The sequence below is a fragment of the Stegodyphus dumicola genome, chromosome 8, assembly GCF_044657685.1.
Source record: "Stegodyphus dumicola isolate Sdum_Otavi_A_Nest chromosome 8, ASM4465768v1".
NCBI classification, from domain to species: domain Eukaryota; kingdom Metazoa; phylum Arthropoda; class Arachnida; order Araneae; family Eresidae; genus Stegodyphus; species Stegodyphus dumicola.
Window position 1 is genome coordinate 56,842,687 of NC_140775.1, and position 144,179 is coordinate 56,986,865.

At 33.5% G+C, this 144,179-nt stretch overlaps 2 protein-coding genes and 1 long non-coding RNA gene across 9 annotated transcripts in view; 2 read left to right on the forward strand and 1 right to left on the reverse strand.

Moving 5' to 3' along the window:
- The first annotated feature begins 3,375 nt into the window (after positions 1 to 3,375).
- On the forward strand, positions 3,376 to 85,385 carry LOC118204403 (uncharacterized). 6 transcript variants are annotated; one of them, XM_085822936.1, is made up of 11 exons: positions 3,376 to 3,499; positions 6,654 to 6,700; positions 28,319 to 28,357; positions 52,154 to 52,192; positions 57,172 to 57,303; positions 63,600 to 63,704; positions 63,868 to 63,947; positions 64,077 to 64,134; positions 69,256 to 69,326; positions 80,212 to 80,313; positions 83,924 to 85,383. In XM_085822936.1, exons 5-11 carry the CDS (start codon positions 57,181 to 57,183, stop codon positions 84,093 to 84,095), a joined length of 711 nt encoding a protein of 236 aa, XP_085679062.1. In that variant the 5' UTR covers positions 3,376 to 3,499; positions 6,654 to 6,700; positions 28,319 to 28,357; positions 52,154 to 52,192; positions 57,172 to 57,180; the 3' UTR covers positions 84,096 to 85,383. The 6 variants fall into 6 exon arrangements, with proteins under 6 accessions (XP_085679062.1, XP_085679060.1, XP_085679064.1 ...); XM_085822934.1 differs by lacking the exon at positions 6,654 to 6,700 and having other exon boundaries at positions 83,924 to 85,385; XM_085822938.1 differs by lacking the exon at positions 52,154 to 52,192 and having other exon boundaries at positions 83,924 to 85,384.
- Positions 85,386 to 103,345: 17,960 nt separating this feature from the next.
- LOC146995855 (uncharacterized) lies at positions 103,346 to 120,316 on the reverse strand. Its single transcript, XR_015042581.1, has 2 exons — positions 120,161 to 120,316; positions 103,346 to 103,660 (listed from the first exon to the last, which is right to left on the reverse strand). It is a non-coding gene; the product is annotated as an uncharacterized LOC146995855 (long non-coding RNA).
- Positions 120,317 to 120,324: 8 nt separating this feature from the next.
- The window catches only part of LOC118197059 (DNA damage-binding protein 2-like), a 60,092-nt gene continuing 36,237 nt past the window's right edge, over positions 120,325 to 144,179 (forward strand). Inside the window, exons 1-4 of one of the 2 annotated variants that reach the window (XM_085821874.1) lie at positions 120,325 to 120,856; positions 132,140 to 132,328; positions 137,573 to 137,712; positions 137,830 to 137,929. In XM_085821874.1, the coding sequence (XP_085678000.1) occupies positions 120,554 to 120,856; positions 132,140 to 132,328; positions 137,573 to 137,712; positions 137,830 to 137,929 (732 nt within the window). In that variant the 5' untranslated portion in view covers positions 120,325 to 120,553. Of the gene's footprint in view, positions 120,857 to 128,058; positions 128,467 to 132,139; positions 132,329 to 137,572; positions 137,713 to 137,829; positions 137,930 to 144,179 lie in introns of those variants that run through there. The other variant, XM_035368535.2, reaches the window with a different exon arrangement.

Here is a 144,179-nt window from a genome sequence, read left to right on the forward strand (position 1 = left end):
CCCTAGCAGGAAAAAAACCCTTTTTCTAAGCTCCTTAATACTTCAAATAATCCCTATAATAGGGACAAAAAGGGAAACTTCTGTGTATTTTTGTACTTTTATTATTGTTCATTGCGTAACTGGCTGCAAATCAGTTCTTATTTAGAGGAAGAAACCTGTAAAAGCAGTATTGAAACTTTGTTGTATGTAAGCTTTGTTGAAAAACGAAGCCGGAAAGTATCAAGAAAAACGAAAAGTGTGTTCTCAACTTAAAGATAAGCAACTTTTAGACCAGAAAAAAACAGTATTTAAAACGGCCTTTCGGTTCTTACTATCGGGTAGCAGAAAAGCAACTTGTGGTTTGAAGAGGAGGAACTGTTGCAGTTTCTTATCAGTTACAATTTTTTTTTTTTTTTTTTTTTCCGGTTTGTTATTGCTAAGCTGGGTATCATGATTATATTTATACTTCTTCAAGATAGTAGCACTAGAATGATTATGCGAGTGTTATTTTTTAAGTTTGTTCCATTTTTTAAAATTAAGTTTCATTTCCATAAAAGCGAAATAAGTAAACATTTTTTTAAAACTCCTTTATTTTCTGAGTTTAATAGAATTTCATTTTTCAGCGTAACTGCTTTATCGGTTTAAATATTTATGGTAACGAATAACGAATTTTTGGATATCTTCCTCATAGAACTCTCCCGCCAGTGACATATAGGTGAGCAAAATGTAATTGCAATTGCAACTACAATTATAAACAATACATTTTAATTGTGATTAGGTTCTGTAATTGTAATTACGCTGTAAATGTAAATACAATGTAACCGTGAAATGTAATTACAATTGCAGTGTAACTGCAATTATTTAATCTAATTACAATTATAAAGTAATTGTAATTTTAATTGAAATTACATTTTAATTACGACTGCAGTGTAATTAATTTTAATAGCGTAATCAGGATAGACATTTTCCCTGACAATTACAACTGCACAGCCTTGGGAAATCGTGATCACAGTTAAAATTTACAGTAAAAGCCAGCACATCCATAATGATTTGTCACTTTGGATAACATGTTGATAAATAAGTGAAAGGGATGATCGCCTCTAAAAGAAATATTAATACTCGCCGTCCGGAACCTTCTTGCTTAACTTCTGCATATACTGAAATTGGTAAATTATGAATTGATCCTTTATTTAACACTACACATATTTTCAGTAGATGAATAAAAGGAATATATTTAAAGACGAATGTATTAATAAAAAAGTAATTTTGGCTGTTCTACATAGAAAAAACAACTGTATGTCCGCCGATAAAAGCGTACTAGAGTTAGTCGTATAATAAGGGAAACTAAACAAAGACTGCACACATTCGAAAGAGGATGCCTTCATGTAAGATTTGTTAAGTTGTAGTGTTCCTCCATTTTATCTATGAACTAAATGTGGAGGAACCTAGTGAACTGTTAAGCGGATAATCGCTTAAGTCCAGAAACAGAAACGTAAAACTCAAAAAGGTTAATTACCCTCTATTGCTAAAAATGCTCTATTGCTATAAACAAAGATATACAGTCGGTCTCTTTCTCAAGGCGTACAGTAAAGCCTCCACTTGGGCTTGAACTCAAAAGTGTAAGAAATAAGAACTTAACTAATGACTACTAAAGAGATTTAGCTGAAGCCTAACACAAATCTAAATAGTTGGCCCATAAATATCGAATTAGCTAGTGAAGCTATCAGGGGCCCGTAATACGGCCGAGTGTAGTAACAGCTTAGAGAGACGTGGCCAAAAGGCAAACGAGCGCTAGTCAGAAACTCTGATGTTCTTTTTTGAAGTCAGTGGAACTTCGCCTTAAATACTACTCCTTCTCATTTGCATTTAACGCGATACTAAAAGCACATTCTGTTAAGGAATTTGTAAGCTTAAAAACTAACGAGAGATAGGAAAGAAGCTTAAAATATAACTGTTATAAATGTAAGATAAACCTTACAAAGTACAACAGGTCTTTTATTATATAACCTAGAAAATAAATCACGAAAACTTAATTTTGCCTTACGGTTTCAGCAAAGGGATCGGCAGCAAGGCCATTAAATATAATACAATTTCAATAAATAATAATTATTATATTAATAAGTAATGTATGACTATTAATTATTATTTTATTAATAGGTAATGCATGACTATTTTATTAATATGTGCATGAACCTGCACAAAGTACTTTTCATAATTTCAATTAAAAATTTAATATTGTTAAGTGTTTATAGATGACTGTTGCAGTCTGAACGTTAGGTTATTTGGATTATGGCAAAGCCTATAGAAGCTGGTGGGAGTTGCTGGCAAGAAAAACGGTTATGTATTCCATTCGAAAACATCCTGCTTAATCATTTTGTCATCATCTCGAACATTCTATAATGGTATTAATTAGGAATTAGGCTTTTGTTAAATATAACCCTGTTTTAAAAAAGTATCTATTTTTCATATCTATTTTCTGCTTAGTGTCGAACTCCAACTTATAGTAATGGTTTTAGCTATAATTTTTTTTTTTTTTTTTTTTTTTTTTTTTTGTGCTTAATACAGTGCTTATTTCCAATAAATATATAATTAAACATAATTTTACTCATGCAAGTTTACAAGCGGCTTCTTATGCAGGAAATGTTTCGGATAAATATTTGTAAATTTGTAAAGCAAAAGTATGAGTTGACTGCTTAATTAAACTCGAAAAAAAATCTAAGGAGGGAGAGTCTGCCGTTTAGGACTTTCCTTAGGAAACTGGTTTGTATTCATATTCACAGGGAAAACTACGAAAAGATCGAAAATCCATTTTTAGCCAAAATTCGAATACGAATAAAAGTACTATTCAACAAACAGTCTTATCTACTCAGTTATTGTTGAGTCAAAAATTTAATTGTTTTTTAGTCGCGCATTCGAGACATGAAAAACGTAATTTGAATTTTGTCAATCGGTCGGGTAGAACGAGAGATATACACCCTCTTCTTTTTTCCCGCAGTGTACTCAGATATAAAACTGCCCCCCCTTTTCCCCGGCAGTATACTTAGTGATAAATTGTCTGACTGTCTTTAACATTCCAGGAGATAACATTTAAAGCAGTATGGAAGTGATTAATTTGCAGTGTAAATGTAGTGCTTACTTTGCTTTCACCTATAATAAAATAAACAAACACACAAAATAATTTTTTCATTTCACTAAAAATTTAAATTCAGATTTTTTAAAATTATTTTCCAGATTGAAAAATAGTCCATATTGAATTATTATTCTGCCTTATCCATATCGTCTGCCAAAATCGTCTGATTTGAAAGAAAATGGTCAATTGGTTGATTAGTCATTTATCGTTTGGTCTTAGAATAAAAAAAAAGAGCGTTATAACTGCAGTTGTAATCAGTTTCGAATGCGCCATTTAACAGTGCATTCGCATTATATCTTTGATCTTTTAGTTCTAACTTAATTTGTTCTCGTTCTGCAAAAAGAATAACTACTAAATTGCATGGCTGAGGTCAGATGTAATCTATTTTCGGTAAGAATTCTAATAATGTTTCTACTTTTTATAAAAGTAAAACTCAGTTTTATGAAAGTAAAACTTTTTTAAAATTTCGATGGCAAGTAGCATTTAGGTGTCATAGATCTATTATATTCTTAAAAAGTATTTTCATTAATATGACTTAATAATCTCACTTGCTATGCATTTTAATTTTTCTAACTTCTCAGGTAATCATAAATTTTTTTACATCTAGTTTTAGAATCAGTTAGTTTTTAATAGTTAATTTTCAAGTTTTACCGCTTGAACTCTCGAATTTTTTACTGCAGTAAATAGCTGCTATAGATTTTAGAAATTCCATTTATGTTACTTCCCAGCTGATATATATTGTCTAATTTATGTTATAAAATATAAAATATTTAATAATATTTAAAATTTCGCCTAATGATATTTAAAATTTATCCTTTTAAATATATTTATTTAACAAAACAAAATTCAGGTTTTTATGAAATATAAATTATTATGTTCAAATAACATTATAAATTTTGATAATTTAATACTTATATTTTAAATATATACATTCTTTAAAAGTTATTAAAATGCTTGACTACGACTTAAATTTGTTGTGTTTGATTATGACTAAAATGTTCGACCTACGATTTGTAACTGAGTTTATTAAATCGGTAGAATGCAGCGGCCAAGCGGTAAAGTCGCTGAACACTGGTAGTTCGGTCCGAAGTTCGAATCTCGCGAACGGGCTGGCTGCATGGGAGTTTTCGTAGTTTCTCCATGTGTAAACGTGTATACGAGCCAGTTTTCTTAGAAAGTCCTCCACGAAGGCATCCCTTTTCTTGGGCAGATAGCCCTAGTGTGCTTTGCTATAATTAATTAAAACCAAAACCAGAAAACTAAATCGGCAGAATGTTTTATAAATGACAAGAACATGACTGTGATCCACTGCATATTAAACAAATACTAATTTTCAGTTATAAACTCTTACAAAGTAAACTTTATAAACTAACATTTTTACAATATTTTGATGGGGAATAAAATGAACACTTGTGAAACATGCAATATAGCATATATGTAGAGAAAACAAATACCGTGTTTGCTCGCATATTTTTCTCCTTTTCCGACTTATTTTATCTCTTGAAAACTGGCAGAGGAAAATATTTCTGAAGAGAGGAATTTTTTTCTCCAGATTGTGAACAGTTACAGTGTAACAGAGTCCATTAATCTATACTAAGGCCACATGTGGTGGTCTCTTTATTATGGAGGCACCTACTAGGTGGGCCACCATTGCCTCCTATGAAGGGACGGACAGTTACAACCATGCCTTCTCCGGAATTCGAACCCAGGTCCTTCGGTATCGCAGCCAGGTTTCCCTAACCACTATACCGTCTGGGCGGTCTGAAGAGACGAAATTAAAATAATGAAAAATATAAACACATAAAAACACGCTAATATTATTATATTACGTAGTTCAAAAGAATTATCAGTTTCAAGAATAATCTCTTTACTTACACAAAATCTACTCCTATTTATACATACATTTTAGATTGTTAGCATAATTCAGAAGTTTATAAATCATATAGTAAAAAAATACTGGGGAAAGTCCGTGAGGGCGAAAAATATGGGAATAAATGCAGTTAGAAAGAAGTAGCTTTTTTGAGCTTTATTTCAGTGACACCTTTTTTTCAGTTACACAGCTTATTTAATTTTCGAACTGAAGGTAGGTTTCAAGTAGAGGCGTATGAACATAGAAATATATTATAAAAAATTATGCTGTACCTAATAAAAAGTAAATTGGATTTACTTATTTTATGCTCATCATTCAGAATCCATTTAGCGAATTTCTCCTTTATCTGAATATTACTACATTTTTTAAGAGTTCATTTAAAGAATGAGGGTCACAAATTAGTCGAATTTTAATTTTGTGAAGGCCTGAGCACGAAGAATGAGTTATTTTGGTTCTAATCTGAGTTATTTCAATACTGTCATTTCCATAAGAGATTTTATATTTAATTTAAAGTTTCCAGTTATTTTTCAAAGTCTTCAACCTTCAATCAGAAGAAAAATAAACATTTTATCTTTAAAATATGAGAACTTATATAAATTTTTGTTAAAAAACTTATTACTACATTTTTTGGGGAAATGAGCTAAAAAATGGAATATTGCTATTTAGCTTTAAAAAAAGAACACAAATGGTATTTTTGCATTTATTCTATAGATTAAACAACAATTTGTCTGCATATAATAATGCACTTTTACACACATTATCATTTAATAATAATAATAATAATTTTATAAAATTAACAGATACTTTTATCATTTCAAAACGATTCCTTGTTATTCTCTGATATTAAATTTTAATTAAATTTCGCAATTACCTATATCAGTGATTATATTTATTATGGTTACATGATAGTAAAAAGAAATAAACGAAATGAATTGCAGTGGTTATGGGTTAAAACGTTTCGCTTTTTAAGGGTTAGGATTTTAAGGGTTGCACCAACAAGACCATAGATCCATCATAATCCTTAGATTTTATTTTTGATGCTGACGATAGCATACGCAAGACGTCGAGTAAGAAATCTTGCAATTGAACCTGTTATAGGTGTTAGGAATCAATTTTATTTATCAGTGATTCTTTGAAATTTTGACATAATGATTATTCAGCATCTCATTTATGTAGGATCAAAAGTAAATGAAATATTTATTCATCTTCGATTGGCAACAATTCCTAACAAGAATTTTCTTTGCTCTGTAGAGATGAAAAATAACATCAGGCATTCTCCCTGCACTGATAACTTTGGAATTAAATTCACGTGCATTTAATACGCTAATTATATTAGATTTAAAATCACATTTTGCTGTATCAAGTATTATTTATTCCAAATGGAAATTTTGTAATTGTTTTAAATTTATATTATATTAAACACCATGCTTATATATCACAATGTTTTAATCCCTTTAAGTTCAGACTTGTAATTGCTGATGTCGATGAGTATTTCGTAAATGAGCATTTCGCTGCATAGGGAAAAAATAAGAAATTAATTAAAAACTAAATTACGTATTTAGCTATTCATATTTTTAATTTCATATTTCTTAATTTTTTTCTATGATATTAAATAATAAAACATAATATTTTTTTTTTTTGTGTGTGTGTGTGTTAATTTGGCAATTTTTGCAGCATGGAAGCTTTGTGTAAGAAGATTCTTAAAATTTTAGTGGCAGCGTGTACGTATTTATATTTATTAATAACGTTTAAGAATTTTAGCTCTTTTAGGTACTATTATTCTATAAAATTTCTGTAATGTGAGAATACTTTTGTCAATTTGATACTGAGAATAATTTTTGCAATTTTTGGTGAGAATATTTCCATTAAGTAATTTAATCAAAAGTGTTTCATTATTTTTATCTAAGAAATATTAAACTGAATTATGATAGTAATGCTTTAATTATCAGATTTTCAAACTGAATTTAATATTTTTTTCGTTTAGTTGTGATAGTCGCGCTTTAATTATTAAATGCTTTTTTAAATAAATATAAATTATTATAAGGTACTTTTTAAGTCTAGAGTATTTTGCATATAATTTCTAAGCTATAAATCTAATTTCTCTTATGAAATTTCAAAATGGCAGTGAATTATTTTGCTCTGTTTAAAATTTTAAAGAAAGAAGCTTCATCAGCTTAAATTTTAAAACTTTTTGCTGATCTTCTGGTATTAGGAGGCCAATTTTTATAACTCTGAGTGGCGTTAAAATAATAATACATTTATTGAGAAATAATAATGAATAACATTATCAAAATTTTAGCAAATGGTAGTTGTATTTACCTATTTGTAAGAATGATTTTCCCCGTAAAATTAATTCATTTCATCATGAGACTAAATTGATATTTTAATAATAAGCATTACTATATTTCAGTATAAACTAGAAATATCTAATACTTCCGTTAAATATATAATTTTATTAAAACTTAATTTTAATTTTTTTTAACTAAGCGAAAGACTATTTGAAATGATTGCAAACTGGTTTGCAGATTTTATCTGGAATGAATGATATAAATGTTGTTTAATTTTATAAGTATGATCGTTCATTATCTTAGTACTCTATTATGACATTATTGAACATTTTCAGTAGTTTGGTTATCGGGACTAGATTCAGAAACGTGTTGTTATGAATTTTGTGTAATGTAACATGAAAATTTGAAAAAGTGAAGTTTTACTGGAAAAATAAGATTACAGGGACAAGTCTATTTAACACTGAGATAAATGGCTCTCTCGTTTAATTGGCTAGATATCGTCAACCTGGCTATGGTTTTGGTGACTAATTTTGTCGCCAAATTAGGCGAGAAATCGCCCAAAGTCGCTAAACTTCACAAACATTCGCGACAATTTTGTCTAATTCCTGTTAACCTGTAATTGGTACATTAAGTAAATAACTGCAGTTGATTTCTATGTGTAATTGTAACCGTATCCGGTCGTGAAATGTAACGTTAATCGTATATGCCTTCCAGTAAGTTAGAGAAATGAAAAATACAAGCGATTTCTTGGCGGCTAGGGGAAAACTTTATAAACACAGAGAGAGCATAAATTCTCAATTTTGTTTACTTTAGAGCTGACTTCAGAGTATTGAGAAATCGCCGTGTGAACTTCACTCTTTACATACGCTTTGCATTACGTTCTGTTTAACGCTCTCAATATTTAAAGTAGTAATTACTAATTAAGCTCTGTCATACTAGTTCAAAAGACTTAAAATAGTTCCGTAAAAAGTAAACTTTTTAAAATTTCTTAATACTTAAAGAAAATAAATTTTTCTTTTTAATTTTTTAATCTGCAATATTCTACACATAAGTAAAAAATAACAAAACGAAATTAAATCTAAACAGGTGGCATAAAATTATAAATATCATTCAATATTAAGACACAATAACACGCCGAATAAATACTAATTCAGAAGTCAAACAACAAAAATCAGCGTTAATTTACAAAATTTTCACAGGACTAGTTTCGATGGTTTTACCGAACCATCATCTTCAGCTGCAACTAGTCCTGTGAAAATTTTGTAAATTAACGCTGATTTTTGTTGTTTGACTTCTGAATTAGTATCATTCAATATTTCAGAAAAAAATTCAGTTTTTGAATATAACCGACGCCACATAAATTCTATCAAATATGACTCTAAATGGTTGTGAGCAGTGCCTAGCTGACCTTTACTTCTCCATTTTGCCGTACAATCGCTCCATAGTTTGAGTATGATATCCATTTCCGAGATCTACAAAATTATAATACAAATGATTCCAGTAAAATGTTCATACCCAGCATTTTTTAATTCCTCTTTCTTATATTCTTTAAAGCAGTCTGAAAATATAATGCTGCTATACATGATGTTTTCCTGAATAGCAGTCATTAATGTTGTAGCACAACGATCGGGAACCGTGAGCAGAAAAAAATTCATTCCTTTCCCAGCATAAACCCCCGAATACCCATTCTCTCTTATGAACACGTCCAACTTTTTTTCTTTTTGTGAAAAGACTAAAGTAGCTATTGCAATTTGTTGTCGTATTATGGCTGATGTCTAACTGAAGTTAGTAAAATTCAATCGACGTCAATTCAATCCTTCTTTTTTTTCACAGCAAGAGCATATGTAACAACGCCATATAGGAGCTTTGTTTGAGTTAAAAGTTAACTTTTAACTCAAACAAAGATTTGAGGACAAAGTCTATTGCTATGAATTATTCCTTTGTCCTGAAAGAATCTTATAACAGCCTCTTCGTTATTAGCTAATTGCCAAATTGTGTAATCTATCGTACTAAAAAAATGGCGAAATATGGCCAAAAAATAAGGAGTGATTGTATTTCAAATGTTAAATTCTCGAGATACGATATTTAGCGTATTGTTGTAGCATTGTTTCCTTCTCATTTTTTCTTCATTAGAAGGCGTTATCTTTATTGTTGCGAAGCTTAGTTTCTCTAGATTGGCAACAAATCCACTATTCTGCTCTTTCAAATGTAAACAAGCATAGCCGCCATGGCAAAAATAATTAAGCTTAGTCGCATTTAAACAACTTTTAAACTGTTGATAATTGTATAAATATTGCGTGCAGATACTTTTGCGACCAAAATACGAGATGCACATCTACATGTTATAGTCATATATATAAAATTTCAATGTTCTGAGGCTGCGCGTTTTTGAATTATGCGAAATACGTACGTACGCACAGACCCCACGAAAAATTCTGTCCAGAATTCATTTTAAATCAGTTTTATAATTTTTTTTTTGGGGGGGGGGAAGAATCCTTTATTGTGCCCTTACGTACAATACATTTAACCTTACGTTTTTGTTGAAATATGATGTCTGAAATTTTTTTCGGTTCCAATACTTCCTTTTAACTTCGCACAAGGAAGTAAAAAGATATGTTAATAAATATATACCAAGTCCAATTAGCATTAAGCAGCTAAAATTGTGGGTACTCTTCTGTTATTGGGACTGAATTCAGAAATGTATGTATGCATACATATACGTATATGTGTGTGTGTGTGTGTTTATACACACGCACCCATACGCACCTACATACATATACATACATACACGCATACATTTTTAAATCCGGTCCCAATAAACAGAAGATTATCAGATTTTGAGACTTAATTTTTTAAAAGCTACTGGTGTAATTCTTACATAACTTGGCACTTTGGTATAATTTGAATCGTAGGATTGAAGTATGGAAAAAAATCGATATGCTATTTCAGAAAATGCTCGATTTTATGTCAAATTACCTATGTCAGAACAATGCTATATATAAATCTAATACATATCCTAAGTGAAAAATGCAAGTTAAATTTCGTGATTTAGGCCGGTAGAACGGGAGGTACGGAACCGTCCCATTTTTTTTTTTTTTTTTTTTAAATTTTAATATCAGAAATTTAATATTAGAAAAAGTATTTTATATATTATCTCCAAGGAACAGAAATTCAATTACAGCCATGAAAATAAGATAAAAAATATGCTATTCTGAATTGTACTTTAAATTGGCCAATAGCTCCTTAATTCCTCCTTTTGTTTTGGGCCTTTTACCCTCTTTATTCTAAAAGTGTTCCTTTCGAAACTGCATCATATCTGAAAACTAATTCGGCATCATTTAATCTTAAACTTCTGCATTATGTATAGTTCTTAGCCAATCAGATTATCGAAAAATCTTACTAAAATACTGTGGCTATTCAACTACGCACTGTCTTTTGTTTCGATTCTTCTTCCTGGCAGATCTTTGGTTAGCCGCTCTCTTTGCTTTGTCTAAAATGTGATATGATATATAAAATTGTGGGGTGCATATTGCGCCCTTGATGATGTGGGAAGAAGAATATGTTTTGACAGTCCAGCAATAAAAATTATGTTCAATTTGGCCACGTCTGTTTACAAGTCTCTCGTTTGTTATGCATCATTCAAACCACGCAACGAAACAACTGCCCAAATCTGTAACATCTATCCCCTAGTTATCCAGACAATTAACAATTATTATTATTACATATATAGTTACAATTATATTACATAGTTACAATTATTATTATTATATATATAGATTGCCACCCTGTTGCCCATCACGGTGAGCTCAGTATTTTTGTTCTTATATGCTGGTAAATTGTGCATTTTTTGCTTTAAAAATGGTTGAATGAAGTTGTTCTTATGTTCCGGTTCAGCTTTTTATGCCTTTAGTTAAGCTGCACACAATAGTTATAGAATTATCAACAATTTAAAAGTTTAAGTAGTGCTAGACCTAACGAGGCTGCCATTTATTTACATTTGAAATTCTTAGACAAATAGTGAATTAAGTTAGTTGGTGCACCAACTTCAGTGTCTCTTTGCCTAGTGGGGACAAAAGTTAACTTTCAGTTTTGTGCACCGAAATGTTGTCTTCCTATACGCTGGCCGAATTTCTTCTTTGTGTACAGGTTTTTCTGTATTCTGCAATTTTTAATGAAGGTGTTTTGAGTTTTTATGTATTTTTGCCTTACCGCGAAATGAGAACTGAATTGGTTGAATGAAAAAGGTATCTCTAATGAAATTCGAGGAAATAAGTTTAAATGAGGTAATGAGGCATTTCTTCCATGATGCTTTATGCAATTTTTATTTTTATTTTATTTTTAGTCCAAAAGGGCTTTGTCCCTGAAGGACTATAGTTTTCGTTTTGCGATTTTGCGTTGGTTTGCTATAAATGTCCGTTTCACTTTTCAAACTCTTGCCACCAAATATTAGAGTCCTGCATTATATTTGAAGAAATTAAATAATGAAAAATCTGCATAAATGTAGGTATATTTCTCGCATTGTGATGAAAACAACGGTACATATAGAGCCATCGAATTTTGAATGACTTAATCCTTCTACGAATATGGCCATATGGAAGCCCAAATTTGAAATCTGGAATTTGTTTTATTATCGATTTCATATTTTGCAAAACTTTAATGAATTTTTGATTAACAAACTCAAGGATTTCAGAGCGAGCAATGGCAACGTTGTACAGAAAAAAACATTTTTATCTCCAGCGCGCGAGTCTCTGTATAGGAAATTCTAAAGATATGCTCATTTTAAAACTATTTTGCGATATTGCTGTTGAACTGAATTTTATACTTTAAGTGCGAAGAACGTGATATTTAATAAATAAATGTAACACATAAAATATTTAAAAAACGCCGCTTTGGACGTAATTAAAAACCTGAAACCTTTCAGATTAAAAAAAAAAAAATTTTAAATTAATTATAACTTCAAAGAAGTTTACGTGGGCACAGTAAGATACAAGATTTTTTTTCACACTAACATCTTTGTCTAATCATGGCTGAATGTTTTGTGATACTTTTAGTAATTAAAACACAATAACACGCCGAATAAATACTAATTCACAAGTTAAACAACAAAAATCAGCGTTATATTTACAAAATTTTCACAGGAATAGTTTCGATGGTTTTTACCGAACCACCATCCTCAGCTGCAAAACCGCAAGTGAACAAGAAAGGAAATGATGATTAGATAAGAAAGCCTTGACAAGAATAAGAAAGTGGCGCCATCTGTTGGTGAAACCAGAACTAAAACATAATTTCTTTAAAAGCCGAAGGCAAATTTGGATTGGAATTAGGATTTTTTGCAATTTTCAAGTTATGTTTATATTTTGTTTATTTGGATATTGTGCTTTGCTTGTCTGATTTCATGCATTTTGCTTACAAACATTTTGTTTTCTATTCATTTCAGTGAGGGATTTTTCTGCTGTTTTGTGTGTGCTTTATTATTGTTTAGTTAATTTAGTTTGATTTTCTGCATTGTTTATCATGCCTTCATCTGTTAATCGTTTCACTAAATTACGCCTGAAACGGCAAAAATTCCTGACTCATCTTGACTTTTTACTTAAATGTAAATGCAAAAAATTGATCCCCAATTTTATTCAAATCAAATCTAATCATAAACCTTCGAGTCGCGTTTGAAGAATTCTGTTAAATTGCAAGCTTGCCTTACTTCGGTCCGTCATAAGGGATACACATCAAAAATTGTCCAAAACTGAACATGAACTCTATAAGCTTCATCTGGAACTCGCTAAATCATATCCAAAATTCCCTGCCCTTGAACAAAAGTCTTGGTCTAGAACAGAGAATGCAGTTAACCGTCATAAAAACACCTTTGCAGTTAAATTCGAAAAACTTCTTTTACAATCTTCCAGTTCAAGTAGTTCAAAAAATCTTCCCATTGTAAACATCAAGCCAATAGTTAATATTTCTAATGTTAGTCTTTCAGAAGAACAAGAGAGAATTCTAAAATATAATTTTAACTTCTCACAAACCTGTAAACCCTCGATTCCAAAGATTTTGGCTCCTATCGAAAAAGCTTTCAAGTTCAGTAAAGTTTCAGATTCACAGAAAGAAATGATTAGGCATCTTATCGCTTATAATGCGAAATTCAATAATAAACCTTTGAAACCAAATCTAACTGCGAGAGAAAGAGCTACAATGCGCGAAATTCATTCTAACCCGGATATTATCATTTCAAAGGCTGACAAAGGTGGCCAGATAGTCGTCATCGATAAGAACACTTACATCGATGGTGTCACTAAACTCTTAAACGAAGGACCATATAATCCAATCCCTAAAGATCCTTCACCTTCGGACTTGTCAAAAATAAAAACTGCGATCAAATCTTCGCAAATCATTTCAGGCAACTTGAAACATTCGCTTATCCCATCTGTTGCGAATTGTGCCAGATTATATGCTCTTCCCAAAATTCATAAAATTGGTATTCCTTTCCGCCCTATTGTATCAAATTTAGGTACTGCCTCGTATCCATTAGCTAAATATTTAGTTTCTAGATTTTCAACTCTATTAGACAATAACATTTACACCATAAAAATTCAATAGAGTTTGTAAAAAAGGTTAAAAACATTTCTCCTAGAAATTTACTCATGGTTTCTTTTGATGTAAAATCATTATTCACCCATGTTCCAGTGAAGGGCGTATTAAGATGTCTAGAAACCAGACTTTGCGAATTTCATTTCTCTTGCATAGAAATTGATGAGCTAATTTCTCTCACTCAACTCTGTTTGAAACAAACACATTTTGTTTTCCAAAATAAATATTACAAGCAAACTGAGGGATTAGCCGTGAGAAGCCCCCTCAGCCCCATCCTGGCTGATATCTACATGCATTATTATGAATCAAAATTGTTTGAAACTTTAAACTTCGCGGCATGGTTCCGCTACGTAGACGATACTTTTACTCTGTTTGAAGGTAATAAAGATGATTTAAATAAAGTTCTTTCAACAATGAATTCTATTGATCCTGCTATTCAGTTCACTTTTGAACTTGAGACTTGCAATTCTCTTCCGTTTCTCGACATTCTGGTCACACGTAACACATCCAACTTCAGTACTACGGTTTACCGTAAACCTTCATCGGTTTGCCTTCCACCACACTTTAAATCATGTCATCCGACTAAACAAAAGTTAGCTTCATTTTATTCCTATGTTTTCCGGGCTCCTCAAGTTTGCTCCTCCAAACTAGCCCTTGATGAAGAACTAAATTATTTAAAAGCAATAGCTACTGACAGGGGCTTTTCACCCAACATTATTAATCAAGCAGTTAAAAAATTCTCATCCTAACACACTAAAAGGCACACTCTTGTTTTAGGAGATTATAAAAATTCTGTTGTCATTCCCTTCTTTCCATCAATTAGCTATGAAGTTGCACATATTTTGCAGAAATTTAACTTTCGGGTTGTTTATTCTGCCATCAATAAAATTCCGAGTTCCATACTCAAGGACCCCCTTCCGGATATGAATTCCTGGGGTATTTATAGGATTCCTTGCCAGTGTGGTTTAATTTACATTGGCCAACCTAAGAGAGCCTTAAAATTTCGCGTCAAGGAACATGAGGCATATGTTAGAAAAAAGGAAACACAGAAGTCTTTTGTTGCTCAACATTGTTGGTCCGAAAACCACACTTTCAATTTTTCTGCTGCCAAAATTATTCAAAAAACATCTTCCATTGGAGAACTGGATTTTCTAGAGGCATTTCACATTCATAAAAATCTTTATGTTCTAGTTAACGATCCTAATTCCAATCCAAATTTGCCTTCGGCCTTTAAAGAAATTATGTTTTAGTTCTGGTTTCATCAACAGATGGCGCCACTTGCTTATTCTTGTCAAGGCTTTCTTATCTTATCTAATCATCATTTCCTTTCTTGTTCATTTGCGGTTTTGCAGCTGAGGATGGTGGTTCGGTAAAAACCATCGAAACTAGTCCTGTGAAAATTTTGTAAATATAACGCTGATTTTTGTTGTTTAACTTGTGAATTAATACTTTTAGTAACTTTAATTAATACTTTTCCGTTATGCACCTGTCACGCTTTTTGGCTCTTGTGAAAGAGAAGTCAAGCCGAGACCCAACAATGGTACTATCTGTGGACTTTGCGTGCGTGAGTGTATGTAAACAAGAAAAATTAAATATACACATGCATATTATACCGCCAAAATGCGTGGCAGGTGCATAGCGAAAAAGTATCCATTAATTTTCTTTTTCAGTTTTTCAAGCCTTTTATGACCGTATTTGTAAATAAAGATTAATTGTGTTAATTAATGTTTTATTATCATTAAATGTGTGCAAGCATGTTATATTGCGTGTAAATACACATAAATTCATCTATTTTAAATTTAACTCGAATAGTAAATTAATTTATTTAATTTATTAACTACTGTGCACTAATTAACAGTTCAAAACAAAACAATTTTTTGCTTTGAAATGCAGATGAGTTCAACATTTAAATAAGAATTCAGCTGACAAAAATTAAATTTCTTCCACTGTAATTAAGTAAACAGCCAGTAAATAATAACATTATGCAAACATTTAACGCTTTAAAATCTTTCCCCTTAGAATCTGCGTATCTAGGGTGGTGTAGCAATGAGAGCCAGGCACTTAATTGTTTCGTGATGGTTAAGAACAGTGAATGTGATAAATCGCTAAATATACTTCTTCTCCTCGCCAAATAAATAATTAACGCAAGAATGAATTCCTTTATCTTGTAAAAAACTTAGATTCTTCTGAAAAAGAAGCCCTGAATTCTTATGCGCAAGAGTTTAAATAGTAACTCAGTATTAAAGGAACAATCGCATATGCTTTGGCAAAATTTGGAGACATTTAAACTTAATTTGGCAAATGGCAGAACGTAAAAACGGAAAACCGCAGTATGGGAATATAATGTTGCGTGCGTACGGGTTCGTTACGAAATGAATGCACAAGTCCGATGAAAAATGAACAAAAATTTATTATTATCACAACTAAAATGCTTAAATCTTCTCAAATTATCTTGCAGTATTACAATATTTCACAGTAGTAATCTTTTAACTACTCAAATGTCCAATAGAACGTAATTCAAAACAGCTAATCCGCGAATTCGCTACAATCAACAAGAGCAGTTTTCTAAACAACAACAAACTAAGCAACTACTACAAACTGAGATGTTTTCCTCCTTTTATAAGATTTTTAAATCACGCGCTAGAATTTTCTGGTACTTTCTCGAAATCAAAAAGACATATTTATTTATTTAATGCACGTGCTCTTGTATTTTCAATTTTCCGGCTTAGCTTTCTTTTAATATTCGTCACGCGCTGCACTGCGCGAGAAATAAAACCTTTTAATTTATAATTGAACTAACATTAGCTTTTTAAATACCAAATTCGTAACACTGCCCCCTTCCCAAGGACTGCACGTCCCGGGCAGTACAATCCCTGGACAGGAAGCCAAACTTACAACTAAAGCATGAATACAATAATAAGCATTACATTACAATAATAAACAACATGAACAATAAATGCAATAAATAAAACAAATCAAATACAAAATACAAATCAAATACAAAATACAAATCAAATGCAAAATACAAATCAAATACTAAATACACATTTAGAAGCAAAAAGGACCATGGTCTTACACTATTTACAATTATTTACATTACGTACTATGGCCATAGTAATGAGCTAACCTGTCGTAATGAACGACTTTATGTTTAGAGTTCGAAGACTTACGGATCCGAACCACGACGTCATTCAGCCTGTTTAGGACTGTGTACGGACCATCCCAAGGTGACTGTAATTTCGGACAGAGTCCCTTCCGTCGAGTCGGATTCCACAACCACACCTTGTCTCCTTCGTGGAATTGATGTTCAGTAGTTCTTGTGTCGTATCGGGTCTTCATCTTCTCCGTCGCCAAGTTGACTCGCTCTCGTGCAAAGTTGTGCATCACTTCAAACCGGGCCTGGAGATCTTGAATATATGCCTCAGGCGATGAAGGAGCATCCGGAGGGCGACCAAACAAGAGATCACAAGGCAGACGAAGGTCACGACCGAAGAGCATCTGTGATGGAGAATAGCCGGTAGTCTCGTGGACAGCACTGCGGTAAGCCAGTAAAAAGAGTGGTAATTTCTTGTCCCAGTCCTGTTGGTTTCTGGAAACCACTAATGAGAGGTTATTAAGGATGGTTCGATTGAACCTCTCTACCATGCCGTCCGACTGGGGATGTAATGGCGTCGTTTGAGTTTTGTCAATGCCGAGTAGTTTGCATAGTTCTTTGATTACTGCCGAGGCAAAATTCCTTCCCTGATCGGAATATAACTGAAGAGGCACTCCGAACCTGGAAATCCAGTGCTGTATCATTACCTCAGCTACTGTGACAGCCTCTTGATCAGGAATAGGATAAGCTTCAGGCCACTTGGTGAAGTAATCAATGACAACGAGTATGTATTTGTTGCCATCAGCAGTTCGTGGCAGAGGTACCAAGATGTCAAAGGCGATACGTTCAAACGGCGCACCTACGTTGTAACGTTGCAATTTGCCTCGGCTGCGTTTCCTCGGTCCTTTCCGACCTGCACAGGCATCGCAAGATCGGCACCACTTTTGCACGTCATCCTTTGCATTATTCCAGTAAAAGCGCTCACGAACTCTCTGTAAGGTCTTCATAATTCCAAAGTGACCTCCTGTAGGGCTGTTATGTATTTCTTTAAGGACATCAGGAATCCGGGATCTTGGAAGTATCAGTTGCCATCGGAACGTCTTCCCATCATCCGATTCGAATTTCCGGTATAAGACGCCGTTTCGAATGTGAAGTGAATCCCAGAGTGCCCAATACTGTTTGGTTGTAGAATAGAAGAAATGTCCTGCCAGGTAGGTTTTCTGGTTGATGACTCCATTAAATCAATTATGGGTTTAATGTCGCGATCTTCCAGCTGGTCTTTCCTGACTTCATCATCACTCCACGGTTCTCGATCAGCCGATGTTGATGTTGTAATTTGTCTTGCGACCGGAGTCAGCAGCTCGTATTTCGCTTCCACCCTGGAACAATATCGGCAGCTTTCTTGGCAAGGTCTTCTAGACAGGGCGTCGGCGTTTCCGTGTGATGATCCCTTACGATGACGGATAGTGATGTCATATTCTTGGAGTATCTGTATCCACCTGGCTATTTGACCCTCAGGATTCTTGAAATTTAAAAGCCAGGTCAATGATGCATGATCGGTGCGGAGCAGTAATTTTCTGCCGTATAGATAGTGATGGAACTGTTCTACAGCTTTGACTATTGCGAGCAACTCTTTCCTGGTGACACAATAATTCCTCTCCGGTTTAGACAGGCACTTGCTCCAGTACGCCACTACACGTTCTTGGCCGTCTATTTCTTGGGACAAAACAGCACCGACACTTTCATAGCTCGCGTCGGTATCGAGAATAAATGGTCGGTCGAGCTGAGGATACGTCAGGATTGGTGCAGATGTTAAAGCCTCCTTTAAGTTGTTGAATGCATCTTCGCATTCTTTTGTCCACAAGAATCTTTGCTTGCTCTCTGTCAGCTTGTGAAGGGGTCTTGCGATGGAAGAAAAGTCCTTCACGAATCTTCTATAGTAGGTGCAAAGCCCTAGGAAGCTTCTCAGCTGATGGACATTTTCGGGACGTTTCCAGGATTTAACCGCTGATACCTTTTCAGGATCCGTGCGCACACCTTCTGCAGAGATGACATGTCCCAGTAAGTCACTTCCTTTCGGAACAATTTGCATTTAGCGGGACTCAGCTTCAGATTGGCTTCTTTCAGTTTCTGAAGCACCTTCCTAAGATTTTCTAAATGTTCTTCAAAACTCTTTCCGACGATGATGATGTCGTCCAGGTATATCAGGCAGGCTTCGTAGGAAAGGCCTTTCAAAACAGTCTCCATTAGACGTTCGAATGTTGCCGGCGCATTACACAGTCCAAACGGCATCACCTTGAATTGCCAAAGCCCTTGTCCGGTAGTAAATGCCGTCTTTTCTCGGTCTTCAGGCTGTATTTCTACCTGCCAATACCCACTCTTTAAATGAAGTGTTGAGAACCACTTGCTTCCAGAAAGAGTGTCTAGAATGTCGTCAATTCTAGGAAGAGGGTAACTGTCTTTCTTCGTAACCTCATTCAACCATCGATAGTCGACGCAAAATCTTGTTGAGCCGTCTTTCTTTCTGACTAGGACGATGGGAGATGCCCATGGACTTACTGAAGGCTCGATGACATGGCTTTCTTCCATATCTTTTAACAGTATTCGGACCTCTTCCTGTTTAGCAAACGGTAGACGTCTTGGATGTTGCTTGATCGGGGGATGATCGCCGGTATCGATTCTATGTTGTGTCAAACTAGTTCGACCCACGTCAGAAGACGAGCGGGAGAAAGCAACTTGAAGATCCTTAATGATACGATCGGCAGCATTCCTCTCTTTATCGTTTAATTGCGCATTCTGCAATAACTCCGAAGTAATGCTCTCTGAGGACACGGACTCTTGGATGTTACTCTTTCTTTCAACGCTGGTTACTGGAGTACATGCTGCAACCACTTCACCTTTCTTAATAATTCTCCCCTTCTCAGTTACATTGGCGACTCTCACCGGGATAACCGTTCTGGATAGGTCGACGAGTGTTGAGGCTACTAGTACTCCTTTTGGGCTATTACAGTTATTGGGATATTCTATGATGCCGTAGCGGAAATTTCTGTTTTCGGCAATGGATCCAGGAAGTAAAATTTCTGTTCTTGCCGGTATTGTGATATTGTCTTGTGCTATGATTTTATGAACAGATTTAACTTCTTCATCATTAACTCCAAATAACGCTGTGTCCTCAGATGTAGAATGCAATTCGTTATTTTTAAAGTCCAAGGAAAAATTGTATTTCCTTAGAAAGTCCAATCCGAGTATGCAAGAATCAGTGATCTCTGTTACATATGCCGTGTGATGGTAAGCGGCACTTCCAAACGTGATGTTAACATTTACTTTTCCATCGATGTCGATCTTCTCACCGGACACAGTCTGTAGGGTAACGCAGGGCGGCGTCTAGATAAGTTTGCTTCCCAGTTGTTCAGCCAAATCTTTTCGGATGATGGTAACGTTGGCTCCTGTATCTATCGTCATATTGCAGGGAACTCTATTAATATGTCCTATTATGAAAAGTCCATTACTGCCGCCTCTCACTGCAGAAATCTGAATCGCTTTAAACTGGGGCTTTTCATTATCTGGCAACCTCTGCCGCGCGAGATGGCCACTAATTAGTTTCCCTGCTGTTTGTTAGGAGCGGTTTTAACATCCGTACCCTGGGGTGTTTTGCAGTTTCGTCGTATGTGTCCTTCAGCACCGCAGTTCCAGGACTTTACGGTCGGTTTCTTGTCACCAATATTAAGTCTCAAGGCATTCATTTGTCTAGTTAAATCGTCTAGACGAGCAGTGACTTGATCCCCTGGCTCCTGGACTTGAGCAGCTCTGACTGGATGGCGGTCTCGGCGGGTGGCTTGCTGGGCTGCCTCGAATTTCATGGCGTACACTAAAGCGCTTTTCAGATCTTTAACATCCACCATTCGCAGTGCTTTCTGTATTTCAGGGTCCCGGATGCCATCAATGAAATATTGCAGGGACAGAATTTCCCTCGTTTCTCTCGGGCACTCCGTAAAGGCGAGGTGGGACAGCCTTTCAACATCCGTGGCAAGTTCCTGGAGTGATTCGGTGGGCTTCTGTTGACGGGATTTTAATTGAAGCCTGCTGTAGTCTTTTAAACATTTCTCGCCAAAGCGCAGCTCCAAGGCGCCGGACAGAGCTTTGAAATCTAACCTTTTGTTTTCGGGAAGAGTCTGAAGGATATCCGCTGCGTCGGCTCTTAAAGAAGCGGCGAGATGACAGCTTTAGCTTGGGAATCCCATCCATTCGCATCCGCCACGATAGAAAATTTTGTCTTATACACCTGCCAGGAGGTCTTCCCATCATATGTCGATAGCTTCAGAGAGGGACGAGCAGGCATGAGTAGAAATTTTAAACCATCCGAAGTGCTCCCTGCCGTCGCTACGAATTTCTTTAAAGTGTCAACTTCTTTGGCGACGACAGCAGAAATTCTGTCTTCGATTTGTTGTTCAATATGGACGGCAGAAACTCTTTCTTCAATTTGTTGTTGTAAGGCCGAAACTCTTCCTTCGACTCGTTGCTCCACAGCCGACACTCTATCTTCTATTTCATCTTTGACAGAAGAAACCTTTTCTTCAATTTTCCCCACTTTATTTTCGACAGCTCCTATTCTGTCTTCCATAGCCTCAAATTTACTTTCTATTACGCAGTTTATTTCTCTTTTCATTTCGTCTTGACCTGCTTCAATCTTTTCTTGTGCAGCTTTTATGTCTTCTTTAAAAGTTACTTGATCAGCTTCCAACTTTTCGTGAACGGCTTCCATTTCCTTTTTAATGGATCTCATCTCTCCTTTAACGGAATCTTGGCCCAATTTCATTTCTTCCTTAACGGATTCCTGGCCCAATTTCATTTCTTTCTTAATGGATTCCTGGCCCAATTTCATTTCCTCTTTAATTTCTTTTTTAAATGAGGCAAAGGCTGATATATAATTGCTCTTCCATCGCTCTTGTGGGCGTGGGTTCGAATCCCACTTCTGACACCAAAAATTGTTGCGTGCGTACGGGTTCGTTACGAAATGAATGCACAAGTCCGATGAAAAATGAACAAAAATTTATTATTATCACAACTAAAATGCTTAAATCTTCTCAAATTATCATGCAGTATTACAATATCTCACAGTAGTAATCTTTTAACTACTCAAATGTCCAATAGAACGTAATTCAAAACAGCTAATCCGCGAATTCGCTACAATCAACAAGAGCAGTTTTCTAAACAACAACAAACTAAGCAACTACTACAAACTGAAATCGAAATCGAAATCGAGTCAATGGCTAGGCGGCAATTAGTAGCCAACCGCTACTTTAACCGTCTCTGTTGGTAAATTGCCCTAAGGCGTTGGTACTTAAGTTTTTAATTAAGGCGATTTACGCCGCGCCAACTAGGCGAAACTTGTCAAATTTTGTGAAATGTAGGTGAGTAAGGGAGCCGCGTGACAGGCAGGAGCCTGTCACGCGGGTGGTCACCAGCTTACGCGTACAATGAGAAATATTGGAAATATTAATAATTATCAAGTTTTGAAACAGGTTATCTAGATTGGAATAATTAAACTAATATCACGATCTAAATGAAGACAAATGGCACAACTAAGTGCAACAGATTAGCTAAACAAAATATTCAAATTCATCCTTTCTGTAAAACACGGATTGGACAGTGGTAGTCACGTGGGAGTCACCCTCCCGTGAACTGTCCACAGCCCAATGCATCTTGAAATAGTAGATATCACAATTCAGTGAAGTCTTGGTCTGAGAAATTAAACACTAAAGTTCTTGTACAACACTGAGGCACATGAGTTACTGTAACTATACACTATGTACATATAGGGACGGCGGTATTTGAGCGAAGTGGCAAATGGTGAAAAACATTTTACACTAGCAATAAATAATCAGAGCTTTGAAGATCCAGGTACACGGATCATGTCCATAAGTCCACAATATTACAAAGTCTCTGATATAACAATAAGAAGATTACGAAAATGACAAATATAAGATCAGTGCTTTGAAGATCCAGGTACACGGATCATGTCCATAAGTCTATAAAGTTTCAAAGACACTGGTAAAATGACACAATGAAGATAAAATAAAGATAATAGTACTATGTACAATATATACACATTTCACCATTTGCTGTTATGGAAGATGCCTCTTGGGCGCTTTGCTGCAATTTCTATAGTAGGATCATAATTTATCAGATTACGGATATGTTCGTATTGAGAAAGTTCTATTTTAGCATAGAAATTGTGGCTCGTGGTGAGAATTTGATCATCTATGGGTCTTATTTTTAGTTCTTTATGTATCAGCAGGTTACGTACGAACCATGGGGAGTCAACAATTTGTCTGAGTATTTTGTTCTGAAAGACCTGTAGTTTGCGTCTATAAGTCTTGTACACAGTGGCCCAGATAGGCACTGCATAAAGTAGGGTGGGTCTTATTAAGCTGGTATAGATCTTCTTCTTGAGACTGATATTTAATTTAGCATTTCTTCTTATTAAAGGGTAAAGAGACATTTTAGCAGCGGTGGCTTTGCGCAAGGCATACTCCGTGTGTTCTTTGAATAACAGCTGTGAGTCGAAGACCACTCCTAGATACTTGGTACTTGAAACAATTGCTAGGGCTTGATCATTAATTTTTATATTTACATTTACAGGAGTGAACTTCCGATGACGTCTGAAAAGGAGAATTTGGCTCTTTGACGGATTTACTTTTAATTTCCATGAATCATAATAGTGTGCTATGATATTTACTGCGCTTTCAAGTTTATCTACAGCGAGCTGAGGTTTTAGCGACTTGGTTAAAATTGCTGTGTCGTCGGCATATTTCACTACTTTTGCATTCAAAGGAACCGGCATATCATTCGTGTAGATATTAAACAGAAGCGGTCCCAGAACGCTTCCTTGAGCCACTCCGCTTTTAATTCTTTTTCTTGAAGAGAGAGAGTCATTAATTTTTACCTGAAAGGTCCTGTTTTTAAGATAACTTTTCATGAGCTTAATAAAACTGATGGGCAGATGAACAAGGTGCAGCTTGTAGAGGAGACCCTCATGCCACACCTTGTCAAATGCTTTTTCTTACTACAAACTGAGATGTTTTCCTCCTTTTATAAGATTTTTAAATCACGCGCTAGAATTTTCTGGTACTTTCTCGAAATCAAAAAGACATATTTATTTATTTAATGCACGTGCTCTTGTATTTTCAATTTTCCGGCTTAGCTTTCTTTTAATATTCGTCACGCGCTGCACTGCGCGAGAAATAAAACCTTTTAATTTATAATTGAACTAACATTAGCTTTTTAAATACCAAATTCGTAACAATATAATAAATAGTACTTATTTAGGAATTAGTAACGTTTATTATTTTTGGTACTTACGTATTAATGCAACCACTTTAGTAGAAGTCACCAAATTTTCAGAATGTGCCTAGTCATCCTCATAAAAATCCTTCCGTAAAGCAACGTCGCAATTTTCGTATACTTCTTTTTGTTGTATTCCAAGTTATACAATTTTTATAGACAAGCCATGATATTTTTTTGTCTTAAACTCAGTTCAAAATATGTGCTTGGAAACTACCAGTAGTAGAAGAAGCCGAAGTAAAATTTCTGCAGTATACTGTATTTTAGAACAAAATCGCTAAAGATGTGTTTGGCAGATTTAGCGATACGTAGTTCGTGCAATTCTCCGTTGTTTTTCAAGCGAAAAGAGATGTGCGCACGGGGAAAGCAGCGCAAAAAATTACAGAAGATTTTCGCAAAAAATGTAGGTATTTTATTTTTTAATGCATGGTTTAACCCTTATTTAATAATTACAATTTGTATTTTTAATTACTAAGTGTACGTTGTGATAAATATCGTTAGTTCAGTTATCATTTTCAAAAGGAAGTTGCGAAGATCGGCTGTTTGTACCTAATACTAAGTAAATTTACCTTTTCTTTTTTGAAAACATCACCAAACTGCGTCAAGCTGATGACGTTGATATGTAAGTAACTTATTTTTAAACTCAAAAAGTATGCATTTACTTTTAGAGAAATAATCTTTATTTACATTTATGGAGACTGTAATTCGGCAAATGCTGGTATAAAAGAATTAAATATTTTTTTCTTCTCTTACATAGTGCCACTACAAAGGGCCTCCTAAAAATGAATCCAAGTATTGGCGAGCCGTTTCTCTTTGTCTTTGTTTCCGACATTTGGTCGCAGCTTTTCTATAAATAATTTTATTTGGTGATCATTTTTACAGTTCAATATGCTAAATTACGTGTACATGTAACAGAATCACGCCTTCTTTTTACTTCCTTGTACGAAGTAAAAAGGAAGTATTGTAATAGCGAAAAGTTTCAGGCAGCATATTTCAACGAAAATATCCATTTTGACCGCTATCGAATGCAATTTAACTATGTTTTTGAGTGACATCTGTACGTAAGGACAGAATAAAAGACTCTTTTCCTCCAAAAAAAATTATAAAACTGCTTTAAAATGAATTCTGAAGAGAATTTTTCGTGGTCTTTGTACTTACGTACATATGTATATCGCATAACTCAAAAACGAGTAGCCTCAGAACGTTGAAATTTTGTATATAGGACTGCTATAACATGTAGATGTGCACCTCATATTTTGGTTGTAATCGGCCTCACCAAACCTATATAAGCACTTTTTAGCGTGCGTACTAAAATTTATCTTCTAATTTCCTTAATTTTGCTGCACAATGCGCAAAATTTTTGATCACATAGGTCTTTTATCGTTTGTTCTTTATACTTTACTTTAAATAATATATATATATATCCACTCTGGTACCGGGCTCACAGATCTCCGTTTGGTGAATCTTAACATTATGGAAACTTGGCAATTTTTTGGAGAAAATTTGGCGGGCAACCCTGCTACAGCAACCTGCTAGTTTCGTTTTGGACGCCATTTTGTTTTCACGAAGTAAAGGCATGTTTTTTTTTTTTTTTTTTTTTTTAATCAACATTTTTCCAACAATCTGCTAGCCGAATTACGCTTATACTGGAACTTTTATGGAACAAAAATGCTTAATCATGACGAAGATTAGGTGCGAAATTGGGAGAAAGTGCAGAAACTCAAACTGCTTGCTGCGTTTTTAAGAATTGCACATACACGGTATCCATGTACACGTCGACCTATTTTCACTTAAAAAAACATCCCAGAATTGCACAAAAATGGCATTGCGCACACTCTTCACTTTACCTATGTACACATCGACCTATTTTCACTTAAAAAGGTCAAAGAAAATTGACAAAAATCGAATTCTTCTTACTCTTGTAAAAAGCGCCAAACAAATAAGTGGGCGATTCTGCACTTTAGCAGCGAAATTGTTTCTAAGTGCTTATTAACTAAAATCACGATCGGAATTTTCCGGAAAATGTCACATTACATGTCTCTTGATCTCTCATTTCTCTGAGACAAAATAATCTGTGATTCGAACTGTGTACTTCTCAGATTATTGCTAAAGTCCTAGCTAGTAACCTTTATCGCCTTACCAAAATGTCGCCAAACTACCTGTTACCATATTCTAAAGATTAGCCCTCCGTTTCTTTACTCTTATATGTTTGTAAATTGTGCATTTTTTGCTTTAAAAATTATTGAATTATGTTGTTCGTATCTTCCGGTTAAGGTTTTTATGCTTTTAGGAAATCTACAAGCAGATTTGTAGAATTATCAACAATTTAAAAGCTGTTCAAGTGCGGCTAAGCCTAATTTTTAAATAACATGGCGGACATATTTGTTTAGATTTGAAACAGCAGAATAGTGGATTTGTTGCCAATCTAAAGAGACTAAGCTTTGCAACAACAAAGGGAAGAAAAAAATTTAAGTACGTGGTTCAAAGAATCGAAAGAAAGTTTTTTAAAGGGATTCATGATTGTTGCTGGTTTTTCTTATAACGTCAAGTTAAAAATAAAGAAAGGGCAAAAACATGTCAAGACTAACTCCAAATACTATCAGGAACATATTTTATCGCCAATTTTTCTGAATGAAATACTATCGCTTTACCCACACTGCCATTAATCTGTGAGATCAGCACAAAGCTAGCAGGCACACATCAAAATCCACTGTAAATTTTCTAAAAGAAATGGAACAAAAAACTGGTATCAAACCTTCACTGATATCCCTACTAAATCTCCCCATGTGTCATGCCCTATGGAATTTTGTGCTTTCGGACTTTTAAAAACTGCATTATCCAAACGTTGTCCCAAACCCTAACAGGACTCTGGAAAGCTGTTCGGGAGGAATGGGATAGAATATCTCTTCTGCTACTTCAAAAGGCATTATTATCCTGGAAATTGCGGTGTCGAAAGATAGTTCAGAATAAGGGATGTCAAATAGAACATTTAAAACACAAGAATTTTATGTAATTTAGTTTTGTGAATACAATATACATCGTCTAAAAAATGTGTGAACAACCTCTGTATTTTGAGTGTTTATGTATTTTTGCCTTGTCGCGAAGTGAGAACTGAATTAATTGAATGATAATTATTGAATCGTCTGTGAAAAACTGCTTCGTTTTTGTTTTGTTTTCTGAATTTCTTTTATACATCGTTTTACATTTATTACAGTATTTGAATAGAACATGTGGCAACGATTAGAGAATTCTTCAAATGATATAAATTTTGTGCATTCTGAGTTATAATATGAACGAAATATAACGCTGTTAAGTGAACCTAGCTCCAGAGTGTCGCTATGGTACACAAATAGAGTGAATTTTAAAGAGTGCATTTATTCTATTGCATCTGATACGATGTCGAAGAAGTAGATTTAATTCCATCCAGTAAGTTTAAATGAAATGCAAGAAAATTGCGTATAATTTAATATTCCGTACAAGTAAGACATGTGAATACATCAGATTTTTCCTTTTTGAGTTGATAGCTAGTTCAATATGGTTAACATTCTAACGGAAAAATTGAGTGAAGGCAAACGAAAGAATGAACGATATCACCTGGTCACTGATGAGCGCGGAAATGAAATCTGTGAGGCATTATAAATATCATAAAGAATTACTGATTCTTTTTCAATTGATTATAAGTTAAAATGTTAAATAATTTAGAATAGAAAAAAATAATTACTGAATCGATTATATTATACGTACAACATCGCAATCAAAACAGTCTGAAAATCAAATCCGTTGCTGGTCAAAATCTGAGGATGATATTATTTACCATGCTTCGCTACTAATTTTTCGATTTTGGAAATTGACAAAGGTGGCCACTTTAATCTTGAAGTACCGTTTAAATTCACAAAGTTTTGTACAAATTCCTCTTGGCTTTGATTCGATAGAACAGAGTTTGTTTACATTTTTAAGTTTCGCAATTAATATTTTTAAATTGTTTTCAAGCATTAATTTTTGTTTTATTTACGTATTTTTTTTAATTTCAGCTCAGCGTGAGGGAAGGTGTAACCTGCTATGAATCACAGGTAAATAAATCACTTTTCTTCCTTAAGTGTTTATTTATATAAAATCAGGCAATAAATGATGATTTTATTTGCAATTAGTTAACATGTTTTTCGTAAGGGTAAGGCCCACCAGCGGTCGCTGAACACTGGTAGTTCGGTCCGAGGTTCGAATCCCGCGAACGGGCTGGCTGCATGGGTGTTTTCGTGGTTTTTCCCATGTGTAACGTGTATACGAGCCAGTTTCCCTTAGAAAGTCCTCCACAAAGGCATCCCTTCCCTTAGGCAGATAGCGCTAGTGTGCTTTGCCATAATTAAAATACACAATACACGCCTTTCTTTTTAAAAAGGCCCACCAGCGGCCGAGCGGTAAAGTCGCTGAACACTGGTAGTTCGGTCCGAGGTTCGAATCCCGCGAACGGGCTGGCTGCATGGGCGTTTTCGTGGTTTTCCCCATGTGTAACGTGTATACGATCCAGTTTCCCTTAGAAAGTCCTCCACGAAAGGCATCCCTCCCCTTAGGCAGATAGCCCTCGTGTGCTTTGCCATAATTAAATACACCAACACCAAATACACCGTAAGGGTAACGAAATAATAGATATTTTCCCTTTTAATATAGCATAACGGAATAAGGGTACTTTCGTATTATCCCGTCTACCAGCCAGGTAGCGCGATTTAGTGCCAATAATGGATGACGTTGTGTTTTAGAATTCCGCAGTAATGACTGGCGACCATTACCGATATTTCTGCCAATGGGGCACCCAAATGTAAACTTTTACCGTCAACAGCATAATCTGTAAATACCTCGAAATAAATTATATTATAGGATTTACAAGCACTACAGTTGTAGATTCTGTCTTGCAGTTTATATATATATATATATATATATACGTTAAACACAAGGCAATAGAAAGAAACCCTAAAGAGAAAGCTAACCCGGAAATATCTCCGATCTCATGCTGAACTAACAACTCGCAACAGCAACAACAACAGCTAAGAACTGATGGTGTCGCTCCGGCCTTATATAGTTTCCACCCGGCCGCCGAGATGTTTCTAGTAATTTCTGTTTCTCGAAACTACCGGAAAGCAATATGAGAGTCGAATTACGGTTGCGCCTAATATAGTGATCAATTACATTTATTCATTTGCAATACCTGTTACGGTGATACAGGGACTCGACCAAAATGTCGCCAAATGGTCAGCAAGTTGACGTCAGCAAAACCATTATCTTTAAAACCGCTGTCAACTTGACGATATCTTTCCAAATTACTGAGATACCCATTTACTCAATGTTAAATAGACTTGCCCCTGCATTTTTGCTTTTCGGGTATAGCTTCTCTCTTAAGATTTTTCGCGTTGCATTACACAGAAAATGCAAGAATTTCACGTATAATTGCATTAAAATTATCTACTTATTACAAAATTCGTAATAATATATGTTGCGCAAAAAAATTATTTAGACCAAATTGGTCTTCCGGTAATGTACTAACTACCTTGCTTGTTAATTATATATATATATATAATAATTAACAAATATGTATATACGTAAAAAACAAATTTAAAGTTAAAATAATTAAAAAATGTGCAAACATATAAAAGATTTAATTTTCGAACTAATCTACAATATCATTTAAAGCATAAGTAAATCAAGTGCAAAACCAAACCATGAAAATAAATTCACCAATTAAGCAAATTAAAAAAATCTAAATTTTTTTTAAAAAATGCATAAGTGAATGACTGTTGAGCAGGCAGGAGACAGACTTATCAAGGGGAAGTTGCCTCCACACCTAACTCTACAATAATTCATTTCGTGTTTCGTCATTCATGCAGGCAAGGGTAAAAGTCAAAACCAAAAGTAAATACATAGTGAAGATGAGAAATTAGCAATTAAAATAAAGGTATAAAAGGAAAATACCAATAATGAAGTATTTTGAGAATTAAGCAATGTAAAGTCTAGTATTAAATTAAATTAAAAAAATTTCTTAATTAAATTTTCAGAAAAATTAATTTAGAAACCCTTGCCTACAGAAGCCTCCCCGACACGAATATGCATATCAATCAAAAAGAAACTAAAAAGGAAGTAGACATAATTTATATAAACCAATAAGAAACTAAAAAGAACTAATTCATAATTTATAAAAAACAAATAAATACTTAAAAATATAATTACATATCTAGAAAATACTTAAATACTACATAAAAAATACTTAAAAGCAAGTAAATAGTAAGTTTTAATTCTAACTTACCTACCATATTAGCGTTGGGGTCTGTAAAAGTATTTCCTAAGTGATGTAAGTGTGTTCCGCAAATTATATAGATGGCGCTTATGTAAGTAAAGTTGAGTGCCAAGCTGCTATCTTTGTTTTATTAAAAATTTTGTAAAATTTAATATTAAAATATTTAAATAATATAAATCTAGAAAAAATCAAAGAATATCCTTAAAGTATGTAATTCAAGTTTTAATTTTAACTGACCAACTATTTATGGTAAGGAGTTTAGTAGCTGAGCCAATCAAGAGATGTAAGTTTGCTCTTCAAATATCATAAAAAGAGTACTCTACTTGAAGTAAAGTGGAGTTCAGTGGTTATTGTGAATTAATAAATGTAAACTGTTTGTAAAGTTTGTAAATGTGTGTTGCAAAATTGTGTAAATAATGCAAATAAAAGTGAAAAAATATTTTTTAGTGAAAATTGCAAATTAAAAGGAATAATTAAAAAGTAATTAAGTAAAACTGAAATGTTTAAAATTAAAAAAGTTTTAAAGTAAAATTTTAATTAAAAAAAGTCTTAAAATGTCTTAAAAAAATTCCCCAAATTTTTTAAGTAAAATTTAAATTTTGAAATGAATTCCCAAAGATTTTTTAAAAATTTTTTCCTAAAAATTTCCAAAAATTTAAAAAAATTTTTTATTTTAAATTGAATTCCTTAAAAAATGTTTATTAAAAGCTAAATTTAAAGAAAGAAAATATTGAAAGTTTTAATAAACTTGATTCCAATTGGTATATTAAAACTTTACTAAATACTGGCTAAAGTATGGAAATTTAGAAGAAGATTAAAATCTTCACTCAATTCGGGCTATAATTGAGACTTTTGAAAAGAGTTGGCACTTTATTAGTAAAAGGAAAGAACCCAGTATTTTACTCTTCTATATCCTCCATTACCAGCTAAGGTTTAAGGTAATGTTATCATAACATAAAGAGCCAAAACATTATAAAGTAAAGTTAATGCCTGCCTTTTTAATATATAAATTAATAAATTTTGGTGGTACTTGGTTATCAACTTGAACATTAATTAGCTTTATTATTTCTTCCTTTAAATCTTCTATTTCAGTACATATATTTTTTATTCTGATTATTTGGTTATGAAACGTGTTTTCTATTACTTTTCTAGATATTAGAGTTCCAATTAATTAGCTTAATAGTATGAAAATGGAAATTCCTTCTTTTATCATATAATTTAATTTTGCTGTGTTTAATAATTAGCAGGTCTAGGTATTCAACATTATCTTGATTCGTATTCGTTTTATTAAGTGTTAAACTATTTGGGTAAATTTTGAATTGCTCAAAAGCAGAATTATTATTGAAAGTTATAATATCATCCATGTATCTAAATGTATGTGCAAATAGCTTTAATTCATTCTTCTTTAAACTTAGTTGGAATTTATAATCATAAGTAAAAAAAAAAAAAAAAAAAATAGGTTACATATTTGTGTATAACTGTTTGCCCCCATAGGAATTCCTCTCATTTGCTGATAGATTTTATTATTGAATTTAATGTAGTTATTAAATAATGCACAATTCAGATAAGTATTCCATCTTTCAATACAAAGGATGTCAAGTATGTCAGGAAAAAGTTGTGGGAGTTGCATTAAACTAGTAAAAATTTCTTCTAATGGTAGAGAAGTATAAAGGTTTTCAAAGTCATAGCAGTTAATGTTCTTGATTTCTAAACTTTTAAATCTGCTGAGAACTGGAGCATTATTGTAAATAATCCATCTATAGTTGTAACGAGTTGTTGTTTAACGAGTTGTTGGATTAAATTACAGATTTTTTAAAGTTTAATTGCAAATATGTAATCCATATTCTTTTTATAATTATTTGTACCATTAGCAATAAATCTAAATTGGAATGGTGATTTATGAAATTTTGGGAGATCATATAGATTTGCTAATCTATTGTAGTTAGATGGTTGTGAAATTTGCAGATTCTTATGAAATGCTTTCAGCTTTTTTGCAATAACATTTTCTTGTATATTGGTGAGTTTGTAAGTAATGGCATTATTCAGTTCAGTATTAATTAATGAGACATAAAAAAATTTTCATATTATGCCTAAGTTATTATTGGCTTTGTCAATTTTGGTTATTACGAACTTTTGTTTCAAATCTTGCAATATAGGAATGAGAATATTCCATGGTAAATCGCTATTAAATTCAATCCTTCGACTTCTTTGCTTGAATTCTTCTAATACTTCATGTTTCCAAGCCATAAAGGTAGAATTTGGAATATTTAATTTGTAACTAGTTTTAACTATAAATTCGTGTAGATTTTTTACGAAACTTTTAAAACTGTGATGTTTGTTAATTTTTAGTACTGGTCTAAATTTGGTACCTTTTTCCATAAAATTTCTTAAAAGTTGGTTTTGAACTATTGCTAAATTGCCTGTAATAATATGTTTATGAAATTTATCTATGTAATCTTTGTATTGAAGCTCTTTGCAGTATCAATGGGCTGTAAAAGCTAATTCATGTTGGTTAATTAGGAATTTACTAAGAGGTATTTGATGCTTGAAAGCTGGTGAGATTTGTACTTTAGTAGTTGGAAAAAGTTGTTGACTTTTTCTGAAAATTTTGCTAAACTGAATATGATCATAGTTTGGATGAAGGAAATTGATTTTGCAGTAATATTTATTGTATTTGTTATTTGTAGAGAATTTATAATTGCAAAAGTCAATAATAAGGTCTTTGATAATATTGTGCCCTGTAAAATGCTGTTAAACAAATTTTAAAAGTAATTTTAAGAAATTGTGCTTACAAGTATGCAACCAAGTAATTATATATATATATATATATATATAAATAATATTGATATATTTAGCCCTGTGATTCCTACATAACGCTCATGATGCATGTACTTACGTAACGCCAAAAGTCAGTAATGATTTTAAACTTAGCAAGCCAAAACTTAATTAATATAAATAAAGTAGAACTGTAGTTTCAATAATATCTATATTATAATTTGTGTATTTCTGTGTAGCTGTCCTCGTAACAAGTAGTCCCGCCGCTCCATTCTCTTACTTGAAATATACTGTTATAAATATGTGAAAGCTACGATTAAATCTGTTGACGAATAGGTGCGCGTTTTATGGTAATTGAATTGTGTATGTTTTATTCAAGAATGTTTTAGCAATAATAAAAAGTTTTCAACCGACCGTGGTTGCAATTGTATATTTATGCAGCAGCTCCATCGTCATGTTCTACTTTATACAATCTAAAATATCATTATACACATACGCACACACCATATATACCGGGTGGCCATAATTAAACTGACAGTGCTCACAGTGTTCTGTAGCGCGATCTATTTGCGAGAATGACGCCACATTTTGTAGGAAGATTAAACAAGACAGAGGACGAAGGATTCCAAGGAAAAACAAATTAGTTCCAAAAATCGACGCTAAGGGAATATTTGGCGCTGTGTAATAGAAAATAGAGTGTTAACAAATGCAAATCAATACGGAAATTACCTTTTATTTTGCATTCAAATGAGGTTCAATGTGTCTGCCGTTGTTGTGGACCACATATTGCATTCTGTGCACAGTATGCACAACAGCAAAAAGTAACATGTCTGCAGGAATCTCCCGTACCGTCCGTGATATGTTATCCTTCAACGTAGCCAGGTCCTGGACCACTCCTTGATAGACCTTGGACTTAAGGTAACCCCATAGCCAGAAGTTGCATGGGGTAAGATCAGGCGACCGAGGTGGCCATGCAGTAGGAAAGTAGCGGCTAATGACTCTGTTGTGAATTTCTGTCGTAGCATCTGTTGTACCCGTACAGCAACGAGTGGAGGAGTTCCATCTTGCATGAAAATGATTTCCCCCAGGCATTGTCTTTGCTGAAGTGCCGGAATAACAAAGCTGTTCAACGTGTGGCGATATTTCTCTCCGGTAACACAACAGGTTTCCAGTCCCGTCGGGGTAATGTTCTCATAGAAGAATGGACCTAACGATAAATTCCGCTGTGAACCCACACCAAACAGTTACCTTTGGTGAATGTAAGGGAATTGCTGTGACTGCATGTGGTGATTTATCATCCCAAATTCGGCAGTTCTGGGTATTCACAGTTCCATTCAGGTAAAAGTGGGCCTGGTCTCCCCATAAGATTTTCCACGGCCAAGCATCATCCACCTCCATTGTGGCAAGAAAGGTGAGAGCAAACGTCAATCGCTTATCATGGTCGGGGTACAGTATCTCCTGTACACGGCTGATCTTGTACGGATAGAAGTTGATAATCTTTCGTAAGATTTTCCATACCGTACTGCAAGGCATATCCATATTCCGAGCTACTCCATGAGCGCTAGAGGTGGCAGCAATATTGTCTGGTCCTCTGTCGACAATCGCCGTGGCAACTGCTTCGATTGTATCCTGTGGTACAGGTTTTCGTCCTCTGCCTGACTGAACCTTCAGAGAACCTGTTTTCTCAAACGTCACAACCATTGCTTTTAGCCCATTAACTGACACAGGACCGTTACCTTTACGCATTTTTTTGTGCGTTCTAAAAGCACGAAGAGCGGCTGACGCGTTGCACTCGTTGAGGTGAAAGAATTTGACCAGTAACGCACGCTCGACTAAAGAAGGAGACATTGCACATAAACTTTCAATCCGATTGATTCGAAACGTAACACCTTGCCTTTTAAAACCCAAGCACTGTGCGAATGGATGTAACGTGAAATTTGAATAAAGAACTTCTGCTCAGCGTACGTGATATTGCAGATCACGAGACTTTATCGGTGTTTATGTAGATTTTACGCTTTTTTAAAAGTCTTGCCATATTGCACTTGAACTAAATCAGAAAATGTGCATAATAAAAGGTAATTTTATTCCGTATTAATTTGCATTTGTTAACACTCTATTTTCTATTACACAGCGCCAAATATTCCCCTGGCGGTGACTTTTGGAACTAAGTTGTTTTTTTGCAGAATCCTTCGTCCCACGTCTTGTTTAATCTTCCTACAAAATGTGGCGTCATTCTCGCAAATAGATCGCGCTACATAACACTGTGAGCACTGTCTGTTTAATTATGGCCACCCGTTATATATGGTGGTGGCCAACATTGTGGACACTTTTGGAAATTTTTATGTTTTTGAACTTTTACAGAAAACGTTACGTTTCACAAAATGCAAACTTGTATATTTCATTTTAAAGAGAATTTATTACTGAATTCAATACAAAACACAAAATTCAATTATTTGCAATACAAAAAAAGTTAAACGATAATAGTTATCGATATACATTAGATAGTGATGATTGCAGTGAGTTATCAGTACTTAGTACACTTTATTTTTGATTACAGCTTCACATCGACGTTTCATTGAGCTGACAAGAGTTTTAAGCTCTTCTTTCGTTATTACATGATGCCAGGAAACAATTATAACCTCAATTAGTTGCGTTTCATTTGATGGGCGCCTCATTCGGACAAGAGTTTTCAAACAATACCACAAATTTTCGATAGGATTGAGGCCAGGACTGTTTCCTGGCCATGACAACAATTTAATGCTCTTTGAACGAAACCACTCTTTCGATATTTTGGCCGTGTGGTAAGGAGCAGAAACCTGCTGAAAAATAAACGAAGCATTGTTGGGAAAGAGATCTCTGATGGAAGGTAGAAGTTTTGCTTCTAGAATAGTGTCAATGTATTTTCTGGCATTCAGTGTCCCATCGATGACATGAAGGCGACCAATACCATCTACTGACATGCATGACCAAATCATAACACTAACTGGGTTCTTCACAGGTGCTTGAATGCAGTCAGGATGTAGCTCTTCTCCTATTCTACGTCTTACATATTTTCGCCCATCACTATCGAATAACGATGTCTTAGTTTCATTACTCCATATAACTTGTGACCACTCATCATCTGTCCAATTAATGTGTTCCTTTGCTCCCTGTAGTCTTTTTTTTTTCGTTGCTGAAAATTAAGATAAGGTTTTTTTCGTGGAATTCTACCTCTCAGTCCAAAATCTGTTAATCTTCTCCTGATTGTTCTTGAACTTGACAGAAACACCAGCATCATTCAGATCACTTCTGATGGCCGCTGATGACATTTTTCTATCTTGGAGACATAGTCTTTTTATTCTTCGGTCATCAATATATGTGGTGCACCTTTTTCGGCCTTTTCCTTCTTTGTTTTTTATTGAATTTGTCTCCTGATATCGTAAACAAAACTTTCGGACTCCAGATGTAGTCACTGAACCACCCACCTGTCTTGCAATTTCAGCATAGGAAAGACCACTTTCTCGTAACACAATAATATTACATCTCTTTCTATGTGTCCAATCTACTCTTTTATTTGATGTCATTGCTTCTTGATTTAATAAAAAAAATTTTTACAAAAATTCCTACTTGTAATTGCAGTGTATAAGAAACAGGTCCTCCTTCTACAGAACAAAGGAAAATAATGAATTATTTCAAGTGTAAACATGATGTCAGCTTCTACTGGCAGTTACTAACATTTGATTGGTTCTCAGAACAAGAACAGTGATTGGCCAGAAAAGCTAGACATTACCACTTCATAACTGTGTTTTTTATTCATATTAAAGTACATATAACTTTTTTGTATTGCAAATAATTGAATTTTGTGTTTTGTATTGAATTCAGTAATAAATTCTCTTTAAAATGATATATACAAGTTTGCATTTTGCGAAACTTAACATTTTCTATAAGCATACAAAGTTCAAAAACATAAAAATTTCCAAAAGTGTCCACAATTTTTGCCACCACTGTATATATACGGTATATATTGGAGAGCAGTGTATATATATATATATATAATTTATTTACTAAAGAAATATTAAATGCATAAACACGAGTGTGTCGGAAACAATTACTCGAGTAATTTATCAATTTTACTGCAGAAATTGCTTTTCACTCAAAATTGAATTAGCGAAAATGCTTAATCGGAATGAATTCTTTGGTGCTCTGCATTGGTTCTTGATCCCTTCAATTCACGGAAATATTTGGCCTAGCTTGAATTGCCGGTTTGGCATCGCCTTATTACTCGAGTAAAGGACGAAACACCTTCGTATTTATTTCTTAATTATTGTTCATTGAACGGGAGTGGGTTTGTTCCCCTTGAAAAATCAACTAATTTCCGATCAATGGCGGTGATTACTTGCTTTTAATTTAATTTCTTTTTACAATTGAAATTTTGTTATTTATGATTTAATTCAAGTCCCCGTTAAAAATTTTTAACAATTTACATTCAAGTTACTTTAAAACAATTTTCGGAATAGAACTTACTAACTATGGATTCACTCTTTTAAGATAATTCTACTAAAATTAATCTTAGGAGATAATATAATCAGTATTTCTTTAGTAAATAAATTATTATTAATTTACTTTGCAGCAATTGGGCAAGTAGTAGAATAACTCGATTTCGCACTAAGTAAATTTAAGATCATACAACATTATGTATATATATATACACACATATAGACTGCCCTTCAAAAGTTAAGGAACAGCATGTTTTTTGTGTCTAATTTGAGAATGAAGCAATACAGAAACAAGAAATTATTTACAGGACATGTTCACTAAACAGTTCTTTAACGAATGTGACATAGAATGTTTCTAAAGTTCAACACAAACATGAATTACAACAAAAAATTGCACTCTTGGCAGAAAAATCTAACCTTGGAGAAACAGTATATCACAATTTGTTGAGGAAAAATGAGATCGTAACATTACAAAAATGGGTTCTAATAAGGAATGTGTCCACTCTTAGCTGCAATTACATTGGCAGTAGCGACGTTCCATGCTGTGAATTAAGTTGTCAGTCAGTGAAATGGGAAGTAACGAGCAGACACGGAGTAATCCTTGTTTAAGCTCATCTAACAACCTTGGAGGAGAACTTAAAGCAGCAACCTGTCTCCCAAGGTACTCCCAAAGATGCTCTATTGGATTCAGGTCTGATGATTGAGCTGGCCATTCCATCCGCTCCCTACCGTGACCCTCAAAATAATCTTCAGCAACCCAAGCTCGGTGCTGTCGCGCATTTTCGTCTATCAGAAGAAATCCAGGACAAATAGCAGCGGCATATGGGCGGACATATTGTTCAAGGATCTCGTCTTGATATCTCACACCGGTCAAAGTCCCTCCATGGTACACATACAGGTCAGTGTGACCACCGAGAGAGATCTAAGCCCAAACTATTATTCCACCACCGCTGTAACTATGTATTTCCACAATGTGGGATTGGTTGTATCTGGTGCGTTGTTCCCCTCAGATCAGCTAACGACCTGAATCACTCTCCAATGTGAACCTGGACTCGTCTGTGATCGTTGACTGTCCAAAAGGCGCGTTCTCTTGCCCAACATAAACGGGCACCTCTGTGTCCCCGGATGAAGGGGACACAAACAACTGATCGTCTTGCATACAGACCTATATTGTTCAGGCGTCTGCGCATTGTAGTAGCTCAGATTCTTGTTCCTGTTGCCACTAAATGATATGCCATGAGCTGAGACACAGTAATGTTACTCCACCATCAGGCCGAAAGAGCTAAATAACTGTCTCCCACAGGTGTTGTAACTCTAGGTCTGCCTGAAATATGTCTTCTAGACACAGAATCCTCGGATTCAATCTCATTCCATAATCGGAAGGGGAACCACACTATGACAGACATTGAGACGTCTAGGCAGCATCAGCTTATGACATCCCCGCTTCCATTCACCCGATCGTCCGCCACCTCAACGAATCGGACAAACGACTTCTTTCTGACATTGACAGATTCTCCTGGATATTATCCACGAAACTGTAATAACAAATGACGATTAGCACTCGTGTACAAAAATTACAATTTTTGCATTTTTTCTCAAACTCCTATATAAGTTTTTATTTCTATAAAATAGAAGTGGTAGCTATTGTTTTGCACATATTTTTTTAAACTTCGATATTGTCATGCATATGAACAGTGAATTTAAACGTTACTGACAACTTTGTAATGGTAAGGTTTGAAAAACATGCTTTCCCTTAACTTTTGGAGGGCAGTGTATATATATATATATATATATATATATATATAATTGTGTGCGTAAGACAAAAATATGTAAAGCGAACTTCTAATTTTATTTTGCTGTAGCCCCTTTATTCTTAATTTTAATTTGGCTACTACCCCGTTCTGTCGTAAAAATAGTAATTATTTACAACAAATGACCATAAAATGTGCCATTTCAAAATTAACCGCGTCGTTATTTCTTACGTAACCCTGCAATGAAGACACCTCTTATTAATCACAGATCAAGGTATCTATAGAAAACCGAAATCTTTTAACTCTGCCACTTTTCTTCTGAAAGCGTTATCACTTTTGCGCGGTTGTATGGCTGCTGCAGACACGTTTCGGCTAATTTCTTTCCATCATTAATTGCATATCTTAAGATGTAATGATGCGTGTAGCAGATTATGCATCTAAAGAATTGCGTTATCTAGTAATCAACTTATGTTAAATTTACGGGTCGTCTGTTTGAAAGTGCCATCATGCTATCTAGCAAAAATAAAAAACCCTTCCAATATCCATCATAGTTATCTCTGTCTAATCAATATGATGTATTTATATATCTATATATATAATATTGACTGATCTAAAATTCATTGAATTCGAAAGCAAGTTTTTCTAATACTTACGCAATAGCTGCAAAGTAAAATAATAATAATTTATTTAAAGAATCAATATTTATTTTTATTTATCACTAAATAAAAGGAATTTATTTATTACATTATTTATTTATTTATTAAAAGAATTTATTTATTACTAAAGAATCAATAATATAATCAATATTTCTTCAGTAAATAAATTATATATATATTAATGTATTGTATTGTAAATTTTACATTAGGTTTTTTTCGCGTTACTTTTACTGCTTTAATATAGCATTCTTATTTATACTTGGTGTAACTTCTTTACTCTGGAACTGCAGAATCAAATGTGCTTTAAAGCTTAACTTCTTTTTACTTTCCTCTTCTGTGGAAGTATATATAATGCATTTATGTATGGACAAAACTATAGCAAGGAATTAGAGGTAATAAATTAATTCAAATAAATTGTAAATACGTTTAAAGATCTTTTGGAAATAATTTCTTTGCAGTAATTAACAGTTAAAGATTCTTTATAGAAAAATAATCTTAATATTAAAAATTTCTGTAACTTATGCAGAGTAATTAAAATTGCGTATCTTGATCTACAGATTTATTTCAAAATAATTGTCTACGATAATTAACAATTAATTTATATGTAATGATATCATACGAAAGTGAATAATCCATCTGAAATTTAAGTTAAAATATCTGAAAGTTTCTTTATTTAGATATATTTTTATACGATCTTCTTGGATACGATGTTTTAAACTTCTTTTATTTTGCTACTATAATTTTAATAGTCATAATTATTTGCTTATATTTTCATAATCATTTAAGGGATTCTTTTAATTTAAAGAGAAACGCTTATATTGTTAAATAAATTTAAATGTCTATTAAAATGACAGTTTAAATTTTTAAAAAAGAAATCAAAAAGAAAAATTGTAATTGAAAAGAAAAATGAAATAAAGGTTTTCTTAAATGTATATTTAGTTTCTGGCACTGTACTATAATTAACTTACATTATAGATCTCAACCATTCAATATTATTGGAAACACTATATTATGAAAATTTGAACTACCGTTGTATTCAGTATAGGCATTATTTTTAGGTATGTTTAGGTAAACAAATTAATCGTAACTAAAAAAAAATCTAGAATACTGCGGTTAGTAATCAGTTATCATAAATTTAAAACTTTCACTTACGTATACAAGTTATGCTCCAAAAATCATGAAAAACATTTTTTACCGCGCCTCGAGAGGTCGCAGCGCATTCCGGACGAGTTGTAGGTGAGTGGGACCCTCAGCTTTGCAGTAACCTAGGTTAGCCTGCGCCGAGCTTCGGTAGCATCAGGATCACGAATTTAGTGCACCCCTGTTTTGAGACCACGCCCTGACGAATACTTTCGAACAAAGATGAGCAATCAAGTTCTGCACAAAACTCGTCAAAATTGTTGCTGACGCTCATTAACTACTTAAACAAGCCTACAGGGAGTCTGCTGTTTCATATGTGCAAGTTACAAGCTGGATGAAGAGCAGCCACATCGGCGAACTTCTTTTTGTTCCCCAGGATCAAGAAAGCACTCAATGGATGCGGTTTTGGCAGCTTTGAGACTACCCAAGCGGCTGTGACAGCAGCTTTAAGGAAATTTCCGTCGGGGCCTTCGAATGGTCGTACCGACCATGGGACAGCCGTTGAAAAAAAATGTGCAGATGCTCATGGACAGTACTTTGAAGAATACAGCCCTTTTCAAAAAGTCCTTTTTAAAAAAAAATGCATTTCATGACTTTTGGGACACACCTTGTAAGTACCGTGTATGTCCATTAAACCCATATAATTTTTAATACAGTTTAATTTAGCTTAAAATACTGCAAGTCGTTGTAACTGTCTTTAAATTTAAAATATAATTATTTAGCATTATTACCTATTCTTTAGAGTTTTATTTTTATTACATTTATTGGTATAATTCCGTTGTAGAGGTCGTACGAACCTCTGCGAAAATATGTGCGCTAAAGCGCCAAATCTAGCAAACACGCCCATTTTATCGTGCGGCAAATCTAACGACCGCGTTCATTTAAACTCGCGTAAATTTATTTACTAGATAATTTATATGTAAATAAACATTTAAATTATCTAGTAAATAAATTTACGCGCGTTTAAATGGACGCATTCGTTAGATTTAGATAACAGTTAAAATGTAGATTACTTTAACTGTTAAGTATTTAATATTCGAATTCTCTTTTGATAACGTTATGGATCTAACAATTTGGGAATTGTCTAATAAAGAAAAGTCTGCAATAGAATTTTTTCAAAGAAAAGGTACCATTCATGATAGAAAATTTTGCTCGAACAACTACGAGATGAAATTGTTTTCTCATCGGTAACTCAACAGCAAAATGACGCTGCAGGGAAGACTCATATAGTGAGAAAAAAAGGATTAAGAACTCAAAATTGGTTCGAAGGGTCGAAAATCTTCCTTATAGCAGTGAGGTTCGTCTATTTTTGGTGTCGGGAGATGACATCTATTGAATTTTGTGAACTCCAACGGAAGTTGAGCCATTATACAATTGCAAATTGGAACAGTTATATGCGTGAGGTGGTTGCCATAGCTTTAACTGCTCGTCTTAAGTTGAAAATCAGCGTATGTGACAAGGTAGGCGAAGACATTAATGTCATCACTAGAAGGCCATCATTATAAGAAGAACAATGTTGGACGTGTTTTCAGCGGATTATGCAGAGAATTAAATGAATGTTTTTTAGTCGCTGTTCCTAACTGATCGGCGAAAATTTTATTGGACATCATAAAGGAATATATGGCAGAAGGCAGCATTTCTTATACTGATTGCTGAAAAGCATTTAAGTCGGATGAATTGCGAGATGCCGAGTTTGAACATTTTACTGCCAATCACAACTATAATTCTATGGATCTCGAAAGTGGGGGACATACGAAAAAAAAAAATAGAGCGGCTGTAGAGCAGGGCTAACTGGGAATCTGCTCGACAGCACTTTGGTTCATATTTATCCAAATTTATGTGAAAAACGTTTACACATACACACACAATATATATTGTTGCGTTTTTCTCTTCCTAACACCAGTTGTTAGGTTATTCTCTTCCTTCACGTTCGTACGGGGTTCGTAGATTTGGAGTGAATAACGACGACACTTGATGAAGTATCGAAACACACTTTATTAGCCAGTATTGTTAGGACAGCTCCAAAACACTTTTTACAGTCGTCGAAGATCTACTATAAACACGCTGGAACAAACAGCGATACAGCCTTCAGACTGTCAGGCAATAACGGTGGAGACAGCTTCACTGCATAGCACCAGAGTACAGCTTCCGACTCTGTTTTGTCGTTCTCGGAACGCATATTTCACAAGTGCACATCTGTGTAGCCACCGAGGGACTGGCTTTTAGGATGGACCAATGAGTATCCAGTAATACTTCTGTCATGTCACATGACCTTTCACGTGCTTTAAGATTTCAGCAAGGTGGTTGAAAATATTCTGCCGCACAATTTTCTGTACAAAATAATTAAAGCATCGTCGATTGCTTCTGAAACTTTTCATTGCGAAGTTAAATCAATTATAGGAAATTATGAAGATTTCACTATTTGGTTGAAATAAATACAAACACATGTTGGATACTTGGCAAAAATATCGATGTGAAATATTACTCAATATGTGGTAAATAAGATAAAGAAAGAAATATGTGATAAACATCTGAGCCCAAATGCAATCTTTACACAAAACTATGCGTATGAGAAAAATATTTACACCAATTATATATGTAAATAGAAGTCAGCACTTTTTATTGCAGTCCATATCAAAAAGATGTTCTATAATAATAACCAATGCAGAATTTTATTCAAAGTGAACTTTACTAATTTGCATTCGTATACATTTAATATGTTAAATTTCCAATTTAATAACTGCTCACTCTTAAATGTACTGTCTACACAAGAAATACTCATCAAACAGAGTGAACTTATCGTATTCACAACAAGTATATTCAATTTATTCATATATAATTTTTAATGTTAACAATGGATATAATCAGATCATATGTATGTATTCTGAATCTTACACTTTAAAATCAAAAGAATGCAAGCACTGAAATAAGAAAACACTACATTCATTGTAACATTTGCAGTCATTCTCAGCTCAGTTAAAAAATATACACTTGAATTCTCTTAATCCGCAAAATATGCCGTTATCATCAATCCTAATATAATAATAAAATCGCGAAAAGTGAAATGTCAGCAATTAATCAAATTCAGAAAACGAAAGCACTACGAGATTTTCTACTATTACGCCATATATTTATAACTGCGAAACAAATGCAAATTAAAACGTAAACAGCATACGCTCACATGCACGAAGATTTAGCGTCACAAGAGCAATAGCAGCTCATTGGCCCATTTTCGAAACCCCTCCCTCAGTGGCTACGCTGATGTGCATTTGTAAAAATATGCTCTCGGAACTCCACATACTCTCAAGACTCTCTACGCGATGCACTCGACGATACACAAGAGTATAGCTCTCGACTCAGCGCAGTCTAAGATAAAACTCGACGATGCACTAAAAGACTCTCTCGATACACTCGACGACCAACTCGGCGCTAGACTTCGAGACACTCGCTCAATGACTGACTATCATCTCGCTAGACGAGGCACACACACTGAGACACCTAACTGACTGCCGACCAGCAGGGTTTCTATAGCTTTCGGCTTGTGTTCGAGCACATTCTGAGCTAAACCGGTAAGAATTCGTTCCAGATGGTTCTGTATCAGTCCATGGCAGATCCCCCCAATTCTGTCACCAAATGGGCGATTTATTGCCAAATGTGGCAACCCTGCCACATTATAATTTTATGGCAACCCTACAACTGCTTTGCGGGGAAGCCATCTTACCGCGCCTGTACATTTCGTAACAATATGTATCTATTTACAGGCAAGAACCTATTTGCTTTCAAACCTTTGAATATCATTACAGTCATATATGAACTGATACGATTCAAAACCTTATACCTCGCAAGGTTGCTTTATAAATGTTGGCAAAATTGTCATCCCTATAAGTGCATCCCCCTCTCAAACTTTTTATTTCTTCATAGTGTTAGTTTTATGTTATATTTCACATATGCCTTTCTAATGTTGCCACACATTGATGAAAATGACATTATTATTTATGGCACAATACAAAGTTCTTTCGTAAATTAGTGCAAGAAACTATGTTCCTACAGAAACTTCTGCATATCCATATAATAGCGAACTGCATATGCCATGGTGTACTGCTTACACAACTTATCTATGTTAACTATATAATCCATATTATTATAGCAACATTCAGTTCTTAAGATTGCAAGCTATTATGCTGATAAGTATTATTTTTCATTCTTGGTGTACTAATAATAGAAATCTACTTTTATTTACTGAAAATATTATTGTGTATTATCTATGCAACTACCTACGTAACTCCAAATTATATGCGTCACTGTTATATCTACGTAATTACATACTTCCACATTTACGTCTGAAATACTCTGTATTATATTACTGGTATATAAATTGTAGGTTTCTTTTGTTTTGTGTGAATGAAAGTGTTAACCATTTTTCAAAATACCTATATAACTGCCTATGTAACTACGCATCACCTTCCCCCCTTTTTTTATAGTTCATGCATCTGCGCAACATAGTAATAGAGCATAAAGATTTCTACAACAGCATTTCTTATTTGTAATAATACAAATTATGTAACTATGAGAACTCGTAATCTAAGTATCAAATATACGGTATATCATTGGTTTGTAACTGAATTCATAATGTTGTAACATATATAATGTCGAAAGTTGAGGTTGCAACCGTATTTATAGCTTGACCTTTGTACAAGTAAATTTCTAAGATTTTGTAATCTTAATTTTGCACTAGATCATTTTTACTTCTTCACAACTGTGTATTTTCCTATTGTATTAAGCTTATAATATCTGAATGTTTTTTACTTCCTTGTACGAAGTAAAAAGGAAGTATTGTAAACGCGAAAAGTTTCAGGCAGCATATTTCAACGAAAATATCCATTTTGACCGCTATCGAATGCAATTTAACTATGTTTTTGAGTGACATCTGTACGTAAGGACAGAATAAAAGACTCTTTTCCTCTAAAAAAAATTATAAAACTGCTTTAAAATGAATTCTGAAGAGAATTTTTCGTGGCGTCTGTACGAACGTATGTACGTACGTACGTACTTTCGTGCGTACGAACGTATCTCGCATAACTCAAAAACGAGTAGCCTCAGAACGTTGAAATTTTGTATATAGGACTGCTATAACATGTAGATGTGCATCTCGTATTTTGGTTGCAACTGGCCGCACCAAACGCATATAAATATATTTATATATATATCCACTCTGTTACCCGGCTCAGTAATCTCAGTTTCTTTACTCTTATATGTTTGTAAATTGTACATTTTTTGCTTTAAAAATGATTGAATTATATTGTTTTTATCTTCCGGTTAAGGATTTTATGCCTTTAGTAAATCTGTGTGCAATATTATTAGAATTATCAGCAATTTTAAAGTTGTTTAATTGACGCTAAGCCTGTTTTAAATGGCGGCCATTGATGTTTACATTTGAAACAGGAGACTAGTGGATTTGTTGGCAATCTAGAGAAACTTAGCTTCGCAACAACAAAGATAACGCATTCATTTATTATTACCAATTAAATCATGCTTAATTCTTTCTGGAATTTTTTTGAGGAAATAAGCGTTTGAGATTTACTTCGTAATTTTCAATATAGATATTTTGAGTTTTTATGTATTTTTGTCTTCTCGCGAAGTGAGAACTGAATTAATTAAATGAGGAATACTCAATCGTCTGTGAAAAACTGTTTCTTTTTTGTTTTGTTTGCTTAATTTCTTTTATACATAGTTCTAGCTTTTTTATAGTATTTGAATAGAACATGTGGCAACGATTAGATAATTCTTTAAATGATATACATTTTGTGCATTCTGAGTTATAATATGAATGAAATATAATATTGTTAAGTAAACCTAGCGCCAGAGTGTCGCTATGGTAAACAAAGTGAATTTTAAAGAATGCATTTATTCTATTGTGGTTTATGCGCTGTCGGCGAAGTAGGTTTAATTCAATCTAATAAGTTTAAATAAAATGCAAGAAAAAATGCGTATAATTTAATATTCCGTACAAGGAAGTCATGTGGTGTACACATCAGATTTTTTTTAGTTGCTTCACAAGCAAAGATGACAATGTAATTATTTTTGGATTGTGACTCTGTAACTTGATTATGTTAAATTAATGCCTGTCTGATCTGCTTTGGCCAACTGAGGCTCTGTGGCGGAGTGGTTGACTTCCACTGATCAGGCACTATTCCGCTTGGTAATCTTTTAGATAATCTTAGGTCGGAAGCCTGCTCAGTGGTACTATATGCTATATATACTATATAAATATTCTGTGCATTGTTAGAAGACATGAAAAATGTTATGCATTCCGTTTAATTTCAGTTGCGTTCAGCCGGGTTTCTTTTATGTAAAATAATAATAAAGTGTATTATATGAAATTAAACTTTCATCTAAATTGAAATAATAATCTTATAATATAGTCATTTATAACTATGCTTCCTTTCCTGTGGTAGGGTTACCATAATTATTTTTGGCATCATTGGCGTCAGCAATTAGTTTGGCGATTTTTTGTGATCTCTATAACGGAATTGTACACATTTATCATTTTGAGAAATATATGTACGTAAAAAGAACCAATGTAAATTCCTGCTTAAGAAACGCATGATTAGAATGTTAGTTGCTTTCAGATTTTTTCTTACAAGAAAAGTCTTTCAGCTCTGAATTCTCAATCATTCTGAAAAACATATGGTACTTACGCATTATCCCGTCAACCGGTGTCGAAAATGTCGGTAATAGTCACTAATCGTCAGTCGTTATTGTGGAATTCTAAAGGACTTGGTCGTCATTTAGTGGCGCTAAATCGCGCTGCTTGGCCGGTCAACTTGATAATGCGTACCAAACATATGTATGTAGTATCACTTAAAAATGCAAAATAATTTTAAAAAAGTTGCTAATATTCTATAAGTTGGCAGTTAAAAAATGGTAAAAAAAATAAAATTTGGCAATACAGTGTTGTTTGGGTACTATCCAAACTTTCAAAATGCAAATTTAAAAATTTGGAAAGTCTCCAAAACATAAAGCAATGAACAAAGAGATTTAAAAATAAATAAATAAAGCATATTTTGGCTATCAATTCATTAATTTGAAGGTTTAATCCTTAAAAAATTAGATAATTAAGAAATTCTGCAAATCATTTTATTGCGAAAATCTGCATTTTATTCTGGTCACTTTACAGTGACACAAATACTGCTATTTTACGTAATGATAAATACATTGATTTCAACAATGCAAGACCACCGTTGGTCGGGGGATAAAACTGCTGGACACAGCGAGTTCCATGTGAGCTCAAATCTCTGTGAGCCCACCAGTGCCGAGCGGTAAAGTCGCTTAGCATTGGTAGTTCGAGCTAGGTTCGTTTTCAGGCGAATGAGCTGCATGGTCGTTTTCGTGGTTTTCTCTATGTGTAACGTGAATACGACCCGGTTTCCCTTAGAAAGTTCTCTACGAAGTCATCCCTCTATTAGACAGATAGCCCTTCCTTGCTTTGCCGTAATTAGAAAACGCACTGCAAGCTACATTTTGATTTTGTTTTGTTTCTTATATTATACCAGAATGTCACCACTTTTAGTTACAACTCCGTGATATATTATTAAGGCTTTAGATGTCCCTTATTTCCCAGAGACGATTGTTAAAATTCATTTTTAAATGCGTCATCTGATTCATTTTCAGAGCCAAACTGTTGAGCTGGCGAAGCTAAACAGACTGGCTTTCTTCCATACTTCACCAATCCTAATTTCTCTTGGACTTTCATATTCTCTTAAAATCTCAGACTTTTGTGTTAATGTGCTCTTGGATAAATTCTCTTAATTTCAAATATCTGCTGTATGATATTAGAACAATATCCAGACCGCACTGAATGAATTTATAAAAAGACATAATTTAATGTTAAACGTTTGAGCCAATATCTTCCTTATAGACTTCAGTAATCAAGTTCACTGCAAGCTAAAATAAAATTATTTCCACCTTGGATGGGGGAATTTTCAGAGGGTGGAAGAGAAAACGAAAGGTATTTAAATATATATAAGGTAAAATGATAAAAAAGTAAAATGGCATTAATTTATTTAAACTAAAAACCGTGGGTTTTATGTATTAAAAACAAAATTTCCTTTGTAACGTAAGGTATTTATTATGGAAATTAAACATAAAATCATAAAACTAACAAAATTTGTCACTGAAGAGGAAACCTGAATCGTCATATAAAATGCAAAATAAAATATTTAATTCACTAATTCACACATTTCACTATTAAAATTTTGCTAAACAAATCGCTTTTTAAATGCTTGAAATGTAGGACGGAAAAAAAAAAATTACGAAAAAAAAAAAAAAAAAACTTTAAAAAAATGAAAAAGTATATTTCATATGTTTTTCGCAGCGAATCCTCAGAGTAAGTTTGCTTTAAGTGACTATTTCTTTTTTTCTTCTTTATTTTTATACATCTATAGGAATTGAGTAGTTATTTTTATAATTTTCTTTTCAGTACAGAATCAACTATATATTTTACCCAAATTCTGTTAAAGGTCAACTAAATGCAGACTAGAGTTTTATTGGAAAACTGATTAAGCATTTAAGATAAAACACTGAAATTATTAGAAAAATAGCAGTACACAAAAATCTGAAAATGCTTTTTCTCATTTTGAAGTACATGATATTGAAAAAAAGTTAATGCTAAATCAGTATTAATGGGAGATGGAAAATATACAAATCTACTATAGTTGGGTATGCAGCTCTGCTTTGGAAATTTTCCCAAATGTTTCTTCAGATAGTTCGTCACTAATGATCAAATTCATCAGAAAGTTCGACAGTGGTAATCAAAAACTCCATTATTAACATTTTGTTTGACTAACTGTAGAATATTTGCAGCTAATATTTTTACTCTTATGTATGTCTAGATGAGTAGATTCGTGTGTACGAACACGGATATTGGATATGGCATAACATAAAGCTAGGCCAACACTTCTGTAGTACCATTGGTGACTGAGGTATCGCTGGGCGTAGGTAATGTTAAAAGAAACGAGATCCATCATAGGGTCACGAGACATCAGCCCCAGGCTCCGCGTAACAACGCGCGCCCGATTCCCTGACTCTACCGCACTTTTTCAACTGTTCCAAAAGTTATTGTATAAAAATATTAGTAACGCTATATTAGTTTTAAAAAGTTTCAATAACACAAAAATTTAACAAAGTATAAGAAACAATTCTGATAAAAATGTTTTTTCAGCTTAACCTATATGATCTCTATGAAATATAAAACATATTCAAAGTAGGTACCCAAAAACCTAGTTTTACCCAGAAAACAAGTTTTTACCTAGAAGAAACAGTAATATTCAATTCATTCTGGAACACTTAATGGGAAAAGTAAAAATGGCACTCTTAGTGGAAACACAAGAACCAAGATAATTACACACAGAGAGAAGGAAAAAAACCAGCAATGTTTATCGCATTTTAGAACATTTTAATAACATTGAGTAGTTAACCAAAGATAAAAACAGCAATGAATATATAAGGTTTACAAATTATGCTTAATACACAAATAGCAGAGTTACTGCACGGGAAAAACGCAATAATATTTCATTAGTTTCTAATTGTTTAATAACCTCAAACATTAATCAAACATAAGAAGACAACAGAATATTCTTTTAAAGTTTATTCTATAAAAACAAACTGATATTCAAAATAGATATCTAAAAAACCATAGTTTTGACGTATAGGAACACCAGTAATATTTGATTCAGTTGGTTCTGAAATATTACTCAAATAAAGCGCGTTAATCAACAGAAAATTAAATTTGAAAAGAGTACTGTAAAATCTTAAATAGCAGTTAAAAAATAAGCAAAGAAAGTTTTAAATTACAAAAATAAACGATGACTTTGCTAGTTGCAAATAGTCTGATACTTGAAAAATAAATTTTAAATGACAAAAATAAATGAGGAATTTTCTTCAAAAAGAATATCTCAGTTCTCGAGTTTCGAATCTCAGATGCTCAAGATTCTTCACTCCAGCCGCACTCTTCAAAGTCATGAGTAGAAATGAACCTGTTTGAAGCTCTAATTCGATCCCTGGAGGTTAAGTCCATCTCCTCAATCTTTCTTCCACATCCGTTCTCTTCAATGGACTTTACCAGGCTGCAAACATCAAAAGGATCTGTTGTTGTTGTTATCACTTTTATTTGTTTGACAATGGTCAGCACAAACCCACGATCTTCACGTGGCAAAGAGTCAGATGCGCCTTTCGTTGGGAACAGCTTTGAGCATCACATTGGTGACAGCCCGATTTTAGCTCAGTTCCCCAGTTTTGAGAGAGATCACCCCTGGGGAGGGAACGGGCCCGAGAGTCTCCTCCTCATCTCCCCTTACCATCAAACTCTCGAAAGGATTTTCGCCTCGCCGCATATTTAGAGTGCCCCCCCTGCCACACAAATACTATACGTTTACATTCATGCCTTCTCCGGTATTCGAAGCCTGGCTCTTTGGTACGGCAGTCAGAGTCACTAACCACTATCCCGGTTGGGCGGCTTTAAAGGATCTGGTTGGGATTTGAGACAGTAAGTCTCTGTTCTGTAGTAATCTCAGGTGCCGTTGTGTGATGTCCGCTTCATGCAGCATTTAGTAAAACCCAAAGGTTGTTTTCTGCTTGAATCTGGTTATTCTTATTGTCCTACTTTAAGTTTTCGAATTGACCACAAATTAGGAACTGAATTCCTTCCTTTATGTACGTATTCATTTCGCCTTATGTTATGTTAAATTTACTTTCTTACTCTGCGTTTAAAATAATTTTGATATTTCAGCTTCAAGTAGAAGAAGAAGAAGTGTTAGTTGAGAGAAAGGTAAGCCATTAGTAGATATTAGTAAAATTAAAATAATTAAAATAGTAGAAAATAGTGAAATTAAAATAATTAAAATCATTGCTGTAAACTACAATTTGAGATTGAATAAACACATATTTCATATGATGTTGCGTGGCCCCAACTTGTCAGCAACAGTAGTAGTGCCTGCTATGAACTGTAAATTACACAAACTCGTAAGAAGGGTTTAAATCCCTTTTTATTTCACTTTAGAAACCACAGTTGCGTTCACTTGACGCTCACAAACTACGCCGACCCGGCGGTTTAACAAAATAGACAAGTACAACTAAAAATAAATGACAGGATGAATAAATAACGAAATCACTATCTACGAGGCTCTATAATCGTAACTAATTAACCGCGTTTTAAGATACAGCTGAGATTCAGCAAACTTACTGATTAAGAAGTTGAAAGATTCAACGAACTGCCGAAATAGGCACACAGGCCGAGACGCGCGGTTCTTAAAATTTCTACCTAGCAACCTTGACGCTCGCGATTCAAGAAGCACACTTACAATCTCGTTTCCCTTCTATTTAAACTCAATTTACTTGTGCTAAAATTTGAATACTCTGCGCGTTCTACTACAATTTACATCTCTTACTACAATTTACATAATAAGGGTATTTAGACGAAATAATAATGGTATTTAGATACTTTCCGCTCGACCTTCATCGAAACAAAACAGTCATCGGTGTAACTGAATACTAGTAATGGACATCACCGCTCACTTATAAGATTTTCTCTTGGTTATCTTTATTGATATCCGTAGTTACCTACTTATAGAGCGATTTGTTTCTTAAAACTTCCGCTAGGATGATTGCCGAACATATGGTGTATTTCCGTCAATTTGAAATGATTGACGGGAAAGTATGTTAGTTTTGAAGTGAATAAGCTGTGACAGAAATTTGGGCTAAGAATATCTAATCAGACTTTCGAGTTAAGTTGCTAGTAGAGGGGGAAAAATGGATGATGGCTTTCATTCTGTTTTTAATATTATTTTTAATGTACGATAACAAAATGCCGGTAACATTTAATTATGCACGTGATTTCATTTTACTTAATGTACTTTCGGAAGATATATTTCTTAGAACTTTTGATACAGATGTGGCATTTAAGTTTTATTAACAAAATGTTATTTCATTCCTTTCTGCTTCTTCTCACCACGAGTTTCGCTCATTCCAGAATTTGTGCAGATTTCAATTTGTGCAGTTTTACTATAAAGTTTTAGAGATTTACGAATAACAGTAAGAGAGTTTGGCCTGCGGTCCTCTTGTCTTGCCGATGTAAAAGAAAGTCCTTGGACGATGCTAATACTGATTGCTGTCAGTTTTGTAGACTGAGGTTAGATCTTGTTTTGATAAGTGTTTAAATTTCTGTCGCTGGTTTGGTAAAGCTTGTAGTCTTTGTCCAGGTTAGAGTAAAATTTTTGAATTAACAGTGATTGAAGATAAAAAAACAGCTTGTGTTGAAACTTATTGTTACTGTATTGAACTAGCTAAGCATTTATACTTTCGGTAATACAATAGGCTCCTGATTAATTGGGCTTTTATGATTAACCCCAAATCATGGTTAATTCAAGAGCAGTTAAAGAAAAAGATACACACACACCATGGACAGAGGAGTAATCTATATTACAATTAATAGAAAATTATTAATTAAAATTTACTTGCATTTTTAAGCAGTTTAATTTGGAGAATAAGTTCATTTAATTACGTAAATGAAATCCGCTTTCAAAATAAAGCCGCATTTCAAAACAGAAAGAACAATATTTTGCCCATATTAGTCTAGTATTTCGATAGGAGTAAACGAAAACAGAAGATTAATGGCTGTTGACTTAATTTATTTTTAATGATTTAGCAATTAATTTTTAACAGATGATTTAACAATGTTTATGCATTCCAGATTATGTATAGTTAAATTGCGGACAAAAACAATTCTTAAATACTGTGGCTACAAAACTGACAGCAAGATCAGTATTAGCATCGCCCATAGACTTTCTTTTCCATCGACAAGGCAGCGGACCGCAGGCCAAACTCTCACACTGTTATTCGTAAATCTCTAAAACTTTATAGTAAAACTGCTAGCCATTTAAACCTGCATAAATTCTGGAATGAGCGAAACTCGTGGTGAGAAGAGGCAGAAAAGAATGAAATAAAATTTTGTTAATAGAACTTAAATGCCACCATCTATATCAAAAGTCTACATGTTGTCCGTACTACTGCTGTCGAAACTACCTGCTGTCCGTACTGCTATCGGAACATCAGCAGTAAAATCTCTGAACACTAGTAGTTTAGTCCGAGATTGGAATCCGGCGAACGAACTGGGGTGCATGGGCCTTTTTCATGGGTTTTTCCACGTGTGACATGTATACAAGCCAGTTACCCGAATTAAGTCCATCCTCCCCGAATTAAGTTTTCCATGAAAGTATCTCTCCCCTTAGACAGATAGTCCTTGAGTGTTTCGCAATAATTAAATAAACGAGACCCTGCTGTTATTATATGTATTTTATTCTCCTTTTTGTATTTCTCGTAGAAAATTTATTTTATCTGATTGCTTTTTTAATAATAAATTTTCTCACTGTTTTACAACACAGAAACGTTTTTTTAGATGATGTACGATTAATTCGCCCTCCGTGAATTGGAAATGTATAGTATTCATTTGCTTAATATGTGAAAGATGAGATATTGAAGTTATTTCAAAACTTAATAACTTAATGTATGCGTACAGCACGTCAAGGTGCTTTAATGCACAAAGATTTGAACCTGTGTTTGCCCTCAGAAGCGAGTAAAATACCTATTAAGAGAATAGTCCAGTATTCGACAGTCTGATCAGCGTATTTACGACAATTTAAAATTATCTTCAAAACTTAAAAATACTAAAGATCTGAATATCTCTGAAGAAGAAGTTTTATGTTAATTTAAAGGAGAATACAAGAGGAGTTAATGCTAAAATTTCGTTTTTAATTTAAAAACATTAGAGTGTTAACAGCTGGAATATGAAGATCGCAACGGATTATCAGGGACCTTAGATTTCCTTTTTTAAGTGTTAGAAGCTTTTATATGGATTTGGCTTTCAGCAGAGATTTTCCGAAATCAGTTGAAATTTTGAGAATAGTTGAAACGTACTCAGTTTATGACATCAAACCCTTACGTGTTAAAAGCTTTTCATATGTGGATTCGATGTTAGGCAGAGATTTTTTTTTTTTTTTTGAAATAGACTGAAATTTTGAGAAGAATTAAAAAATACTCAATTTATGTAATCAAACCCTTAAACGCAATATTTTCATTTTTAATTTAGTGGTTTTCTGAGCTTCAAAACTAACTGCTGTCCAATGTATTGTAATACTACACTGCAAGAACAGCAAATTTCATATGTTTGACATTCTTTATAATTCGTTATTCGAACTATGGTCTGTAAATTATCCGTATAAATGTGATATCATATTGTTTTATTTTTTATCATATTCTGATTATTTCAACTTAAGTCATTACATTTCGACATTACTTAAATCCCATATGTACAGATTTATATGAAATGTATAAAACGATTACAAAATTTTCCTCATCATTCGATAATTTACTTTATCTTTTGCTATATTTAATGCTACTTTAATTAATTCTATTCTGTATTTAATAAAGCCTTTACATTTGCTTTCTTTCTGTACTTTTTAGAATATAGCAAACATTAATAATAACCCCTCCCTCAAAAATCAAAATCACTGCTTGAGGGCATGTGAATTATTTGGTTGAAAGTTCTTAAAATAATAGTGTATTCACAGTTTTGTTCTATACAAGGATGTCTCAAAATTTAGAACATTAATATGATACTTGTTCTCATTGTAGAAAAGTTAGTGCAGCATCAGATGGGTGGCGCTGTATGTTAGCGTGTCAGGTTGGCACCAGGGGCTTCCTCCTTGAAAGCTGTGACGTATACATATTCAATAGCACTCTCTTGGAGAATTACATCTGAGGAGTCTTCATTCTTAGGCTTCCAATAAGAGATTAGATGAGGTTTTGATTTTACTGGTAAAACTTGCACTTGGCATCTGACGTTCCAGATTAAACACAGAAGCATCGAAGAGAACATGCGCATGATTGCTGAGTTGTCGGACATACATTTCGTGTATGCGATGGTTGATGGTAATGGACGAGTCACTGTTCATACCCGTAAACTCCAGGTACTCCTAATATCAACTTAGAGATCGGGAGGTCTATCCCCGCCTATGAGTGGTATATCTTTTTCATCACCGTACGACATTTATCTGTATATATGTATAAATTTCTCTAATTTTGTAGGACTGTTATTCAATATTCCACTTTATTTATATTCTTACTTAATTATTTCTCTGAATTATCGACCTATATGTTAGACGTATTTTGAATGTAACTGCATGAAATGACTACTCCCCTCCTTAAAGTTATCACAAAATATTTTTTGTAGAGGATAAAATGCCTTACCTTCTTTCTATTTTAGCATATATAGCATAAGTGTACAAATAAGGGCTCCTCATTTTCTCACGCTCCACTGGAAATACTTTAGATTATTGGAAAGCTTTATCATGATAACGCAAATCCAGTTAAAATGACAAGTATCCGAATATTCGAGTGTCTTTGAAAATACTCGGCAATCTATGAGGCGTTGGTGCCAAGACATGCATCACTGTGGATAATCGAAGTATTAAACACTTCTTATGAATAGTATTTTGTGCAAATCAATTGTTCGTTAAACCGCTTTACACTGCTTTTTGCATTGTGTTCTACATCTACTTTTGTTTCTACTCCATTTCCTGGAGGATTACATGAATATGGTTCATACTGATGTTCTCTCCCCTTGAAGTTTGTGTGTAGATTTTTGAGTCATCTTGTATACATTATTTTGTATGATGCTTATGATTTTGTAAACAATACATAAAATATGGGTATCAGTAGTATCATAATTATGGAAATTTTTTATTACTATAGTTCGTGATAATGAGCAATGATATAGGGCATCGAAATTTTGAAGATGAAACTGGAGTGACCGCAACAGTTAAGCAAAATCCAAGTCGCCCTCGAAAGAAAAGAAATCCCAAATCAGTAGAATCAGTAATGCAGGTAAATATATTTCATCGTTTCCATGTTTTAAGTATGTTTGCGATATGCCTGCATATATCAAATTTTAACAAAAGTTTCCAGCCATCGCAAATATCTCGTCTGCGCAAACAGTTCGCAATGTCGTGTTTAATTACATTTTATCAACTAATTTTTGGCATTTGGAAGAAAGAGTCTTACTTTAGAGCACTGTGTTGTGAAATTTGTAAAGAAATATCGTTAAGTACAAAATTTCTGAAATGGAATTATCACGCTACCAAATTAGAACCATCATTTTTTTCCAGTTTTGTTGCAAAAAGTCAGCTACAGAACGTCACCAAATCATGTGTACAGCTTTAGGTTCTAATGTTGTATCATGTGACAATGTGACGATTTAGTACCGAAAGTTCAAAAACAGGGAACTTGACATTCAAGAAGCACAGCTCTCTGGCCGGCCTACTGATGTTGATGAGTCCCGCCTGCGAAAACTTGTAGAAGACGAGCTTACTAAGGAGTTAAGACGTTAAAGCCATGCCTATTAGACGCACTATGTATCGCATAAACTTGACGTACAAGTTGAATCTCTGGGTGCCGCATGATCTGACTCAAGAAGATGAGGACAGACGTGTTCGAACCTGCTCTAATCTACTCAAATATCAACGCAAGGACAAAATTCTGGACCGGATCGTCACTTGTGATGAAAAGTGGATATAGTTCAACAACACAGGCCGAAAAGGGGGTTGGTCTGTGCCCGGTGAGCCCGTCGGCAGCATCTCAAAAAGATCATGCTTAATATCTGTTGGGATTGCCATGGTATTATTCACAATGAATATCTGGAAAAATGTAAAACCCTCAACAGTAAGGTGTGCACCGAAATGCTAGTTCTTGTTGACGCTGCTAAAGACGTCGAACTGAGTTCCGCCGCAAAAAGGTAATATTCCATCAATATAATGCAAGACTACATGTGTCTGCATTTACCGGTTCACTCTGTACGGACTCGAATAGGATCTTTTCTCACACCCACTATACAGCCCCGAAATCGCTCCTTCGGACTTCTTTTTTCACACCTGCAGCTACATCTTGCTGATGCTATCTTCCATTCTGCACAGGACGTCTGAAATGAGATTGACCTGTTTTTGGACTCGCGGCCACCGAGTTTCTGGGCTTTGAGAAACTACCAAACTATTGGCAGAAATATCATAGATTTGAATGGTGATTACTACCCTCGCTAAATGTACTGTTTTCATGTTTTTCTGCATATTACTGCGAAAATATTTAAATCTTAATACATGCAGGCATAATGAAATGATAAAACGCCTTTTTTTATTTGACTTGATGCAAGTTACTGTCGTTCATTTCACTTTAGGCTAAAGTTAGTGCTATTTTTCGTAAGCTTAGATTACAATATTTGACATATGAATTGCTTTTCTCTAATGTGATAAGTTCTCTCAGTTTGAAAAACTTACCGAAAGAGAATGTAGACTACAAGTGTAGAACCCCAACGGCAAAAAATAATTTATCTAATCCAAATCATATCGTAACTACGCATTTCACTGAGAATACGGCCATTTCACCCAAATCATTAAAGACCATCACAGCAACAACAATACTTAAAAATACCACTCCTTTGTTGTAGACTGTTGCAGAAAATGGAAGATGTCAATAAACGCCACAAAACGTGTTCTGATAATTTCTAAATATAAATGGAAGCCATAAAATGGAAGCCGATTACCTCATTGCTCTCATATATATTAAATATTTAAGATTTAAACAAATTTAAATTCTAAACAAATACGTATAAAAGTAAAAAAGTAGAAAAGCAAATTTATATTCTAAAAAAAGGGAAAAAGCCAAAATAATTAAAAATATGCAAACATGTAAAAGATTTTAATTCTCGAACTAAACTTACCGAAAGAGAATGTAGACTACAAGTGTAGAACCCCAACGGCAAAAAATAATTTATCTAATCCAAATCATATCGTAACTACGCATTTCACTGAGAATACGGCCATTGCACCCAAATCATTAAAGACCATCACAGCAACAACAATACTTAAAAATACCACTCCTTTGTTGTAGACTGGAATAGAGGAATTCCTATGGGAGCAAACAGTTCTACACAAATTTGTAACCTATTTCTTTTTACATTTGAATATAAATTCCAACTCAGTTTAAATAAAAATGAATTAAAGCTATTTGCTCATACTTTTAGATACATAGATGATATTATAACTTTCAATAATAATTCTACTTTTGAGAAATTCAAAATTTACCCAAATAGTTTAACACTTAATAAAACGAATACGAATCAAGATACTATTGAATTCCTAGACCTGCAAATTATTAAACATAACAAAATTAAATTATTTGATAAAAGAAGGAATTTCCATTTTCCTACTATTAAACTAATTAATTGGAACTCTAATATCTCTAGAAAAGTAATAGAAAACAAGTTTCATAGCCAAATTATCAGAATAAAAAATATATGTACTGAAAATGACGATTTAAAGGAAGAAATCATAAAACTAATTAATGTATAAGTTGATAACCAAGTACCACCAAAATTTATTAATTTATATTAAAAAGGCAGGTCTTAACTTTACTTTATAATTTTTTGGCTCTTTTGGATATGATAACATTACCTTAAACCTTAACTGGAGGGTAATGAAGGATATAAAAGAGCAGAGAAATTATTGTAAATTTTTATTGTAAATATTTTGTAAATATGTATATTTAATCAATACTGGATTCTTTCCTTTTACTAATAAAGGGCCAACTCTTTTTAAAAGTCTCAATTATAGTCCGAATTGAGTAAAGATTTTAATCTTCTTCTTCCAATTTTCCATACTTTAGCCAGTATTTAGTTAAGTTTTGATATACCAATTAAATCAAGTTCATTAAACTTTTAATATTTTCTTTCATCAAATTTAAGTTTTATTTAACTTCCTAAAGGAATTTTTGAGAAATTTCTGGGAATTTTTAGAGGTTTTTTAAGGACTTCATTTCAAAAATATTTTGGGAAATTTTACTTTAAAACTTTAATATTAAAACATTACTTTAATTTTTTGCAATTTTCACACAAAATATCTTTCACTTAATTTTTTTTAACAATTTTCACAATTTTTCAACAGAACACACATTTCAAATTACATACAGTTTACATTTTTTTCACATACCACTTCACTTTAATTTCCTTCAAGCAAACATACATCTCTTGATTGGCTCAGTTACTTAACTCCCTAAATAATTAATATTACTACCTTTAGGATTTTTAATTTAATTTAATTTAATTAATATTAATATTTGCAAAACATTTTTACTATAACAAAGACACTCAACCTGACACTCAACTTTACCTACATAAGTACCATCTATATAATTTGAAGAACACACTTACTTCTCTTTCACAACACTTTTGCAGACCCCAACACTCATATAGTAGGTAAGTTAGAATTAAAACTTACTATTTACTTGTTTTAAGTATTTTTTTAAAAAAAATTTTTATGTAGTATCTAAGTATTTTCTAAATATGAAATTATATTTTTAAATATATATTTATTTTAAAAATTGTGAATTAGTTCTTTTTGTTACTTTTTGTTTCTTATTGGTTTATATGGATTATGTATAGTTCTTTTATAGTTTCTTTTTATTGATATGCATATTCATGTAGGGGAAGTTTCTGTAGACAAGGATTTCTAAAATACATTGGTTTCTAAATTTTTATTATTTTATAAAAAATTAATTTTTAAAAAATTTAATTTTTTAAGAAAAAGTTTAATTCTTGACTTTACTTGCTTGTTTCTCAAAAGACTTAATTAGTATTTCCTTTTTGAACTTTAATTCTTAAATGTTAATACTTAAATGTTAATTTCTAAGGGTACAACTTTATTGGAATTACTTTTGGTTTTGACTTTTACCCTTGAATGCATGAATGACGAAACACGAATTGAATGATTGGAGAGTTAGGTTTGGAGGCAACTTCCCCTTGATAAGTCTGTCTCCTGCCTACTCTACGATCATTCACATGCATTTTTTTAAAAAATTGTTTAATTTAATTTTAATTTATTAAATTAGTAGATTTATTTTCATGGATAGATTTTACACTTATGCTTCTGAATTTAAATGATATTGTAGATTAGTTCGAGAATTAAATCTTTTACATGTTTGCATATTTTTAATTATTTTGGCTTTTTTCCTTTTTTTAGAATTTAAATTTGCTTTTCTACTTTTTTACTTTTATACGTATTTGTTTAGAATTTAAATTTGTCTAAATTTAAATTTCATTCCTTGCACAATGGCGCAAAGAATATTTAATTAAATATGTATTTAAATTTAATTTTTTTAATTAAACTCAATTTATTCTTTTGAAACAATTAAATATTTAAGAGTTATTTTGAATAAAAAAAATTGGCATTGGAAAGGCATATGAACACAAAGGCCATAAATTACTTATGGGTGTTTAATTCATTAATAAGACGAAGGTCGAATTTGAATATCGATACCAAAGTTAATTTAAAAATAGTAATCAAAGTGATTTTGCCCTTTTTGTCTGTCCCAGTGTAGGCACCTTCTGCGAAAAATCTTAGAAATCAACAAAAGTTTCAGAATAAGGCTTTTAGGGTTGTCGCAAATGCTCTTTTGTTTTCCCAGGAATTCCGTAATTCATTAGCATTTTAAAATTATTTTCATCAATAATGGCACTTTGAATTTAATTTCAAGTTTATGCTTTTCACAACTCTGAGAATTATCATTCCAATATCATTAACTTCTCGGAAGGTAAGACCCGCTGGTCATAAATCAGTATCAGGCGGCCTAAGGAATAATTTTCATTAACGAAAATGGTAGGTATTTCTCACTTTGATAGCAGCACTTCTCCTTGTTTCTAATTTTAAAAAAAAAATTCTCAAAGGGCTGATTAAGAAACACGTAATGGCGAAATGCATCTGTACTTATCCAGTATGATTCATTTTGCTTTGGTACATTTATCATTAAATTAAAGGAAATCCATCTCTTTGGAATAATCTGTCATTCTTTTTATATATTTTGGACCGAACCAAAGAATAAATTGAAAATATTGTTAAAACTTTTATTGCTGAATCAGGACTGGACTGTATATATATAATTCTTTTCTGACAATGAGAAAATCTTGGATAATTGGAGTTATACTGTATATACATGTAAAAAAAATTAATTCACTTCTTTGCAATTTAATTTTATTCACAATTAAAGTTTGCACATGAACTATTATTAAATTCAAATAATTTAGTAACTCTCTAAAGCTGCATGCCTAGGATTTCTCTTGTAATCTTCAAGCTTTTTTCTTCCTTTTAAAATCATCATTTCCATTCTGAAATGTAAAGTATAATTATGAACTTCAAAAAGACTGAATTAGGGAATAAGCAATTATGAGCAGAAGTTTCTCTGAATCTTTCATATCTTTGCGTATTTATTTCGTCATTTTGAAATGTTTGATATTAGAAGCGAAAAAAAAGTTGTTGTTGGATAAGTTGTAAAGATTCTGTACTGTGTACTTCTAAGTTACAGTTGAATGTGATGAATCTTAAGAACTAGTAAGCGAATAATCGCTTGAGTTCGTGGAGTAGAAAACAACAAGTGAGAAGGGTAAAATAACCATTTATTATTCCAACTAAAGTTTAATAGAACTCCGTTTTGGAGTTGTACAATAAACCCGACACTCGGGCTTGAACTTAAGAAACTAAGAATTAAACTAAACTAATCTTAACTAAAGGAGATATAGCCGAGAAGTTTGATAGCTTCGCTATCGCTTAACGCTAATTGACTGCGAAGCTATCAAGGGCTTAAAGTACGGCCGAGCGTAATAATAGCTTAAGAGAGAGTAGCCTATAAAGGCAGACGCGTCCTGACCAGAATCTCTGGTTCTCTCTAAGACAATAGAACTTCGCGGTTAAATACCGCTCTTCCTCGATTTGCATTCAAACGTGATTCTAAAACTACGCTCTGGCCGGAAGTGATAAGTTGAAATTACGAAGCGATAGGAAAGGAAGTTTAACTCAAAATTTAACTGTTAATAAAATTAACATAATCCTTACATAGTATATGACATTTATCAAAATAAATACTTCCATCTATCTCTATCACAAAGAGAATAGTCTATTACAAATAAATAGCAAATGTGAAAATAATTAATGATAGGTTATATGTACAACAGTATTCAATTTAATAAAAAAAAGGAGACTTCTTTTTTTTTCTCGTTTTGATGAAATATTAAATTATATTTAAATAATTCAGGAGAGATGAAAACTGAATTATCTTCATTAACATTTTGTGTTAAATTTCAGTCACAGGAAAAGAGGAGGAGGTCTGAAAGACAAAGAAAACAAAAAAATTTGGACTTGAAAAAATCCTGTTGCAGTTCAAGGTCCACATCAGATGTCAATACCTCAGTAAGTGCTATTTATTATATAAAATTTTAAGTCACTTTGAATTGAATAAAAAATAAATAGAAAAAATGCTACATTTTCAAGTTTCGAAAAGATATTTGACTTCATTAATATTGTTTTTAGTATATGGATTAAGATTCAGTTACAAATCACAGTTTTCTTTTAGAGTACTTCAAAGCGTAAGAAAACAGCTAACGCCAGCAGGAAAAAAAGACCTAATAAGAAGGCTCAGCAGTCATCCAAAAGGTGGATATTTTAAATAATCAAAAACTTATACTTTGAGTATTTCATTTCACATCTTAATGGAAAGTATGGCAAAATAAATTTTAATTTAAAAACCTTTTTTTTTTTTTTTTTTTTTTTTTTTTTTGTCAGGCAAAAGGTATCAGCCTCTTTCTTCGATGATATCCAGCAAGGATATCCTAACAATAAAGTAAGAAATATGCATTTTGGCTTATTTCAATTCTTGAAATAGTGCTTATAAATTCTTGAAAAAATTGAATGAAACGGAAATGTGTTTAAATTATACAAACTTGCATATATAACATTATTTTAAGAGCTGAACACTGACATATTTTTCACCATTTTGCTAAAGGACGGAATACTAGTATTAGACAGAACGTTACAGACTCTTTTAAAGGTTAATTGATTTTGCTTGATTGAAAATTATGGACTACACACAAAATTTTAATTTTTCTAATTATTTTTTCGAGCGTGTTAAAGTAGGTTTTGCTAAATTTAATATATATTTCTTTGTACAATACTTGGAATAGATACTGGATGTCATAACTCAATCTATTTTGTTTATGTATGTCATAAATCTTTTATTTTGCTTATGAAATAAAGCTTTCCTTTTATTATTTACTATTATGTACCCCCAACTAACACATTAAAGAAAGCTGCTTTTCTAATAGTGTACACTTTACTAATAATGTACATTTACGAAAACACAAATAGTTATTCCACTAGTATTGTTTTTCCAGTTTTGAAGAAAACTTGTAGTATAGTAATACTATACCATCTATTTATGTTCTGCATAATTCAGACTTAATCTTTTGGTACATCTTAGTAGCTTAAGAAAGCATGTTTCAGCTTCCAAAGCACTGTTTTATAGAAATAATTCCATTTCTATGTTATTTTTGAAGAGGTATTAAAAACTGATATGTCAGTGAACAGTTTTAACTACTTCATTTGAAAAATGATTTCTACTAAAAATATACGAATGAAGAAAAAGCGAAATAGAACATTTTCTATCTATGTAACCAACGAAACCAATTACGAAAAGAATTTATTTTAATAAAATTACTAACTTTTATTGCTGTAAATTTCTGCTGTTTAAAAATGTTATTGCTTTTTGCGTGTTATTGTAATATTGCGTATTGTTTTATGTATTTAGTTATTTATCAGGCACGTAACCAGGGATATACTGGCTCACCCCAGGCATCCCCTTCGTCGTCTAATTAAGACCAAAAATAGAGCAATTAAAAAAAATCTGGTGCATAAAATTAAAATTTATTTATTTATTTATTTTTTAAAACCAGAAACAGTTTTTAAAAACTTTTTAAAAATCTCGTGTGATTAGCAAGAATTTTACGCGAAGCTCAAAGGCTTTGTTCTTACTTGTAAAGAATGTAAGACCTAAGAATAACAATGCATAAATCCGACATAGTTAGAAAAGTACACTACGAAAAAAAGAAAAAAGGACAGTTCTGTATCTCCTGTTCTACTGGACCTATTGACGAAATTCGACTTGCGCTATTCATGTCCCTAAAGTGCGACTTAGGATACGTATTAGATTTATATATTGTAAAGGGGTCGTTTTAGATAGGGTCATAGAAGAGTCCGATATAGTGTAACAAATATTTATTAACAGGTTTAAGTTACACACGGACATTACATTGAACTTCAAGAAAAATTACAGAGCAAACAGTCTGGAACAACCTATCAAGTGGGACCTTGGCTTTTACTGAAGTACTTCTCTGGCTACTCACCAGAGGGCAGCCTTGTTGTCACAGATAGTCCAACAGTTTATGTTAAAGGATTGGTTACAATATAGCATTGTTTTAGTGTAGGTATTTTGACACAAATTGGACTTTTTCTGAAATGACATGCCACTTTTTTTTTTCATATTTCGATTGTACGACTTAAATTATGCCAAACTGCCAAGTTTTGTAAAAATCGCACGAGTAGTTTTTAAAAAATTAGCTCTCAAAATTTTAGCTCTTCAATGCTGATTGAATTTGATATATATTTATGTCTTTTTCTTAATTTACTTGATTTCTTCTTCTAGAATTCGAAATTTAGGCTTAATCTAAATAAAATTCGCACATTTTTAGTCCAAAGGGATTTGAATCCCGAAGGACTATTAGTTTCGTTTTGGCATTTTGCGTCGGACTCATAAATGTCGGTTCACTTTTCAAACTGTTGCCACAAAATGTTAGAGTCCTGCATTATATTTGAAGAAATTAAATAATGAAAAATCTGCATAAATGTATGTATATTTCTCGTATTGTGATAAAACAACGGTACATAGAGTCATCGAATTTTGAATAACGTAATGCTCCAACGAATATGAGCACGTGGAAGACCAAATTTGAAATTTGACATTTGTTTTATGATCGATTTCCTATTTTTTAAAACTTTGACGAATTTTTGATTAACAAACTCAAGGATTTCAAAGCGAGCAATGGCAACGTTGTGCAGAAAAAACATTTTTATCTCCAGCGCGTGAGTCTCTGTATCGCCCCTTTGGACGTAATTTAAAATCTGAAACATTTCAGATTTTTTTATTATTATTATTTATTTTAAAAATTTGTATTTTTAAATGTTTTTTATAAATTTTTCGAAAAATTTTTTGTATTATAAACTATAAAAGTTTTAACATCATCTTAAAGTGGAAGTATTTCTAAGCATATCTGCAAAAAATTAGAGTTTTTATTCAAAATTTCCTAAGATATATGTAAATTTACATTTTGGCGCCTTTTGAATTATGGTGTATTTAATATAAGCGATAATAGCGAAAATGTGGTTTACGCACTTCATTAAAATTATTTGAAAGAATGAACGATGGACCATTTTTTCTCTCGTGCATCAAAGAAAAAAAAAATTAAAGTAAGTAGATTACTCTAAATTAAGAATTCCGCCAAGTGATTTATTCTTGGCGCAAACTGAAAAACATTCGCCAAGATAAATTTTTGAATTTCTCCATGAATTTCTCACCAAAGAGTCGTAGAATCGAAATATGGAAAAAAATTTATATGTTATTTCAGAAAAGGTCCGATTTTGTATTAAAATACTTAGAATAATGCTGCGTATAAATCTAATATATATCCTAAGTCGCGCCTTCGGGACATGAAAAACGCAATTTGAACTTCGTCAATCAACCCAGTAGAAGTGGAGATAAAGAACTGTCCCCCTTTCTTTTCCCGCAGTGTACCTTTACTTAGTTATGGCTTTTAAGATTAACTTAGCTAACGCCTTTGGGAAATCGGTGCCCTAGAGCAGGGATTTTTAAACTGTTTTCAGTCGCGACCCCTTTTTATGACTGAAATTTTTTTCGCGACCACAGGACTCCATAATATTTGCGAAAATTTTGTGAGATCTCATAACCATTGTCCAAATCCGTCACACGCGTGAGTGAAACCGTCAATTTTTTTCACTTGTACTCTAATATACTATTGCAGTTTTAGGTCATTAACTTTAATTTCTAATTTTAAGACATAGAACAATATGAAAATTTTAAATAAGTAAAAGATGAAATGACAGCGTCACTTGTAAAGCAAGTAAAATGAACGTTTATATTATAAAAAGATTGCGTCGAAACTTTTTCTTCCCCCTTTTTTTGTCTGTATTGTCTTCATCTGTTTTCAGATATATTGTGTAAAAATATTTGGTAATTGTAAAATTATTATAGTAAGTTAAAGAAATATCAAAACTGCTAAAATTTTTAAGAGACCCCCATTTTAAGAAACTCTGCTGTAGAGGATATCTCGTATGCTTGGAGCAGACCCTGAGCCATGTCAAAACTTAAATCAACAAGTGCTCAACAGACATAAGTAAGGCTAATCAAAATATTTACCGTTGACTTCAATCATCCTTATAAAAAATCTGCATCTGTCTGCAACAGAACTTCCAGCTTAAAAAACTCAACGAGAAGCCTTTAGAAATTAACGACGAACTTAACGCTTTCATCAAATTCCTTGTTTCAAGCTTCATTTAACAACATAAACAATCAGCACTAACGTTATTATTGCTGGCATTAAAACGCGAGGTACAAAATACTGATACTTAAAAAAAGTCTTCTTGACAGGGCTATCTGTTGATTGCTCTATCTTCTTTTACTGTAATAAATTTGCACATTTCTGGAAAGAAGTGAATCGAGAACGAGAGTGGAAAGGACAGCGTAGGTTTAATGAAATTGTTGATTCGGGCTTGAAATGAAACCTCGCAGTTATTTTAGTAACATTATCTAAGATGAGAATGTAGTAGATTGCATCAAACCATATTTACCTGGGTAGATATGCCTTTTTGAAGATCTGTTAATGCAAAGTAGCTAATAGTTAGGATTGTAAATGAAATCAGAAACAAGAAAACGTCTGCAATCATTCGCTTTCGCCAATGAAAATCAAATCTAATTTAAGCATTTGCGATCAACTGTTTTAGCTTCTTGTATACATAATTGCAATAACCTAATATGCTTAGTTAATTTGCTTGAATGAGCATTTTTTAAATCCCAAATGTTTCAAGCATTTGAGCTGTTTTTAAAAACATTTATTTCGATTCTTATTTCAATTTCTCGGTTAATAATTTTCTGAGAAATTATATTTTACTTTACAGGATTAAATTAAAGTGCAGGCATTGTTCAACTTAGCCTGAAACAATCTTTCTTTCACGCATTAATAAGTTATACATTTATTTCAGTCTATAATACAAGTTACGAATAATATGCCGTCCAACCAGGATAGTGGCTATGGACTCTGACTGCCGTACCAAAAGGTCCGGCTTCGAATCCCGGAGAAGGCAGGGATGTTTGTAAATGTTCAGTGTTTGTGCGACTTGGAGGCACTCAAACTATGCGACGAGCCGAAAGTCCTCTTGAATAGCTGGTGATATGGGGAAGAGGGGTGGGAGACCCTCGGAGTCTCTTCCTGGGGCGCTCTTTATTAAAATTGGGTGTAAGACTGAGCAAAGCCGTACTGTACTGTCAACTATATGGTGCCCAAGGGCGCTTGGCAATGATGGCAGGCACAATCTTGCCTCCTTGCCACGGTGAATTTCGTGGGCTTGTTTTGTTATCAAACAATCAGCAAACGTCAGAAAACGAACCTTTAAAAGAAAACGAACCTTTATTTTGTCATTGCTTTCATAAAAAAGTTTGAAACATATTTTACATCATAAGTTGATAAATAAATATGTTTTTAATCTTCTGTAATGTATCGATACCGAAATTTTTTATTCTGCTTCTTTGCCCATTAAGGCGATCATTTTGTTATCTATTTTTAAGATTGCAAGTTAATTTTTTTTTTAACTTTTAAATGATTTATTCCTCTCTCAGAAAAACCACTATGTAGAGAAAATTTTAGGATGCACTGAGAAAAATGGAAAACGTTATGTCATCGTCAAATGGTAAATATATTTTGCACTTATTGTAATTTATTTTTTTTTTCATCTCCTTAATCGTAATTCAAAATCTGTCATAATAATGAAATTCCAAAATTTTTCATTGTAATATGACGGGATAATTAAAAACTCATCACGAGTAAAGAATATAAAGTAGGTCGTTTCAATTTTATTCGGTAAACTTTCTAAAAGTATTCGCAATTATTACTGAATAAACTGGGTAAAACATAACTTGAATTTTAAATACGGGCTACCACTGGTACAGCTAAGTGAACTGAAATATCTTGGTGCCAAATATTTAATCCAGAAATAAGTTATTGAATCTTAAAATGTACTCTGAAGTCAAAAATATATGAATGCAAACGTGACTAATTAATCCTGCATTTTATAAGTATATTGTAGCATTAAAAACTGTATTATAAATATAAATACTCTTACCTGTTACCTATTAACTATTAACTTAACCTTTTAACTGTACTATACATATAAATACTCTTTATATATTTTCTATATATTTAAAAGCAATGGTGAAATAAACTATATAAAAATCTTTTTTAATTTACTTTAATTAGTCTTTTTTAAAACATAATTTAAAAAAAAAAATTTAAACTGCCAACTCAGCCGATTCTTCATCTTATCTACCTCTTCCAATCACCAAATCTTTCGGTGTGAAATTTTTCAGCCATTTTTAAGAAAAACGCCTCTTAGCAATAAATAAAATTCATTGAATTAATAAAATTTAAATTTCTTAAACTCCATTTTCCAGACCTAAAGATATTTAGCATGACTTTTCTTATCAAATTTTATTTGATTTGAATTATTTTAATCTACTGTACGTTACTTAATCTACTGTACATTCGTAGAACTATTTATAAAACTTCAATGTTTAGTCAGTTAATATTTGTATTTAATTGTGTTTTATATCAGTATACGGCATACTGCTAAACTTATCCACACAATAGTACGTAGATTAATTATTAATTATTTTTTTATCGTATTTAAATACTTTAAAGTACCAATAAATAAAAGCTTTCCTCCCCTACTCAGGGATTTCTCAATATAAAATTGTAAAGAAAATTACAAATTACTCGGACTATACAATTTAGGACATATAATTAAATACGGGGTGGTCATAAAATAACTTCCCCGATATATGAAACCCTAGCGACCTCTCCGCTCAACCAATCCAAATTGAAATTTCAGATATTTTTATTTGAAGGTACACGTTCTAGATTGTGATGATTTAAAACAATAGAGCTCTCACGGCTACGGGTAAGTGGAAAACTTTCAAATGGCAACACCCACTTTCTTCTTGCGCGCATTGATCAGCGCATTAAAAAATTATAAATGGCATTAGAGCGATACATATTTGATAAAAATTTTCAGCTTAAAACGTTTGCGAAGAAAAACATTGTAAAGAATCAATGACAACAGAAGAGAAGAGAGAAAAAATTTTTATTGGAATTACAAGTTTTTCAACGTGCCCACTTTCGCAGACGAAAACTCATTGCATGCGGAAGATTGTTGACAATCATGACGAATGTTACATCGCAAGAGGAATAGCTTCACGTTTTATGGCATCTTTCAGTATGACAAATCTCGAGAATTTGATGCATACACCTTAGATTTCAAATAACCCACAGCCAGGAATTCATCGGAATGAGGTTGAGGAATCGCGATGGCCACGAAACTGCGAAGTTACGGGAGATGACTCTATCTTGAAATGTTGCACGCAGTAGAAACTTGTAATTCCATTTTTTTTTTTTTTTTTTTTTTTTTTTTTTTTCTCTTTCTGCTTATATAATGCTCTTTTTTGCAAATGTGTTATGCTGTTATTTTCGTTATACGTATATCATTCCAATGCCATTTTTGGTTCTTAAATGCTCCGACCAGTTTGCGCAGCAAATAGTTGGGTGTTGCCACTTGAGAAATTCGAAATTTTTTCATTGTGACCGTAGCCATGGGAACTGTATGGTTTTAAATAATCGCAATCTCGAGTACCTACCTTCAAATACCAATATTTAAAATTTCTTTTCGATTGGTTGAGCGGACAGGTCGCTAAGATTCATTTATTTGGGAAATTTTTTTATGTTCATTTATTTTTTTATTATATTTAACATCAGAATCGCATTATAAATAAAACAATAACCTGAATCATGCATTATAAAATGAATTTAAGTCACTTTAAAGATCTTTTGACTTAGTGTCGCAGCAAAGGGCGAACCCCCCCCCCTGGGTGTTCCCTGTTTTCGGGTGAAAACTTCTCGGTTTTTCAGATTTTAGTTTTGGAAGCTATAGTTAAATGTTCTAATAAGTAAAAAAAAATTTTTTTAATAATATTCTTGATCAGACTAAAATTTTGGGTTGCTAACAATGGCAGATTTTAAATCAAATTATCAAAGAGAAATTTAAATGAACTGAGCGCTGTCATTGTCATATAGTATTTCGTTTCCGTATTTATTACCTTATTGTCCTTTCAAATTATGGTAATATCCTAATACCTTTTGTATATGAGCTCCTATTGATTTTATTTTTAGTCACCTATAACAAAAAAAAATTATGATAGATTAAAAAACAGTATTTTAATAAAACTTTCCAACTTAGAATTTTTTAAGTACTTTTATTATAATTTTCTTTCTAGTGTACAAAATGCGAGAAAATAATAAATAAATAAAATCACTGTTTCTGAATACAGAAAAGGTATACCAAATCTGACATTATTACATTCACTTCATCTACTTTTGTATGATTCAGAAATCTGGTATCATCATTACAAAAATAATGGAATTCCTAACAATGAAAGATTAAATCTTGATATAAAATCCATCCTTGTTAGCAATTGCAGGAAAGCTAAAAATTATTTAGTAGTTTTTGAAAAATCCCGAAATTCGACAAATTAAATAAAAATTTTGAAAGATTATTTTTCGATTTATCCAATATATAGAGATCAAAATTCTGCAAAATTAGTTTGGTTATTAAACAAGGATTTCTAAGAAAAACTCAATATTAAATATGAAAAATCCATATAAAATTTTTAAAAATCTATAGCATTGCGTTATGATCGCAAATATATTAAGTGTGAAAATTTTCAGGAAAATTGAGTGGGTAGGAGTCAAAAATTAATTTCGAGATTCGATCCAAGTAGACAGAGACCAAGTGAAATAAAATTGTGTACAAATTCACTTTTATATCTTTATTGAAACATATTGTTGCGTGCTTACGGGTTCGTTATGAAATGAATGCACAAGTCCGATGAAAAATGAACAAAAATTTATTATTATCACAACAAAAATGCTTAAATTTTCTCAAATTATCATGCAGTATTACAATATCTCACAGCAGTTATCTTTTAACTACTCAAATGTCCAATAGAACGTAATTCAAAACAGCTAAAGAACGCTAATCCGCGAATTCGCTACAATCAACAAGAGCAGTTTTCTAAACAACAACAAACTAAGCAACTACTACGAACTGAGATGTTTTCCTCCTTTTATAAGATTTTAAAAATCACGCGCTAGAATTTTCCAGTACTTTCTCGAAATCAAAAAGAGATATTTATTTATTTAATGCACGCGCTTTTGTATTTTCAATATTCCGGCTTAGCTTTCTTTTAATATTCGTCACGCGCTGCACTGCGCGAGAAATAAAACCATTTAATTTATAATTGAACTAACATTAGCTTTTTAAATACCAAATTCGTAACACTGCCCCCTTCCCAAGGACTGCACGTCCCGGGCAGTACAATCCCTGGACAGGAAGCCAAACTTACAACTGTGACGTAAATGCATTAATAAGCATTACATTACAATAATAAACAACATTAAAAATAAATGCAATAGATAACTTAAACAAATGCTATCAAATACAAATCAAATACTAAATGCAAATCAAATACTAAATACAAATCAAATACTAAATACAAATCAAATCAAATACACATTTAAAAACAAAAAGGACCATGGTCTTACACTATTTACAATTATTTATATTATGTACTATGGCCATAGTAATGAGCTAACCTGTCGTAATGAACGACTTTAGGTTTAGAGTTCGAAGACTTACGAATCCTAATCACGACGTCATTCAGCCTGTTTAGGACTGTGTACGGGCCATCCCAAGGTGACTGTAATTTCGGACAAAGTCCTTTCCGTCGAGTCGGATTCCACAACCCCACCTTGTCTCCTTCGTGGAATTGATGTTCAGTAGCTCTTGTGTCGTATCGGGTCTTCATCTTCTCCGTCGTCAAGTTGACTCGCTCTCGTGCAAAGTTGTGCATCACTTCAAACCGGGCCTGGAGATCTTGAATATATGCCTCAGGCGATGAAGGAGCATCCGGAGGGCGACCAAACAAGAGATCACAAGGCAGACGAAGGTCACGACCGAAGAGCATCTGTGATGGAGAATAGCCGGTAGTCTCGTGGACAGCACTGCGGTAAGCCAGTAAAAAGAGTGGTAATTTCTTGTCCCAGTCCTGTTGGTTTCTGGAAACCACTAATGAGAGGTTATTAAGGATGGTTCGATTGAACCTCTCTACCATGCCGTCCGACTGGGAATGTAATGGCGTCGTTTGAGTTTTGTCAATGCCGAGTAGTTTGCATAGTTCTTTGATTACTGCCGTAGCAAAATTCCTTCCCTGATCGGAATGTAACTGAAGAGGCACTCCGAACCTGAAAATCCAGTGCTGTATCATTACCTCAGCTACTGTGACAGCCTCTTGATCAGGAACAGGGTACGCTTCAGGCCACTTGGTGAAGTAATCAATGACAACGAGTATGTATTTGTTGCCATAGGCAGTTCGTGGCAGAGGTCCCAAGATGTCAAAGGCGATACGATCAAAAGGCGCCCCTACGTTGTAACGTTGCAGCTTGCCTCGGCTGCGTCTCTTCGGTCCTTTCCGACCTGCACAGGCATCGCAGGATCGGCACCACTTTTGCACGTCATCCTTTGCATTATTCCAGTAAAAGCGCTCACGAACTCTGTAAGGTCTTCATTATTCCAAAGTGACCTCCCGTAGAGCTGTTATGTAGTTCTTTAAGGACATCAGGAATGCGGGATCTTGGAAGTATCATCGGAACGTCTTCCCATCATCCGATTCGAATTTCCGGTATAAGACGCCGTTTCGAATGTGAAGTGAATCCCAGAGTGCCCAATACTGTTTGGTTGTAGAATAGAAGAAATGTCCTGCCAGGTAGGTTTTCTGGTTGATGACTCCATTAAATCAATTATGGGTTTAATGTCGCGGTCTTCCAGCTGGTCTTTCCTGACTTCATCATCACTCCACGGTTCTCGATCAGCCGATGTTGATGTTGTAATTTGTCTTGCGACCGGAGTCAGCAGCTCGTATTTCGCTTCCACCCTGGAACAATATCGGCAGCTTTCTTGGCAAGGTCTTCTAGACAGGGCGTCGGCGTTTCCGTGTGATGATCCCTTACGATGACGGATAGTGATGTCATATTCTTGGAGTATCTGTATCCACCTGGCTATTTGACCCTCAGGATTCTTGAAATTTAAAAGCCAGGTCAATGATGCATGATCGATGCGGAGCAGGAATTTTCTGCCGTATAGATAGTGATGGAACTGTTCTACAGCTTTGACTGTGGCGAGCAACTCTTTCGAGATGACACAATAATTCCTCTCCGGTTTAGACAGGCACTTGCTCCGTCGGCCAAGAACGTGTACGCCACTACACGTTCTTGGCCGTCTATTTCTTGGGACAAAACAGCACCGACACTTTCATTGCTCGCGTCGGTGTCGAGAATAAATGGTCGGTCGAGTTAAGGATACGTCAGGATTGGAGCAGATGTTAAAGCCTCCTTTAAGTTGTTAAATGCATACTCGCATTCTTTTGTCCACAAGAATCTTTGCTTGCTCTCTGTCAGCTTGTGAAGGGGTCTTGTGATGGAAGAAAAGTCCTTCACGAATCTCCTATAGTAGGTGCAAAGTCCTAGGAAGCTTCTCAGCTGTTGGACATTTTCGTGACGTTTCCAGGATTTAACCGCTGATACCTTTTCAGGATCCGTGCGCACACCTTCTGCAGAATGACATGTCCCAGGTAAGTCACTTCCTTTCGGAACAATTTGCATTTAGCGGGACTCAGCTTCAGATTGGCTTCTTTCAGTTTCTGAAGCACCTTCCTAAGATTTTCTAAATGTTCTTCAAAACTCTTTCCGACGATGATGATGTCGTCCAGGTATATCAGGCAGGCTTCGTAGGAAAGGCCTTTCAAAACAGTCTCCATAAGACGTTCGAATGTTGCCGGTGCATTACACAGTCCAAACGGCCATCACCTTGAATTGCCAAAGCCCTTGTCCCGTAATAAATGCCGTCTTTTCTCGGTCTTCAGGCTGTATTTCTACCTGCCAATACCCACTCTTTAAATGAAGTGTTGAGAACCACTTGCTTCCAGAGAGAGTGTCTAGAATGTCGTCAATTCTAGGAAGAGGGTAACTGTCTTTCTTAGTAACCTCATTCAACCGGCGATAGTCGACGCAAAATCTTGTTGAGCCGTCTTTCTTTCTGACTAGGACGATGGGAGATGCCCATGGACTTACTGAAGGCTCGATGACATCGCTTTCTTCCATATCTTTTAACAGTATTCGGACCTCTTCCTGTTTAGCAAACGGTAGACGTCTTGGATGTTGCTTGATCGGGGGATGATCGCCGGTATCGATTCTATGTTGTGTCAAACTAGTTCGACCCAAGTCAGAAGACGAGCGGGAGAAAGCAACTTGAAGATCCTTAATGATACGATCGGCAGCATTCCTCTCTTTATCGTTTAATTGCGCATTCTGCAATAACTCCGAAGTAATGCTCTCTGAGGACACGGACTCTTGGATGTTACTCTTTCTTTCAACGCTGGTTACTGGAGTACATGCTGCAACCACTTCACCTTTCTTAATAATTCTCCCCTTCTCAGTTACATTGGCGACTCTCACCGGGATAACCGTTCTGGATAGGTCGACGAGTGTTGAGGCTACTAGTACTCCTTTTGGGCTATTACAGTTATTGGGATATTCTATGATGCCGTAGCGGAAATTTCTGTTTTCGGCAATGGATCTAGGAAGTAAAATTTCTGTTCTTGCCGGTATTGTGATATTGTCTTGTGCTATGATTTTATGAACAGATTTAACTTCTTCATCATTAACTCCAAATAACGCTGTGTCCTCAGATGTAGAATGCAATTCGTTATTTTTAAAGTCCAAGGAAAAATTGTATTTCCTTAGAAAGTCCAATCCGAGTATGCAAGAATCAGTGATCTCTGTTACATATGCCGTGTGATGGTAAGCGGCACTTCCAAACGTGATGTTAACATTTACTTTTCCATCGATGTCGATCTTCTCACCGGACACAGTCTTTAGGGTAACGCAGGGAGGCGTCTAGATAAGTTTGCTTCCCAGTTGTTCAGCCAAATCTTTTCGGATGATGGTAACGTTGGCTCCTGTATCTATCGTCATATTGCAGGGAACTCTATTAATATGTCCTATTATGAAAAGTCCATTACTGCCGCCTCTCACTGCAGAAATCTGAATCGCTTTAAACTGGGGCTTTTCATTATCTGGCAACCTCTGCCCCGCGAGATGGCCACTAATTAGTTTCCCTGCTGTTTGTTAGGAGCGGTTTTAACATCCGTACCCTGGGGTGTTTTGCAGTTTCGTCGTATGTGTCCTTCAGCACCGCAGTTCCAGCACTTTACGGTCGGTTTCTTGTCACCAATATTCTGTCTCAAGGCGTTCAGTTGTCTAGTTAAATCGTCTAAACGAGCAGTGACTTGATCCCCTGGCTCCTGGACTTGAGCAGCTCTGACTGGATGGCGGTCTCGGCGGGTGGCTTGCTGGGCTGCCTCGAATTTCATGGCGTACACTAAAGCGCTTTTCAGATCTTTAACATCCGCCATTCGCAGTGCTTTCTGTATTTCCGGGTCCCGGATGCCATCGATGAAATATTGCAGGGACAGGATTTCCCTTGTTTCTGTCGGGCACTCCGAAAAGGCGTGATGTGACAGCCTTTCAACATCCGTGGCGACCTCCTGAAGTGTTTCGGTGAGCTTCTGTTGACGGGATTTTAAATGGAGCCTGCTGTAGTCTTTTAAACATTTCTCCCCGAAGCGCAGCTCCAAGGCGCCGGACAGAGATTCGAAATCTGACCTTTTGTTTTCGGGAAGACTCTGAAGGATATCCGCTGCGTCGGCTCTTAAAGAAGCACCGAGATGACAGGCCTTAGCTTGGGAATCCCATCCATTCGCTTCTGTCAGGATAGAAAATTGTGTCTTATACACCTGCCAGGAGGTCTTCCCATCATATGTCGACAGCTTCAGAGAGGGACGAGCAGGCATGGGTAGAAATTTTAAACCATCCGAAGTGCTCCCTGCCGTCGCTACGAATTTCTTTAAAGTGTCAACTTCTTTGGCGACGACAGCAGAAATTCTGTCTTCGATTTGTTGTTCAATATGTACTTGGCCGGCAAAAACTCTGTCTTCGATTTGTTGTTCAATATGTCCTTGGACGGCAGAAACTCTTTCTTCAATTTGTTGTTGGAAGGCCGAAACTCTTCCTTCGACTCGTCGCTCCACAGCCGACACTCTATCTTCCATTTCATCTTTGACAGAAGAAACCTTTTCTTCAATTTGCCCGACTTTATTTTCGACAGCTCCTATTCTGTCTTCCATAGCCTCAAATTTACTTTCTATTACGCAGGTTATTTCTCTTTTCATTTCGTCTTGACCTGCTTCAATCTTTTCTTGTACAGCTTTTATGTCTTCTTTAAAAGTTACTTGACCTGCTTCAATCTTTTCTTGTACAGCTTTTATGTCTTCTTTTAAAGTTACTTGACCAGCTTCCAACTTTTCGTGAACGGCTTCTATTTCCTTTTTAACGGATCTCATCTCTCCTTTAACGGAATCTTGGCCCAATTTCATTTCTTCCTTAAATTCTTCTTTAAATGAGGCAAAGGCTGATATTAACTGCCTTAATTGCTCTTCCATCGCTCTTGTTATTGGCATTCAAACCCCACTCCTGACACCAAAAATTGTTGCGTGCGTACGGGTTCGTTATGAAATGAATGCACAAGTCCGATGAAAGATGAACAAAAATTTATTATTATCACAACAAAAATGCTTAAATTTTCTCAAATTATCATGCAGTATTACAATATCTCACAGCAGTTATCTTTTAACTACTCAAATGTCCAATAGAACGTAATTCAAAACAGCTAAAGAACGCTAATCCGCGAATTCGCTACAATCAACAAGAGCAGTTTTCTAAACAACAACAAACTAAGCAACTACTACGAACTGAGATGTTTTCCTCCTTTTATAAGATTTTAAAAATCACGCGCTAGAATTTTCCAGTACTTTCTCGAAATCAAAAAGAGATATTTATTTATTTAATGCACGCGCTCTCGTATTTTCAATTTTCCGGCTTAGCTTTCTTTTAATATTCGTCACGCGCTGCACTGCGCGAGAAATAAAACCATTTAATTTATAATTGAACTAACATTAGCTTTTTAAATACCAAATTCGTAACAATATTAATAACACTTAACCCTTTCAAAATCCATTTTAACTTAATTTTTCTGGCGATTAAAAACTTACAGCTTAATTAAACTAACTAAAAAGCTAGAATTTTAACTATTTAACTATTTTTGCCATGCATTTAAGATCTTAATTTAGAGAATTTAAAAATATTTTATATAAGTATTTTAACTGATTATTGTATATTCATAATCGTTATAATTTTCTTTTAACAGTTTTTAAACGAAAGTTTAATCTTAAAATTACACCACCTATTATCTGATTTCGCTGTTATTTATTTCAATTGTTTGGAAGGATGTTTTTATTTAATAATAATTAACCTTAAATTAATTATGGGAAAATTTCTTTCTTTACAGAGAAATAAGAGATACATTTGCCTTTAATCTTTTTACTGTATCTAAAAATATAGAATGTATTTGCTCATCGACAATTCGTACCAAATATTAAAAAATAAAAAAAAAATCTGGAAATATAAAATCTGAAAGATTTCATTTACACCCACATACGCGTTTCGAGAGCGTTTGGGATAACTCCCCTTTGGGTTAAAAATATTAAAAAACAGCGTATCTTTAGAATTTCCGATAGACAGTCTCGCGCATTGGAGATGAAAATGTTCTGTTCCGTACAGTGTTGCCACTGCTGGCTTTGAAATCGTTGAGTTTTTTAATCCAAAAAATTCGTTAAAATTTTATAAAATATGAAACAGATAATAAAACAGATTCGAAATTCAAAATTCGGATTTCCAGGTGCACATATTCGGGTGGAGGACTACGTTATTCAAAATTTGGTGGTTCTAGGTACAGTCTTTTTTCACAATGCAAGAAGCATGCATACATTTATGCAGATTTCATGAAATTTAACAAATAAAGGTAACACACAAAACATTAAAAAATGCCCTTTTGGGAGTAATATAAAATATCTAAAAGCTTTCAGATTTTTTTTATTTGAATTTTTTTATTTCATGATTTAAAAAAGTCCTCATACTACCCATATTCGTGTATTTTTAGAACAGATTAATATTAGTCGATGTTATGCTCGCAGATATGAATTTATTATAATGAAAAAAAAATTTTTTCGTATGTGATTGTATCTCGTAGTATAGAAACGGAAGCACCCCTTTACGAAATTTCGCACATAACGTTTTCAAGATGTATGTGTGCATTTCGAAACGAATTTTTCAAGATCCAGTTTTTCTTAATTTGACCTTAAAGTGATTTTTGACAGATTTTTTTCTCGTATTTTGAGTCGACTTTTGGAGTTTCTAAACTTTTTTTAATGGAGTGAGATTTTATTCTTGTAATATATATATATATATATATATATATATTAATTTATTTATATATTTCTTTATATATATTTCAGGAAAAATGTGGACAACCCAACTGTTATAGATGAAAGCAGGATTAATGAATATATTAAGAACCTGGTGGTATTTCATCATCTGAAAGAAATAACAAGAATGAAGTACAGCTTTCTTATATATTTCTTAATATTAAGCTTCAGACTTTTAAGTTGCCTTAAATAATTATAGCTAAAATATTACTAAAACTATGCACTTGATTTTTGTTTACTATATATTTCTCCTGGATAACAAGCACGGGTTTAGAAAGGATTTAAGCACAATCGAACAACTCATAGAGTTCCTCGGAGTTCAATTCGTAAGAACCTTATGTTTAGACGACGGAAGCTGTCGACCGTGTCTTAACATAATGGTACTCTCAGCTTCGGCAGAGAAATTATTCTTATTCTAAAGCTGTATCTGGACAATCGCCGGCAAGAAGATTTCTTTTCTGTTCGCCGGCATCAGCTAACACTGCAGGAATTCATTTTGTTATCTGTTTAAGGGCAGAAAGGATAGCATAAGAGACGAAAAATATCAAGAAACTATTTTCAATGAAGAAACTGGATGTTACAAACACAAAATATCTGGGAAGTAATAACTTGGTCGTAAAAACGTCGTAACTTGACGTAGAAACGTCATATTAAACAACAAATGGTCGGTAAAGCAAACATTGTTATGCACGGGCTCATGCCTTTAATCGGCTATGGGTTAAATCTAGACTTAAAACTAAAAGAGCAGCTCTACATTACAACTAGGCCGATTCATCTGCGTGACTCTTGCTGATTTACAAAAACTTCAGATCATTCATTCAGTACTTTGAATGAGTTTGAGTGTTTATATATACACGAGAAACTCCATTCTTAGCAGAGATCTTAAAATCTGCAGAACTGTAGAGCACTTTCACCTTTGCTCTGAGAATTTCTTCCCAAATGCATTAGTCTCCTCTATAGTAAATTATTTGGTAATTGTAATAAAATATATAATAATGGATAAAGATTGCTTTACCAGACCATTTGTTTCCTTCTTTAAAGGTGACTAGGATATTATCACCTAAACTGTATATATATAATATTTTCTTTATTTCTTCCATTTATTTAAGAAATGTTCGTTTATTTACTGAATTCGCACATAATATTTTTACCATACCGTTTATTTACTGAACATTTTAAGCTGGAATTCTTCATTTTATATCTGTATAACTTTTTTACTTCCATTTCTGATTAAGTCCAGGTCAGGAGTAGGAAATCTGCAAGATGGCAGGGAAGAAGGAAGAGTGAAGCAATTTGATAACGATTTCCCTACCTGAGAGTTCCCTACCTTTCCTAGTAGAAAGCAGCTGCATCTAGGCAATGGCCTCAGATTTTGCTCATTCCCTTTTAGATGAATCTCACTTTGCAAATTCTTTATTGGCATTAATTTCCTGAGCAAGAAGAAACAGCTCAGATAGGCTACCGGTTTGCAAAACACATAATAAAGATCATACAAAGGCCTTTAACATCGGTCTTTTGGCAGAAGTCGTTGAGAAGCCTAGAATATTTTAAACATTCACCGATTTATACATTGACGTTGCGAGGCATGTATTGTCGCGGAAGGAATAAACGTTTTGAGATTGCAAAAGAATATATGTCTAATTAGCATACTGTATTAACTTACTTGCATTTCTTTATTATTCTCGTAACTGTAGCACAATCAGATAGCATTTGCGGCTACATTCTCCTATAGAAAAATTGGTAGGCTTTTACAATCTTGACTTACCTTTAAAGTTCTCTAAGACTTATTTAATCATCTTATCTACACTACATAACACATCCAGAAAGTACACTCCCTTTGGTAATCAAAAAGGAGTTAGAGAAGTTAGTTAAACATTTTTTTTTTTAATTTTGTATTTATATGTCTTGGCCTGTCACTCTACATAAGCACCGATGGCACTAAGGCACTTATCACACCGGGAGACAATACTCTTACCTAACAATTCTGCTTATAGTATTCTGAGAAAAGCATATCCTGTTTGTAAAAAACTGCTTTTCATCTCCAAACTCAATTTTTTTAAAAGATGATAATAGCTGTAATTGTAATCCGAGATTATCAGCCAGTTGCTTCCAAGCCTTTTGTCAAATGTTTTGAAGCTACTGTTGTCTCGATGCAACTAGCATTGCAAAATATCCCCACCTTCCTTGAAAGTACTTTACTGGCAGCAAAGAGTTCTGGAAACTGCACTTGGATTTCCCAACGGAAGTGGTAGCTGAAATGTACAATACAAAATTTTGTCTTCCGATTCATAAGCTTCTCAGTGTATTGGGTGTCTTTGCGAAGCGATGGAAATAAGACAGGTGCTTTCAAAATTTTTTCGTGCAACCAGCTTTTTAGTCCAAAGAGCGTTGGCCCAGAAGGGTTTAATTTCGTTTTCGCATTTTGCGTTGAAACCTTTAAATGTTGGTTTACATTTCAAATTGTTGCCACGAAATAAAGAAAGAATTCGCCGCACGTATGAACGAAGCCCACGAAAATCGTCGTACGAAGGCAGTAGGGAGTTACAAATGCCACAAAAAACGGTATATGGCGTGTTCCTCAGGAAGAGGCTGCAAATGAAACCGTACATCATTCAACTAGTGCAGCAATTGAAACAGGAAGACTACGGCAAACGTATGAATTACGCTCCGTTTATGCTGGAAAGCATGGAGGATAAAACAATGGCATGATTGTCTCATTTTTAGCGATGAATCAACCTTCCACGTAAGTGGGAAGGTTAACCGGTACAACAGTGTAATATGGAGTACGGAGAAGCCTTCCACTGTAACTGAACATGAACGTGACTCAGCGAAAGTTAATGTGTTTTGTGCGATTTCATCACGTAAATTGTACGGTCCTTTTTTCTTCAGTGAGGAAGTGTGACATCAGATGTTTACCTAGACATGCTTGAGGTATGGTTAATGCCACAGTTAGACTTTGATTCCACGGATTACATCTTTCAGGAAGATGGAGCACCCCCACCCTGGAGTACGGAGGTTCGCACATTTTAAATCAACATCTTCCAAAGCGTTGCATATGTCGAAGGGGAGCTGTCGAAGACGTCTTCTACTCTTGGCCACCGAGATCTCCGGACTTGACACCCTGCTATTTTTTCTACGGGATTATGTGAAAAACAGAGTGTTTATGCCTCTCATGCCCAAAAAATTGAAGAACTCAAAGTACGCATTTGTAATGCGCTTGCGTCGGCGCATTTTGAAGCACTAAATTCTGAAGCATTTGATACATTCTGAAGCATGTATGAAGCATTTGAACATGAGTATGAAGAGTATGAAGCAAAATGCTTCAGAATGTATGGCGTGAAATAAACTACCGTCTACTCCTAAATGTTGTCCGTGTGAGTAAGGGAAGTCACATAGAACATCTATGACGTATGTATACAAAAGTTTGAAGTTCTCTCTACATTATGTGTTAATCTGAAAGATAAATTCGTTTTCAATAAATAGTTATAGCCATTTGTAATCGCTATATTTATTTTGACTTGCCCTGTATATCCTAAGTCGCGCTTTCGAAACATGAAAAACGTACTTTGAATTTCGTCAATCGGCGCAGTAGAACGGGAGATATAGAACTGTTTCTCCCCCCCTCCCCGCAATGTATAACAAGAATATATTCACTTATTCACATTTATTCAAATTTAAATTGATATAAAAAGTTATTATTTAATAACAAAAGAAATTTTTATGTAGTTAAATGTAATTTCAGGAAGAAAGGCAGAGCTCGAAGTAAACCAACTGGTCGTTCCTGTGTTGGTTCTGAGATTCCAATGAAAACAGAAAGCTCTTCTGCGAGGGATTACCGGTCGAAACAGTCTAAAGTTTTTGAAAAAGAAATTCTAGCAGATAGGCGTGTCGATATCAAGATTGAAAATGACTGAAATTGGTTTTATATTCTATCTGAAACTCATAAAATACTGAAACTTAATGTGTACGGAAGACGTATTTTCCTGTTTGAGACTGATGGCACTAATTTCCTATTTTTACTTATACTTCCAAATATTTTGACTTTTGAATTTTAAAAATCTTTTTTTAATACCATATTTATTATTCATTACGTTAAATAATATACTGTAAAACAGTTCCTGAAGTATTTAAAAATGATTAAGTTTTTGCACACATTAAACAGAATGCTTTTTGCTTGTCTGATTAACAAATTATTGCAAATTTTAAGTTTTTGTGAATTCACAAGGAAAATAAACACACGTAAAATAATAACTTCTTTATTATTATTATACACAAAGTATCGCAGTCAGTAATTTGAAAATCATTAATGAGATGTTTCTTGCTAAATTTAAATTTTTTATCGAAATGTAACTGATTGATAAGATCTAAATTATGTAAATATACTTTTTTAATATTAAGACACCACAATATAATGCATTTTGTTAATTTCATTAATGTCAAAAATTTTACTTTATTTTTTTGGAAAAAAGGGATATTATTTACTTTAGAAAATTATAAATTTTATTTAAAATTCTACTAGCTTTGTCCTTATTTATATGCATATTCAAAGTGCTAAATTTGCTTTTCGCAACGTTTATTGATGTATATTGATCTAATAAATTTTTATTAAATATAAATTATGTTTTTATATTCATATTTATTAAACAATAAAATGCACATTCTGAATTAAAAAGCAGTACAGACAGCAAATATTTTGTAATAAAATGTTACATTAAATGCTAAGAGATAGACCCTTAATAATGAAAAATATTTCTCTTTTTAGCACATTACTTTTAAAAACCTGATATTTTCTTTTTTCTCTTTTTTTAAAATTATTTACAAATGAAATATGTAAACAATTTTTGTATTGAGCACATTAAATCCCTTTCATCACATTTTTTATTCTTAAAGTAAATATATAATACTGATTCTGAAACTTAATATATAAATCAATTGCACATTTTTTAGTATGAAAAGTTTTAAAAAATGATTCTCATATTATCTGTAAAAGAATGTAATCTTTTTCTCTCTCTCTCTTTTTTTTTTTTTTTTTCTGGAAAAATACACCTTTTTAAAGATGATGTGCAGGTAATTATAAAAAAAAATTAAATAGTTTTATATTCCTTAAACATAATTGCTATTCAAAATTAAGCTTTTGAAGTTTTTGAATGTCCATGTTGTTTATGACAAAATATTTTTGTGTCTATGAATGTAATATAATTAATATCAAACACTGTATCGATAAACTACACAAATGTGGCCGAAGTGTAATATTATTTGTGAAAATAAATTTGTATTTTTAATTCATTTTATAGTTGCATTTTGAAAGTTAAAAAAAAAAAAAAGTATTTTAATTTTGAATTACCATTTTCTTTCATGATAATTAATATAACAGGGTCGTGAGATGCCAATTAGCAAATAAATGCTCAATAGGAAATTTGTTTTCTTCTATCAAAAGCAGAGTCATCTAAATTAGTTTGACGTCTTAATTATGTTGGATTGAGTAAAATTTATTTGTTCATGTAATCAATTAAATAATTTTCATTGAAGAAGAAATTATTATAAAATATATTAGACTTCACTTTTTATTTAATTTAAATAACTTTTTAATACGATAAAGGTAGTTTGTGAGCATGAATGCAAGCCAGTTTTATTTAAGAAGTCCTAAGCAAATAAGATTCATATACTTTGCTAAATCGATTAAAAGCAACAATAATTAATTTGCGTTGATAAATACCGTAAAGGGGAATATAGTTTAAAGTGATTCTATATTTTTTTCGGCATTACAAATCTATGCATAATTTTACTGTGATCGTAGTCTATGGATAGAATATTTTAATTATAATGAACCGTTTATACTAATTAATCCTGCTTTAAAATTAAATTACTATTTATTTTGTTGTACTTTCCTCGAAGTTGAATTCCTTTCCGTGGATCCGCCTTCCACGTAATCTGTTTCGCCACAAACAGCTTCTCCGTATTTTCCATGTACTGGCTCTCGGTTCGAAACCATCCTAGTTTTCTCATTATTGAATAGAAATGCTTTTATACATTTATTTAGTAAAATATCAGTGGTATAGCCGAAAAATAAATTGTATGATTAGTCACCAGTTCTTAAAATAAATATAAAGGTTAACAGTGTCACTGAATATGTTTTTAATGACTTTTTTAGTTTGCTGTATAAAAATCCTTACATTAATTTTCTTTATTTAGCTACGCTGCTCATTTGCTGCGTACTGCACTGAACAATCAGAGGGTGACTAATGAGAAAGCAGAATTCCATAGTGCTTTTACTACTTAGTTTGATATTGTGTCTTTGCAAATGCATGAATTCTGGGACAACACCAGCATCGACACCGACTGGTCTCCAGACCCCCTACCCGGTCTTCAATTTTTAGAAGCAGAACGCTTCAATCTGTTCTCTCCCCGTCAGGTACTTATCTCTTTTGGAGAATATTCCTTTAAGGTCGTAGTATCACAAGTCAGGCCCTAGTGGAACTCTTTCAATAACTGGCAAGAACATAGGGATCACTATCACCTGCTGCTAGCCAGTATAACCGACCAAGCATCAAAGCATCGTTATTCAGTTATTTTTATTTACTTCCGAAGAATTTTAGCTAAGATAAATAGAGATTATTGATTAAATTTAACAGAGGTTTTTGAGTTTAAGCTAGTAATAATGATGTCAAAATTCTTTTTTTTTTTTTTTTTCGAATATGTTACTGTAAATTATTTATTATTAGCATTAATTTTGATAAAAATGTAAAAAAAAAAAAGTTTAAATGGCCACTCAAGCGTTTTAAAGAATTTAAAACGCCTTCACAGTTAATAATTATTACATTGCGTATTTTTAAATATAGGAAGGTAGTTAGAAAGTTCACTTCATTTCTTGTTTCCATTTATTGAGAAGAGTAAATTTAAATGAAATTTTGGAGCAATTTTTAATCTATAGAAGTTAAGAATTTTAGTTTCATTTCTTTCTCAAATTAAATTAAGCTCACGTTAGAAATTTCAAAGTCCTCTAATTCAGTTCCTTTTTTCAACTTATAATTAAGTACTATTGCCTGGAAAAAATTTTAACAAAACATGAGGTTTTTCCTGGGGAAAAGTAATAAGTAAAAAATAGTAATGTGGTGTTGCGCGGCCCCAACCTGCACGCAACAATAGTAGTGACTGCTATGAACTGGAAAGTACACAAACTCTTAAGAAGGGTTTAACTCCCTTTTTATTCCATTTTAGAAGTTACAGATGCGTGCACTTGACGCTCACAAACTACGCCGACCCGGCGGTAAAATAAAAATAAGAAACTAAAAATGAATAATAACAAGTTACTACCTACGAGGCTCTCTAAACGTAACTAACCTAACCGCGTTCTAAGATACAGCTGATATTTCAGCAAACTTTCTGAATATTAAGTTGAAAGATTCAACTATCTGCCGAGGCAAGCACACAGGCCGAAACGCGCGGTTCTTAAATTTCTACCTAGCAACCTTCACGCTCGTGTATCAAGAAAGCACACCTACAAACTCGTTTCCCTTCTATTTAACTCAAAATTACTTCCGCTGAAAATCTGAATACTTTGCGCGTTCTACTAAAAATTTACATACTCTGGCATTGGCAATTCCAGGGGAAAGTAAGGCTTGACAGGAAAGATATCTTAAACTTAAAATAAATGTTAGTTAAAATAAATATAAACCCTACATTTGCCGCTGCCAGAATTTGGTAAACTTGGAAGCAGGTCCTAGAAACGACCCTTTGAAGAGTTTCCATATTCTGAACTAAAATTCAAGAGCCTCGTTTACATAAAACAAACTGTTTTTTCACATATTAGAATAAATTTCTGTAGATAATCATTTTACCCTCTCTTCTTATAGAAACCTTTCCTGGACTTCAGCAATCAATCTGTTCTCTTCCTTCCAGCATCTGGAAGGAATAAGTATCAGTATCTTTCTAAATACATTATAATTTACACTTTCTTGACACTGAATAAAGTTTTTGTTTTTGATCGTTTTATTTTCCTTAATTACTGCTTAACTCACATTCATTCAAGTATTCAAACATGAATTTAACTTTACCCTTGCTCTCCACCATGTGTGGTGTCCAACGGGAATATTCGTGTTTTAGTATTGCAACACTTCCCCTAACCACAATGATTTGTTAGAATTCAACGACCAAATAGACACACCTTACTCGACATTCTAAAACTCGATGAGCTATTTTAACATTCTTAAAATTCAAGTGTAGGTGGAGAACCCTAAAAAACACATTCATTTTAAATTCCCCCTCATTCATCTTTAGACATGCAGGCTTTCGCTCTAAAGCATGATTTTATCTACAGTTTAATACTTAAATTTGAATTCATTTCTGTCGAGTATTTACTTTTAGCATCTAAAATTTTATGCTTCTAGACTAAATTCTACTTTTACATAACTTTCAAGTATTTACGTATATTTACAAAATTCTAATACATATGATTTTTACAATTTACCATAAAATGAATAAGAGAAAAATAAATTTTTACTTCACGCATTCTTCGCCAAGCTGGCGGCACTGAAACTAAATTTCTTATTAATACAAGAATACGAAGTTATTTTTATCTTCGGCCAAATTTTGGCTTTAACATAACAGAATTAGTCTTTCGACCAACAGGAACTGCTTATTCTTAGATTTTATACTTAAAGGAAATAATACTTTTTGCCTTAGCTAAATAAAGTAAAACAAAACTAAGTCTCAACCGAGACAAATTGACTTCCGTCAAAACATAGAACTTCGCATTTACGCATAACATTTCGGAACAAAAGAAAAATTTTAAAGAAGATTTTAACTTATCTTTGAGTTTTCGATGATTGGAACTCCGACATCCTCTTCTGGCAGAACTGCTCCCACGTTATGGAATTCATCGAAGTCAGTCGTCTCCTTTGTGTTCTTCGAGTTTCGTCCATGTTAATTTTTCTTTTTCGCCCTCTGTGCTCCGGCCTCTTGGAGTGGTAGTCGTCGGGTTCCTGTCTTTTCCGTTTTGCCCCTGGTCTTGGCGGCATCCGGTCTGGAATCGTGCTTGAATTTCTTCTGTTGGTGGTGGTCTTTTCATTCCTCCTACTGTCTTTTTGTTCTTGTGAACGGCGGCCTTGTTTGCTCCTGACTATCTGGCCCTGGAAGTGGTTTTCTCGACGCAGAATTTCTACTGTGGTGCGTTGTAACTGGTCTTTTCCTCTTTACCAAAGATTCTTTACACGGCGGCTTTGCTTTCTTGTATTTCTTAATGCGGGAGTCTGAACATTTTCCTTTCTTCTTTTCGGGACCGTAGCACGACTTTTAGAAGGGCTAGGTTCCTCTTCTGTTCTCTGCTTCTTGGGTGGTGGAGCAGGTGACGTTACTTCTGGACCTTCCACTTCTTTTGCGCTTGAGTCCTGCAAGAAACTTTTAAGGATTTCAAAATCATTTTGATTATAATATATTTTCACCTGGTCGGGACTAGCTTTACAGATTTCCCCTCTCTCGTTCTTAAGGTACAATACGACTCCCTTGATTTCCTGAATTACATAGGGGCCTTCAAATTTTGGAGCTAACTTTGCAGTAAAATTGTCTGGGGCACTTGATAAAGAAAATTTCCGCTTCAACACTTTATCCCCAGCTTTAAAATCTGCTTCACGGCGTTTTCTATCATAGTATAATTTCTGTCTATTTCTTGCCGTATCGGAGCTTTTAACCGCCTGATCAATGATGTTGTACATCGTTTTGTTTGAACTCTTGCTCTCTTTGTTGCACAAAGAATAATTTATCTAGTGGCGTAATTAACGTCCGTCCTAAAAATAATTTTGCTGGAGTTTTCCCCGTAGTATCGTGATTTGCTGTTCTTAAAGCATAAGCTAACTCATTTATGTAGCCATCCCAGCGCTTGTGATGTGTGCTAACATAACTTCGAATTATTTTTACAATATTTTTATTAACTCTTTCTGCGATGTTTGCCTGTGGTCTATAAGGAACCATTTTGATATGGCGTATGCCAAGTCCAGTGCAAATGTTTTCAAATATTTGGCTAACGAATTGTTTACCGTTATCGCTAATGACTTTTATCGGTGCACCGTATTTTAAAAATGTATCTGTATAAGAATGCATCTGCAACCGTTTTGGCTGACGCGCGTTTAAGTGGAACAATTTCTGTCCATTTTGAAAAATGATCTACAATTACTAAAAGAAAACGATTTTTATTTAACTCACTCTGGGGGAAAGGACCAAGAAGATCTATGCCTAAAATTTCATTCGGAAATGTAGCGCGAATGCTATTTAAGTACCCGGCCGGGCTGTAATTAATATCATTTATTAACTGACATTGATTGCAGGACCTGACATACGCAGTTATTATTTTGTATAATTGCGAGAAATATACCGCCTCGCGTACCCTTTTTAAAGTCTTTCTGACCCCTAAATGACCCGCTGTTTTTGCGTCGTGTAATTCCTTCAAAATGCTTAATCGAAGCGATGCTGGGATGACTGGTTTATACTCAAAATTTTCGTTTGTTGTTTTCGTATAAAATAATAAATTATCTATTTCATAGTTTTCTGCTCTGTTTCTTATCGCATCGATATCTGTGTGCTCAAAGCTTTCGGGGTCTTTCAAATACGCATAGATACTTCCAAATTCCGGATCAGCTTTCAATACAGCAATAATTTATTCTCTAGAATCTAAAATTTTTGAAGTCAACACAGCGCATTTGAGTTCATTGCCTTCATCGTCCAGTTTTATACGAGATAGTGCGTCAGCTACATTGTTTTCCTTACCCGGTTTATATTTAATTATGAGGTTATACTCTTGAAGTTTTAAAGCCCATCTTATTAACCCGGGCGTTAGGTTTTTCCCCGAGTAAAGTCTACCAACAGCCGCATGATCCGAAAAGACTGTTACTGGCGCTTTGCCGAAATAAACTCGAAATTTGTGTACAGCCATTAATACAGCTAATGTTTCTCTCTCTGTAGCTGTATAATTCCTTTGCGTAGGGTTCAAAGTTTTACTAAAAAATGCCAAAGGATGGCCATTTTGCATGAGAACAGCACCTACAGCATAGTCCGACGCATCTGCTGCAATTTCCAAGTTTTCGTCCCCCTCCGGGAATTTCAAAACAGAGGCATTGATGAGCGCTTCTTTTAACCTTTCAAATGCAGTATTTGCTTCTGCTGTCCACGTGAATTTACTTTTCTTTCTTTTAATTACTAACAAGGGTTCCACAATATTCGCAAAATCTTTTATGAACGACCGATAATAAGAACATAACCCAAGGAAAGAAGAAAGTTTCTTGGTGGTGTTGGGAGGTGGGAAATTCTTGATGGCTTTTATTTTTGAATCCTGAGTTTCTATACCCTTTTGCGAAATTTTATAACCCAGATATTTAAGTTCTTTAGTTGCGAACTTGCATTTTGATGCGTTAATTGTAAGACCGACTTCTTTTAATAATTTAAAAACTTCTTCTAAGTCTTTAATATGTTGTTCCAACGTACTACTCGTTATAATTATATCATCTAGATAGATTAAAGTTGATTTTCCTAGGACAGGCTTTAGAACAATGTCCATAGCTCTCTGGAATGTTCACGGGGCCCCACACAACCTAAAGGGCATGCGTAAAAATGCATAAGTGCCCGATTTTGTTATAAACGCGGTTTTATGTATGTCTTCGGGTCTCATAGCTATTTGATAGTAGCCAGACGTTAAGTCCAACGTAGTCATGTATCTCGTAGACTTAATCTTTCTAATAATTTCCTCTATAACCGGCAAAGGGTAAACACGGAATTTAGTAACACTATTAAGCTTTCTGTAATCGATAGCAAACCTCCAAGCCCTTTTATCCGAAGGAGGAAACTCATTCTTTTTCCTACATAGTACGACTGGACTCGCGTACTCACTACTTATGCGCGTTATTATCTGGTTCTTTAACATTTCCTGAATGTGTTCTTCGATTATTTGCTCTTTCTGCTTATCATACCGGTAAGGTTTAGTCCTACAGGGTTTGTCGGCAGTTAACTGTATATCATGTGTAACAATTTGACAGTTACCAGGCCGTTCTGAAAATAATTTCGAAAAAGTACTCACCACTTGTTGAATGGCTTGACTTTCATGGTCATTGAAATGGCTAAGGTCTACTTGCGGTTGTTCCACTGGCTCCACCACCCTCCGATCCATCTTCAGCACAATAGAACTTTCCTGAAAATTCAGTTTGGCCTTCGCGGCTTTTAAAAACTCCATACCTAAAATAAGTGGACTTTGCAAATTTTTTACTACAAAAATTAATACTTTAAGGCTTTCATTCTGAACTTGTATCTTTAAAGATAGTTTTCCGATACATTGACAAGTTTGTCCTTGTGCTGCTATGATTTCTGTGATTTTATTTTTAAATAATCGAAACCTATTAAAGTTCTTCTTTAAAAAATATCGTTCATAAAATTACCTTCTGCTCCTGTATCGATGAGGGCTTCTACTGGTACATCGCCAACCAGGACTTGTATAATCGGTAATTGTGAGTTTTTTACGACGACCGTATTTAAGTATCTTCTTGAGGGTTTTTCGAAACTTCCGGGGTCTGGACCCTCGCTTTTACAGGCCCCTCCTACTCGTTTAAAGCTTTCCTTTCAACTTCTGCCTTCTGGGTACGCGGACGGTTGTTTTCAAATTTCCTTTTTGGGCCTTGACCTTCGAGCTTCGATGAGTTAGCTTGATAGCTCTTTCCCCCCATAAGAGCGATTTGTGTTTCTGGCTTGTTCAGTTGAAGATTGCCTTCGGAGACCTTGAGAATACGATGTTCCTCTAGCTTTTTCCGCTATTCTGCGATTTTGGAACTTGACCGCCAACTCGAAGAGTTCCTGCAATGTGCTTGAGTTTCGAATTTCGAAGTAATCTTGAACAGCAGGTAGCAATCTTGGTAAGATTATTTCAATAATCTCCGCGTCGGGTTTCTTCCCATACAGCATATCCGTCAGTTTAATTTTTCGCAGAATAAAGTCCGCCAACTCTTCTATATTCCGCTGATAAAAACTATATAGTTCGTCTTCTAGCTTTGCTCGGTCTTTCACTATGGGGAAGGCCTTTAATAATGATTTTTTGAAACTTTCAAAGGTATCTTTCCAAAGGAATCTTGGCCTCCGAATTCCCCTAATAAAAATTTACCTATATTCTTCCACCATAGCGAGGCCTGTCCTCTTAGTGCAGATGTGGCAATAGCAACTTTTTGTCTTTCAGCCACAGGGTAGAGCTGGAAATGGTTTTCAAGACCTTCTAAGAATATTGCCACCGAATTTTTCCGTCGAAATTGACGTTTGGCTTGATTGATGCTCTCATGGTCTGGACCAGGTATCCAAATCTTTCGAAATGGCTCATCATTTCTTGTTGTAGACTTGTCCAGGAGCTTCCATCCAGTTTTCGGCCATTACAGTTCGAAAAAGTGTTCGGGCGCCAATGTGGTGTTGCGCGGCCCCAACCTGCACGCAACAATAGTAGTGACTGCTATGAACTGGAAAGTACACAAACTTTTAAGAAGGGTTTAACTCCCTTTTTATTCCACTTTAGAAGTTACAGATGCGTGCACTTGACGCTAACAAACTACGCCGACCCGGCGGTAAAATAAAAATAAGAAACTAAAAATGAATAATAACAAGTTACTACCTACGAGGCTCTCTAAACGTAACTAACCTAACCGCGTTCTAAGATACAGCTGATATTTCAGCAAACTTTCTGAATATTAAGTTGAAAGATTCAACTATCTGCCGAGGCAAGCACACAGGCCGAAACGCGCGGTTCTTAAATTTCTACCTAGCAACCTTCACGCTCGTGAATCAAGAAAGCACACCTACAAACTCGTTTCCCTTCTATTTAACTCAAAATTACTTCCGCTGAAAATCTGAATACTTTGCGCGTTCTACTAAAAATTTACATACTCTGGCATTGGCAATTCCAGAGGAAAGTAAGGCTTGACAGGAAAGATATCTTAAACTTAAAATAAATGTTAGTTAAAATAAATATAAACCCTACAGTAAAACAAACATCTACAGTTATAATCTTTCTTTAACAAACATATTCTTATCCCTTTTGTGATCAACATCTTGAAATAGCCCAAATTTCTTCAATAATAGTGTTCGATGTTATGCAAATTGTATTTCTTTCTTCGTACCGAGGAGCGGCGCAGACGCAAATTTGTTAGGTTTTTAAAGCTCGCGTTTAGAGCTTTGAGGTTGCTGTGAATTACTGGAGTTTCAACTAAGCAGTGGTTCTGAGTTTGTGTTGGTAAGCCGCTACCGAAGTCGGAGTTTGCAGTGTGGTCTTCGGCGTTCCTCAACCAACTTACTGTTTGAAAGCCAATAAAGAAGTTTCGGTCCACGTTATGACTCTGAGGTTTCTTGGGTTCTATACTGAAGTAATATCAAGTCAATTTACAGTCCACTATTTTTAAACAACGGGACGTACATGTTTTTGGTCCGTCGAGCCGGAGTCGCAGTAAAATTGGTGAGTCAGTGTGTTTTTTAATCTTTCTGATTAGATAATGGAATTTAGAACGCTTAAGACTAAAAAGTGTGTAGCTAAAGCTAAGTTAAGTAAACTGAAAGAGAAAATTACAGTGACTTACGATTCTGCTGATGTTGATCAGGTAGAACCTTTTAAATCTAGGTAGTGTGTGAAGAAAAAGATATTGATGTATTTATAGAAGAACAACAGGTCATACAAGATACTGTTGATGAGTTAATTTTAATGCTAACCAGAGTTAAGAATGTTAAAGACATTAGTGTGGAAACTAAATCTTGTGAAATAGCGAGTATACGCTTACCTAAGCTAACTCTTCCTGTATTTAGTGGCAGTACTGAAGAATGGTTATCATTTTTTGATTTATTTAAAACGGCGATAGTCGATAATAACCGTTTATCAGGTGCACAAAAGCTACAATATTTAAAGGGTTCTTTAAAAGGAGATGTTTTGCGGATTGTTCAAGCTTTAACTAGTTATGACAGGAATTTCGAAATAGCGTGGCATTTATTGTGTCAAAGATTTTCACATAAGAGAGAATTACTTTCATCGTTATTAAAGAAAATCTTGTATTTATCAAATTTACAAGCTGAAATTCCTAGTCAGATATTAGCGTTAGTAGACACTGTAAGAGAATGTGTATGTTCGTTTGAAAATCTAGGATTCAAAGTGGAGCAATTCGCGGATACTATTTTAATGTTAATAGTACAGTTTAAATTGGATTCTTTGACGAGAGGTTGGTGGGAAAGAACATTAAAGAGTGAGGAACTACCAACACTTAATGAGCTGTTAGAGTTCTTGAAATCTCATGCCAGATCCTTGCAAGCAGGTAAAACGCAAGGTGTTAAAAAATAAGTTACAAAAGACAAATTAACTTCATTGGCTTCAGAGATTCGCGCGCAGTGTACGTATTGTAAAGCCGGTCATTCAGTTTTTAAATGTAATAAGTTTTTAAATCTGAATGTTCAGGAACTCGTTAATTTTGTCAAGAGGAATAATGTTTGTTTTAATTGTTTATTTCAAATCATAAAGCTTTCGAGTGTAGAAGTACACATAAATGTAAAAAGTGCTTTAAAAATCATCACACACTACTGCATTTCGAAAGAGTTAAAAATGAACCAAAGGCACGTAAAGGAGTTACGAACAGTTCGAATGAATTATCAGTGACGGCTAAGCCATTTTTCCCTGAGCCAGAACCTCGCGCTCAATCGGCTGGGTCAGGGGAGAATATCGCAAGTTCTAGTCCAGTAATTAAATCTTGTGTTTCAGACTTTAATTTTCAGCGTGAAGTTTTATTATGTACGGCTGTTATTAAAGTGTTAGATTCATCGGGTGAATACCAATTGTGTAGAGCTCTCCTTGACCCTGGCAGTCAAGCAAGCCTGATTTCAAAAGATTGTGTACAAAGGCTAGGGTTAGCAAGAAGAAATGCCAAAGTTTTTATTTCATGTTTAGGGTCTTTGGATACGAAAACTAATGAAATTACGGAAATAAACTTCGTTCCGCATTTTCTGGCGAAAGTGTCATTTAAAACACCAGTATTTATCATCAATAGAATTATTGGAACTTTGCCGCATTTTACATTGGATAAGAAGTACGTTGAGGAATATAATGATTTAATGTTAGCAGATCCAACATTTTACAAAAGTGGGCCTGTTGATATACTTTTAGGTATATATTGCCTTACCTCTTTTAAAGGGAGAAATAATTAAATGCGAAGAAGGTAAACCGGTAGCTTCTCGATCTGAACTAGGATGGATTATTTCAGGTAGTGTGAATAATTCAACAGAAATTAATCCTACTATCTATGTGACATATACAAGTATGTGAATAATATACAAGTGGAAACTGATCAGATGCTGTCTGACGTTTGGAAATTGGATGCTGTACCTACGTTTGACATGCTTACTAAATCGGAGAGAGCATGTGAAGATTACTTCAAATCTACATATACGAGAGAGGAAAGTGGGGTATATACTGTGAAATTACCGTTTCACTCTCCGCCTTCTCAGCTTGGAGATTCCAGACAATTAGCTATGCGTAGATTCTAATCTTTAGAAAATTCACTTCTAAAAAGGCCTCAGATATATGAACAGTATAAGGATTTCATGAGGGAATACCTTGAGCTCAGCCATATGGAGGGAGTGCCTGAGGGATAGATTCTTATTGACTCTACGTATTAGATGTCTCATCATGCCGTATTAAAGGAATAAAGTACTACGACTAAACTGAGAGTTGTTTTCGATGCTTCAGCTAAAACGACATTAGGTCTTTCATTAAATGATATTTTGATGGTTGGGCCAAGAGTTCAGCAAGAGCTGTTTCCAATTCTTCTACGGTTTAGAACTCACAAAATTGCAGTATGTGCCGATGTAGAGAAGATGTTCACACAAATTCGTGTCCACCCAGAAGATACAAATTGGTAACGAATGCTTTGTAGGGATAGTCCTAGTGAGCCCTTGAGTACATTTAGATTAGTGACAGTTACATATGGGACTGTCTGTGCGCCATATTTGCTTACTAGAGTAATGAAACAACTTGCATTAGATGAACAAGTAAGATTCCCTTTAGCATCAAAAATTGCCCTTCGTGATTTTTATGTTGATGATTTGCTTTCAGGGGCAAAAAGTGAAGAGGAAGCGAATGTTCTAGTTCAGCAGTTGAATGAAATGATGAAAAGGGGTGGATTTCGCTTAAGGAAGTGGATTTCAAACAGTTCAGCTATTTTAGAGAATATTCCCGAGTGCTTACGAGAATCCAGTATTTCTCTTGAAATAACCAGTGACAAGAAAGTAAAAGTATTGGGAATTAATTGAAACAACTCTAGTGATACATTTCATTTTTCGGTATGCAAATAAGTGATAAAGAGTTTACTAAGAGGACTATTTTATCAGAGGTAGCCAAAATCTTTGATCCAATGGGATGGTTAGCGCCAACAATAATATACACGAAAATATTATTACAAGAGTTATGGAACTTACAGCTGGGTTGGGATGAACTCGTTGATAAGAGAATAAGTAGAAAATGGAAGCGTTTCTATCTAGAATTGCCCTTACTTTCAAGCTTACAATTTCCGAGGTATGTCTTGAGCCCGAAGGCAGTAGTTATAGAAATCCATGCTTTCTGCGACGCTTCAGAAAAGGCTTATTGTGCAGTCATCTATCTCCGAACAATCAACCTTGATTCCTCAGTCAAAGTCAGCCTTCTGACATCGAAAACCAGAGTAGCGCCCTTAAAAACCCAGTCTCTTCCGAGACTAGAGTTGTGTGCTGCGTTACTTTTAACCAAACTCTTACATGCAGTATTATCATGCATAGAACTGCCTATTAACAATATTTAAGCATGGACCGACTCGCGGGTTACATTGGCATGGGTTTCGTCCGAACCTCGCCGTTGGCTACCTTTTGTGGCAAATCGAGTTGCAAAAATCCAGGAAGCTGTTCCAGGTATTCAATGGAATTATGTTGCTGGGAAAGAAAATCCTGCAGACTGTGGGACCAGATGTTTTATTCCATCAGAATTCTTACAATGTGAGTTATGGATGAAGGGACCGCAGTGGTTAAACGAATCCCTAATTCATGTACAGCAAAATTCAAGTGTAGAATTAGAGGGTGAGGTTATGTTGAAGGAATTGAAAAAGAGTTTCAGTTCAAATGTTTCCAAATTTGAAGAGCCTAGTGTGTTTTCAAGACTTTCATCATGGTTAAAGTTATGTCGAGTGTTAGCGTGATGTTCAGAAATAAGTGTAGTAAGTTACCTACAGAGCGTATAAAGTGTTATTTATCTACTGAAGAATTCTGTGAAGTTACTTCTATGATTGTTAGGATTGTGCAAAGAGCCGAATTTCCAGAAGAATTATTCTGTTTAGAATATGGTAAACCCTTAAAGACATCAAGTAAATTACTGTCTTTAAGTCCTTTCTTGGATTCCGCGGGAGTAATGCGTGTAGGCGGAAATTCAGAAACTCTACAGTTTCAAATAATCAGAAACATCCTATGATTTTACCTAAGAATCACAATGTTACGCGTTTAATTATTAAGCATTATCATGACACGTATCTTCACGCAGGTACGCAGCTACTCACTTCTGTCATACGACATAGATTTTGGATTGTGAATGCTAGAGATATTATAAGAAAGTATATAAACCAATGTGTTATCTGCCGTAGAGTTAGAGCGCAAACTGCAACTCAGCTAATGGCAGATTTACCCGCTTCAAGAGTTACTCAAAGTAGAGTTTTTTCTCGCGTAGGGATTGATTTAGCAGGACCATTTAACGTTAAATATCGTCCTGGTAGAGGAGTCAAAATCTTTAAGTGTTACGTATATCTATTTATTTGTTTTACTACAAAGCAATACACTTAGAATTAGTTGGAGATCTTTCAGCAAAATCATTCCTCGCGACACTTAAGCGGTTTATAGCTCGTAGAGGCAAACCGTGTGAAATTCACAGTGATTGTGCAACGAATTTTATAGGAGCTAATAAAGCATTAAGGAAAGCCTTTTCTACTGTTCAACGTGATGAACAGCTACAGGGTTATATTTCTTCAGAAAATATTAAATGGTTATTTAATCCTCCCTCCGCCCCTCATTTTGGAGGGCTTTGGGAAGCGGGTATCAAGTCTATGAAACATCACTTAAAAAGATGTTTAGGAACACTTATTTTAACATACGAGGAATTTTTGACATTAATAACCCAAATTGAATCATGTCTTAATTCTAGGCCTTTGGTACCAGCTTCAAGTGATTGTAGCGACTTGGAGGCGATAACACCAGGACACTTTTTAACCGGAGAGGCTTTAAGCGCTATTCCAGAATCTAACCAAATTCAAGAAACCATGAGCTGCAGTGATCGTTGGAGGAACGTGCAAAGGTTATTTCAACATTTCTGGAAGAGATGGAGCAGTGAGTATTTATCTAGGTTGCAGCAGAGACCCAAGTGGTGCAAGTTACAACAAGATCTGAAGGTTGGTGATATAGTTCTTATTAAGAACGAAAATCAACCTCCGCTACGTTGGAAATTAGGTAGAATTACTAAAGTGTATCCTGGTCTTGATGAGAAAGTTTGAGTGGTGAGTTTACGCACGTCCAATGGTGAAATAAAACGACCTATAGCAAAGCTAGTATGTGCTTTGCCATTTAATTCCTGATTTAGAGACTTTAATTTTTATTTTCAGGTTTATTCAGTTCAACAGATTAAATTTATTGTTTGAACCCCCTTGGGACTTCAAGGCTGGGGGTATGTTCGCTGTTATGCAAATTGTATTTCTTTCTTTGTACCGAGGAGCGGCGCAGACGCAAATTTGTTAGGTTTTTAAAACTCGCCTTAGAGCTTTGAGGTTGCTGTGAATTACTGGAGTTTCAACTAAGCAGAGGTTCTTCTGAGTTTGTGTTGGTAAGCCGCTACCGAAGTCGGAGTTTGGAGTGTGGTCTTCGCCGTTCCTCAACCAACTTACTGTTTGAAAGCCAATAAAGAAGTTTCGGTCAACGTTATGACTCTGAGGTTTCTTGGGTTCTATACTGAAGTAATATCAAGTCAATTTACAGTCCACTATTTTTAAACAACGGGACGCACAAATAGAAAACAGTTTATTACGTAGCATTTATGCACGATAGAATTTATTGCTGGTCGGCTGAGTTTTTAACACACATGTGTACTAGTATAAGTTCATGTGTACTCATTTTAGGGAGCAAAGTACTTCAGTAATTTTAAATATGAATTTTCACTTAATGAAGTGTACAATACTGAAGTGGATAATATTATAAATAACTATACAAGTTCGATCCAGTCCAATTTATTTTTTGGCTATTGAACGAATTATTTTAGAATTTGGTAGCGTTTTCAATTATGGATAATACAATTATAGTTCTGAATACTCTCCATGAAGGTATTTCTTCTTAGATAATCCTGGCGAGCTTTGTCATAGTAAATAATTTAAATTATTTCAGTGTAACGTATGTAATGCTTGTACTGGACTAACTAGTATAGTACTGGATGTACTATACCAGTGCCCAAGGCACCCCTTGGAAAAATCAATACGAGTTTTCATTGATCCTTTGTTAAATTTAAATCATTTTTAGGTCTTGATTTTTCCCAGGGGTGCCTTCTCCATGTTTAGGTGGTCCTTCATATTCTACTTGACTGGTTTCATTGATATTTCACTTGTTTGCTCAATTAATATCTTTTCTTATTTGGGAAGGGGCGAAGCCGAGCAGTTAAAAAAAGTGAGCGGGAGCGGACGGGCGACTATTTGTAAAAGGAGCATTAAAGTAGTTTTTTAGCATTACTTTTATCAAGCTGAAATAGATTGAGGTAATTTTCTGTATCTAAACGGCTAAAATGATTTAGGAACTTTAATCACGAATTCTAAATTCCCCTTAATGTCTTTATTGTAACTAGAAGGAGATATAATATCTAAATTAGATGACAGGACCAACGGCAGAGCCTTTGCTGCCTCACGGAACGGCAAAATGTTTTGTATTAAGAAGGCACAGAGCGGATGTTTCGTATTAAGTTTCGTATGTTTCGTATTAAGAAGTTTGTATGTTTGTACAAAATGTTTCGTATTAAGAAGGCACACATGGTTTTTTTTTTTTCTTAGAGATTGGGCTTGGCGGCAAAAAAGCCTAGCGGCGTGATTATGACGATGTAACAAATGATTTGTTGCTAAAAATTTTTTTTGAAAGAACGTAATTGAATATTTTGTGTCTAGTTAAAATAATACTTCGAATAACGATTATTGGAGGTGCTAAGGTAACAAGAATCAGCATAATATTGCATACAGTTGCAGGACTAATTTTGATCGTTTAAATATAGAACCTTCTTTTTTATCTGTAGTAGGGCAAATGACTAAAGAGAAGCCTGTGCTCAGGCAGGAAGTCCAACTACTGGCCCCATCTACCGGTGAAAATTGAAAGTAACTATGAAATAATTTCCTTGAAAGTTGAGGGTAATGAATGTTTGGTGATTTCGTGACTAAAACCATAACCATGTGTAACATATTTTCAGTTAGTTCCCCTTGGAAAATACTCCACGAAGACCTTCCTTCCTCTAAGCAGGCAGCCCTCGTGTAGTTTGCCACATTGAAGTAACCTAACTTAACCTCCTGTAGACGACCGCTTCTGAAAATGACTAATACTTCTGAGAGCGTAAATAAGAACTAATGTTGATAATTAGTATATCCTCTAAGATGACCACTCACAACCCGACCAAGATTCTCAAATATGGCTGTATGGCAAATCTGATATTCAAAATATCTAATTTCGTTATCAGACTGAAATATTTTATGTCCTACATAAATCATTATGTTACATTTCCAATTCTTATAGAGAAGAGCCCACCAGCGGCAGAGCGGTAAAGTCGCTGAACACTGGTAGCTCGGTCCGAGGTTCGAATCCCTCGAACGGGCTGGCTGCATGGGCGTTTTCGTGGTTTTCCCCATGTGTAACGTGCATACGAGCCAGTTTCCCTTAGAAAGTCCTCCACGAAGACATCCCTCACCTTAGGCAGATAGCCCTCGAGGCTTTGCCATAATTACACAAACCAAACCAAACCTTATAGAGAAGAAGCAAAATTATTTTTCTGGAACAAAGCAGTTAATAAAGCAGCAGGTGTTGTTTGCTCACTTCTTTGTACGATAAAACACACAAAAGCACATAACGGCATACAAATTATCACCTAAATTCGCTTCAGATCATAACAACTTTCTTTCGTACGAAACAGCTTTCTTCAAATAATGGAACATTTTAAAACTCCATACTGTTTATGTTAGTCTTACCCCCCCTTTTTTTTTGTCTGAGCAGCTAGTATTTATAACACATTAATGTTAATTTTATGTCAGAAGCAGTTTATTTTTATTTTGGTTTCTACTGCAATTTTTTGCATTAATTTTGAAGTTGTCAGTTCAATGCATCTATGCATGTCTTTTAAATAAATAATAGTTTCATAAATCTTCAACTGCTAACCTTTGATAAAAACGTTTGCAAAGCAAAAATTAAAACTGCTAATTTTTAACTGTATTTTTTAACTTAAGTTTAGGATTGCGCCTAAAAGTTCCTGCAAATAATTGATGGCGGTTTGTTTCATTTCAATAGATGAACATTGTAATAACTAGTACTTTTGAAATTATTAAGCAAAAGTTACAACGTAAAATTTATTTAACTTTGTTTTTGTTTTTTAACTTTTTCTATCTCTCTTCTGTATTTAAAAATATTATTCGTTTAAGGTATTTAAGAAAACTAGGGTTAAAGAAATATTATTTATATATTCAATTCATTTATTTTTCTGGAGTTATCGATGCTTATCTTTGTAATTCATTCTTCCTTTTTACTTCCTTGAGTGAAGTAAAAGAAGTATTGTAATCGCGAAAAATTTCGGATAGCATACTTCAACGAAATTATCCGTTTCAACCGCTCTAAACTTTCAGCTTTATGCATCAAAAAATCTGCGTTCTTGCCCGCATGACAAATTGCTTGTTTTTGCATAGAGACTAATTTTAATTGTAAATATTGTTTTTTTAAGCTGTATTTGCTGTTTTATGTTTTTATGTATTTTGCAATTTTTAATGAAGATGTTCTGAGTTTTTAAGTGTTTTTGCTTTGCTGCGAAGTGAGAGCTGAATTAATTGAATAAGAAATGTATTGCTAATGAAATTCTAGGAAATAAGTTTAAATGAAATGCAGCAAAAAATGTGTATAATTTAATAGGCTATAGAAGGAAGTCATGTGATGTCTACATCAGATTATAAAGTTATTAATATACCGGCATACCCACAGTTTCTGATTCAATATTTTTCTTTAATAAACTTCAAAAGCCTTGAGAAAGGTAAATGCATTATGCAAATCAAAAACAGTCATCGTTGATTGCAACTTCTGTAAGACGACCACCTCTACAGATGACCAGAACTGTCCGAAACTGTCATCTTAGACAGAATTCATTGTATTTCTTTTTTAAATTTTACTCAAATTTTTCATATCCTTTTTATTTCATTATACACCTCACCTACAAAAAAAAAAAAAAAAAAAAAAAAAAAAAAAAAAAATGTGAATAAATAAACGAATTGCAATCTGAAAACATCAGATTAAAATATGATCTCAAAAAAACAATTTATTATTGTTAAATTTTAATTTTGGGGTTGTTGATAGTTTTGGCATAGTATGAAACTTAGTTTCCTACTAAACCTACTAAAGGGACATGCTTGCTGTAAGTTAAAATTAAATTTTTAATGGGTGCTTTCCTTGGGTTTAACAAAACCGATGTCAACCTATGACATGTGAAGATAATCTATAACATGAAGAAGATGGAAGACGGATAACAGATGATTAACTTGACTGGTATGTTGGCTGCAAAAATGCCATACGATATTTCATATAAATGCTAACCAAGGGACTCTGCTAGATTCTTTTCCTATTCTAGTCTTTCGACAGCTATTTCACACGTCAGGATCGTCGCACCACGCTAGGGGAGATTCACGGCTACTGGCCACATCGATAACCAGGTACGACACACACACCGGATATAACGTAGCTGTATGGGGAAGACACTGTCTTCACAAATTCCTTAGCTTCTGGCGCGGGACTACGTTGAACTTTACGTATTTTCAGCAGTGCGCAGTCGCTAGGGGAAAAACAATTTCCCAACAATTGACAAAGAGTTTCTAAAAAATTTTAAACTGTTTAAAGTAGTCAGAAAAATAAAAAAATACCATCTGATCTTCCAGTTTAACACTTGAAATAGTTTTAATCTAAACAATTTCGAAAGGCCTAATAATCTGTGAATTAATTCCTATAAATTCAACATACAGAATCTAATATAATACAAAGGGGTCGACTCCAAGTATCGGCAATATAGGCAGTATAAGTCACCGATTTTCGGAGGCACAAAAAGTATATTTCGCTTTGAATTACTAACAAGCTTAATTAACATGGGGTTCCAACTACACTATAGTCTGTTACTTTAAAATAGGCACATCGAAGCCGTTGCCATGCCCCATTTGTGATCGCAACATGTGTCGTTATTACCTCATATCATTTATTTTCTTTACGTCTATGAGACTAATTCAAGTCAGATGCTTCATTCACATGCTTTTCATGAAAAGAAACATGTTAAACGAAAATAGAGTGGAGGAAAAACCATCTCGAGTCATCTGCCTTAGCTGTCGTTCCCGTAGTTACGAGGGAAATCAGGCAGCCGAAAATGACCTTTAAAATATTATTTTAAAGTAACAGACTGTAATTGCTTAATGGAAGTGGTCTAGTCGTACATTATAATGTAATTGTTCAAACTGTAGTTCCAACAGGAAGGGAACAAAAATTTCTATGATTCTCCTCAGCGCCATGTTTGCGCGTTGTTGCTATTTCCGTCTACAAACTCTTGTTCTTATTTAATGAAAAAGACCTAATTTGTGAAAACGTAGCTGTATACTTTTTCATCAGATCGCTTGCGCGTGTGGCTTGCAGCAAATATCCCTCAGAGGAAGAAACCAAAGCTGTATATTTATCAATATTATGATTTAGGTATGGCCATTCAGAAAAGACATGCTTCTTGGCCATTTTCTGTAGCATAACTAAACAATTTCTATTTTGAAAGGACCAGAAATTCGCACAGTTAAAAATGTAACAGCTCGGTTATAAATTAAAATATCTGACGTGAACACCATAGGACTTTCTTGTACGGAATAATAAATTATACACAATTTTTGCTGTACTTCATTTAAATTTCTCGAATTATTCTAACTTAATTTCCTGGAATGGTTCTAACTAAATTAACGAATTCTTCAAGAACTGCAAACTTTGAAATTATATAGCCAAGTCAATTCTTCCGTACGGGAGTTAAACTTCTTTATTTTAGTTTTTTATAACGAGTATAAAACATTCCCAAATATAAATATAGGGGCCGTGAGACCGCATTAAAGATTAAATTTCATTAATTGTCGAAAACGAATTTTTTTTAAATTTGACATTTCCAAAACAGCAATATTTTCGTCATTTAAAACACTTGGAAGTATGTGACTAAACTAATGATTGCAAAAATGAAGGGAGGGTACACGTTCGGTATTGCCGATTGCAAAAAAAAGGAAAGGTGGCCAACTAGATGCCATAGCAGTCCCATATACAAAATTTTTAAGTTATACGGTTCATCGTGTTTTAAGTTACCTGATATATATTGTTGCGTGCGTACGGGTTCGTTATGAAATGAATGCACAAGTCCGATGAAAAAAAATGAACAAAAATTTATTATTATCACAACAGAAATGCTTAAATTTTCTCAAATTATCATGCAGTATTACAATATCTCACAGTAGTTATCTTTTAACTACTCAAATATCCAATAGAACGTAATTCAAAACAGCTAAAGAACGCTAATCTGCGAATTCGCTACAATCAACAACAGTAGTTTTCTAAACAACAACAAACTAAGCAACTACTACAAACTGAGATGTTTTCCTCCTTTTATAAGATTTTAAAATCACGCGCTAGAATTTTCCAGTACTTTCTCGAAATCAGAAAGAGATATTTATTTATTTAATGCACGCCCTCTCGTATTTTCAATTTTCCGGCTTAGCTTTCTTTTAATATTCGTCACGCGCTGCACTGCGCGAGAAATAAAACCATTTAATTTGTAACTGAACTAACATTAGCTTTTTAAATACCAAATTCGTAACACTGCCCCCTTCCCAAGGACTGCACGTCCCGGGCAGTACAATCCCTGGACAGGAAGCTAAACTTACAACTGTTGCATAAACATTACATCACAATATCAAACAACATGAATAATAAATGCAATAACTAACTTAAACAAATCAAATGCTATCAAATACTAAATACAAAACAAATAGTAAATACAAATCAAATCAAATACACATTTAAAAACATAAAGGACCATGGTCTTACACTATTTACAATTATTTACATTATGTAGTATGGCCATAACAATGAGCTAACCTGTCGTAATGAACGACTTTAGGTTTAGAGTTCGAAGACTTACGAATCATGACGTCATTCAGTCTCTTCAGGACTGTATATGGACCATCCGAAGGTGACTGTAATTTAGGACTGAGTCCTTTTCGTTGAATCGGGTTCCACAACCTCACCTTGTCTCCTTTGTTGGATCTATGTCCAGTAGCTCTCGTGTTGTATCTGGTCTTCACTTTCTCCGTCGCCAAGTTCACTCGCTTTCGTGCGAAACGGGGCATCACTTCAAAACGGGCCTGGACATCTTGGATGTGTTCCTCAGGCATCTGGGATGGAGAATAGCTGGTAGTCTTACATTTCTTTTCGACCCTAGTATGATTTCGGCGGCTTCCCGAGCTGGGTCTTTCGGACAAGGCGTCGGCATTTCCAAGTGAGGATCTCTTCTGAGGATGGATAGTCATGTCACCAGATGCTGAAAGCAGTTTGTTGTTTTTGAAGTCTAAGGAAAAATTGTATTTCCTTAAAAAGTCCAATCCGAGTATGCATGGATCTGTGATATCCGCCACATAAGCCGTGTGATGGTAGGCGGCACTTCCAAACGTGATGTTTACGTTTAACTTCCCAGTTATGTCGATCTTATCACCAGACGCAGTCTGAAGGGTAACACAGGATGGCGTCCAAATAAGTTTATCTTTAAACTGTTCAGCTAAGTCTTTCCTAATGATGGTAACATTAGCTCCTGTGTCAATGATCATATCGCAAGGAACTCCATCGATATTCCCATTAATGGACATTCCGTTACTGTTGCCACTCACTGTATAAATTTTAAGCGCTTTAAAACAAGGTTTTTCATTATCTGGCAACCTCCGTTCCTCGATATGGTCACTGATTTGTTTACTGCGTCGTTGCTGGGAAATGGTCTTATTTTCCGTACCTCGGGATGTTTTGCAGTTTCTTCGTATGCGGCCTTCAACTCCGCAGTTCCAGCACTTTAGAACTAGTTTCTTTTCACTTCTGTTCCGTTTCAAGCCACTGACTTGTCTGGTAAAATCATCTGCTTTATATTCCGTACCCTGGGGCGTTCTGCAACTCCGTCTTAGGTGACCTTCACTACCACATCTCCAACATCTTGGAGCCACTTTCTTCTCGCTCCTACTTCGTATCAAAGCTTCCACTTGTCTGGCTAAATCATCTAAACGAGCCATCAGTTGATCCACTGGCTCATGGACTCGCACAGTTCTAACTGGGTAGCGATCTCTATTAGTTGCTTCCTGGGCTGCCTCGAACTTCATGGCGTACACTAGAGCGCTTTTTAAATCTTTTACATCCGCCATTCGTAGAGCTTTTTGTATTTCAGTATCCCGGATGCCATCGATGAAATATTGCAGGGACAGGATTTCCCTTGTTTCTGTCGGGCACTCCGAAAAGGCGTGATGTGACAGCCTTTCAACATCCGTGGCGAGCTCCTGAAGTGATTCAGTGGGCTTCTGTTGACGGGATTTTAATTGAAGCCTGCTGTAGTCTTTTAAACATTTCTCGCCAAAGCGCAGCTCCAAAGCGCCGGACAGAGCTTCGAAATCTAACCTTTTGTTTTCGGGAAGAGTCTGAAGGATATCCGCTGCGTCGGCTCTTAAAGAAGCGGCGAGATGACAGGCCTTAGCTTGGGAATCCCATCCATTCGCATCCGCAACGATAGAAAACTGGGTCTTGTACACTTGCCAGGATGTCTTCCCATCATATGTGGATAGCTTCAGAAATGGACGAGCAGGCATCGGTAAGAATTTAAAATCATCATTCTTGCTCCCTGCCGTCGCTACGAATTTCTTTAACGTTTCCATTTCTTTGGCAACTGCAGAAACTCTCTCATCAATTTGTTGTTCGACTTGGTGTTGGACGGCACAAACTCTTCCTTCAATTCGTTCCTCCACAGCCGAAACTCTCCCTTCTATATGTTCTTTTACAGAATAAACTTTTTTTTCTATTTCTTCTTTCACCGAAGAAACTCTTTCTTCAATTTGATCTTTTACGAAAGAAATTTTTTCTTCAATTTGTCCAACTTTATTTTCAACTGTGTCAATTCTGCCTTCCATAGCTTCAAATTTATTTTCTATTATGCAGGTAATTTCTCTTTTCATTTCTTCTTGACATGCTTCAATCTTTTCTTGACCAGCTTGAACGGCTTTCATTTCGTCCTTAACGGATTCCTGGCCCAATTTCATTTCTTCCTTAACGGATTCCTGGCCCAATTTCATTTCTTCCTTAACGGATTTGACGGCCCCTTCCATCTTTTCTTGGAAAGCAGCAAATGCAGTCATCATTTGCCTGAATTGTTCTTCCATCGCTCTTGTTATTGGCATTCAAACCCCACTCCTGACACCAAAAATTGTTGCGTGCGTACGGGTTCGTTATGAAATGAATGCACAAGTCCGATGAAAAAAAATGAACAAAAATTTATTATTATCACAACAGAAATGCTTAAATTTTCTCAAATTATCATGCAGTATTACAATATCTCACAGTAGTTATCTTTTAACTACTCAAATATCCAATAGAACGTAATTCAAAACAGCTAAAGAACGCTAATCTGCGAATTCGCTACAATCAACAACAGTAGTTTTCTAAACAACAACAAACTAAGCAACTACTACAAACTGAGATGTTTTCCTCCTTTTATAAGATTTTAAAATCACGCGCTAGAATTTTCCAGTACTTTCTCGAAATCAGAAAGAGATATTTATTTATTTAATGCACGCGCTCTCGTATTTTCAATTTTCCGGCTTAGCTTTCTTTTAATATTCGTCACGCGCTGCACTGCGCGAGAAATAAAACCATTTAATTTGTAATTGAACTAACATTACCTTTTTAAATACCAAATTCGTAACAATATTGTTACGACTTTTGTACATGGCTAGATTATTTTAGTGAAATTGTATTTTTCTGTGTAATGTAACATGAAAAATCTAGAGAGACAAGCCATGCCGGAAAAGTAAGAATGCAGGGAAAGTCTATTTAACATTGAATAAGTGGGTATCTCGGTAATCTGGCAAGATATCAAGCTGGCAACGGTTTTGGCAATTACTTTTTGTCTCTAAATTTGGTGAGAAATCGCGGAAAGTCGCCAAACTTGGCGAACATTTTGACGACATTCTGATCCGGTCCGTGTATTACCTGATAGGTATTGTAATTGAAGGTAATTGATCACTATATTACCTGTAACCTTAATTAGACCCTGATATCGCCTTCCAGTAATTTCGAGAAATAAAAAGTATTAGAAATATCTCTGCGGCCGGAAAGAGCATCTGCTGTCAGTTGTTGTTAGCTATTAAGCTCAGCGTGAGTTCTGAATACTATCTCCAGTGTAGCTTCGCTCTTTAGCTGCGCTTTGCACCGAGTTGTGTCTAACATTCTTAGTAGTTTGAAGTGTCACTACTGATTCTACTCTGTGATACTATGAAGATTTATAGAAGTATTTTTGTGGAAAGTTCCAGAATTCTGAAGTGTTCCTTTTTATAAAAGAATATTTATCAGCCTATCATTTGACCTGTGTACATTCAATCTATAACGAACCTGTACGTACGCAACAATATGTAAACTGCGCAAAAAAAAGGGGTACAGTTCTATATTTCCCGTTCTACTGGGCGGATCGACAAAATTTAACTTGCGTTTTTCATGTTTCGAAAGCGCGTTTTAGAATATGTATTAGATTTATATATAGCATTGTTCTAATATAGGTATTTTGACACAAAATCGAACTTTTTTTTAAATGACATACCAATTTTTTCCATATTTCCATTCTACGACTCAAATTACGCCAAACTACCAATTTTGTAAAAATCGCAAGAGTAGTTTTTAAAAAATTAGCTCTCAAAATTTTAACTCCTCAATGTTAACTGAGTTTGGTGTATATTTATTAATCTCTCTTTTTTATTAAACTTATTTGATTCTTCCTTTCACATTTCGAAATTAAGGTTCAATCTAAATAAAATTCACCCATTTTTTATGATTTATTTTTTAAATTTGTATTTTTAAATAATTTTTATAAATTTTTCAAAAAAAATTGAATTATAAACTATAAAATTTTTACCATCATTTTAAAGTAGACGTATTTCTAAGCATACCTGCAAAAAATTACAGTTTTTTATTCAAAATTTTCGAAGATATATGTGAATTTATATATTGGCGTGTTTTAAAATTTGGCATATTTGTTGAAAGCGATAAAACATCCAAATGTGGTTTAGACACTTTGCTAAAATTATTTGAAAGTAGGAATGATGTGGCTCTTTTTCCGCTCATGCACAATGTAAAAAGATAGAAACGAGGTGCCTTTTTTTACGCTTCGGCATAATGGAAGGAAAAAGAAAATTGGTTACCATATATTAAAAAGTTCGCCAAGTGCATTCTTTGCGCAAACTGAAAAAATTGCGCCAAGATAAATTTTTAAATTATTCCTTAAATTTCGTACCATATTTTACAAAATTTAATATCTAGGCATAATTTGTGTCATAGAATCGAAATATGGAAAAAAAACTGGTAGGTTATTTCAGAAAAAGTCCGATTTTATGTCAAAATACCTAAGTTAGAACGATGCTATATATAAATCTAATATATTGTATCCTAAGTCGCGTTTTCGGGACATGAAAAACGGAGTTTGAATTTTGTCGATTGGGCCCAGTAGAACGGGAGATCTAGAACTGTTCCCCCTCTTTTTTTTTTTTTTTTTCCCTTCGCAGTGTACATATGTACAAATGCCACGGAAAAAATGCATTTTAAATACATTTTACAACACATTTTCGTAAAAAGAGTCCTTTATTCTGTCCGTTCGTACAGGCGTCTCGCAAAAAACTAGTCAGTACTTTTCTGTTATCAGGGCCGGATTCTGAAATGTATGGATGTATGTGTTCTTGTGTACATGTACATATGTAGGTATGTATACACAAACATATATACGCACATAAATACATATATTTCTGAATCCAGTCCCAAGAACAGAAGAGTACCTATTAGTCAAAATAGATTCAGGAACGATCAAAATCGGTATTTCTGTGGAAATTCAATACCCGAAATCTTTCGCTGTTGGCAAGAAAATAATTTCGTTTTTTTAGTGTAAAATAAAACTCTGTTTCGGGTTTTTTTTTTTTTTTTTTTTTTTTTTTTTCCTGTACAAAAAGTAAGCTTTCATCGCCAAATATATTCCATTCTGTTTGAGGACCTTTTGCCATCTTTTCGGTAACTTTATGATTCCCGCTCACAGAACTTTTGATCTTTGTCATAAAAAAAACTTAGCCAAGTGTGATTGAGGTTATTATTATTACTGACATTTTTACCATTTAAGAAATTTTGTAAACTTTGAAATAAATGATAATCCGATGCTGCAAGGTCGGGGCTATATGGGGAATGTAACGATCCTTTCCAACCAAGCTCCAGTAATTTCATCCATATTGTTAAAGACGTATGAGGCCTCACATTGTCCTGGTGAGGCACGATTCCTTTGCGATTTGGCAAATTTGGCATTTTCTCTTTGATTGCTTCTTCCAGTTTCATAAGTTGTTATCAGTAAACATCTAAGTTCTTCGCTTGGTTGCTTGGAAGCAGCTCAGAATTCATAGCACCTTTATAATCCCGCAAAATGGATAGCATGATCTTTATCTGATATAATTTAGCTTTCGATATGATTTGGTTGATTCATCATGCTTGGATCATGATCTTTTCAGATTAATGTTATTGCATACAATCCATTTTTTATCTCAAATGATAATTCGTTTCAAAAAAGGGGTCGAATGCATTACGTTTGTAAAGCGTATCACAAGTATTGATTCGTTGTGTTGTGTGAATTTCTTTTAATTCATACGGAACCCAAATATTGAGCTTCTTACCGAGATCGAGACATCTTACGTAATTTTTAATTGTTATGTAATGCACTGAACTTTTTTGCGATCTCTCGCACAGTTATATTACGATTCGATTGAATTATAGCTTAATTTTTGTCATCATGAACCTCAAACGGTCAGTCATCAAGTGAAAAATTTCCAGAAAGAAATTTTTTAAAACCAATTCTGACACATGCGTTCTGTTAAACAATCGATACCATAAACTTGACTATCTCTCTGTGATGCTTTTGCTTTTATGAAAATCAAAAGTAAAATAAGTCGCAAATTTTTGCACCCAGGGTTAAAAACTGACTATAAACTAACAGTTAACAAAAATACAAGGAATTTGTTTCTATAGCAGCCGAAACGTGTCATCTACCAAATCTCAAAAGAAAAAAAAAAAGAAAAAAAAAAAAAAAAAAGTAAGATTGACAGAATAATTAAACGAACATAACGCTAATCTGTTTCAGCAAACCGAAATTACTCTCTTGCCAACACAATGCAATGCTTCTCTTCGTACAAAAAAGTAAAACCTTAAAAAAGAATCGCTGGAGCTTTTGAAACTCTTTTTTAATTTGAATTAAAATTTTATCCGACAATTTAGTTTCATGATTTACCAATAATATATATTATATTTATTTAAGAGTGGAAGAAAAATATTTGAATGATTTTTCCTATTTAACTATTATTTTAATTTATGAAACTTTTCAATGATAAACTGTTTTGAGCTAGTAGATTGTAATTGAACGTTTTTAGACTGCAAGACTTATTTTTTACTTGCTTAGAGATGAATTTTCCTCTAATATCTTTGCTAACAACGAAAATTAATTATGCAGAATTTCGACAGGAAATCTGGCTGACGAAATCTCCATTAATGTACTGTGCTTTCGGAGGATGTACTCCAACTGCGCGAATAAAAATTTCTTCCCCTCGTTGCCTAGAGGGTTATAATTTTACTTTTCGAAGCCAATTATAGCCAAGAGGAAAATAAAAATAATGAAATAGAATTACACATCACTATCCCAAGAACAAGTAAAGAATATTTAACAAGCAGGCTAATTACTTGAATAACAGTAATAAATGCGAGAGCTAACAAGAAAATAAAAGGTATTAGTAAACATACATATTAGCGTTACAAACATGTTTCATTAATTACAATATTAGAGCAAGGAGTATTATAATAATATCATAAATTAAATAATGATAAAGCATACCAATTATATTTTTTATAAATGACATCAATAATAGACATGATGTCTGAACTAGACTGGAAAATTTAGTATAGCTCATTGGCGTGCAAAACATTATTCCGTATCAAAGTGTGCTAGAAATTTTTTTGTTAATTAAAGTAATCATGTAAATGTTTGTAGAAATTGATAGTTAAAAAACAATTAAAAAAAGCTTAGCATCATATCTATTTTAACAACATTAGTATGCGTTTGGAACTCTGACGTATAAATTTTGAATAAATTTAAATTACTATAAGAAGTTTTTTCTAAAATTTATTTAGAAGAAAGAATTAGACAAGCAGTACTGCAAGTTAATATAATCAATCAGGCCTCTCAATAAATAAAAGCTTATTTTTTAACCAAAAATTTAAAATTTTAATACAAAAGTTTGTGTAATATACTTGGAAATATCTGAATAACATTAGCGAATCGTTTTAATTTATACTTTTTTAATTCCTTGTAAATGAAGTATTGTAATCACGAAAAATTGTGGTTACTATATTTCAACGAAAATATTCATTTTGACCGCTATCGAATGCAATTTAACGATGTTTTTGCGTGGCATCTGTACGTAAGGACAGAATATAGGACTCTATTTCCCCAAACGAATTATAAAATTGATTTAAAATGGATTCAGAAGAGAGTTTTCCATGATGTCTTTGTATGTACGTACGTATGTGTGTATGAATCTCTCATAACTCAAAAACGAGTAGCCTCAGAACGCTGAAATTCTGTATACAGGACTGCTATAACATGTAGATATGCAGCTCCCTGTTTTTGGTTGCAATTGGCCGCACCAAAATTACATGAATATATATATACATTATATATACTCACTCTGTTACTCGGCTCATTGAGCTCAGTTTTTTAATTCTTATATGTTGTTAATTGCGCATTTTTTTGCTTTAGAAAATGATTGAATTATGTTGTTCTTATCTTCCGGTTAAGGTTATTATGCCTCTATTAAATCTGCATGCAATATTTTATCAACAATTTAAAAGTGAGGCTAAGCCTAATTATTTTTACCCTAGCAGCCATATTTGTTTACAGTTTAAATTTAGCAGAATAGTGGATTTGTTGCCAATCTAGAGAAACTAAGCTTCGGCAATAACAAAGATAACGTCTTCTTCTATTATTATTGCGAATTAAGTCATGCTTAATCCCTTCTGGAATTTATTCGAGGTAATAAGTGTTTAAGATTTACTTCGTAATTTTTTATACAAGTATTTTGAGTTTTTATGTATTTTTGCCTTGTCGGGAAGTGAGAACTGAATTAATCGGATGAGAAACACCGAATTGTCTGTGAAAAACCGTTTCTTTTTTTGTTTGTTAAATTTCTTTTATACATCGCTTTAGATTTACTTTTGTTAATTGCTCTGTAACGCAAAAGAAATTTTCAGACGATTTGCAGAAGGTTTCGTAATACTCTTGCAGGCAATAAATTTATCTTTGTAACAGGGGCTAGAAGGCATTCTTCATGAGCACAACTATTGCCTCTAACTTTTTTCACTCCCACAACCAGAAGTCAGTTTATATTCCTTAAATAGCTAAATTTTCAATCAGTTCCGAATGAATCTTTGACTTTCGTGCAAAGAAAAAACATCTTAGTGAAAAATATGTTTGCTTCTGTTATAAATTCAAGCTTGAATAAAATTGGCGTTATTTAAGCATATTCACCTATGATGGAGTTTATTCGCAGTCAGAGAGAAAAAATTCTACTTCTTTTTTCAGGTCATAAATTTTATAAGGAATATGACAAAGCAGAGTACCCAAAACGGCGTAAAAAATGAAGTAAAAAATGAAAAGCAACACTTTATCTTGATAAGACAAATAACCTGTTATCAAAATCTTATTTGTGTCACAATCATGAGCGTTGCAAGACTATTTCCAGACAAATTGTTTCAAACGGTGTTAAAAAGAAAGCAACGGAAGATACATCTGAAAGAACCTCAGAAATTAATCAGGAAAGAACTGACTAGTGTTGCAGCTCATCATTCAGATAGTGTTAACAGCCATGATGTCCTCTGTATTCGGAGAAATATGTACCGACAGAGAAGGAAAGTTCTACCTCCACTTCCAAAATGTATTTCTGATGTGCATTCTGCATTGGATGTAATGGAATTGATATCTTACCGACATGAAAATCTTCTTCAGATTAATGAAAATAGAAATAATATAGTTTGTTTTTCAATAGATTCAAATTTAAGTATCTTATGTGACCAAAAAATTTTTTTTGTTGATGGCACTTTCACATTTTGCCCAAAATTTTTCTTTCAGATGTTTACGTTTCATACAGTGGAAAATGGGCATTATATCCCACTTGTATTTTTTTTTTTTTTTTTTTTTTTTCTACCAGGAAAGTCTATGGCAATATACGAAATTATGTTTCAAAAACTGAAAGAACTCTGTTCTAAATTGCTTTTGAATTTTCAGCCAGAAATTGCGGTCGCAGATTTTGAATATGCAGTTCATGAAGCTGTGAGAAAAATGTGGCCTGAATGTTCTATTATTACAGAATTAGATTCCACTTGACTCAAGCTTGGTGGCGAAAACTTCAGCAGTGCGGATTACAGCAACAATATAGGAATGGTAATTCAGAAATTGGCCGGTGGCTTCGACTGGTATTTGGATTACCGTTTCTTGATGTTACTGAAGTTTCAGATAGCTTCGTTGAAGATCTGATGTCAGAGCAACCACGGATGCAAACATCACACGCTTTACTGATTACATAATAGAGAACTACCTAGATGAGGATGCAAAATTTCCCCGGATACTTTGGGTTTGCACTGATATTTCATCGGAATGAACAACAAATGCATGTGAAGCATTTCATTCAAAATTCAGAGCGAATTTTTATCATTCCCATCCTAATATATATTTGTCTTTACAGATGTAATTCGTGAAATTCAGATAGATATATACGCTGCAATAAATGGTGTGAAGCAGCATAAAAAAATAAAAAACAGGAATTACGCAAACAGGAAGGAAAAAATCGGGGATTTACTTAATAAGCGCAGGTATGGAATGATTTCATGATTAGAATTCCTAAGACGTGTTTCATGTTACCCAAAAATTGTAAGTTAATTATTGCAATCCATTATATTCAAACAAATGAATAGGAAAAATCATAATAAATATAATAATTTTAAATTACAAAAGTATTGAGAAAAATATTTATAAACAGGTTAGCATGATAAACTTAAAGAAAATGTTAAAGTATGAATAAAATAAATAAATAAGGATAAAATATTAAACCATGGAAAACAATTTCTAGAGAAAATTTCTTAGGGGTTGAAATTTAAAAAATACAGTAGAAATGAGAAGCGAATTTAGATCTCTTTCATATCATGAATTTATTAGGCATTATATACCCTACACGGAGAACGCATTCCTTAAAACTGAAATGCGGACAAAGGGCACAGAAAAATATTTTTGAAAAGAGCTATGTAGTAATGCATAAATAAAAGAAAATAAGTAAGACTATCAAAGGAAATATATAACAATTATTACACCAAACACTGTTGACCGCAAGTGATAGAATTTTGTTTTCTTGTTTAGCTTCCAACAACGCTTATGCAGTTAGATAATCATTTTAATTCGCGTAAAATTATAAACAAATGTAAATGATTATAGGAAACTCATAAAGTTAATGCAGTTAGATAATCATTTTAATTCGCGTAAAATTATAAACAAATGTAAATGATTATAGGAAACTCATAAAGTTAAACGCTACAGTGTAAAAGGAAAATTCTGGAATAAAAATAACAAAAATGTTAAGAAAATTAGATAAGGTTATTTAATTAAGGCAAAGCCTCGAGGGCTATCTGCCTAAGAGGAGGGATGCCTTTGTGGAGGACTTCCTAACGGAAACTGGCTCGTATACATGTTACACATGAGGAAACGCCGAAAACACCCATGCAACCAGGCCGTTCGCGGGATTCGAACCTCGGACCGAACTACCAGTGTTCAGCAACTTTACCGCCCGGCCGCTGGTGGGCAAAATTAGGCAAGAAATAATCCATAATTTATGGATATCCATATAAACTCTATGCTTTTGGAAAAAATTACACTTATTTTTCACTGAGGTATCAATCACCGAAACCGAGTTAATTTCTTTCCTTATTTTGTCTTATCAGAGGGATTTGTAAAAAGATATGCATTTACATGTTTGGGGAATGAGTTAAACTTATCTGTATGCCATTATGAAATATTATAAAGTATAAAAGCATCAGTGAAGAAGGCAATAGCAATCTAAATCATTGTAATCTAAATGTATAACATTATCAGTATCTGCTATTAATTTCAATACTGCTGGAAAAAATTATAAATGAATAATGTTATAAATCACATGAACTCGTTGTATTATAAATTAGAACAGTTAGAAATATTATTAGCGTAATTTAGCGATCATCTTTGTTAACAAATAATTTCAAATAATTAATTTTACAAATACTAGGTTGGAAAATGAGCTGCGTGCTGAAGATTAAACTTTACCAAGGTGTTAGAAACATCTTCTGTTAACTAGAGTTATGATGCAAGATTTTCTAAAAATTATCATAAATTGGCATAAATGCTATACAAAATATATAAATTCTACATACATAAAACTTGAATACGGTGCAATAATATGTGAAAAAGGAATGGATTAAAAGGGAACTGAAAATCGCAAGATATGAATATAAGGGAGTTCGATGTTTTTTTTTTTTTTTTTTTTTTTTTTGTTAATTATGAAAATTTTGCAGATGCTCATAATTATGAATTTATTAATTAAATGTGCATTAGAAATTAAATGTATGCCAAAGTACATCAGGTAGAGTAACTGGAAAACAGAATACATATTTAAACGTTTCTAGTATTAAAATATGGAATTTGTAAGAAAGTTAAATAATCTTAAAAGTTATTTTAAATAAAATAAAAATGGAATGGAATAAAATAGAAAGCTTAATACGGCAATATATTGCAATAATATTAGTGTGAATTTAGAAGCATCCAATCTTCTTGCTAAAGAAAGAGGGGACGGGAAACGTCACGCAGTTCGTGGAATAGATAAGAGGGGGGAGGGTATCTTCGATCAAATTTCGCGCAGTTCGTACTCTACCTTTCGGATGGATTGAAAGTCTTCATTTATCTAGAAAATGAAGTTTTTTCGGAATGTAATAGAATTTTCCAAATTTTGGTAGATTTCAAATATATATATATATATATATATCCTGCTGTTGCTAAGAAAGACATAATTTTAAGTCAAAGGATTTAATTCTTCATAGTTAACGTCTTCGTGATATAAAATGATGGTCAGATCGGATTGAAAATTTAAATTCACCAAATGGTGAAAATTAATTTTTTAGCTACCACAACATTCTTGATCATATGTAACTAATTAAAAAAGAACTGGTGTACTTAGCCGCTTATGCGGTCGTTGTTAATGCTATCATTCAGATATTTTTATCAATTTGCCGTAGTTCCGCTAGCTTGTATACGAAAAAAAAAAAAAAAAATTGCTTTATTGTGATCACCAGTTCAGTTAATATGAACACAATATTATAGAATAAATTGAAGTAAAGTCGCCAAATAAGGTCAAAATAGATTATAAAAATTGACAAGCGATATAGAAATGTCGCCGGGTAAGGAATTTAGTCACCAAACAACTTGCTTTCGAGTTTAATCAATCATTTGCAATTGAGCCAAAAATCTTAGATTTTGAATAACTGTCTGTTTCGAAGGTGGTCAAACTCAGGCCCCTCTTCTACAGAAGGAGGGGGGGGGATTCTAGAGAATTTTATCATGGCTTCACACACACACACACACACACACATATATATATACCTATAAAACCATCTACTAAGGCTGCTTTTTTGCTTAATTTTTAATTTTACATTGCCATGTTCTCTTTCAGAGGATGTGAGATGCCCTCTCAGTATTAAAATTAGAGGTTCAGCATTGGTCTAATAGTTTCCAGAAATGTCATGAACAGTTCACAACCGAATTTTTGCATTAAAGGCATTGTAAATAGTTCATAAACAAATTTTGCCTTTTTTACGTAAACAAAACTTTACACTAAAATTCCTAAAAGAAGAGTTTTTCCTTTTCATCATGTGCAAAGTAATATCGATCTGTCTTTAAATCTGATAAATTAAATAATAATGCGCCTTGTTAACAGGAAGAATTTAGCGTTATGCTAGGAAGATTATTTGGCGTTAACGTTATACAAATTTAAAGCACATAAATCTCATTCAGTTTGCTTAAAAGTATGATTTATACATTTTAAACTGTTTATGCATCGCATCAGAAATAGTTATTAATTCATCGTGTATAAGCTAACTGAAAAACATAAAACTGTGTAAATGTTAATTTAATGCCATTCTGATTAGTTTTGTTGGTCATATCTGAATCTACTTCTCTTATTACTTATTTTTTTAAGAATAGTCAGCTTTAAAATCAATGTCTAACAAAAACTATAAAAACGATAGCTATAAAAATGAAAGTAAAAAAGACCTATAAAAAATTCTTTCCTCCCTTTTTTTTTTCTTTCTTCTTACGAAAGTGTGTCACGGGGTTCTCCGCGCTAGAAAGAGAGACATGGTCCACTCTCTAGCAGACGACAGCTCCCGCTTCCCTCATTCAAGGCCATACAAATCCACTTTTACCTCGCTTGAGGCATTTTTATGTTATAATGTAAAGGGCTGTATAACGATTGGACGTTCGTGTGTAGCAACGGCTAAATTGATAAACAAAAATGTGTTATTATGCAACTCCCTAGTAGCTTCCTTCTTCCTTCTTATTTTTGTTATCCACACGGAAAGTAGGTCACGCGTGAGTGCTGGTGTCAGTATTGTTAGAGCGTTGTTTCTGAATAGTTTAATTGCAATTTTGCAGTATCATTACATTATGGGTTCAGAGAAAAGGAAAGCTGGTGCAAAAACCACAGAAGATTTGACAAGTGAAAGTTTATCCGGCAAGAAAGTGAAACGGAAACGAAAAAATCCAAGAAAAAGCGCGGGTCATTTGGTTATAGTAAATCAGCCGCTAGAAGAGAATGCGAATTTCCGTAAAGAACCTAAAATCATAGTGGAATCACAAACTGAAGATGATTCTGATGTGACATTAAATTTCACAAAATGGAATCAACCAGTGATGAATTACTTAAATCGTAGGGCAAACGGAGGACATATAAATTTTAAGGTTGAATGGGTAAGTCATTTTAATTATATTGCGTGATTAGGGTCGTATGTTGTTAAATACAATGTTTGTAATTTTATATACTGCATAAATATCTGCAGTAGCTATAAGTTAAATCAAGCAGGTATTTATAGTGAGTCACATATTTATAATTTAGTGTCTAAGTTTTTAAAAATTTAATTAATGTGTTTTTTATAAGTGTGTGATAGTGTAATAAAGTAGATAGCAATAAAAATATTAGGGAATACATTTTTCTTTAGATATTTTATTTCATTTAAAATGTGAATGAGTTTGTATTTAAGCACATTCAAACTTATTCATATTAACTAATTTTTGTTCTTTATTTTGTTTTTCATGATTCCTCACTTTTAAAGAAATTGAAAGACGAAATAATTTGTTATGAATGGTAGTAGTATACAGAAAATGGTATAAAATTGAATGACAACATCACTGGGTTGTCATTCAATTTTATACCATTATTCAGAGTTATTTTTATATATTACAAAAAGTGTTTTACAAATGAGTTATACTAATTGCTTATACTGAATTTTATATCTTTATGTCAGCTTTTTAAAGATGAAATAGTGTATAGCTCTAATGAATTTTTAAATCAGTGACTATCAAGCTTTTGTCTAGTAATTGACATTGAAAACCTGCATTTGTTAATATGACTTGTTTCTACCATATAATCATTTAACTAATTCTTATGTATATCATATTTTTATTTAAATAAGAGTATATATATGTTTTTATAGATTACAGAATTAAATAAAGGTGGATATGGCCTAATATAACCTATAATTGTTCTTTTATTAGAGTCATGTGAAATTCTATCAAGGACCTTTGGTATTTTTTCAGGAATTTCCGCAGTTTAATCATTTCTTATAAATTTCAAAATTGGCCTATTTTTCTCTAAATATGAAACAAGTAGTTCTTTCTTACCACACTTTCTTTCTATGTATTGTATTCTGTATTAGTGAATAAATCAGAATTCAGTTTGTTTTTTGCATTTCTAAATCTGGGAAAGGCATTCGTTAGGAAGAATTATTCAGGCTATCAGGCTTTTGTCTGGTAAAGTGAAATTCTGTTGGGAAGCACTTCCGCAGAGAACCCGGTAAATGTAAACATCGCCAACTTTGGCGATAATAGTTCAAACTTGGTAACCCATCAGATATATCCTATTCAAAGAATTTCTTTGATCCTATTCGCTTGTTCGAAGTTTGCAACCATTCCTCTTGCGTGTATTTTGTTGAATTAACACTGTGGTTGTTCGCATTTGCAGATTTATATTATTCTCTTCTTATTTATTATTATTTTTTCTGAATTTTTAACAACGAATAGATAGAATAGAAATATTTTCGTAGATAGATGCCGGTTCTCGGTTCGGGATGAAAGGAGGGGTGAATGCTAATTTGTAACACGGCTGTTCACGTTTTGTTCTTAATTATTAACAGCTCTAAGAACCATGAGGTTTCCAAAGTCTAAAATAATTTGATTTCGTAAACCGCAAAAATGCGCATGTGCATTTAAAATAATTAAGTAATGCTTTTATTTTTATTATTGGTTATTGTCATCTAAAATTATGAGAATAAATCAATTTTTATGGCGTAAAATTTTAACAAGATAATATATTGTTAATGCTTTTCTAACAATAACCTTTCAGAGGATGGCAGGTGTGACATAAATAGATGATTAAATTGAAATAAAAAAATATTATTGATTATCTAAGATGACAGAATAGTTTGATGCACCACCATGGTCATCAAAATTAGCAAATCACTGCTGGTGTAAGGAATATATTGTTTTCTGTGTTAACTGGAATTATGCTTAATAATATATTCCTTTCTGTGCTAACTTGAATTTAATACAAATTTATTTTCGTATATCACGTTTAACCGTTTAGTTTTACATCTACATGCATATTATCTGTGAATTTTTACTACCATATGCTTAATATATTGTTTTATCTGCTAACTTGAATTTACATGCACTATAAATCACGTTTACGGCTCGGCTCGGCTCATCGTCGATAAACCGCGAGCTTGGCGAGTAAGAATGCAACGGCGCCAACGGGTTCTCTGCGGATGAAAACCCTTCTGAGGAATTGCGAGTTTGTGAGAAACAAGTATACTTAATTTTTTAATTTTCCTTTTTCAATAATTTAAAAATGCAATTGCTGTATTTTAGGAATTTTGAATTAATATGAGAAAGAGTGGTTTGAAGATCAGTTTACATTTTTTTTAGCTGTGAGAATTTTTCTAATATGTTAGTTTGCAAATTATGTATTTGCCTTAATAAATTTCAGAAGTTTTTATTTTGTATTTTTATATTGGCACCAAAATATTTTAAGTGCTTAAGGCCTTTAAAAGTCTTAATCTGGCCCTGCTGCTGTAGGAGATGTGAGGGTAGAGTGACCACATGTCCCGATTTTGGCGAGACAATCCCGCTTTTTGGAGACTGTCCCGCTTCTCGCCGATTTTTAAAAATGTCCTGCTTTTTAGAAAACATCTGCATTTTTTATTTTAAATGTATTGTAAAAATATATAACCTATTATTTATTAGTTATTATAGTAAATATAAAGAAATAAAAAGTACATGAATAAAAAAAAAACACATAACATGCATGCAGCGTAAACAAAATGAGGCGATGTAACGAGTTAGATTTACTCGGTGGTGTTCGATCACTGTTGTTACGTTTCGTCAAGGAATATGTATTGTTAACGAAGGAACAGCTAGCATTAGCTGAAGGGCTATTTGCTTTCCACACCATAATCCACAATCAAAGTTTCAGATCACTTGACTGTACATCGCAAATGATCAAAACATTGTACGACAAAAAAATTACATGTGCAAGGACAAAAACCGAAGCAATTATTTGTAATGTTTTTTCACTATATTCGCTTTTACAATTGCAGAAAGAATTAGATAAATGCACATTTATATCCATATATTATGATGCTTCCAACCACAAAGATTTAAAATTATTTCCCACAATTGTTAGACTTTTTGATCCAGAAACAGGGATTAAAATTAGAATATTAAATTTTGTTTCATTGCCGGGTGAAACTTCACAAATAATTTTTGATTCATTAAGTACTATTTAAAAAAAGAATAATTTGAACCATAAAATTATTGCCTATTGTGCGGATAACACTAACTCAAATTTTGCGCAAAAGCTAGAATAAGCATCAGTAACGTTTTTACGAAACTTAATGAACATTTGAACCAAAAAATTATTGGAGTAGGTTGTGCAGCACACATTCTACACAGTAGTATTCAAACAGCATCTGACTTACTTCCAGTGGATTTTGAAAATATTATTGCAAAAATTTATTCATATTTATATATATATACTGTGCCTGTTGAAAGTTTGAAGGATTTTTGTGAAAGCGCAGAAATCGAATATAAAAGATTTGGTTGACACTAAAAAAGGAGATTTTATGGGAATATGTGGAAAATCTTTTGGTTGATCTTTACAATATGGTAACTGGTAGTTTGGCGACATTTTGGAGGCGATAAAGGTTACTACCTGGGACTTTGGTAATAATGTGAGCAGTACTCAGTTCCGATTACGCATTATTTTGTGTGAGGGAAATGAGAGATCATGGGATATGTCATGTGATATTAATGGACGAATTACGGTTCTTTAATCGGAAAAGGGGGGAAATCGGGAAAAAATCTGGAAATTTTGTATTTGGTTTATTCTGTGTTGTGTGAAACAGTGTTCGTGAATTTTTGGATCCCATGGCCGTAACTAAAGAAAAGTTTATCGGACACGTAATCAAGATTCTGAAGAAGATTAGGTAAGTTAGTATTTTTAATTATTTGAGGATATTATTTTTATGCATTGTTCTAAATGTAAGGTGGAAGTAAAGGAATTTGGTATTATTGGGAAAATTGTTATTAGCAATGATTTAGTTTAAAGTAATTAGGATTGTAAGGTAATTTTTATTAATTTAATGTATGTGCTCATTTATATTTTAAGTAGTGTTTTTGAATTTAATTATATTTTAATTAAATGATAGTTATTTTGTGAATTTTATGTTTGTAGGAATTTGGTATACGTTTAAGTTGAAGTAAACGTGCGTGGAAATAATTTAAATATTTGATACTAAGTATTTGTAATGCTTGCGGTATGAATTCGTTGGTGACGTGTATAATGTAATAGATGATTTAGAAGTAAAAGTTTTTGGATATTTTATTTATTTTATATGTGGAAATGTTCATATTTGGAAAGGGTAAATACTTTTTCGCGATCAGGTAATTTCATATATGTTCTTTTTACCGGGTTTAAAGATTGAGAAAATTGTCATGTATTTTCGTGAAATTTTTCTAATTTATGAGAAAAAAGCAGTGTACATGGATATAGTAAAGAGTGTGCGCAATGCCATTTTTGTGCAATTCTGGGATGTTTTTTAAGTAAAAATAAGTCGACGTGTACATGGTTTAGTGATATTTTAATTAAATGATAGTTATTTTGTGAATTTTATGTTTGTAGGAATTTGGTATACGTTTAAGTTGAAGTAAACGTGCATGGAAATAATTTAAATATTTGATACTAAGTATTTGTAATGCTTGCGGTATGAATTCGTTGGTGACGTGTATAATGTAATAGATGATTTAGAGGTAAAGTTTTTGGATATTTTATTTATTTTATATGTGGAAATGTTCATATTTGGAAAGGGTAAATACTTTTTCGCGATCAGGTAATTTCAAATATGTTCTTTTTACCAGGTTTAAAGATTGAGAAAATTGTCATGTATTTTCGTGAAATTTTTCTGATTTATGAGAAAAAAGCAGTGTACATGGATATAGTGAAGAGTGTGCACAATGCCATTTTTGTGCAATTCTGGGATGTTTTTTTAAGTAAAAATAAGTCGGCGTGTACATGGTTTATGTGTATGTGTTATTTTGAAAAACGTGCAAGGAGTATGGTATTGTGCACTTTTTCCCAATTTTGCAGTGAATATTTGTCATGATTAAGCAGTTTTGTTAGATAAAATTTCTAGCATAAGTGTAATTCGGCTAGTAGATTGTTGGAAGAAGTGTTCAGTAGATAAAAAGAAAAGAAACATGTCTTTACTTTGTGAAGACAAAATGGCGGCGGGAAAAAAAATAGAGGGTTGCTGTAGGAGAGTTGGTCGTCAAATTTTCGCCAAAAAAACGCCAAGTTACCATAATGTAAAGATCAACCAATCTTTTTAATATATTAGTAACCATTTTCCGAAAAATAATATTTGCGAAAATGATCTTTTTGATGAGGTATCATTGGTAAAAAGATATGTTAAAGAAGAAAAAATTAAATGTTGGTTGTCTGCAAATGTGGAAACAGACAAAAAATGGATGGACTTATTCCTTCATTTTAAACAGGATAATATTCCTTATGAAAATATTTTGAAAATTGTAGAACATGCACTCTTCCTTCCAGGAACAAATTCAGCAACAGAATGTGTTTTTTGTAGTAGAATAAAATATGGACAATTGCAAAAATGCACTTGAACATTAAAACTTTAAAATCTGTATTAAGGGTAAAATATAATTTGACCAACTCATGTAAGAAATTTCACGACATTTTAATAAATGATCCGAATTGACTTCGACTTGCTATTTTGGCTTGTGTAGCGGTGATTTTTACCCAAAAACCGCCGCTACACAAAACCAAAATAACAAGACAAAGAATTGCACAAACTCGGGATCCATGTACATATCGACCTATTTTCATTTAAAAAAAAAATCATCCCAGAATTGCACAAAAATGCCATTTTGCACTCCCTTGACTTTATCCATGTACACATCGACGTATTTTCACTTAAACAAACATCAGAGATTTGCACAAACTAGGCTTTGCGCACTCCCTTTGCCCATGTATACATTGATATACTTTCACTTAAAACATCAAAGGAGCAGCCAATTCTACAGTAGAGGCAAACAAAAAATACATAATCTAAATAAACTACATTTTAAACCAAACAATAAAATAACATAAAAAGGAAAAACCTGTTATGTATTTAAGCACTACACAAAGCAAATATACACATACCTTATTTAGAAATTCGTTCGTCTTCAGTCTGTGGCACACAAAATTCTTTAACAGCATCCAAAAACTTCCTAAAATTATCTGAACTAGAATCCGTATATCGGCGTTGCCACATAAATTCACAAAAATAAGAGTAAAAAATATCCTACGTAGTTGTGGACTGTCCAGAAAATGGCTATAAGTAAACCTTCATTTACACACCAGTCAATTAATGCACTTTTCCCTTTCATTCTAAATAGTACAGAAACTTCAAATTAATCTTACTACATTCAGCCATTCTACCGTTTAAACAATGAAACAAGCAATGTACTTCCTAACCAACACACATCACAAAAGCCCTTACAAAACATCCCATGATTCAAAATTTCACCGAATAATGCAAACAATTACGTCATAATAGGGTTTCTATAATATTCAACTACTCAGGTTGCCATAAATGAAACAACAACTTCGCGATAATACAAGGAGTACTCGAAAGTCAACTCGGTTCATCTTTGGATTATGGTAACTTAACGATTTTTTGACGAAAATTTGGCAACCAACCCTGCTACAGCAACCTGCTAGTTTTGTTTTGGACGCCATTTTGTTTTCACAAAGTAAAGGCATTTTTTTTTTTTTTTTTACTCAACATTTTTTCCAACAATCTGCTAGCCGAATTACGCTTCTACTAGAACTTTTATGGAACAAAAATGCTTAATCATGACGAAGATTAGGTGTGAAATTGGGAGAAAGTGCAGAATCGCAAACTGCTTGCCGCGTTTTTAAGAATTGCACATGCACGGTATCATCCATGTACACGTCAACCTATTTTCCCTTAAAAAACATGGTACTTGCATATTATCGCAACCAGGTTGACGCTATTTGTAAGTTTTGACGCTATTTGTAAGTTTGAGTAAAAAAGTATGAATAGAAAGAAAATGTACATTTATTAATTACAGATAATTTTTAATACAGTTTTTTATATTATTTTCTTTTAAAATATAAAATAGCAATTAAACCCTTCCAGTTTCGAATTTGAATAAGTTGCAGAATTATTTTTTCGGTGGAAATCTTTTGGCTTTTTCTTTTAGCACTGATTAAAAACCGTATTCGCCATAACCATGTACACGTCGACTTATTTTTACTTAAAAAAACATCCCAGAATTGCACAAAAATGGTATTGCGCACACTCTTCACTTTATCCATGTACGCTGCTATTTTCTCATAAATTACAAAAATTTGCACAAAAATGCAGGAAAATTTTGTGAATCTCCACATGCTCTTTTTACAAAACTACGTATAACACGTAGGGTTGCCAAATTTCGCAATTTATGCCAATTTTGACCTGGTTGCGATAATACGTAAGTACCAAAAACATCCCAGAATTGCACGAAAATGGCATTGCACACACTCTTGACTTTATCCATGTATACTACTAAAGTCCTAGCTAGTAACTTTTATCGCCTTACCAAAATATCGCCAAACTACCTGTTACCATATTCCAAAGATTAGCCATCAACTCTAACCCTGTTTCTTCCTTTCTAACCCAAGCACAGAAGCTGAATTATCAGCAGAAAGGAATCAATACAGACATTAATCCATGGAGGTAAGAAAGGAAGGAGGGGCCAACTCCGCATTATGAGTGAAGCATTGCACCGAGGCTTCAGTCTCCAGACGGGGTGTTTTTTTATTTTCATTTAGAAGCTCCCTTGACAGCGCTCTGATAGTATTTCAACACATGAAAGTTTCATACAAATCGAAAAGTGGTACATTTCCATGTAAAAGAAACATACATTGTGTGATGGATAATAGCAATTTGTGTAGTTTAGTGACATTTATGCAAAAATCACATCTTTGTTATTTTTCGATAATAACAACAGCACTTTTGATTATGAATTTGTTTTATAAAATTCTAATTGTTGAACTGCAAAAATATAGATTTTAGCAAAAATGTTATGCTTAAAGAATGAAAAATACTGTACTGTATTTTTAAAATTGTATATGTCTTTCGAAAGCCTTGATAAAGTATTCACTACTTTTATTTTATGTTTCAAATGCCAAAATGTTTTAAATCAAATAAATCTAATTATGAAATGAATCTAAATTTATAGTGATTATAAGTATTACCTAAATATATAATAACCTTAACAGTGAATTGCAAACATAAATTGAAATCCTGTTGACAACTACATTTATAAAACTATTTAAGCAAGAATTGTTCCTATTGGAAAGCAATCTGTTAAAAGGTATTGTAAAGCGAATTCTATGAGTTGCATATTTAAGGAAGTAATAAAGAAGGGTTTTAGAATATGTATTGCTGAAATTAAGGGTAAAATAAATCTGATAAGTATAATTAACAGAATTATTCCCTTACATTTTATAATAACTCAGTTAAAAGCTTTAAATAATACTATTTAAAACAATCCTTTTCTTATTCCCTTTCACAAATATTCTGAAAAAGTTAAGTACAAGGAAAGGAGCACCAATATTTAACATATTTCACTATTAAAATAAAAGGTGCTCTAATTTGAAATGTATCGAATAGAGCATTAATTATAAATTGACTTGGATTTTTTTATTTAAAAGATGCATCAGAAGCTTAAAAATCATGTAGTATTTGAAAAGTATTTTAGGAAGACGCTCTATAAATAGAAAAGAAATATACTTTGATCTTAATTTTTGTAATCCTTAACCAAATAAAATCGAATTACCTTAAGAATTTTTTCTAATGTAATTAACGAAAACTTGTGAAAGTATTTCATTTAAATTAAATCGTTCTGAGTAAACTGTTCTATGAAAAGTATAGCATTTAATTCCATTCAGAATGAAATGTTTAAAATTGTATACTTTTTACATACTTAAAACTCTGAAACATTGTAGAAGAAGAAAATACATACATTTATATGTTTCATAAGGAAAAATAATAAATTAAATTTAAATAATTCCCTTGCACCATTGCTGCAAGGAATGAAATTTGAATTTAACAAACATTTTCTATTCGTACAAAGCAAATTTAAAGTTAATTAAAATTAAAATTTTAAATTGTGAAATTTTAATTGCAAACAAATAATTAAATATTGCTACTAATCTACAGTATCATTTAAATTCTGAGAGCATATGTAAATTAAGTGCAAATATCAAAATACATGAATAAGTATATAATATCCCCTAAAATAATTTAATCCTAAATAAATTTTAAGACTAAATAATTTGCATAGTGAATAATTGTTGAGCAGGCAGGAGACATATCTTATCAAGAGGAAGTTGCCTCCAAACCTAACTCTTCAATTACTCAATTCGTGTTTCATCATCCATATAGGCTTGGGTATAGTAATTTAAAACCAAAAGAAAATCAAATGTAGTGAATTACTAAAAAATTTTTAAAAAGGGAATTTTGAGAAATTTAGAAAACAAATGAGAAATTTAGAAAGCAAATTGACAAAGAATCAAAATAATTAAAATTGGCAATGTAAAAAGAGTAGAGAATCAAAGTTTTCTAGAAACCCAAAGTAGTTTAGAAACCTTTGTCTATTTGGAAACTTCCCGGATACAAATTATGCATGTAAATCAAAAATAAGAATAGAAGATGTTTGTTAAAAACATTTATATGTATATTTATGACGTAATTACTAAATATTTACATCCGATTATGCCAAAATCCATTGATCATTGTAAATCACTGAGTGGGTAACCACGAAAGGATCACGAGTTCTTCAAAGCAGTGCATGGGGAAAACTGGTTAGGGCCTTTCCCTTATATCTATCCTACCTCAATGCGTTAATCACAACATTATTCTAATACAGCAATAAAGAAAATAAATACAAGAAAATGTCATGGAAGTATTTGTCTCATATTCATTAATTATGATATCTAATAGTGCTTCAAGAATTCTTTTTATCCATCTATCTAAATATATAAAATACAAACAACAGAATGTACAAAGTATTGCCTTTTTTTCCTGTTATTATTACTGAAGTATTAGTTATTTCCTTAGTTTCACAGATAGGCAAGCTGTTATTGTATTTTAATCACGTTTCTATGGGCCTATGCTAAAAAGAAAAAAACATTTTTGTGTTTAGATATAGTATTGTCTGCTTTTTAGTCATTGTCCCTTAATACTGGCATGCACTTATATTCTTTTAATAGTTCGACCTCATCATCCACGGCCATTAACGCAAACACATGTGCGCCATTCAGACCGAATAATTCTCAAAATAGGATGGACAGATGGGGATTTTCTTTCCCTTGAGCATATAAATTCTCTTTTTCTCAAGGTCTTCACATAACTTTTCATGTTGCAGTGAGTAGTAATAACACTCCTTTTGAATGAGTCTGTGTTTTGGCAGAATATCAGTGAAGGTTGCATGCCAAACTATATTACAGTAATACTTAGTATGCTTACTTGTTGATTGCTTTTTGCCCATTGTGCCATGTATTAGTCATCAGAGACATTGCAATTCTAGAAAGACCAGAAAGATTTAATAGGTCTCTGGATTGCTGTTCTGTTTATCTCAGATTACTTTTATAAAAGAGAAATCACAGATTGACCTATGAAATAAGAAATTAATGTCTTCCTTAATAGATTCTTGTCCCTTAAACTTTCCCACAACTCGGGAACTTTAAAAGACTACCAAATGTACTTTTTCTTTATGAAATTCTATGTTATTCCAAAAAGAATGTGTTTTCTTTTAAAAATTGAAACTTCTAGGTACAGACAAGTCATATGATCATATGCATAATTTGTGTATTTTTTCAAAAGGCAAATTGCTTTTTTAGACACATAATTTGGTATTTCACAACTTCATTGATAACAATAATAAGTTTTACCTGCTAGATCTACAGATATGTTCACTGTTTGAACATTTGCATTGTGTTCTTAAATTTTAAGAAACAATGTATAATTACTAAATCTGCATAGTGTTTAGTGTTGTTTGTTCATTTTTATTAATCAATTAATAGAAAGTTATGTTGACTAGTCTTTAGTTTTTGATGTAATTGTTCTCGCAAGTTAGAATTATTAAATCCATATGTTAACTACTTCTATAGCAAAGCTACTTTAAAAAAACAATTATCTGGTCATTTAGCATGATTTTTTCTTATGTTAATGCTCTAGAATTTTATGCTTAGTAATGAGTATTTTATCCAGAAGTTGCTCATGAATTCAAGGTAGGTGAAAGTATTTGCATGCATATTTAGTTTTACAGTTTTTATCAGCTTCAAGTGTTTTTAACATTTTAAAAGTAACATTTTATTATAATTTTTCATAATGTATATTACAGTTGAAGAAGACTGTGATTTTGAATCAGATATCCAAGTACAGAACTTTCGATATATTAGGTCCATTCGAAAAAAGAATTACTGCTATAGCATGGCATCCGGTGTATTCTCAGTTTGCAGTATCTGGTTCTAACAGAGGTGAATTATCACTTTACAATATAAACAGATCTACCTCAGAAATTTCTCCTTCAGTGAGTTAATGTTTTATTCATTTTGCTAATTCTTAATGTGTTTGTGAATAAATAATGAAAAATATGTATAAAACAAAAATATTATAGAAGATGTGGATATAATTTAAAATAGTTTTTCTGATTGAATAAATGAAAATTTTAGGTCCAATATTCTTTCTAAGATTTCTTGTTGCTTTAAAATTAAGGTAACCATTTTTTTATTAATAATAAGTTTGACGGAAGAGAAAATTACAAATTTGCATTATGTGGAAAGGATTATTAAATAGAATGAACCATTATTGGAACAAATAATTTATTTATTTACTATCCTTCCTTTGTACAACATGCACCAAAATTAAATTTGCGTTACACTGGAAGTTACAAATAAGTAATAAAAATACGAGATAAGCAGAATCCATGGTCATAGAGGAATGAAATCAGAATGAAGCATAGTGGAGTGCTTGGCTGCAAAGCTTAGTTATTCGGTTGAGCACTTAATTATCCATTGATGCTGTTGGAGTCTTCACTACTTTATGCAGAAACTTTTGTTCAGGATGAAACCATGACGTTTCAGTAGTCTTGGGAAACGCCTGTACTTCCTTGGTAACCATATAACATTGAAACACTTTCGTAAGCCCACAGAATGCTCACTCATGAAATGTAAATCATCATCTTGATGCAGCTGTACATCACCTAAGCTGGTTATACTTGATCTGTTCTCAGTGGTGTCATTTTTCATGTTCATGGCAAATAGAAATGAATACAAATTCCCAACAGATACGAAGGCTTCCTCAGGGACAAAATTCAAATGCATATAAAGGAATAAGTATATAAAGTATATAAAGGAAGGTGATTTAATGATTTTTGGATTATCAGATTTTTAAAGAAGTTATAGCAGGCTAACTGTCTCCTTATTTCTTTGAAGCAGTTTTTAGTTTAGGTAACATTCCTATTTAGGTAATGCTTAAGTAGACAGTTATATAAATATGTTTAAAGTGAGTCAAGCAAGTATCTACAAATAGCATCAATTATAAGCAGTACAAAGTCTGAGATTCGGACGTTCAGTATCCGGAATGCTCTAAAATCCAGACCTCAAAGCCACCAGCAACTTTTTTTTAAGGGGCTTTGTCCCTGAAGGACTATTGTTTTCATTTTGTGATTTTGCGTTGATTCACTATAAACAACGAATCACTTTTTAAACTTTTGCCACCAAACGTTAGAGTCCTGCATTATATTTGAAGAAATTAAATAATGAAAAATCTCCATAAATGTATGTATATTTCTTGCATTGTGATAAAATAACGGTACATAAAGCCATCAAATTTTGAATGACATAATCCTCCTACGAATATGGGCATTTGGAAGACCAAATTTGAAATTTGTTTTATTATCTATTTCATATTTTGTAAAACTTTAACGAATTTTTTAGTAACAAACTCAACGATTTAAAAGCGAGCAATGGCAAGGGGAGAGAAACCTTTTTAACTGCAGCATGAGGAACTGTGTATCGGAAATTCTAAAGATATGCTCATTTTAAAATTATTTTGCAATATTGCTGTTGAACTGAACTTTATGGTTTAAGTGCAAAGAACATGATATTTAGTAAATAAAGGTAACACACAAAACATTAAAAACGTGCCCCTTTGGATGTAATTTAAAATCTGTCAACCTTTCAGATTTTTTTTTGTATGCTTTACGCATGTGCATTTGATTCCTCCCCTTCCCTCCCCCCCGCACATAATAAAACGTGGAGTCCACATATTTTATTATGTGCGGGGTTCTTAATTCACTTCGGCACTAAATAAAATACCTTCTTATTGAAGATGCAATTATTTTAGCATAAATTTGTATGATCAGTAACTTGGCTCCATAGATGTGTATCTGCTTGGCATACATCTCAAACTCAGTGGTGTAGCTAGGATTCCAGCGCCCGAGGACAACTGAAGAATTTGCGCTCCTTTCTGTGTGCCAAGAATGGAAAACATTTCATTCTAAAATTCCGTACCATCAATTTGGCGCCGCCTGGATGCTGCGCCTGGGGACAGCTGTCCCCCCCCTTGCCCCACCCTAGCTACGCCACTGCTCAAACTGAAACATTCTATAGATAGAAATATAGATACATTGTTGATTTTATACCTACTAATATTTTATATCCGTGACGTCAACCTGGCAAATCATTTATTATATTTTGCTTTCATTGCATATGTTTATAAACACATGAGAACTTGAGTAATGACTCATGTAGCGATGCCTAAACAATTTTTTTATGTTAGTAATTGAATAATAAAGAGTATGGTAACCTTTTATGTTGACATTATTGCTTGGCGATGATAATATATTTAAATGTGCTAAAAAATGTTGGCAAGGAAAAATTTAATAAAAATTTCTTTCCGTATGCTAAAAATAGGTTTTGTTAATGATACTTCTAGGCCAAAAGATTACATTTAAAGCTTTTTGAATTAAGAATAACTGATTTGTTATTTACATAACCCCAGAATGAGCGCCAGGGCTCATATGGCCACAACTAGCAGCAGACTTAAGGGAACACACAAAGGGAGGCACTTGGTAGCAGAATTTAAGACCCACAGAGACTGCATCATGCGTTAAGGTATCTAGCACCAACTCTCAACAAGCCTTAAGTATATGTGGGAATTTATTTGTTCAAGACTCAGATAAGCATGTGCAAGAAATAGACATAAGTATAATAAACAACTAAACTAATACAACTGAGGCTTAATTGTCTCAGTGCACAATAGAAGCAAGATAAAATTTAGTGGAACAACTTGTCTTCAGTTGCCAATCTCATGATACATTGCGAAATATGTATAGTGAAATATGGCTAAATTTTATGATGATAGCCACAAATTTTAAAGGTGTTTGGATGTTGCAAACTAAAGTTGAAATTTTCCAATAAACAAATTTTGCAAAGAAATGTGGAGAAGAGGTAATAAAAGATGATATAAAGAAGTTTTTCATTGTGATGACAATGCTCCTCAGTCATCAATCAATAAATGGATGGCTTAATCTGTAGTATGGTTGGTTCTAGATCCAGGAAATACCGCTAGTGATAATGAAGAAAGTGACAGGTTACTGAAAATGAAACTCTCGACATGGCAATTACAGGACTTCAATAATATAACTAAACAAGAAATTGCGTCTGTCTACAGAATTAAAGAGAAAATATAAGCACAAAATGCGAAGCAACTTAAACAACTTACATTGAAAGAAATGTTTAATAAAGTAAGCAATTAAATATTAAGCTTTTTTTTTATTGTAAATTTTGTTACCCTTTATATCATAAATGCTTCATTATTTCATAAATCAATCACAGTTTCATATTTTTAATTTTATAATTTCTACATGCCATCTTACTAGATTTAAACTGATGATCTAATATTCGAAAAAATCCCAAATCCGGAATTACAGAAGTCACGACAAGTCTGGATCTCAGACTTTGTACTGTATTACAAATAGACCTGCCAGAAAAAGGATAAAAATAACCTACAATAGAGCTTAATGTAATTAAAATATGCAGTGTACACAGTGAATTACATTCATAACTGTAAATAATTTCTGTTTTGAACATCAAACAGTGTTATTTTAATCAGCTGCTAATGTGTAAATGAGAGGAACAAAAATATATTATTTAGGGGCAAACAAAATAGAAGCTTTCTCAATATTCTGGCTTGATTCAAAATGTTTGGCTAGAACATCCTGTTTCTGGTTTCATGTATAATTACAACATTCCATGATCCCAAGAGATCATAAGATGTTGAAATTGTGCATACATCAAAACTTCTCTACATGTTGACAAACCCCGTAGAACATTAATTATGCGAGTTACCCCAAGAACAAACTTACATCAGTTATTTGAGTGTTAATATAATTATAATAACATAGATAATTCAAAATCCTTCTGGTCATGAGATCACAAATGTTCATTTAAATGCAATATCATCTGAGAAAGCTTGAGAATTATTGTTGGAAATGTGAAAAGAATACATCTTATACTGTAATTCATCAAGTGATGCACTAAAAACACTTGCTGATATGCCCATTTGCATAGTGAGGGACTGAACACTGCTGTGAGATGACTTCCACCCAAGACCAAGTTTTTCAGAGTTGAGATACTACCTCAGCCAATGATAGCTGCATCTTTTTGTATTGAATTCAAAGCAAAGAGGATAGTAAGAGACTGTTATATTTTGGTACTTATATATTAACACAACCACCTTGGTGATTTTTTATAGGTGAAAGGTAAAACATACTTATTGGGTGCAAATTGTTGGTTTTCAGGGTTTTTTTTTATTCCCAAAGTATCAATATATTTGTAAGTTAGCAGACATTATCAGCATATGAAAAGCAGGAAACATAATTTAGTAATTTAAACTACGAAATTTTAGTTATTATATAAGCATTACATGATATAAAAAATAAAACATTTACATTTTTTCCAAATCTTTTTGTAATTTTTTATATTATTCTTCTCTCAAGTAGACATTAGTTCTGCCTCCTAAGTAGACAGAGATCTGCGTTTAAAAAAAAAATCAGAGAATTGCAGAGATATGGCATCAAGCAAACTCCAGTAACTTTGGCTGTGTACCAAACGCATCTCCTCGTTGTTCCCTTCAGAGATTTTGTCTCAAAATTCTGTATTCCTTTGTTGTAGAAATTTAATCAAAGTTTCTTCCATTGCTGGTGCAAATGCATATTTTAAAATTAAGTTTAAGGCATAAAATATCGCAATTTATAAAAGCCATCTCACTACAACAAAAAGAATGCATACAAAAAAGGCAACATTGCTTGACTGAAGAATTGTTATTTGTCTGGTTGTTAGAGTTTGGCACATTCTATAAATTTGCAAAGTTCTACAAAGAGGTTTGCAATAACTTATTTCTTCAGTCCTTATTTTTTGTCTAGTCTCTTCTTTTCTTTTATGGCCTTATTGGTTCAGTCCATGAGCATTCTAAAAGTCTGATACAGTTAATGAGGTATTTTAATGTAATTTTGTTAGATGCCTATTCATTTAATTTTTATTAATCACTTAGTGAAGTTTAATACTGGGTATTTAATGATTATTTAATATAAATAACAAAATTTTGATGTACTTTCTAATGATTTAAGAAAAAATGCAAAATATTTATTTTGGCAGTTCTTTATATATTTTAATCTAAGGGTATCAGCTAATGTATATTTAATGTACATTAGTTTAGTATGTTGATTTTGATTATATGTACATTTTCTAAACATTGTTATTGTTTTTAGATTAATATCAAAGGCTCAGTTTTAGGATTGAAATTCAGTTCTAATGATCCTTCTGTTGTGTTTGTTGCATCGTTTTCTGGTGGTTTACGACAGCAAGACTTCAGTGGCCAAACTACAACAATTTTTACCAAAGTTAAATGGTAATTGAAATATTTATTTTCCCCTTTAAGCTATTAAAAATGAAATGATATTAATTTCATATAATTTTTTCTTTCTGCTTTCAAATTTCATACTAAAATTAATTAAACTTTATTTAGGGGCTGGTTTAATTCCCTTGATGTGTCATATCGTAAAACACTCATATTAGCTGGTGATTCTAGTGGTCGTGGTCACTTGCTTACTACACAAGGCTTTAAAGTAAGACTTAATGCTAATTGACTATACTGGAAAATCAGAAAGTAACATCAAAATTTTTGCATTGTGAAGACATTTTTTCAAGTTTTATGAGCTTCCATTGTGATAAAAAATTAGACACAGTAAACCTTTGCCGAGCTTGGGGGCTTACATCATTATGTGCACAGCAAAATCGCAAATTATGTTTTGGAAGGTTAACTTTCAATGGAAAAAAAAACGAGTTAGGTATAGTTCAATCTAAGAAAGTATGTATAATTTATGCAAACTTAAATATTATTTGTAAATAAAAGGAAAAAATGAAACAAATGTTAATTGACTTAGCAAAAACATGCTGAGCACATTATTGAAGCCAAAAATAGTCTTCCAATTCTCAAGAGGATAGATATCTGGTGTTAAATGGGGCTGTGGCAGAGACACCTTAAATTTAACTTGTAAACTGTATATCCACACAGTCTTAAATTATTGCATTGATGTGCTTGCCTCTGCTTCTGCTAAGCTGATAAGGCTTTTGGAGGCCTTTCAAAAACCAAGCTGTAAGAATCATTACTGGTGCAATTAAAACTATCCCTGGTGTTGGCCTTACAATTTTTTTGCCAAAACTGAGCCCATGATAATTGTGATGCAAAGAAGGGCTGCTGTTCTATATTATAAGCTAGTTAGGCTCGCAAACGATGCCATTTGGCATGACTATGATTTTAATTCATAATGCAATATGAAGCCTCAGAGAGATTTTATATAATGTGTCCATGATATTAAACATCACCAAATTATTAATGACTTGCCGATTGAGTTGCTTATTCCTCTCCGCCCATTTCATTACATGGATCTCGATATAAGGTTAAATCTAACTCAGAAAATTAGAAAATCAGATCTTCCTCTCAAGCCCTTATGGGCTATCATTTTGGAAACCATCCCAATAACTGATTACATGTGTATACTGATGGTTCACTTTCTGATTTTTTCACAAGTTGCCAGAGCTGGCATCTTGAGTGAACTTTTTTTTGTTTTCGCCTTTTGGTTGGAAATTTCATGACTCACTTTGATGGAGAGATGGAGTCTATTCTTCTTATATCAGTTGAACAACATTTTATATAAAAACACTTCTTTTAAAAAGCTGTTATCGTTTCCGATTCTGTTTCTGTACTACAGGCTCTTTCTTCTAATGAAGAGATTGAGAAGGATGCAGGACTTTGCTTGAGAATTTTCCTAATAGGATGTCCTTCCAGTGGATCCTCTTCCACTGTGGCATTGAGGGAAATGAGAGGGCTGATATCTTGCTAAGAAGAGATCTTCTGCTCTTCAGAAACTCCATGTGAAATTGTGATTCCATTCAGCTAAACTGAAAATAGCTAGATTTCCAGGTGCTTTCTTCATGATACAGCTTTTAAAAACCATTTTACATTTACATCATCTTTTGAATGGCAGACCTTGGAATGTACTCTTTTCTAGACTACAACTTGTTCCTATCTCGTGCAGCTGCAGTTGCAACGTTTAGAAGTTAACTGGACGTGATTGCTTCCATGCTCATATTTTTTGTTTTAACATTGTGGCCTCTCCTATGTGTTCTCTTTGTACGACTGGGAAAGATATGACTGCCTTGCATTTCGAGAAGTGCTCTGCACTATCTGCTTTTTGTTGTCATGTGGTGAGATATTGGAGAGCCCATCGTCTAATGGCCTAGGCCAAACAACAGGGGTTTGGTAAATAAACAAATGTTAATTGAAAGGATTTTTATTACTGCTTAATAAGTAGGTACATCATACAATTATTTTTTTATATAGCTTGTGATTTGTACTTGGGATGCAACTCATAAATGTGACAACTGATGTCTGAAGCAACTCATTAAATGTTTTATAGTAAGGAGTGCAAAGTTTTTAAAGTATCCCATTCTTTCTTTTTTTTGGGTCAATCTCAATTACAAAATCAGACCATTCCTGTATCTTTTTTAAATATTAATTTAACTTCTTGTATGTTAAAGGCTCTTTATCTTCTCAATATCTCTGTTTTCAATGTTATTTGGTGTTATAAGGTCATCCAGTTCTTCATTTGTCATTTGATGATAATCATCCTTGACTAATTCTTTGAATTTTCCTTCTGTCTGAAAATCCTTCCGCACCTATTGCTTCTGCAATCTGTAAGATTTCTGTGGCTTCATTTTCAATTAGTGGAAAATCCTTAACATTGAACATTGTTGAAAGCTTCTGGCCAGCACTGATGACAGCAAGCATTCATTTTCGATGAATTCACTTATCCTCATGTGAGTTTATTCATTTTTATCATTATGCTGTGTCTTATGCTGAATTGCTTCCCAAATGCCATTAGTGTGTCATGCTTTCTCACATCTAGTACTTTATTTGCAGAGATTTAAACATGCCTGGCATAATAGGCTTTGAATGCTTTTATGATGCCTCGATCCGTTGGTTAGATTAAGGAAGTGGTATTTGGTGGAAGGAATAAAACCTCTACATGTTGTGAGAGCAATGTTGCGAAAGCTTCAGTGCCATGTCACATTATCAATAATTAAGAAAACTTTAAAGCTGAAGTTTTGCTGTACTGAGTAATGTTTGATTTCTTTGATGAAAGAATTTCAAACCAGTCATTAACCTTCCAGCACTCGTGCTATGCACAAAGTTTACGACAAATTCGGTTTTTAATGCACACTTTTTGCATATCGCAGCTGAGACATCTGAATGTCATTTCTATTCTTCCTTTCAACCCTTCCCCACATCACTGAATGTGCCAACAGGAAGTCGTATGAATTTTTTGTTTTTTTACTGGGCTTTTGTGCTACATGGTGGCTCCGTCGTAAGAGTTACGACGTGCACGTGGTCACGAGTGAAAATTCGGAAAATATTTTTTTTGTCAAATATTTTGTAATTTTGTGTTATTAATTGAAGTATATTATTTTATTTTGTATAAATTCGACTCTTTAATTTTTATATTGTTTTTCATCGCAAATGATTATGTGCAACCAGCTGATTTTGCTCGCATTCTTCAAGAATTATCTGATGAAGAAAAAGAAGACAAGGAAACCTTTGGATGTGAGAATAATAGCAATCTGAGTAAGAAAAATATAGAGATAAATAATATCAGCACTGAATCTGAACAATGAATTTCGGATGATGATATTAATAATGATGTAGAAAAAAGAAATGATGATGATATATTTTTTGTTAGTGAGGATAAATCTTCTAAGTGGCAAAAACAGAAGTATGCAAACTGCTCAAAGACGAATAAGATGAATATCTTGAGCGTTACCTGGCCTAAAACACCATGTCAATGATATAAAGGATGAAATGGGAACATTTTTTAAAATAGTTGATATAAATATGCTTGATGAAATTTTGGAATGAAAAAGTAAATATATAAGTTTACTAAAAGGCAAAAATACTCATGAGATAGAGACTGCTTTGTTACCTGAGTGAAAACAATGGCCTATTTTGAATTGCTATATATGATAGGAATAAAAAAAGGACACCATGCAAATGCAAACAGACTTATTCACAAGTGATGGCATTTTAGTTTAGCTTATACCGCCCGTTATACATTAAATGTGCATGCGTAAACATATTATGCGCATGCGTAAGCTGCTACGCATGCACATAATACGTTTGTAGCTACGCAGAAAGTTTGTAGCTTTGAGGTCCAGATTATAGATCATTCCGGATTATGGACATCCCGATTAAAGTCTTTGTTTCGTAATAAGAGCTCTGATGAGCTGCAAGAGATCTTTATTTCTGACAAGTTGTCTTTGATTCGGTGATAAATCAACAAGACAGGACAGATGAATATTAAAACTAGCTTAGGTTTTAAAATATAGTTATTAAATAATAAATTTTTAAATTTCTATAATAAAATACATCATTGCTTTACCACCTGACTAATATAAGTGTTTAAAATAATTTACTATCATTTAAACGTGACATCATTTGTATTTTTCAATAATAAGGGAAATATTTTATGTTTTAACAAATTTATTATCAATATTCACTCATTTCTGTCATTTTTCGTGCCAAAAATGGTAAAATAACAGATGTCTTATAGAATACGATGCACATGTGCTCATGTAAAATTGCTAAGCATGCGTGCTGGAAGGTTAAAGAGGTCTGTTGCAATGCAGCTGACACTCTGCAGCGTACCATGTGTAATCAAAATTTTCCCATTGGGCAAATTAAATGGAGACAGTCAAGATAAATCATATAAGCAAATCATGTTCATCATTTGGCAAGGATTTACTGTACTGAGTTATTTAGCCATGCTACTTAGTGATCTCTGAATTATAGAGCTGAAGAGATGTTAACATTTTGTAAACTCCAAATCACGCATGTCAAATTTGGCACCTCAAGTAAGCTAAGTTATCAGTGCCCACGAAGAAAAAAAAGCATTTTCATGCATAATGGTGTATTTAAAAGGTGAATAAATACATAAAATATTACTTAACACTGTAGTTCTTTAAAAATTAAAGGAGTATAAGAAAATTCGATTAGCAGATGAGTACTTATGATTTCTCTTCCAACACCTGCATCTTTTTCCTGCAACTAGCTTTTGAATGTCTGAAGACATGTTTCTAGCACCAGTAATTTTCAAACCAAAGCATAGATGAATATCTTTTAAATTGGATATCGCTGGAGACTTATTCCTTTTCATAAGTATCAAAAGTTGCGGATACTGATAAGTACTTCCAAATATAGAAATCCTAATATGAGGCAAATTTATACTTTCCTGGGACCTGTGCTGGCAAGACTTTGTAAAATTTGGGAATAGCCACTTCACTGAAGTTCTGCTTTAATGTTGACTTGAACTGAATTTCTATTAATTCTGCCTGTAAATAGGGCTGACTCTTTCTCAGAGCTGGTTGAAAAAAGAGCGGGAAATCAGGGAGAGCTCATTTTCTAAAGATCTGATATTGTAAAACCTTTCTTTGAACTCAGCCTTCAAATGCTGAAGCATCTCAGCACACGCTTTGTACGAAACAGGCTCCCTTTTGTTATTTTTCGATAACCCTAGCTGTTAGTTATGTTTTTGAAGTGAGTGGAGGACCACAGAAAAAGAAGTCAACCATATGCAGCCTGCAAGCTGCATATGGTTATATGTATATTTGCATTGATATGCCTGTTGTAAATGGATAAAATTATCAAAAAATAATTTTGCATAGTTCAATTCAAATGTTTTCCTCAAAGAAGAATTGAGATGCAAATTAAAATGTTATGTGTATTTGATTGCATCAGTAAAGAGAGAAGTATGTATTATAGTTAGGGTTGTAATTTTGTTTCTGGAAGAAAAGACAAAATTTGTACACATTTGCAGGTTAAATTATAAAATTTCATGGCATAGAATTTACACTAGTGATTTCATGGGAAATTTTCAGCTTATGATTTGCATTAAATTTAAATCAGATTATTTTAAAATTCAAAGTTTTATTAGATTAATTGCACTACATATGCTTAATATAAATTATCTAATTTTGTTCATTGATTTCCTTAGTGCTCAGTTTGTGCTTTGCTTTCTTAGTATATTTTCAGGACTTTACTTTTAGGTCTGGCTAGTGTTTTCAGTCTTACATTTATTTTGCTATGTTGAAGAGTTTTATTTTCAAACATTTTGCTAGAGTTTTTATTTTTTCTTCGTACTGCATTTTTTTCGTTTTTTCTATTTTGAATGTGTTTTGTTTAATTTTGACTATGTACTATTTTTCTTTCTATCCTGAGGTTGGGCTGTTTGTGTACAATTTAATTTGGTTTTTCCTTAATTAAAAATTGTTTTGAATATTAAGGATTTCTCTGAATTATGCATCAGTTGGCTCTTTTGAGTCCTTTGCCATAGTCAAATAAACCAATAAACCAGCATCAGTTGCTTCAGAAATAGGCCAGTTTTTTTTTTTTTTTTTTTAAACATTCTTTGTGACACCAACCCTGATGAATATTTTAATCAGATTTATTTCGAATTCAAAGTTTTTTTAAAGGTGAGCCTGGGAGACGTAAAATCATGTAATGTGTAATTTTTAAAAAGTTTTTTGATTGATCACATTTTTGTAATTTTTGGTGCAGTGTGGTTTTCATTGTTTTGATTGCATTTCCTTTTTGTTCTGTTTTTCTATTGGAGTATATTTACCTATACTGCTCTCGGTACCAATATTTTAACTTTAACACAAAGTTATGCTTTCAGTTGTAATTTTATTTTTAATCTTACCACAATGTTATCTAATTTTTTTAAATTCCATTTTTAGCAATTTTATACAATGTTTGTTTTACAC

Bases quoted from the DNA above. Each gene is read 5' to 3' on its own strand.
- LOC118204403 (XM_085822934.1), top strand. From the start codon at position 3,470: ATGGCTGAGGTCAGATGTAATCTATTTTCG. The intron at 57,304-63,599 runs GTAAATATATTT...GTTAAATTTCAG, and splicing joins CAGTAGAATCAGTAATGCAG to TCACAGGAAAAGAGGAGGAG. The intron at 69,327-80,211 runs GTAAATATATTT...TATATATTTCAG, and splicing joins CGTTATGTCATCGTCAAATG to GAAAAATGTGGACAACCCAA.